Here is a 144179-nt window from a genome sequence, read left to right as displayed (position 1 = left end):
GCTCAATCTGACATAAAATGCAAAAATCCCCAGATCAAAATAATTTTAAGTTTATCAAACCAAGCTCTAAGAGCTTGCTTGAGTCTATAAAGAACCTTTTGTAATTTACAAACATGAAGAAAATTTTTTTTACTAACAAATCCTATTGGTTGTGCCATATAAACTGTTTTTGCATTTTATATTATTTCGAAAAGATTTATATAGACAGTTCGCACAAAAAAATCATTAGTTAATGTAACTAAGTTCAAGAGATGTTTCTTTAATGATTCAGTTGACACAATGCCGTTATTTTATTTCATGATCCAATTATTTAGCTATTTGTGTGCTTAATAAAAAGGCCAACTTGATTTACATCTAGTATATATTCTTATTAACATAAAGAAATTTACAACTTGATGTATTATCGTGTTACAAACTCCTAACAAAACCAACTAAACAAAAGAGTAAATAAACAAAGCCAAACAACATCAAACATAAATGAGCAAATTAATGATTTGAAAACCACAGCCTGGCCAGTTAGCCTACAAATAAAATGAATTATTTCAGACAACTTGCAAACCAATATCTACATTACCTAATGTTTGGGCAAAAAATCATATTAGAATAGGCCCAGTAGTACTTGACTCCTCCTCAAAGGCCATCAATAGATGGCCCCGTGCCTCGACCCAATTCCGATTGGTCCCATATTACGGCTTCGTGCCTAACCCAACTCCGGTTGGCCTCATGCCAAAGCCCACTACACAAATTAGGCCACCCAAACAATCTTGGCCCAACTATCCTTCAAGATCATCTAAGGATTAGGCCTAATGCCCATTCACGACTCTGAGTTTGATTAGGAGTGCAGCTCCTCAAGAGTCCAAATCCATGAAGACTCCTCACTCCTCAAGACTTCGAGTCTCATGAGGATGCTTCGCCAAGTAGGACTCCTAGTCCTATAAGAGATCCTACTCCTTAGGACTCCAAGTCCCATGCGAATCTTAGTTCATCAAAGACTCCTAAGTCTTACATGAACTAATACTCATAGTCCTACATAGATTAGTACTACGAGTTTCCTGTTTACTCAAACTCCTAATACTAAGAGAACTCTGAGTCCTACAAGGACTCAACCCCCTTGAGCTCACTATGTAAACAGAGTTTTACCCTCTCATTATTCACTCAATCCTAACACCTCTCACTTGCTCTTAAGTTCTTACTCCCAAGAACCTCAACCTCTCATTGTTGTAGTTCTAGTTCGATGAAACTCCGGTGACCTCATAGAGTTGTGCTTCAGCCACTCTACGACAACTGTCGTGCCCTAGCAATCCACTCTCGGTAACCTTTCGCTCTCATTCCTCACTAAAATATCCTCAATCGTGCTGACTTGAGCGTCAGAGTGTTAGGGTTGTATACGAGCCGAGCCGAGCCGAACACCACGGTACTCGAAGCTTGGCTCGTGCAAATTTAGTGAGCTTGGGCTCAAGCTCGAGTTTGTCGAGCTCTAAAAACTAGGCTCGAAGCTCGGCTCGAGATGATTTACTGAGCTCGAGTTAGGCTCGAGCTCGACTCGTCTGTTCCTTCCTCTTCCTCTTGAAAGAAATCACAGTATTAAAAATCAAAATCAAAAGTTGAGTTTTGCCTATGCCATCAAAATTATAGTACACCCATCTACCAAAAAACCCAACCAAATTTTCACATCAAAATTACATTTATAATTATAAATAAATCACAAACAAATAGATCACATCCTCTCTCTTTCGTGAACAAAAGATGAACTCAAATCCACCATAAAATAATTTAACAAATCAAACCCATTTCTGGAATTAGTACTTTCAATCACTTCAACATGTGAAGCATTTTGCAGAAGAAAAGGCAGCTTGGTTAAGGAATGAGCGAGACAAGAAAGAAAAGAGAGAAGACAAGAAGAAGACGGAGAAAAGAAGACAAGAAGAAGAAGGAAAATAGAAAAGAGAAAAAGAGAAGAGAGAAGACAAGAAGAGATGGAAAAGAGAAGACAAGAAGAAGAAGGAAAATAGCATAGAGAAAAAGAGAAGGAGAAATGGAGAAGTGTCTGCTGCTAAAGTAGAAGCCTTTAGGGTTTTTGCAGTTTGGAATAATTTATATAGTAAATGTTAAATAACATATATCCCCCCATATTTGAAAACATTACACTTATACCCTTTTGAGCTGTTTGTGAGCCTATCGAGCTGAGTACTCGTTGGCTCAGGGCTTGGCTCGATGGATAATCGAGCCATTCGAGCTCGAGATCGGCTCAACTTTTGTCGAGCCGAGCCGTGAGCTACTCGCGAGTGGCTCGGTTCGCATACAGCCCTACGACCGACACCACACTAATGTCCCCCATGAGCGTTGCGTTCACTCTTTGCTTTGTCTACAAGTCTATGAGGTTGTCAGTGGCTCTTCACCATAGGATTATCCTCACGACATTTCGAGTAAGTTTTACCGTCTATACCTAATATACCATAGAATCCATTTCATAGCTTGTCAATGTCCTTTACTAGGATCATGCATATACCTGTTCACCACACTTACTACTTGTGAAACATCAGACCTTGTACAAACCATCGCATACATCAAGCTACCCACTACACTGGATTATGAACTTTCGACATGTATTCCTTTTGAAAATTGGATTAATTTCAGTTACAATGTTGTTTTCTTTTTTATTAGAATATTTAAAATACTGAAAAAAGATCATTTTTTTTTTTTAGTTTGAAGATGCCTTTGAAATATTTGTCAAACCACACTATTTTAAAAGGTAAAATAAATATGCATATTTATGTGAGTTGCGGAGTTGTTGCTTTGGAATTACCTTGTGGGAGGAAACCAATAAACCCTATGGCAAAAAAGGTCAAGTCCATATGGTGCAGTGGCTTTGGGAACTGTATGGAAATGGAAAACTTCTTGAAGCTGCAGATCCAAGACTAAATGAAGAATTTGGTGAGCAGCAGATGTAAGTGTTGATGATAGTTGGGCTGTGGTATGCTTGTGGTTGTTTATTGTATTTGGTGTTTTTGTGGGATTTTTGGTTATATGTTGTGTTGTGGTCCTGGGTTTTTGGTTTAGGTTGAGTTTAGAGCATTTTTTCCAACCCTGATAAATCCAACTACGTCTAGTGAAACTTAGCCTAATGAATAACTCTTTCTTGATGGCTTCTGCTCAATTTCAATGATAATTTGCCCTAGGAAATGACCATTTTTCTTATAGTGTCTTTTACTAAAAAGGATTTAGTCTAATAAACAAGCCTATTTATCTAGATTATATAAGAACTTAAATAAAATCAAAAAACGAAAGACAACTATTTCCATCGTTATTTAGGCCCACAATTAGCCTTAGGATTGATGTATAGTATCATTGCTTTCTCTTATTTTTATCGTAAAAATTTTTGGTGCATTATTCAATAATTTTTAATGCTTTCTATAAAAAACATTAAAGTTTGCTGTTTTTAAGAGCCCATTAAAATTTAAATTTATCAATTACGCCCTTTTCGTTCTGTGGGCCAATGTCAGGTGATGAAAATTTCCAACATCGTATGGATTTTTCTTTAAGCTTCTAAAGTAGCCCACCTTCAATACTAAAGTAGCCCATAGAGATTAGAGGGGTGCTTTTTTATAGAGTGGTGTTATTTAAGTCCCACCCAAACTTATTTATAAGCTCCATTAATCAATTTTTTTTTTTAAAATTAAAATTAAATATTAAACAAAAATTACCCAAAAGCCCATCATCAACTTTATTGTGAGATGACAGGTTAAATATTAATGGAATTTTGCTTCTCATAATTAATTTCTTACATGTTTTTCCTGAAATCTTCTTGATTACAAACTTATTTGAAATATAATTGTTAAATGTGGTTCTATGTTGTTGTTGTTTTTTTTTTTTTCAATTAAGTTTGTTTTTCCAGTTATTCAACTTTTGTTTTTGTCAATTATGTGTATTCTAGACAGCGCTTCTAAGAGTTTAGAAAGGAATGGAGAAGGGTACTTTTAGAATAAAGTAAATAAATAATATATATATTAATTTTATTAATTTTTATTTAAATTGAAGTTTATAAAAGAGATTCACTGGGGCTCAAACACCAACACTCTTTTCTATACCAATTTTTCCGGGATTTTACTCAACTTTGCTAAATAAAAAACCACAATTTCCAATATACTGATACAGTACATTTTTATCTTCTACTATATATCTTTAATGCATGCCCTTAGACTAGAGGTGAAATCGAGTCGAGTATCTGACTATTCGAACTTGACTTGAATGCTACAGTACCAAGTTCGAGCCTGGTTGACCCTGAGGAATCAGATGTCATTATTATTATTATTTTTTTTTGTTAAGCCAACTTCAATCTCTTTTATCATAATAAACTCTTTTAACTAAATCTAGTGCTTTTGATTTACCAAATTACAAATACACATGTCACAAGGAGGCTAAATTAAACATAAATTAATATAAGAGAGCCATTCACAATACAACATTTTACCACTTATTTTTTAGAGTTAATTTTTACCTAATTTTATTTGACAAGTAGTCTCCTTATCTCCTTGATCTAACATCTTAATTTTACTTCCAAGTCAAACAACTTATTAGATTATTTATCCAATTTTTATGTAGTTAATTAACTAACCCTTCATATATCCTCCACCTGTTGATTGGCCCTTTAATTTAATTATTTTTTTTGGATAATATGCAATTAATTAATTAATTTAATCTCACCATTCTCTTTACTTAACAAAATAATTAAAAAAAAAAAAAAACAAAATGTCAAACTTGGTTTGGTGAGTGAACTTTGCAAGTTGAGAGAGTTTGTTAAAGGAAAAACAAAAAACAAAAAACGAACTTTTCTTCTTTAGTTGATTGAATGAATGACTACAAGGGATGCTACTGTTTTAAGGTTACAAAGATATCGAATTCAGTAGCAACAACATAGTGAAGATAGGGAGCTAATTCTTATAAACTTAAGTGACATTAAAACAAAATCACTTTGGCAAACTATCAAACAAACCCGTATAGAGTGATATCTGACATTTTGATCCATATGCCCACTCAAACTGAACTCGGGTTGATTCTCAAACAGATCCTTATATCTTGATTTTTGACATTTTGATCCACATGCCCACTCAAACTGAACTTCTCCAATTTCATAGTTCTAGTTAAAAAAACAATCGTCTATAGAAAAGAGAAACTAATGCAAGAACAAACTAGAAACCAATGCAAGAACATACCAATGTAGCAGGTCCTTAAAGAAGCACCTAATTGAGGCAACATCCCATCTAGGCAATATTGATAAACCAAGTCCTCAAAGAGAAAATGCCCAACTTGGTTATATAATCAAATCATCGTATTGCACTTAACAAAGCAATGTAGACCCTCAGAGAAATAATCAACTCAGTTGTTTGATCAGTGGAGGATTTTCTACTCTGAAGATGTAAAACCAGTTGTATGAAGTTGATGTATCAGAACAACATGACACATCTGCAAGTGTCGCAATGATACAGAAAAGAACACACACACACACACACACACAAAAAAAAAAAAAAAAAAAAAAAAAAAGACATTGCAGCTTTAAGTCACAAAAGGTAGCAAACATTGTAGCTTAAAGTCACAAAAGGCAGTATAGTAGTGCATTTAGCTGGAACAGGGTAATTGAACAACATTGAGTTTCTCCTTCAATTCTTGTAGAGAGTGTCTTTGTTAATATATCAGCAATTTGTAACTTTGTAGGCACATATTGAACCAAAAGATGTTTAGCCAAGACTTGATCTTTTATGTAGTGACCATCAATCTCAATGTGCTTAGTCTTGGCATGAAATACAGGATTCGCAGCCAAGACCCCTGTACTAAGATTGTCACACCATATGACTAGTGCTTGAGAAAAAAGTAAGCCTAATTCCGAAAAATATTCTTCAACCATGCAAGTTTAGTTGCTGTATGAGTTAGGGCCCTATATTCAGCCTCGGTAGAGGACCAAGTAACTACCTTTTGCTTCCTAGAGCTCCATTGAATCAAATTGAGACCCAAGAAAATACAATACCCACTAGTTGATCTTCTATCATCAAGATTGCTGCTCCAATCCGCATTAGCATAACATTCAATATTCAAGGAAGCTGCTGGTCTAAACTGAAGGCCATGATTTTGAGTGCCTTTGAGATATCGATGGACCTTTTTGCATGCTTGCCATTGTATTTCAGTAGGAGTTTGCAAGTATTGACTTAATTTATTAACAATAAAACTGATATTAGGTTTGGTAAGTGTGAGATATTGCAATGCCCCCATTGTGCTTCTATACAAAATTAGATCCTTAAAGCATTCACTATCCCTCGAGAACAAGTTGGTATCTACTGCTAGTGGTGTAGGACAAGGGTGTGCATCTGCCATTCTTGTTTTCACCAGCAGGTCAAGAATGTATTTAGTTTGTTTGAGATGCATTGCCTGATCAGTTTTGGTAGCCTCTATACCAAGAAAGTAGTGCACTGATCCAAATGTTTTAAGGGAAAATTGAGCATTAAGATCTTGGATCAAAGTATGAATAAAAGTCTTGTTGCCTCCAGTTATCAAGATATCATCTACATAGATGAGAAGATAGGTCTATTGATCACCCTCTTGGAAAATAATCAAGCTGGAATCTGCCATTGAGTTCCGAAATCCTTTACTTAGTAAAGCTTGCTTTAACTTGTCAAACCAAGCCCTAGGTGCTTGTTTAAGACCATACAAGGCTTTTTCTAATTTACATACAAAACCAGGATACTCAGGATGCTCAAAACCTTTAGGTTGCCTCATGAATACAGTTTCATTGAGAGTACCATTCAGAAAAACATTGTTGACGTCTATTTATTGGATATCTCGCCCATTTGTGATAGCCAAAGTAATAACTATCCTAATGGTGGAAGGTTTAATAACGAGGTTGAATGTTTCAAAATAATCAAGCCCTAGGGTTTGCTGAAACCCTTTTGCAACCAACCTAACTTTGTACTTTTGTAGAGATCCATCTTGGTTGTACTTGATTCTAAATACCCATTTGTTTCCTACAATATTCATATCACCAGTAGGAGGCACTAAGGACCAGGTATTATTTTTAAGTAAAGTTGTGAACTCATTCTTCATTGCTTCTTGCCATTCAGGAGTTTGCAATGCTTCCTTAATAGAGCATGGTTCAGGAACAATAGCAGCGGTAGAGGAAGAGGTTAGGCCAACTTTTGGTTGAGGGAGACACTTGGATTTGGTTCGTGTTATCATTGGATCGGTATTATGACTGACTGATGGAACTTTAAGGACAACAATAGATTTAATGGATCAAATACATTTTCAGGATGGCATTGGGAAGTAGAGTGATTATTAGTTGAGTAGGAAGTAAGATCCACAACTAAAGGACAAGTGGAATAAGAATTTAATGATGTAGGTAATTGTGAATGTGATTGGGAGGTAAGATCTACAACTAAAGGACAAGTTTGGAATGAATTTGATGATGTAGATTGTGAGGAGTCTGAGGTTAAACAAGGAGAAGAGCCTGTTTTGAGTAAGGGCTGTAAAGAAGGTGATTGTGAAGCAATAGATGCATATGAGGTGGGAGAAAATGATTTTAATGTTGAAGTCAAATCATTCTGACCATTTGCCGGGCAGGGATTGGAAGGATCACAAGATACAACCGCAGATGGAGATCCATCAGTAGGAGTTGTATTAGAAGAATTTGGGGTTTTAATAGACTCAAAAGGAAAACTAATTATAGGAGTGGTAGAATTGAACTCTACTGAAGGATTGTAATTAGAATTTGACAGACTAAACTTATGAGCAAAAGGAAATTCCAACTCATTGAACTTAGCATTTGGTGTAATGTAAATTTTACCAGTAGAGCTTAAACATTTGTACCCTTTATGGATCAAGCTATATCCTAAAAATACACATTTTTCTAAATGAAAATTGAACTTGTGTTGATGATAATCTCTTAAGTAAGGATAGCAAGTACAACAAAAAACTTTCAAGATAGAGTAAAGAAGAGAATTATGAAACAAGACTTGATAAGGAGAGATAAAATTCAGAACAGAAGAAGGCATTCTGTTGATTAAAAACACTGCTGTATCAAATGTATTCCACCAAAATTGCAAAGGCATAGAAGCATATGCAAGTAAAGTTAGGTTAGTTTCCACTACATGTCTATGCTTCCTCTCACTCCTACCATTTTGTTGATGCACATAGGCACATGAGTGTCTAAATTGAATTCCACAACTGGTTAGGTATGAACTAAATCCTTTATATTCTCCTCCTTGATCAAAGTGCAGACACTTAAGTTTGGTGTTGAATTTTCTTTCATCTAAGTGGTGAAATCTAATAAAAACATACTAACTTCACTCTTAGTTCTTGAGGGAAAAAGCCAAGTAAATCTACTAAAATCATTTAGGGTGCGACTGGTTCATTATTTGGATACTTTTTAGAATAATATTTGGAAAAAAAGTAAAATTGGGTGGTTATTATGAGGTAGGATTTAAAAATTTACAAAAACACCCCATAGGTTTGTTAATTTACTAAACACCTATGTAATAAAACATTGAAAATTAACAACACCCATACCCACCCATTAAATACCGGCAGCCGGCCACCATTGTCGGAGGGTGGCTGGAGTCATCGTATCGGCACATGATCGATTGGATCTAGCCGGTCGTGCGCCGATATGGCCTTTTTCAACCACATCTGCCATGGATCTGGCCAGAAAATGCCAGATTTGCAGTTAGATCTGGCCATTGATGTCTAGATCTAGTAGCGTTTGGTCGTTAATGATGACCTTATCTTGGTCGTCGTTGACGACTAGCTACGGCCAGATATTTGGTCGTAGATCTGGCATTTTCCAACTAGATCCACAGTGGATTTGGCTAAAAAATGCTAGATCGATGTATTACTGGTCAGAGCCAACCGGTAGTGCGCCATTATACCAGAGTTCGACCACCTTCCGACGGTGGTGGCCGGAATTTGGCAAATGTGGGTTGGTGGAGGTGTTTTTGTCAATTTCTAAACTTTTTTTTTGGGTGTTTAGTTAAATTAACAAACCTATGGGGTTTAAAAATAATTAAATAAAATAGAATAGTATTTTTCAAAATGGGGAAACAAATGTGTATTTTGGATGGGATAAGAATAGGATAGAGTAAAAATTGCGAAACAAACGCACCCCTATAAATTGAACATAGTATCTGAATCCTTTAAAGGACATTATAGGGGTTGGTCCCTAAACATCACTATAAACAAGTTCTAAAGGAGAAGTGGCTCTTGAGTGAGAAATAGGAAAATTATTCCTATGCATTTTACCTAGATGACATGCATCACAAAAAGGCGATGTAAAAGATATACTAGAGTTCTTAAAAGATGAGGTTGATTTAGGGAGTTGAGCCATGATTTTGTGAAAAACCTCAACATGAGGATGACCAAATCTTTTGTGACAACTAAGGTAGTGTCACTGATTTTACTAGATTCATATACTAGGACAGTAGATTGTGAAAATGGAAGGTTGTGGTTAGTGCACTTAGTGGAGGAAAGAACAAATTCATAGGATGTATATGCAGATAATGGAACAGTATTAGGAATGGAATGCAAAGGCAACAGATCATAGTGCTCCAAAGTGAAAGTAGAATGCAATGCATCAGTGTTTAAATTTGCATGCATTTGATTAGAGAAAGGCAAATTGTGGTCATGCAACTGAGAGTGTAATGCATCTGTTTGTGAACTATCATGTACTGAAGCAGAGTGATGCAAATTATTAGCATGCAATGGAGCAACATGTAAAGTATTAGTATTATCAGAAAAGTGCAGATTGTTGCCTTGTTGTTGAGAATGCAGTGCATCTGTTTGGGAATTGTTATACGTTGTATCAGAATGATCCAAATTATTTGCATGCAATGGAGCAACATGTAAAGTATTAAAATCAGTACATAAGGCAGTAGAGTGAAAGGGAACAGAATTGAACTGAATTGCATTTTTATTATTTAGTAAAGAAGTACAATGATGAGGTATAGAATCAGCTACATTAGACTCATCTTTATTCTCAATACATGTAATGGAAGTGGACTGACTAGAACTGACTTTTGGCTTGACACAGATGGAAGATTTAGTAATGTTTCTGCTCTTGGGAGGAATTTTAATGGAATCTAAACTATCTAATGGACTCTATGCAGCAGTGGACTTATTAGATCTGATCTGAGTGGGAGACTTGGAGTAGGCTAAAGAGGTATTAACTGATGAAGACTGTGAAGGTAGGGCAGATGAAAAATTCAATTGATACAACCCAGCTTTAAGATCTTCCTGTAGTAGTACTTGATTGGTAACCTTGTCCTTAACCACACAACATTCAACCGAAAATTCAACCACAACATTATTATCCTTGGTAAATTTAGAAATACTAAGTAAATTTATAGTAATGCAAGGAACACACAACACATTTTTCAAATATAAGGATTTAGATTGCAATATACTAGGTAAAAGGGAAAAACCAACATGAGAAATGTTAAGGAACTCACCATTGCCAACCTGAAGCTGTTTTATTCCATCATAGCTCCTACTTGCACTTAATTGGTTCAAGTCAGAGGTGATGTGATCTGTTGCTTCAGAATCCATATACCAGGCTGGATCTTAGATTGGAGCTGATGTGATATGAGTGGGAATGGCAGGAGATATGGTGTTTGTCAAGGAATGAGGAACAACAAGATAATCTTGATTGGGAACTGAGGTATGTGTTTCTGACTAGGTAAGTTATAAGCTGTTGAGGTGTGTGTTTTTACTGGTTAGGTAAGTTGTATGATGAGGTATGTGTTTGCTGGTTGGGTAAGTTGTAAGCTGAGGATGTGAAGATAAGGGTTGGTGCAGGCTGTTGTTGTTGGGTAAAATGTGAAGCAGACTACTGTTGTTGTTGATAACCACCATTAGTTTCATAATGTTGATTTCCATTGTATGGTAGGTTAGGAGCATAGGTAAGAGAATGAATCTGTTGGTTTGATGATGAAGAACCAACACTGATTTGATTACTACCATAATTTGTACTCCTAAAAGGTGGAAGGGTTTTATTGTAGGTGGAATTATATCAATGGTAACACTGCACAGCAGTGTGACCAATCTTGTTGCAAACTTGACAAATGGGGTTTCCTTTTGGATTTCCCCTACTTCTTCCTCTGCCAAAGGGAGGAATACTAGGTGGTCCATAGCTTTGGAAAGGGACTCCATACTGCCCAATATTAGCTGAGGCATTGAACTGATCACTTAATGTAGTCACATTAGGGACTAAATAGCTAACATGAGCAGGATATTAGTGACGCATTTGTGAACCGGTAGTAGGTTGTACAGATGGAAAATGTAGGGTAAATGTTCCAGTAGGCATCATAGGAATAGGTGTTGAGAATACTGATTTAGGTAATGTTTGAGATCCTGGAGTACTTATAGCAGCCATATTGATAGAACTATTGATACAACTATTCAGGAAATCTGCTGAATTAAACTTCTCAATTCTCATTTCATACTTCTAAAGCAAATATTGTGCTTCTTGTAAGGTAATTGAGTCGAACTTGGACCCAATTCTTGAAGTAAGATTAACAATTACTGCATCAAACTCAGGGCCTAGTCCATCTAAAATAAATTGTAGTAAATCTTCATCGGATATCACTTGACCACTGGCTAGGGCTGCAAGCGAACCGAACAGTTTGTGAACAACTCGATGTTCGTTCGATAACTGTTAGACACTGTTCGCGAACAGTTCGATGTTCATTCGATAATATGTTCGATCGAGTTCTAACATGGACTATTCGTTCGATTATGTTCGGGAACGTTATACGTTCGACTGATCCATCCGTTCACGAACAATCTGTTCGATTGTTCGTTCGTTTATGTTGGAAAAACATGGAATGCATTATTATAATTTTTATATATATATTTTTTTTCTTTTTTATATTATATTTGGTTTAGTTTGGATGAAATTTTTTTAACGGTAATCAATAATAAAATATTATGCTACTTTTGTTTTTCTTATATATATAATATTTTTGGATTTTTTTTTTTCCAAATGTCATCAATAATTAAATATATAAGTATATAGCATTTTAATTAAAAAGTAATAAATTATTATGATACATAGCATGACAAATTTAATAACATAATAGATTGTATAATCAAGTGATATATAATATAGTAAATCCAATAACATAATTGCTTCATATTTTTCCAAATGTAATCAATAATTAAATATTATAATATAGAATTTCAATTAATAAATAATAAATATAGTATGATAAATTGATGAACATAGCATATTGTATAATCAAGTGATGTATAACATAACAAATTTAATAATATAATAATTTAGTTAAATATAGTATGGTAAATTGATGAACATAACATATTGTATAATTAAGTGATATATAGCATGATAAATTTAATAATATAATAGCTTAATTAAATATAATATGACAAATTTATGAACATAACATATTGTATAATCAAGTGATTTATATCATTTCAAATTTAATAACATAATAGCTTAATTAAACCTAAATTAATCACACATTTGTATTGATCATATATTACAATAAACCCTCATACCACTATGAATTTATAGGTGTTGATACAAAATATATATTTAGACAGTTATTCGAACGAGTTGCTGTATATTTTTTATTCGAACGAGTTATTTGAACAGGTATTTATAAGTTATCGAACGAGTTATTCGAACATGTATTTACGAGTTAGTGGAACGAGTTAGTCGAATGAACACGAACTGGCCTTTTGTTAATCAAACGAATATGAACAGTCATCCTGTGTTCGTTCGAGTTCGAACACGAAATCGAACAATCAAACATGCTTATTGATCGAGTTTCGAACGGGGCTGTTTGTTCGTGTTTGGTTCGATTGCAGGCCTACGACATTAGCTGATAAACTTTTAGCTATTCCTTTCATATTTTTAACATAATCATGGATGCTCAGATTTCTTTTTTGAGTGATTTGGAGTAAGGTTTTTAAATGTAGTGCTCTGGATTTAGAGTCATTTAAGAACTCACTTTTTAGGGTTAGCCAAATTGAGGTAGAGGACTGTCATTTCGACACAAAAGCAAACATACATTCTGAGATCGATGCTAACAACCAGTTACTAGATTTCAGTCCTTTTCCAAGAAATATAGGTAGGGTTAATTTTCTACTTTGGTCTAGTTTCACCTAATTCATTCAAAGATTCCAAATTTGTAGTAATTAAAGGTGGAGAGCAAGGAACAATACCTGTGAGATGATCTTCAAGATCATGAGCTCCCACAGTTGACAGAACTTGTGACTTCCAAAAGTGATAATTGTCGCGGTAGTTGTCTCTAGTCAACTTCGGAGTAACAACTTGAAGGCTTGATGAAAAAGCCGAGCTAATTGAGCTGGAGGAGTTGAGAATCATCTTTCCAAGACTGGTTCCAGATTGATTTGAGTCTGAGGTATTCACCATTGACATTAGTCGGAGGCTCTGATACCAAGTGAACTTTGTAAGTAGAGAGAGTTTGTTAAAGGAAAAACAAAAAACAAAAAACAAACTTTTCTTCTTTAGTTGATTGAATGAATGAATACAGGGGATGCTACAGTTTTAAGGTTACAGAGATATCGAATTCAGTAGCAACAACTTAGTGAAGATAGGGAGCTAATTCTTACAAACTTTTAAAACGACATCACTTTGGCAAAATATCAAACAGACCCTTATAGAGTGATATATGACATTTTGATTGACATGGTGAACCTAACTACATATAACTCTAATAGCAAGACACATGCATTCTAATTACGGCTACAATTCTCAAACAAATATTCTTTTACATCTCAAAGTTCAATACTCATAGTCTAAATTAGCCAATTAATATAAATTAATGGAATAGTTGACCATCTATTGATATTAATTGTTATATTTTAAGATACTAATTTTATTAACAAATAAGATATCATAATTTCATCCATCATCTTGAAAGAAAGATAGGTTCCAATCGTTTCAACGATTTTTAAAAACTATTAAATAACCCTTTAGAAATATTCAAAATTCCTTGGGATTATAATAAATCACCTATAATTCAGTAGTATTTAATAGTTTTAAAAAATTATTAAGATGGTTAAGATCTATTGATCTTGTTGTGATGTGGCAATTGACATGTACACACGTGGAAGTCAACTTATAACTTAGGTAGTCAAAGTTATTTGTCAAAGACTAAAGGGGCAGTTCTGTCTTTTTGGTATCTTCAATAAACCTAATGAAATTAGGTTTTGCGTAGTCTCATTCTCGAGCTTTCTTTCTTGGTTAACAGAGAGAGACAGTTGTTAGAATCTACTGTGCTGGAAATCTGAAGAGCGTTGATGGAATCAAATGGTGGTGGTAGGTCTTATCTCTAATTTCTGTTTTGCCTTATTTTTGTGTATATATCTGTCACTGATTCTGGTTATTTGTGGATGTATGAATGGTGAGGACATCTGGGTGTACGGGTGTTTGTACAGAGGGGTTTTACTTGGGTTTTGCCTTGTGTAAAGGAGTGAGCATAATCTCTGTAAGGTTTCTCATATCTCATAGTGAAGTTTTCCTTTTGCCTTGAAGAGTGGATGTAGGTAATCTAATCAGATTACCGAACCACTATAAATCCTGGTGTTCTTTATTTTCTGTTATTGTTTTACATTATTGATTATTACTTATGAGTTTTCTTTGCTTGGTTTGAATACTGCACTCTTGTATGCAATTTGGTCTCATGTTTTAACAAGTGGTATTAGAGCTAGTTTTCGTTCTAGCACCTAGGTTTATTCTAGGTTGTGAGATCCATTTTTCGAATCTGCAATAGTCTAGGGTTTAACTGTTTTCACAGTGGTTTATCTTTTTAACTTAGGGTTTTCAATTTGTCTCTAGTAAATTGGGGCTTTTATACTCTGAGTAACTGGGAAGGTTAGAAACCTAGAAATGACTAAGTTTGAAGTTGAAAAATTTACAGGGGATAATGATTATGTGTTACGGAAGATGAAGATGAGGGCTGTGTTAGTTAAGGATGGATTGTCTTATACCTTAGAGGGTGAGGATAGCTTACCAGTGTCTTTGTCCGAGAAGGAAAAGAAAGAACTGTTAAATAAAGCTTACAATACTCTAATTCTAGGGTTAAGGGATAAAGTCCTAAGAGAGGTTAAGAAAATGACCACACCAGCATAAATTTGGGAAAAACTAGACTCTCTATACTTGTTAAAATCTTCTCCTGATAGGTTAGTTTTAAAACAAAAATTCTTCAGTTTTAAAAGGGATGAAAACAAAATATTAGGTGAAAATATGAATGATTTTATGAAACTAGTATAGGATTTAGAAGGTCTTAGTGTGAAAATTGAGGATGAAGATCAAGTTGTGATTCTTATTAATTCTCTTCCCAAAATTTTCTCAAACTTCGTTAACACCCTTAAGTATGGTAGACAAACTCTTAAACTAGATGAAGTAGTTGTAGCTATTACTATTAAGGATGCTGAGTTTAAAAAGGAGGGTAAGCTAGATGGAGAACGTTTGAATATCAGAGGTAGGTATGAGAAAAAGATGTCAAAGAAAGGTCATTTTAGGGGTAGACCTAAGTCCAAATCCAAGTTTGTGAGGAAGTGTTTTCACTGTCATAAGGAAGGGCACTTTAAGAGAGACTACTTAGATAGAATGAAAAGATCAAGAGAGAAAGAGGCTAATGGCAGTGTAGATCTAGCCTCTAATGGATATGAAAGCTCTGATGTTCTAGTAGCTTCTGATAAAGAATCTGAATCTGAGTGGATTTTAGATTCTGGATGTATTTTCCACATGACTCCAATTAGGAGTTTCTTGATGAATTTTAAGAAGATAGAATCAGGCAAGGTTCTAATGAGGAATAATGCAGTGTGTAATGTCTTAGGCATTGGGGATGTTAGGTTAAGTCTTCATGATGGCAGTTCCAGAGTCCTTACAGAAGTTAGGTACATACCTGAGTTGAAAAAGAACCTAATCTCCTTAAGTAGCCTAGACTCAAATGGTTTTAGCTACAAGGCTCAAGGTGGAGTCCTTAAAGTTACTAAAGGGTCTTTAGTAGTAATGAAAGAAGAGAAAAAGAATGGCTTATATGTTCTAAATGGGTCCACTGTTGCTGGAACAACAGCAGTGACCTCGCAGAAACCTAATAAGACCTCTATTTGGCACAAAAGGTTAGGACACATTAGTGAGAGAGGATTGATAGAATTAAGTAAGCAGAATGCTTTAGGAGTGGATAAAGTAGAGAAGCTAGATTTCTGTGATCACTGTATTTATGAGAAGATGAGCAGAATTAGGTTTAGTGTGGGAAACCACTGTTCTAAGGCCATCTTAGATTATATCCATTCTGATGTGTGGGGGCTAACTAAATATCCATCTTTGGGAGGTTGTAGGTATTTCATTAGCATCATAGATGATTACTCTAGAAAGGTATGGATCTATTTCTTGAAAACTAAGGGAGAGGCCTTTAAGAAATTCAAGGATTGGAAGGTTATGATAGAGAACCAATATGGGAAGAAAATCAGGAAACTTAGAACTGATAATGAGTTAGAATTTATCAATGAAGAGTTTAATAGTCTGTGTAGGGAAAGTGGAATTTTGAGGCATATAATAGTAAGACACACACCCTAGCAGAATGGTCTAGCAGAAAGGACGAATAGGATAATTCTTGAAAAGGTTAGAAGCTTGTTATCCTGTTCTAAGTTACCCACCAGGTTTTGGGCAGAGGCTGCTCACACAGTTGTTTATCTAATAAATAGGATACCTTCCTCAGCTATTAGTTTCAGAACACCCATGGAGAGATGGTATGGGCATCTTACTAATTATAGTAACCTTAGGATTTTTGGCTGCACTGTTTTTGTTCATGAGAAAACTAATAAGTTACAACCAAAGGCCATTAGATGCATTTTCTTAGGGTATCCTGATGGCATAAAAGGTTATAGATGTTGGGATATTGCAGGAAAAAGATGCATTATTAGTAAAGATGTTAGGTTTAATAAGGATGAATTGTGCGGGTTGAGTCAAAATGGTTTGAGTCAGAATGAAATAGACAATGCAGATAGGACAGAGGTGTTTAACCTGGATCTAGGTGGAGAATTTTCAAACCTGAACAATCCTGGTTCAGATCCTATTGTAGATGTTCAAACCCAGGTGGATGGACCTAGCTTATATGATAATGGTGATAATAATGGTGATGGAAATGATTTACAAAATTATCAACTAGCTAGAGATAGAGAAAGAAGGGAAATTAGATTACCTAGTAGGTACTCACAAGCTAATATGGTAGCTTTTGCTTTTCAAGTTGCTGAAGAGATTGATAAGGAACCTAGAATTGTTAAGGAAGCCATGAGTAGTAAAGACTCTAGGCAGTGGAAACTGGCCATGCAAAAAGATTATGATTCCCTAACCAAAAATCAAACCTGGATTTTAATTGACAAACCTGAAGGCAGTAGGGTTGTTAAATGCAAATGGGTTTTCAAAAGGAAAGAGGGTATACCAGGGATAGAAACATCTAGGTTTAAAGCAAGGTTAGTGGCAAAAGGCTTTACACAGGTTGAAGGGGTTGACTACAATGAGATTTTTTCACCAGTAGTAAGACATACCACCATTAGAATATTGTTATCCTTGGTAGCTTAGTTTGGGTTAGAACTAGGGCAATTAGACATCAAAACAACCTTTTTAAATGGTGATTTAGAAGAAAAAATTCTAATGGAGCAGCCTGAACTGTTTGAAAAGGAGCCTAAAAACCAAGTTTGTTTTTTGAAGAAATCCTTGTATGGGTTAAAGCAATCCCCCAGGCAGTGGTATAGGAAGTTTGATTGTTTTATGATGAATGTTGGCTTTATTCGAAGTAGCTTTGATGGTTGTTTCTATTTCAAATGTTTGTATGGTGAATCCTACATCTATTTGGCTTTATATGTGGATGATATGCTTCTAGCTTGTAGAGATTTTTCTAAAATTGCTAGATTAAAAAAGGAGATGAGTAAACAATTTGAAATGAAAGATTTAGGACAAGCTAGAAAGATTTTAGGTATGAACATTGAAAGGAATAGGAAGACTGGGAGTCTTGTGTTGTCACAGAAAGAGTATGCTGAAAAAATCATTAAGAAGTTCAATATGTTTGACTCTAAACCTGTCAAAACACCATTAGGTCAGCATTTTAAACTTAGTATAACCTAGTGTCTAGAAACTGAAGAAGAAAAGAGGGAAATGGCCTATATCCCATATGCAAATGCAATATGGAGTTTAATGTATTTAATGGTCTGTACCAGACCAGGTTTGGCTTTTGCAATCAATTCAGTAAGTAGGTTCATGAGTAACCCTGGAAAGAGTCATTGGGAAGCTGTAAAATGGGTGCTCAGATATGTAAGGGGTACATTGTCCACTGGTATTGTTTACATCAGAGGGCAAATTCAGGTGAATCCTATCATGGGATGTGTGGATGCTGATTATGCTGGAAATGTAGACAATAGGAAATCCATGACTGGTTTCTGTTTTTCTATTTGGAATAATCTGGTTTGCTGGAAGGCTAACTTGCAGGCTATTGTAACTCTGTCAACCACGAAAGCAGAATATGTTGCAATTACAGATAAGGGTGGAAAAAAAAACCCGAAAATCGAACCGGACCGAGAAACTGGACTGAAAATTCGGTTTTTTTTTGGTTTCGATTTGGTTTCGGTTCAGATAATAAAAATACCGGATATCCGGTTCGGTTTTGGTTTTTGAAAAAAAGAAAACCGGTTACCCCGAACCGGTTTTATGAACCGAAATTTTAAAAAAATTATTGCATTTTAATTTTTACGTTTTTATTTTGCATTTGCAATCCCAAACCCTAACACCATCTAACACTCTCACAGTCTCACGGTCTCACTCAGTCTCAGACACTCACTTCACTACTTCATTCTTCAGTCTTCACTACTCAGTCTACTTCAGTCTCCACTCTCCAGCTCGGCAGACGGCAGCTCCACAGCTCCAGTATGGCAGTACTCAGATCTCAGACGCACTCGCGCCGACGCCGGTACTCAGACACTCACCTCAGACCTCAATAACCGTCAGTCTCTCACACTCTCAGAGTCTCTGTCTCACTTGTCAGTTCTCACGCCGGAGTCACCACGCGGTCATACCGGAGTCTCTCACTCTCAGTTCTCAGATCTATTGCTTAACGGTTGGCAGTCACCAGTAGCGGTCACCATTCTTCTTCCTTCACCAAGTCTCCACGTCGTCGTCTGTTTCCAGTGGGTGACCTCATCTCTTTGGCTTTTTTTCTTTGTATATGTTGGTGACCTCGCCCACGGCTCAAATATTTGATGTCCTGTAAAATTTTTTTTTTAATTATTCTTCTTGTTACAAGTTTACAATGTTATATTGTTATGTGTATTTGTTAGTTAGAACTTAGAATGAATGATCTATAATGGAAAAGAAATTGAAGGTGAAGGTGGGAGGGTGTGGCTGTGTGGGTTTTGCTTGTTTATAAAGGGTGGTGAGTGCAAAGAAAGTTTTATACATAGTGGGAAAATTGCATTGAAGATTCTGAAAAAAAGTAGGAAGATGTTCTGGACAAGTTGCAGTAACTAGTACTTTGCCGTCAAGAAGGTTGAGGATTCAGATGATTTGAAGCAAACTGTACATTTTTTAGTTTGTAATTGAGTTTGTATCATATCTTTGTTTTTGCAATCTTTGATTTGTAATTTTAAATTATTAATATTTGATTTTGATGTACATTCAAATTATATGAATTCAAATTCAATTACAATAGATATAAGTTTATTAACGTATATGAATTCAAATTCAATTACAATAGGTATAAGTTTATAACTTTAAGTCATGTTAAAAAAAAAAAAAACCTGGAAAAAAAAAAAAAAGTCCAAAGTGGAGTGTGCGAATTAGGCCAAAAAGGCAGCCCATAACTTATGGGCCATAAGTGGAGTGTGTGAATTGAGCCGAAAAGGCAGCCCATCATTAATATTATTAACCGGTTAATCGAACCGAATTTTTGGTTCGGTTTATAACCAGTTTATAACTAAAACCGAACCGGTTTCGGTTCAGTTTATTTTTGAAACTGAAAACCGGTTCGGTTCAAGAATCTGGTTAACCGGTTTGGTTAACCGGATTTTTCCACCCCTAATTACAGAGGTAATTAAAGAGGCAATGTGGCTCAGGGGAATGCTTGATGAGATGGGACTATTTCAGCAGCAAGTTCCAATCAAGAGTGACAGCGAAAGTGCAATTTTTCTATGCAAAAATTAGGTTTTTCATGAGAGGTCAAAACACATTGATGTTAGGCTGCATTTTATCAGAAATCTGATTGAAGATAAAGTCATTAAGGTGGAGAAGATTCCTGGAAAACAGAACCCAGTAGATATGTTCACTAAGTCTGTTACTTTGGACAAGTTAAGGCTCTTTAAGAGCCTTCTGCATATTGAAGAAAATTAGAGGAAATTCCCAAGGCAGTAAGGAAGGGTGAAGATCAAATGCCAAGGTGGAGATTTGTTGTGATGTGGCAATTGACTTGTACACACGTGGAAGTCAACTTATAACTTGGGTAGTCAAAGTTATTTGTCAAAGACTAAAGAGGCAGTTCTGTCTTTTTGGTATCTTCAATAAACCTAATCAAATTAGGTTTTGCGAAATCTCATTCTCGAGCTTTCTCTCTTGGTTAACAAAGAAGAAAGTTGTTAGAATCTGCTGTGCTGGAAATCTGAAGAGCGTTGATGGAATCAAACGGTGGTGGTAGGTCTTAGCTGTAATTTCTGTTTTGCCATATTTTTGTGTATGAATCTATCACTGATTCTGGTTATTTGTGGATGTATGAGTGGTGAGGACATTTGGGTGTACGGGTGTTTGTACAGAGGGGTTTTACTCAGGTTTTGCCTTGTGTAAAGGAGTGAGCATAATCTCTGTAAGATTTCTCATATCTCATAGTGAAGTTTTCCTTTTGCCCTGAAGAGTGGATGTAGGTAATCTAATCAGATTACCGAACCACTATAAATCCTGGTGTTCTTTATTTTCTGTTATTGTTTTACATTATTGATTATTACTTGTGAGTTTGCTTTGCTTGGTTTGAATACTGCACTCTTGTATGCAATTTGGTCTCATGTTTTAACAGATCTCTTAAAAAGATAATGAAATTAACACAAGATATCGCGTTAGTAGAGTTTTATATACTGTATATATCTATTGAATGTGTAATATTGTTTTTTATCGTATCGTTTACGACTTCACATTCTTTCCTAAGAAAAATATTATAAATTCTCTCAATTCCCCAATTGTCTAATCTCTATTGAATGTGTAATATTGTTTTTTCCTCGTATTGTTTACGACTTCCCATTCTTTCCTAAGGAAAATATTATAAGTTCTCTCAATTCTCCAATTGTCTAATCCCAATTTGAGAAGTATGGTTGGTTTAAAAAGGGGATTATGAAACTAATTAATATAATAGAACTTTGTTATCGTCTTGATAAGTAGAAAGTACAAAAAACTATGTACTTCAAAGTTCAAATGGTTGTCTTAATCAAAGAGATTAATTAGTGGTGAATTAATTAGTTAAAAAATATATAAAAGAAAGAGATGGATTTGAGCCTAATTAGGGCACCCATTTAACCAACGCACTAATATAATTAAACTTTATATTAAATGAGGCTTTAATTAACTTAAATTAGTTTCTCAAAAATAGTCATAGTGTTAAGATTTTATGGATAGACAAAGACAAAATTAATATATTTATTAAGAAACAAGATGACAAAAGAGTTGCCGGTAACCATTTTATTGGAGGAATTAGAAAGAATTAATAAATTAAAACATTACGTATTTGAACTAATCATTTATCATTATCAGATAATAATAAATAATTATTATAAAGATTTAGTGCTTTAATTAATAATATCCAAGAAGGGTTTGAGCTCTCCAGTCGCCATGTTCAAAGTTGATTCATAATAGCATTTAAGTTGATATTAAATATCCAAAACCAAATCCATTTCTAAATTTTATTCGATTTCAAAACTTTTTATATAATTATTAGGTTTCAGTTCCATTCACTCCAAGAGATAGCCAAGTCTCAATCGCCCTAGTGATATTCGGAAAGTATTAGATACTCTTTGAAATTACCCAAAAAAGAAAACCCTAAAACATCACAAAACCCCCTAAACAATATTAAGAAGGCCATAATAATCTACAGTATATATAAACTTGATTACGGGTGTTTTTAATACTTTTCGAAAATTATTGTGGTGCTTAATACTTAACCATCTCTCAGAGGTTTGAATGTAACAAACGCAATTAATAGAGAGATTTTACTAAGAATGGTTTACATATTAAAATCATTTTTTTTTTTTTTAAATTGAAGATTACAAAATTTTGTTAACAATTTATCAATATTATTAATAGCCATGAATTTGAATGTTACACAAATGGAGACATTTGTATAGAGTTAATGACATATTTTCTCCTAAAGTTTTTAAAATAATAAAAATTCTTATGTCGTTATATTGTAAGTGTTAAAATAAGGTAATTTGATAGATATTTATTAACTCTTAGTAGTGCAAATTCTAACGATTTACTAATGATAGATGAATTTTTGTTATTTAATCATGGGGCCACAACTCTTTAATTCCATTTTTATATGAAATATTTGGCTTACATACACCAAATCTCTTAGTACAAACCTAAAATTTAGACTTAAAATTCTCAAAAATTAATCTAAGAATGATAATTAATGGTAAATAGGGATTAGAAGCCACCTTTTATTGTTGAGGGGGAAGTGGGCGCACTTGGGGAGATGACAATTTGTGGTCTTGACCTAATGCACCAGAAGGTCATGCCATCATCTTCTTTTCCACTTTTCGGCACTGTTTATACTCCATAAAACTTCTTTATTGAACATTCCACTGATTTGTGTGTCGGAGAGCTTACGGTGATGACAACCCCTACTAGCATGAACTTCTAACCTCGCTTCTTGTTTTGCAGAGGTTCCAACCGCTGTAGAGGAGATTTCCACCGCTATACCACCACCAAGTTGCCATCTACAACCATCTGAACACCGTTTTACAACTCTTACTCGTTAACGTTCTAAGTCATTTTTATGCATTAACATTTAATATTACATTATATCCATACATTGCCGCCGTTGTTTTGGTTTCTTCTTCTTAAAAACAAAAGAAAGTTCCCTAGCATTTGTTATTATTTTTATCATGCATGATAACGTGCATATAATTAATTAATTTACAATAAAAGATATTAATTTAATTGACTGTTAATTGTGTTTGCCAACTATAGATGCAATATTTGCCCATTAATTAATTTAACATACTTTCTGAAGGCTGCTGCAAATTTTTTTTTCTCTTTTTACTTGAATAATTGTATCTCTAATATTAATTGTCACAATAATATACCTTTTACTTGAATGTAAAACTTAGGTTTGATTACATCATAAGGTACTGAACTATCACTTTTTCCCTATTGAAGGTACCAAATTATTTTTTTTCCTGTTAAAGGTACTAAACTATCAATTATTTCTATTAAAGGTACCAAACTTTAAGTTTTTTTTTTATTGAAGGTACCAAACTTTCATATTTTTGTTCTACGGCATTAAATATTGATGACATGATATTATTTCTGTCAAAAATCGCTGCCATGACAATTTTGGTGTGCTGATTGGATATTTTGACTTGATAATTAAGGTAGACTAAAACATCTCAAATCAACCCCTTTTTTAATTATTTCAATAAAAACCACAAAAACCACCTAGAAAAAAATAGTTCGATACCTTCAATAGGAAAAAATACATAAGACTTTCATTATATAATCATATTATTAATTTTGAAATTTATTTTGAGTGATCCAAAAATAATTATATGAAATTCCAAGAGGGGGTAGAATGAAAGAAAAGAAAGAAAGTTGTCTTATCTGTAGTATAAATTTCTAAATTTGAATTGTAGACAAAGATTGAACATAAAAGTTGTTAGGTTTATAAGAAAGAATATATTGTAACTTTTTTTATAAAAAGAAATGCACATTTTTAGACTTGGATTTTGGACCTTTAAATAATTTCCGTAATTATGTACTATTAATACCAGAAAATAATAAATGAAATATTTCCATATATGGTCATTCTTATTAATCTTAATTCTCAAAATGTCGTGAGTTTATTTAAATGGCATATTTAACGATAAAATCAAATGGTTTTACTTAATTGCCCTTAATAAAAATAACAAGAATAAAAATGACCGGAATGCATAGACTTTGGAGTCTAGCACTATCTAGCATGCTTTAATTAGACTATTAAACTATACAGTTAAATGTTAGAGTATTGAGTCTTGTCTAATTAGCATAGTCTAGGGTTATATATCATGAATATATCATTTATTGTTTTACTAAAGGTATAATTAGTAAACCGCTGGATTTTACGGTTTAATTTGTCCTTAAAATAAAACCTATACATTTTGGGAAAACCCTTTAAATAATAAGTAAATAAATAAAAAGAATGAAGAAAAATTAGATGAGGTTTAATTGCTTTGATTTTTCCCTATTCAAATTATGTGGCTCATGAATAATTATGAAGAATAGGATAAGGTTTGGAACCAATACATGTCAAGACAAGTTGCTCTATGGACAACGAAATATAGCTACAAAAATTGATTGGAGATGAATAGTATACATGGGAAAAGAACGTTTCCATTGACATTGTTAGGTAAGTTTAAATTAAATGCCCTTTTGTTTTTTTGACTTTGAATCTATATTTATATATGGATCAAAAGGCTTGAGGTTTTATTAATGGTTGAAAAGATCAAATGAAAGAATCTAACTAATGATCGCGTCAGATCCTACTAGCTCACTAGTGATTGCTGACTTTGCTTATTATTCCATATGTGATAAATTTTTTTAGATCTAATTAATAATTTGTTCATAACAATAATAATATACAGACATATGTTCGTCTCTTTTGCATATTTTTACATTATTTTTTTAAAACGAATATCTTAGATAATGATTGTAAATATTAAAAAACAAAAATTAAATTAATCATTTGTGTTGATACGAAAAATCGCATCAACTAAAGAAATTTGATTGACCTTGATAGAATCGGAACTGATTGCTGCGTGATTAGAAATAATCAATAATTGTTTGCTCATTGATTTTAGGGGCTAAGGTTTATCTGTAATCTATGAGATAACTGTCTAGTTAGCTCGCTCATACTATACCGAGCATTGCTTTCTCTGAGTTATCATTGATTCTGAGCTTGTCGTAAACTCTGGCACAACAGTTTACTTATTAAAAATTGTGAAATTTTATCTTTTAATATTAATAAAAAATTTTTAAAAATATAGTTATGCATACCTAAAAAATTTCTTTATATTTTCTCCCTTCTAGACTGCAACATTTTTTCAATAATAATTTATGTATAGACTTTAAAAGACAATTTAACAATTTTCAGGATGAGAAAGAGTCACCAGAAAATTGCCTTCTCCGACACAACCCTATATTCATTCATTCAACCTTCAATGCATCACTACATTAGGAGTCCGCCAGTTTGCCGACGAACGTGGTTCACTCCAAAAAGTGTTGTCGGTGCAGGTCATATTTTGGTGGAGACCCTGACTGACGCAGGACGATGGTGTTAGAGAACTGTCCATACTCTGTGTCAAGGTATTCCAATTTTTTCACCAACGCAATTCCGTTGATGTATTGTAAGAACTCTAATGTCAGAGCAGGCCAATTTTGTAGCGGGGAATGACAATGTCGTATAATATAAATATTGAAGAACATCGCAGTGTTTGTCTCAATTCAAGGGAAATGAATATGAAATTAAAGATTAGATTAAATATAATAAAAAAAAGGCAAAAAGAAAGTATGGAGAGAGCTCTAAACAAGAATTTAATAATATGAATGGCTATAAGTCATAGTCATCTTCACATTTTTTAGTTGCTTTTCCATTGTCATCCTGTTGTCACTATGATCCAGTTTACTCTTAAATTTTTTGTATCAGCAGTGAGTAGTGGCAACTTAATTCTTACTTTATTTATTTATTTTTTGCCTGTTAAGAACTACATCCATACACTAAGTTTTGTTGGGGGGTACTTAGCCTATTATTTTAATTAGTTTGGTTGAATATTCTTTGGTCAAGGAACCGGAATTCTGAGAATGATCAGAAGCTTTAACAACATCAATGGATGGATCCAATGTAAAAAGGGATAAATTATCTTGAAACAATTTAAATATAATCAATTTGGCTTTAAAAAATTAATATATGTGGAATATTATTACTAAATATTAGACCATAATTAATTTTTAATATATTATTTATAAATGCTTCCTTAACTGGTAAGATTTATTGTATTTTGATATAATTTGAGTTGTTTTTTACTCCTCATCCAATATTGTCTTTTTGAATTGTAGGATTACTTTCTTTTATAAACCAGTAGGCTTGAGTGTGCTTAGTTGGTGTGAGACTCCAACATAATTGTGTAAAACAATTGTTAAAATCAAAACTTTGCTCATTCAAAAATTGGTTAAAAATTTATAAAATTATTTAAAAGAAGAAGAAGAAAAAGAGAAGTGATGGGTTGTTTAATCTTCTAAAACAGTGAATAATTTCTTCTAAAATTATTTAAAAAGGTTTGGGCTACTGTATATAACTTAAAATTTTGATTTAATTTTATCTATATTATTTATTAAATATTGATCAATTTCAATCCAATGGTATTAAACGGGAATTCAAAGATATTTATTTTCGATATAAATTTTATAAGTCTCAATATCATTAGATTGATATTAATCAATAATTCAAAACTTAATAGTGTCAAATACTTTAAATAAAAAACTTAATTTAATTAAAGAATTTGTATATTTTTGTAAAAATTAATTCTACCAAAATTGACCTATTATTTTGTCAACATATGTGTAATTATTTTTTAGCCTTAACCTTCACTGAGAGGGCATTAAGTCAACAGATTCATTGTTAAGATATATTTTAAACCTATAGCTTCATCATTCTTCCACTTTCTGATCAATAAAGCTGGCTGCTGGCAAATACTATGATTTAAAAAAAAAAAAAAAAAGAAGTCTTTTACATATTAATTATGTGCGTCAATTTACCATTAACACAACATTAATCTCAACCAGTGGGATACAGAACACATCTTAAACTTTACAGTAATTGGTTAGTAGCTATAAATCGCCATCGTATGCGTTGATTTCCAAGTAATTAATTTAAATCATATACGCTCCGAAATACATTTATATCTACATATAACATCACTATAAAACTGTTCGTATTTCATGTTCAAACAAAATATAGACATCGAAACCTATATAAAAACAATAAAAATTAGCTCACAACTCAATCTTACAAACTTTCTCAAACAACTCCGACATAGTAGTTCGCAATTGTACATGCGAGACTTATTGTTGGGTAGATAAGATCTGTTGTGAACTGATCAATTGTGAACTGCCATATTGGGGTTGTAAGAGAAAATTTGTAAAATTAGGTTGTAAGTGTAGTATTTATATAAAAATGCCGATAAAAATAAGAATATATAACTGTTCGTATTTTAGGTTCATACGTAAGTAGGCGAGCAAAAAAACAAAAAAAGCCTAAAAGCCTCTATGAAAATGCTTGACAGTACTCATTTTGTTGGAACCAGTACTGGCAACTTGTTTTATATATATATATGTATAGAAGTTTCAAAGTATAAAACTGTTCGTAATTTAGGTCTGCAAGCAGAGCAGGTGAAACAAAGAAAAGGACTCTAAAAAGCCTATATAGATAGAAGCCTATAAGCAATTTCCTTCTAGAGTTCTAGTGGTCATTTTGTTGAAACCAGTAATGCATTATAGTGCTCTACAAGTCAGGAGAATTTAAGCTTCTGGCTCTGAACTTTTGTGGGTTTAAAGTTTGAAACCATTTTCGGTACATTTTTTCTTGTTTTTGTAAGAACATGGAATTGAGAGTGGCAAGAGAGGGTAGTAAGGCTACTGAAGTATGCCAAGGAGAGGTTGGATAGGCAGGAGAAGCAACTTAGTTGCTGAGTATGCCGAGAGAAAAAGACAGCAAGAATTAGAGAGAAATAATACTTTGTGTATTTGATATGTATTCATGTACAATGTGTTACAATTTATACAAGTATAGTTGTAACATGTAAGGAAAGCAAATAATGTGAAATAAATACAGCATCATTAAATAGAAGGTAAATAACACCATTTCAGCTAACATGATTTTAGCTTACTATATATAGTAAAACCTCTTTATAGTCATAATGATGGGATCAAACTAATTTATTACTATAAAGAGGTTATAACTTAATAGAGGTATAGTTACAAAAATTAATATTTTGATTTCTTATTTTATAATTCATGTTTTAATAGTGTGTATTAGGATTTCAATTAATTGTTTTAGTAGTATTGGTATTAGTATTAGTATCACACAATTGTTCTGTTCCTACCACCAGCTAGCACTTCCAAAATCTAGCTGTGTGATGCAGGCATCATTAGAAATTTCAAAGGTTATTATAGTCAACATTTTAATCACCTATTTTTGAAACGGATAAAAGATCATGTATTGGAACCAGAAAAGAAAAGTATCCTTAATAAAATTGTAAATACAGTTGCTGCATGGTCAATTGATGTGAAGCCACAGACAATTATCAATTGTTTTAAGTACTACAAAATTAGGACCATCGGTGTCGATGAATTGCAAATTACAAATGAAGTGGATGTAGAGAATAAAAGACTCATTGCATAATTGAGTGATCAGATTTGACAACTTCACTACACTAATAGAATGCATATTAATGTCTTCCTCGATCATCTAAATGAGCAACAAGTCGTATATGCTTTAACTGAATAAGAAGTCATTGTTGCAATTAGACAAGAAGAGAAATGAAATAATCATGAGGATGATAGTATAGAAATACAAAAAGTTTCGTGCCATGAAGCTCTAAACATGCGTGAAAAGCTAGAAATATTTTGGTTTCAACAAGAAGATGTCCATGCTAGTGAATTATTACATACCCACAAGGTAAAAAGTGTCGTAACAACTCTAAAGCAAAAATCATTGTCCCAAACAACTTTAGATAAATATTTTATTTCATTTTAAACCTTTAATGTAACGTAGCATATATATTTTTGCAATATACAAATAATTATTACTATGTGGAGGCAACTTTCCTTAGGACGGGAATTAGAACAATTATAACTTATTACAATGTGGAGTTTATTCTTATTTATAACTATCCCAAATTGGGACTATAATTTTTTATGACTATGTAGAGTTTATTCCTATATAGAGTATCACTATAGAGAGGTTTTACTATATATTGAGATCATATCAATTATCTCCACTAATCGTCCATTCATTTAATACTGGATTGTCAATACTCCCCCTTAAGCTCATGGTTATAAATGTCATAAACTCCGAGCTTGCCCAATAAAAATGAATGTTGTCTTTGACATAATGGTTTGGTGAAGATATCTGCTAGTCGATCCATGGTTCGGATGTGTTTTGTTTTAATTACACCTTCTTGTATCTTGTCTCTGACAAAGTGACAGTCAATCTCTATGTGCTTCGTTCTTTCATGGAAGACTAGATTGGTTGCGATGTCATTTGCTGCCTTGTTGTCACAACATAATCTTACTGGTGTTTTTACTTGTATGTTTAGATTCTTTAATAAACCAAGAATTCATGTGATTTCACAAGTGGTTTTGGCCATGGCTTTGTATTATGCTTCTGCTGATGATAGCGACACTGTGGTTTGCTTTTTTGTTTTCCAGGAGATAAGAGATTCTCCAAGTTTAATACAGAATCCAGTGAGGGATCTTCTTGTCATTGGACATGAGCCCCAATCTGAGTCACAGTATGTTGTGATACTTAAAGTCTCATTTCCTTGGTAAGAGAAGTCCTAAACCTGGACAACCCTTTAGATATTTAAGTACCTTAATTGCTACATCCATGTGAGATTGTTTTGGGGCATGCATGAATTGGTTAAGAATTTGTATAGCGTAGCTAATGTCTGGTCGAGTCATTGTTAGATATATGGGTCTTCCAACGAGTCGTTGATAGCTAGAGATGTCTTCTAATAAGGGATCTTTCTTAGAAGTTTGATTCTTTTCATCGTATTCTTGTGTCGTGAGCTTGACATTCTGTTCTATAGGAATGACGCTTGGTTTGCACGCTGCTAGCCCTAAATCTGATATGAGTTCAAGCACATACTTTCATTGGTTGAGAGATATTCCTTCTGAAGATCGAGCAATTTCGATTCCCAAGAAATACTTTGGTGCCTCTAGATCTTTGGTGTGGAAAGTTCTGTGTAGGTACTCTTTCAGTTCTTTGATTGCATTCTCATCGTCCCTGTAATGAGAATGTCATCAACATAGACAATAAGACTGAGGAAAGACTCACCCTGATGTCTGGAGAATAGGGCGTAATCATGTTTGGATTGACAGAATCCAATAACAGTGAGAGCTTCTGTGAACTTTGCATTCCACTGTCGAGATGCCTGTTTCAACCTATATAAAGATTTTCGCAATCGACATACCAAATTCTCCCCCTGATTGCAAAGACCGGGTGGAAGAGCCATATAAATCTCCTCATCAAGATCCTTATGGAGGAAGGCATTGTGGACATTCATCTGATGTAATTGCCAATCATGATGAGAGGTAACGGATAGAAAAGCTTGAACGGTAACATGTTTAGCCACTGGGGAAAAGTTTTCTTGATAATCGAAACCTTCTCGTTGGGTGAAACCTTTAGCAACAAGGTGGGCTTTGTATCTTTCGATGGAGCCATCAGCACGATGCTTAATTTTGTAGACCCACTTGCAACCAATCGGTTTTCGATGTGAAGGACGAGGAACAAAATCCCAAGTTTTATTACTGATAAGAGCATTTAGTTCTGCTTCCATGGCCTGACGCCAACAGTGATGTTGAATGGCATCAGGGAAGGAGGAAGGTTCTCGATCATTAGAAATGCTGCTCATACATGATCTGTGGGCAGGAGATAGGTGATCAAAACTGACATAATCAGAGATGGGATAAGAGATACTGTCTACATTAGAACATATGTAGTCGGTTGTCCATACAGGAGGTCAGGAAATGCAGGAGGACCGACATAGTGGAACAATGTCTGGTCATTGTGTATGGGACATAGGATTTGGAGAATCAACCAGAGGAGGGACTATAGTGGATGGATCTGTGGTGAGCGGAGACAGTGGAGGAGCATTGGACATTGTAGATTCAGTATGTTGATTTGAAAATTGTGATGTGTCAGATTGTGCTTGATCAGCTGGAATGGGAATGAGAGTGATGGCAGTTTCTGGTAGGGACCAATGATCCGATGTTGCAAGTGGCGATGTAGTGGATGAAGGCTTATTGTCTGAGAAGGGAAAATTGTCTTCATGAAAAACTACAACTCTGCTAACAAAAAACTTGTTATGTTGGGAATCATATAAATGGTACCCTTTCTGTAGCATGAGATATCCCATAAAAGTACATTTTCTGGCACGAGGAGCAAACTTGTCACGGTGCCCTATAGTAGTGGAATAACAAAGGCAACCAAAAAGTCGTAAGTGAGTGTTATCAGGTTTCTTACCAAATAACAATTCAAAAGGAGTTTTACCTCCGATAACCCGTGTAGGCATATGATTAATGAGATAGGTAGCAGTAATCACACATTCACCCTAAAAGGTGGTTCGTATTTTGGCTTAGTGTTTAGGGCTCTAGCGACTTCTAAGAGGTGACGATGTTTGCGTTCAACAATTCCATTTTGTTGAGGAGTATAAGTACAAGAACTCTCGTGGAGAATTCCATGGGAAAGGAATAGAGAGGAACACTGTTTGTTGAAAAAATCTGAAGCATTGTCAGTCCTAGCCCATTGAACCCATTTGTGGAATTGTGTTTGGACCATGGAGAGGAAATTAAGGATGTGAGAAAAGGCTTGAGCTTTGTTTTGCATGAGAAAGATCCAAGTCCCACGGGAGAAGTCATCCACAATGGTTAGGAAGAAACGGGATCCATCATGATTGGGAACAGAATATGGTCCCCAAATATCAATCTTTGATATTTGACAAGTTAAATGAGGAATGGAAGCACTATGACCCAATCGTTGATGAAAAATAATAGAATTATTATTGATATTGGCATTACAATAATTGAATTTATTTTTGCTAGAAAATGAAAAAGGCTCCCAATAGTATAACCCATGATGGGCTTTACTCAAGCCCATCTGTTTGCTAGTCGAAGGGTCCTGAAAGGTACACATATTAGGCAGAAATTGTAATGTGCAATTATTATCAATGCAAAATTTTGAGACAGATATGAGGTTAAAAGTGAAATCAGGGACAAAAAGGACATTTCTAAGAGTTATGAAGTCACTAAGTTTGACTGATCCTATATGGGTTGCCGAAGCGATGGTACCATTGGGCATCCTAACAGAAATGGATGTAGTGGGTTTTGTGTCTATCTGGAAATATTTAGGATCGCAAATTATGTGATCACTAACCCCTGAATCAATAATCCATAAATTACGGGAAATTGAATTGCTGAAACAAAAAGAAATACAAGCATAACTGGCGAAAGTGTTAGTGGTAGGTAGTTGATTCAGCATGTGGATGAGTTGGCTAATTTGTTCAGGTTTGATCAGATTGGATTGAGCAGCAGATCCTGTGGTGGTGGTAGTCACACTATTTGCCATTGGATTGCCATTTTTAGGATGACCATGTAATTTCCAGCAAGTTTCTTGATTGTGATTCCTTCTCTTAATATAGTCACAATACATTTTCTTACCAGATTGGGATGATCGGGAGCCATTAGATCCATATTGGAAATTCCCCAAATATGGACCGTTCGATGGATTGCCATTCTGTTGACTATTGATTCCATTGATAGTGTTGACCCCATTGACCATGTTAACTGTCTGCTGGCGATTGGATTGTTTGGCTTGATCTTGGCCGTTGAGCCCTTGATATAAAAGGGTTTCATTTTCATTTTGAAACCCTAGTAGTCGATTTTCCCCACCTGTGGTCTCTCCCTTTTCAGCTGCAAAAGCCAACGAATCACCCTATCGTGGTGATTCTATGGAAGCTGAGCACTAGCTTTCATCTTGAATGGCGAGCTGGTACAGTCGACGAAGAGAATGAGGGGATGTCTTGGCCAACATCTAAGTGCGGAAGGAGAGAAAGCTCTCGTTTAGGCCGAGAAGAAAGTGGATCAATCGTTCTTGGTCCTTGATCCTCTAAAACTAGTGAAGAGTTTCCAGTGGGCCTTACAGCGGCTCTGTGACGGCGTCAAGCTCATTCCAGATGGCTGACAACCTGTTGTAATACATGGTAACCGTGTTGTTGTTTTGTTTCACTTCCGCAAGGCTTTGCCGGAGAGTGAAAATTTTTGCTAGATCCAACTGCCTATACATTTCATTTACCGATTGCCACAGTTCTTCAACGATTTATGTTGGTGGTAAGCCGGTGGCAACATCCTGGGTCAGGGAGTTGTTGATCCAGGCACAGACCAACATATTGCATCTCGTCTAGTGTTTTTGAAGATGTGCTTCAGCAGGTGGTGCGACAGTGCCATCGATGAAGCCGTCTTTGTCTTTGGTGATCAACGCTCGACGGAAATCGCGAGCCCATGTCGCTTAGTTTTCAAATCCAATGAGGACTTGTTTGACTAGAACAAGTTCAGGCCCATTGGATGGTGAGGAAAACAGAGCATCGCCAGGCTCCAGCCGGCAATGTTGAGGCTGGACAAGCTGGAATTGGAGGGGTTATGGGTTTAGGCCAGAACCCGTATACCCGAATGCGAATTGGTTTGGGCTTGTGGGCCGTTTTGGCCATCTTGATGGTGCTATGGGTTTGGGTCGAGGTGGATGTTGGGTTTGGTTTGGTTATTAGGGCATGTTTGTGTGTTGGGTTCCATTTGTGTTGTTTTGAGAAGAGAAAAAAAAAAAAACTGATTTGGTTTTTTTTTTTTTTTTTTTTTTTTTTTTTTTTTATAGGTGAAGCAATACTAGGGAGTAGAGTTTGAGCGGTAGGGAGGGAGGTCAGGAAAGCTTTCCTAGAAGGCCTGCTCTGATACCATGTAAGAACCTGGAATTCAGAGTGGCAAGAGAAGGTAGTAAGGCTACCGAAGTATGCCAAGGAGAGGTTGGAGAAGCAACTTCTAGTTGCTGAGTATGCCGAGAGAAAAAGACAGCAAGAAATAGAGAGAAAGAATACTTTGTGTATTTGATATGTATTCATGTACACTGTGTCACAATTTATACAAGTGTAGCTGTAACATGTAAGGAAAGCAAATAATGTGAAATAAATACAGCATCATTACATAAAAGGTATAGAAGGTAAATAACACCATTTCAGCTAACATGATTTTAGCTTACTATATATATTGAGATCTGTTATGCATGGAAAAGTAGGGCTGACGCAGAGCCCTGTCAATGTAAGCGGTCAGAACTTAGATAAGGTTCTGCAGCGGTCTAGACGCATGCACGTCGCATGCTAACGTGAGCAGCCTGCTCCTGTTAGTATAGTGGGTATGCGCTAGGCGGGCAAAAGGCTGGGAACGTTCCACGTGTCCAAATCTCTGCGCGAGTGGAGGAAATCATTCGAGCAGGTGAACAACTGGACATAAAGAAAGATTTGCAAGGCAACTTGACCTGCTACACAGATCTAGTAATCATTACCTCAATTCATCCCACTATAAATAGAGGGCTCCTCTCCCATTTGTGGGATTAGCTAATTTCTCTCTGGAATAGCGTATATATTCTCTCTCTCTCTCTCGTAATCTCTTGTAAGTCAGCTCGCTGAACGCGACCTGATCTCATATATCAATACAATACTAGTGGATGTAGGATTCGCTTGCTTAAGCATCCGAACCACTTTAAACATTGCTTTCTTTTCTCTTAACCAGTTCAATTCCCTCATATACATGTGTGTCTTCTGAGTTAGCTCAGCATTTCACACGTGCGAGTAATTGGTGTCAAAACCAAGCATCAACAAGATCATATCAATTATCTCCAGTAATAGTGCATTCATTTAATACTAGATTGTCAATAGTTTTAATTTCGACACAAGTGGGAGTGGTCAGCTCTGAACCCTATACTTTTAATTTTTAATGAAAATGTGGGCTGCTTCTTCTAGCAACAAAAATAAATAAATAAAAATATTGCTAATTGGATCCAAGATAAACTTTAATCACCCATTAAACATTTTTATAATACTTTGAATAAGAAAACTCTCGTCATCAGAGAAAATTTTTGTCTTCTCATCCAACAAAATGACAACAAACATGTATATACATATATAATAAAATAAATAATATTCTCAACCCAACTTTTCTCCTTATAAATACAGGCCGTCCTGTACATTTTTACTTGCATTCATTCATTTCATCATCTTCTTGCTCTCCATTTCTCTCAATCTTAATTCCAAGTTCACCACTTAATAAATAAATCACCTCAAAGGTTTAGCTTATTTCTTCATTGAAAGTTGTTCCTCGATCGATCGATTTTTTCGCTATGGAGATTCGTCTAACAACTCAAGAGAAATCGGGGTTTTTCGCGCGCGTATGGAGCTGGCTTAAGGCCTTGCCTTGTAGCTTCAGGGCTAAAGTTATTGAGCTTGCAAAGAGCATCAAAGAACTTGGAAAAAATGACCCAAGACGAATCATTCACTCGCTTAAAGTGGGGCTTGCTCTCTCAATTGTCTCTTTACTATACTATGCCAGGCCTCTCTATGATGGCTTCGGAGTCGCTGGCATGTGGGCTGTTCTCACTGTGGTCGTAGTTTTCGAGTTCACCGTCGGTAAGTTCATTGATTTATCACAACGCTAAATACATAAAGTTATCAACTCAATAATGTTTATCAATTAGTAAAGTTATTAATGTACACAGGTGGAACCCTAAGCAGATGTCTCAATAGAGGCTTTGCAACATTATCAGCTGGAGCTCTTGGGGTCGGAGCACAACACTTGGCAAGCCTCTCCGGAGAGAAAGGCGAGCCGATCGTTCTCGGAATCCTCGTCTTCTTATTAGGTATCTTTATACATATATAGTTATTCTCTGACGCAAACATCGTCACAATGTTCATAAAGCGTTAATATTATTATTTCATTGATTTGGTTTGGTTTTTTGTTGGTGTAGCTGCGGCATCTACATTCACTCGATTTTTTCCAAGGATTAAGGCGAGATATGATTATGGAGTGTTGATATTTATACTAACATTCAGCTTGGTGGCTGTTTCTGGGTATCGAGTTGATGAACTTTTGGTGTTGGCTCATCAAAGATTAACAACAATTTTAATCGGAGGAGCAACTTGTATCATTGTATCCATTTTTGTTTGTCCAGTTTGGGCTGGTGAAGATCTTCACGAACTTCTTGTTTCCAATTTAGAAAAGCTTGCAAGCTACATTGAAGGTAGTAATAATATAATATTAATATTTCAGTTGTCTTTTTTTTAAGTTGTTAACTAATTAAGTACTTAATCAATTAACAGGATTTGGAGGTGAATATTTTCAAGATTTAGAGAGTTCTCAAGAAGTTGTATCTAAGAAAGATAAGTCATTTCTTCAAGGATACAAAAGTGTTCTCACTTCAAAGAATACAGAGGAATCTTTGGTGAGTATTTTAAGATCATTTAAAAAAAAAAATTAATTTTTAACCATGTTATTGATTTAATTATCTTGATTAATTACTTTATACTAAGATGGTTCCGTAAAAAAAAAATTTGCAGGCAAATTTAGCAAGATGGGAACCTGGACATGGCCGTTTCAGGCTTCGTCATCCATGGAAACAATACTTGAAGATTGCAGGTCTTGCTCGGCAATGTGCTTACCAGATTGAAGCTCTTAATGGTTTCATCATCAACTCCGATTTCCAAGTAATACATCTTAAAGTTTAGACCTAAAATATGAATAGTTATGCGAACCATTATAACTACTTACACTTTTAATCAATAAATTTATATTTATATAAATAAACTTTAAGTTTTTATTTTTATATTATGAATAAATCTCTAAAAAGATTGTGCATTGTCCAAAACTTACTAGAAATCAAGCAACTTTATTGGCAACATATCGTCCACACAAAAATGAAAAACAAACAAATTAATTAAGTAATATAATTAATTGCTAATAACATGCATGCACATCATAATTAATTAATTACTTTTAATTCATCCAGCTCAGTAATTTATACAATTAATTAACTGTTAATGTGTTGCTGCAGATTCCACCAGAATTCCAAAGTGAAATTCAACAATCTTGCAGAAAGATGAGTGCAGAATCCGGCAAAGCACTGAAAGCATTAGCTTCATCAATCAAAACAATGGCGGATCCATCGGCGGCAAACCCTTTTGTCGAAGCCTCGAAAAATGCTGTAAAAGATTTGAAAATAACCCTCAAAGCTACAACTTTAAGTACAAACAATATCGTAGATCTCCAAGCGATCGTTCCAGCTGCAACAGTGGCTTCAATACTCATCGAAATCGTTAAAACAGTTGAAAAAATTTCTGATTCGGTGAATGAACTCGCAAATTTGGCTCATTTCAAGACTGTGGAAGCAACAGTTTCGCCTGAATTGAAGGTGCAGCCTCATAATTTGCTGCACAGAGGAAGTGTGCAGCCTGTTTTAGACGGAGAGATCAGTAATCATGTGGTTATAGACATCGATGAGGCGTCAGATTCTCCGGAAAATTCTAAAGAAAATGATGGGAATATTTCTAAGGCAGCAAAGAATGGAGAAAGAGTTGAAATTGTGTAAATATAATATGTTAATAGAATGAATGAGGTCTAGGATTAGTTTTTAAGGGAAGAATATTTATTAACAAAACCTTACCTTTTTGGTGTTTAATTTTCTACTGGTATGTGTTAATGAAATAGCAGAAGGAAAAGGAAGTGCTTTTTGCTGCTCTGAAATCCTTGTCTTGTGTAGATTTATTTCTATTGCTTTTTAACCTGAATTTCATTTTCTATTATGTCAAAACAAAAGAACCCACATAGAAGTTGGAACAAAGTTTATGACATCTATATTGCTTTTGCCAAAAAGTTAATGAAGATCATTTTACTTGGAGTTGAAGATATAAATTATATATGAAAATCAGAGACAAAAATAATTAAATAATATAATTAATGGTGGAGTCCTTATAATATTCCACTCAAAAGTTCAGTACATTGCTTGATGGATTTTCTTTTTTTAGAATCAGCTTTTTTCTATTTTCAGTATATATAAATAAGTTGACCTACTTTGATATTTGATAAAAAATAAAAAATAAACAAATTCAACCATCTTCGAAATTCATCCTCCAAATTATGAAAACTATTATCGGAATATTCTTATTTAAATCATCAAAACTACATCAAAAACCTCCCATATATAATATCTTTATCTATTTAATTTCGATTAAGCCAAACGTCTTAGAATTAGGTAAAACCTTAGATTACTAGGTGAAATAAAAAGTTCCTGACATACCTACGAATCTATAAAATGTCAAATCAATGTGTGTGACATGCAGTTATCCCATAGTTGATTTATGGTACATATATCTGTTATATAGAAGAGTATTTATTCGAGAGACGAGACCAAAAAAAGTGGTCATTAACTAGTACATAGAGGAACCTAATAATATATTTGCAAAAGCTTAGGGTTTAGGGTAGTACGTACTAGGTTACAAGTTATTCATGGTTTATATTATTTTATTATTATTTTTTTTTTTTTTTTATCGTGAATTCAGTATTTCAGATAAACAATTAACAATATACTTAATAGTTTTCTCTCTTTTATCCGTTTTCAAATTTAGAGTATAAACCCAGTAATATTTCTCTTTCAATATTGATTCATTGAACCATATGTAAGATCGATCATCAGGTAGTGGTTTCTGGAATCAAATTGCAGTAGAATTCTATATTTGTTAATTGACTCATCATTGAGTTAATGGGGTTCATTCTAGCACCACACCAGTATCAGAAACATATAAAGAGAAGAGAACAAATATAATTCAGAGAGTTGAATCTTGAGCTGTTTCCCACTTCTTAGACTTTCCACGAAGTTGATATATATTATTTATTCCTAATTTAAAACCCTATGGTGGATTTCATAGAAATCCATTATATAGATAACTTCAATTCCTATACAAAAATTTAATAACATGTGGTCCACATTTTAAGTCACATATAAATGAATTTACAAATTAAACCTTATTTATAAAAAGAGTTAACAATTTTTTCCCACCTAAATAATGGTTTAATGACACTTTTCCACCCACAAACTTTTAAAATATCGTTTTACTACCCAAATTTATATTCTGACGACGAATAGAGAGAGCAAACTCGATCAAAACTGTTGGGGCTTTTGAAGATGGGAGGCTGATGAGTTTTTTTATGATGGAAGGTTGAATTTTGGTGGTTGGGATGAATTGGAATTTGACTTAAGAGAAGCGATTTTGCAAATCGATTGCCAGCGATTGGCGGGGTTGATAGGAATAGGGTTTGAGGGGTTTTGGTGCGTAATAATCGAGAAAAAGAATGGTAGTGGTGTGGGGTTGCAAAGATGTCGGAATCGGAAACAGAATATAAATTTGGGTAGTAATTAAAATGGTATTTTAAAGTTTGTGGGTGGAAAAGCGTCATTAAGCCATTATTTGGGTGGGAAAAAGTTCTTATAAAAATTATAAGATAACAAAAAGATCAATCAAATTAATCGAAACAATAGATAAGAAAATAATTTATATATACATTAAATTTGTAATGAACTAATGATTATCTCAGAACTTCATATGCTCGTGGGGAAATGCCTCTATCTGGGTGAGGATGGAGGAGTTAAATTTGGAGACTTGCGTGGGTCTGGAGGGCAAATTAAATCATCCTAGTGAAATTTTTAGGAATGGTGCCTAAATTTATAGTGGGCTGGGGAATAGGGGAGACCACCCTCCCCCTAGACCTGGCCAAACGGGTACTGTAAATTTATGGGTTCACTCGTATTCGTGTAATTCCTACAGGTACAAGTTAATATATTTAGGACCTGTGAGAAATGTACCTGTACCCAATCCATCCGTTTTTTTTACGGGTGGACTGAGTGAAACTCGCGAGTACTCGCACCAAATTAAAAAAAAAAATTGAAATAGTAAAAATGAAATTACAATTACGCATTAGGGTTATTTTCTTTTCTATCTCACTCTGTCATTCATTCTCAACTCTCGTCTCGTTCACAGACTCATAGTCTAACTCTGGTCCTCCTCAGTCCTTTGGCCGATCATCCTCCACTTTTAGCCGATCATCGTAATTTGAATATCCAATCAGTTTGCACCTGTTCGACCTATACCCTTTGACAAGTACTCATTGTTACCCAATCCGCCCATTTGTCAAGTCTACCTACCCCGAAACTGCTCCATTGCATTGAAAATTTCGAAACTCACTTATAAAATATTTTTTTAAACGTTCCCGAATATATATAGCATAGAAAGCATGTATTCTTATGTACTTTTAGTACTTGTTAATTTTGATTTGGCCAAGGATATGCATATTTAATTTTGATGCATAATCATTTTATTTTGTTTGGACGAATAGCATTATTCAAGTATTAGTTAAACATTAAACTTAAAAGAAGAAACCTAGATTAAATATTAGTTTATAAATCATTGAATAATTATAAAGTTATTTGATTTTTAGAGATAAAATTGATTATGTCTCTAGTTTCTTTTTAATTTAATAAAAAATTTCCCATTCCATCATGTTAAAAACAAAAAAATAAAAAATAAAAGAACATTAGTTCATTGACATTAGCATAATTTAATAGATTTTGGTTTGAACACCCACCACAAAAAAAAAATTAATTTGAAGTTAGGTCATCCACAAATCGACATGCACGTGGAGCTATCCTTAATTGTGTTCATTGTTAGTACTTCACTAATTAATTGAAAATTAGATTCCTCTAAATAATATATTGAAAAATTAAACCAAATGAGCAAGTTGCTACATATATACCATTCTAGATTTAATATTCCATATAAGGAGATTAAGATTAAATTAAAATAAATCAAATTAAAGTTAACTAATCAAAAAGAGGGTTATACTTATACAGAATATTCTTAGAATTTTTCAATTGATAAATAAATAAAGTGAAGCATGTGATGAGTAAGCAGAAGATGGGTTCTCTTAAGCAAAGATAAAATTATTTATTTTTTAAGGTCAGAAGCTGCAATCCCAAACCCATAATAGAATTTGGAAAGCTGAACATTCTTCTGCTTCAATTTTATTTTATTTTAGTAAATGCAAAGGAATTAGAAAGCTGATAATCCTGAGATGGGAATCAGTATTGGAATAAGTTAATTTTTAATTATTATTTTTTTCTCTTTCTTTTACTAAACTTTATGAGTGGCTGCAATCCCACAGCTCAAGCCACTGTACAAAGCTGAACATTCTTACTGTCATCAAGTTAACTAAGTTTAAATAATTCAATTAATCAAGATCCTTAAAAGACAATTAAAAAGAAAAAATAAATTAGGTCAGATTCATGATCAATGAAGTAAACTTATTAGAAGAGGAATCTAAGCACTAACGAGTTGCCTTCTGTTGATTAGAAGAAGATTATGTCTTTAGCTAGAGTTTGCATATTTTTTTTTTTTTTTGGTAATATTTAGATCCCAAAATTATTGAAAATCCCCTTAAATGGGTTGTTTTCTTAGTTTTCAAAATCATTGGGTTGCTTTAAAAAATAAGATCATACCTTAGGGGTTTCAAAATATCCTTTTTTTTTTTTTTTTTTTTTACTATTCTTAGACCCATAACGTTTGGGTTTTTATCAAATACAACTTGTATGCAAATAAGATCTCATGTTTAAAATTTAAATAGTTTTCTCATAATGGAGAGTGATTTGAGACGTGAGAAATTTGAATTTAATACCTTTAAATATCATATTATATTAACTATTTTGTTTAAAACTTTCAAATAACAGCTAAACCATTATATTAATAATTAAGTTTAATAAATGTATTTAAATTATAAAGAGTATCATTGATATATATATTAAATATCAAGCTCGGAATCTAAAATTTTCAAAATCATTTAAAAACAAAAAAGTCAAAGAAGAAATTGAAAGCCACATACTAGACTTTTTGTTTTTTCATCTTAAATCAAGTTGCACTTAATTAATTGTCAAAGGTAAACCAAACTTAAAAGAAAAAATGGTTGAGGAGAAACGTACACTTATGGCATGGGCATGATTAAAATTGCCAAAAATGTCCATAGAAAGCTTTAGTACTTTGACGAATGCTTTAATATTAAACTTTATATTATTTTTATTTGTATTTTTTATTTCTGTGAGGAAAGCTTTTGCCTTTATTCAATAGTCGGTGTCCTTTTTGGTAAATGGGCACCACATGATCAAATGACACTGAGAACCCTGCTCCATTTTGCTTCAATAAAAACAAGAGTCAGGGTAACACGTGAGCCGCACGTTCCAAAAAAGTATATTGACATTTGACATCCATGAACATCTGTATTTTTGTCTTCATGCATCAAATTTTTTGTTTATTTATTTATTTATTTTCTTTTATTTTTTAATTACCGATTTGACTTTTAAGAGTGTTTGATTTAACAGTTAATGCTGATTCTTTATCAAACAGTTTAGGGTTTTTAAGCTTTTAAATTGAAACTATCATGCTATCAAGAGTTACAAAAAAGTCCCTAGAAATTCTATTACTTTCACTAACGCTTTATATTATTTTTAATAAAGTAATGATATGTACACTAACCAATGTGTACTACTTCAAGTACTAACATTAAAAGTTAAAAATTTTTTTTTAAGAGAATTTTAAATTTCTAATGTTAATACTTGGATTAGAACACATTGGTTAGTGCACATAGTTTTATTATTTTTAATATTAAAGTGAAATTTCCCTCCTTGGGTATTTAAAATAATAATTTTAATTTTATGTAGAAATAATTTCGTCCCTTAAGTTTCTCATACACCCCCTCCCCCCAAATGTCATCTCATAAATACATTTTTTTCAATTTAGTCTCTTCATTCATTGAACATCACACTTTGTCCCCTCATATAGTCATATGTAATTTCCTAGTTCTGCCACCGAATGCAAATAACAGGTAGATTTTTATTTCAAATACATGAGGGATAGAATTAGTATTCAGTGTTACCTTATAGAGGAAATTGTACTTTTTTACTCTAATTTTACTTGTAGGATCGTGCTATATTACCTTAAAATACCGACTTAAATTGAGACACAAATTCATAACGGTAGATATATTTAGATCTAATGGATATGAGAAGAGAGTTGAAGGTGGTTATTTTCTTTGCCACCTCATGTAATTTCTAAGCTACTGCTTTATAAAAGACTAATGATTGAAAATTTGTGTAAAAAAAATTAAATCAAAATTTTATTTTATTATTTTTATTTTAAACCAAAAAGTCCAAACCAACTTACACGAACCTCAACTAATCTTCGAGATCCATTGAACCACTTGGCTTATAAACGGATGACAAGACTTTAAGATACCTAAAGGTCTTATGTTCAAGTCCCACCAAGTAACTATCTATCACATTTATAACTTACCTAGACCATTAAACTTTATTTTGAGTTACTCTAGTTAACCCTTACCATAATTTTCATCTTTGTAAGCTTTAAAAGACTCCATTTCCAAATCCCTCGATTATTTGTAAGAGTGACTTAACATATAGTTTAGCCTTAACTGTCTTTAAATTCAAGTAATTCAATGTTAGTTCCTAATTCCACCTTGATAATTTCATAAACACCGTTTTATGTTTTTTGAAAAATAGATAAATTTTAAAAAAAAAAATATTGGAGAAACTTATTATTTATAGATATGGTCCAAAATAAAAATCAAAACAATAATCAAATCCAAGTCAAAATCTCTAGACTGTCACCTTCAGGATGCACGAATTTTGAAATATCCAAGTACTCCATACACTAAATCTTACAAAAAAAGGCAACAGAAAGAGTTTGGAATCAAAAAGTGTACAAAAAATCTGATCGATACAGTTTGTGAAAACTTGTTCATGAGAATACGAAAGCAGAGGAGAAATGACAAAGCTTATTCCAGCTTGAGCCGAAATGTACGTTTAGCGAAAATTCGGTACAACAGAAAATAGTTTATTGTGTTCATTTTTCAACATAAGAAATCACTAACTAGGCATCTACTCTTCTATGAACAAAGCCAAATTTTGTATTTGGCTATCATAATACGTGGTTCTGAAATAAAAATATATTGCTAACGAACGGAAAAGAAACCTTCTACTAACAACCATGGACTAGATCCACGTTCAATGCTTGAAAATTTATACATGGGGATTGTTGACTACCTATTGGTTCCTGTACTCACCAGCCATAGATAGGATTTTCTACTTGCGGAGGCGGAAGATGCAGGTCTTTGCAGTGCTGCTTGTCATAGTCTCGTGTCCCAGGTATTGCTCCAGTACAAAGTCTAAGAAACTCGTTCCCGGTGAAACAGTAGTGAGCGAATGCCAGCCCTCCATCAACCACATTATTAAGACTAGGCATTGAAACTGACTTTTTGACGATCTTTCTGTTAGTTCTGCCTGATTTGGCATCATCATCTTTGTTATTCAAGACTCTGTCAAGCTCAGAATATTCGATAAATCTCTGGGTGGCAGCCTCCCATGAGAGGTTATATCTTTGCTCAGGAGTAAGAGGCTGAGGCTCATTTTCCAATGCTTCTTTCACTTTGGCAACAAAATCTTCAGATGTCTTGTATGTCAAACAGTTTGGAAATGACGTAAAGAATTCATTTGATGGGTGATCTGCACAAATTACAAATTTTCCCATGGCAAGTGCTTCGGCAGTAGCTGTGCAGAGCACATCACTAACACTAGGATTTATGAAGACCTTGTACCTGCAAGCATGACGAAAACATGTCAGACAGAAGGATTAAGGGATTATAATTAAGAAACACATGGTCAGTTTGCTAGCTCAATAGAGCTCATCTTGATTTGATTTGATTTTAAACTCAAAACAGATTCTCTTCGGATTTATTTCATATGTTATGCAATGAATTCTAAAAGATTCTGAAATAAAATCCTTTCCGTAAATAGTTTCAGAGCAATAATGATGGTTCTCAAGAGTTCCTTACCCATGAAGAGAATCATCTGCATGGTCTCTTCCTCTCTGAAAATTGAGATTCAAATCCAACCTCTTAGCAGCACTTTGAACTTCATGTGCATCCTCTCCGTGACCGAAAACATCCAACTTGAGACCATTAAGATCATTCTTGTGCTTTGCGAGCAAATCTATCAACTCCCTGTATCCCTTTGCCCAGACCATCTTGCCTAGAAAATATGCTCCTTTTGAGAAGGCTTGCTGCCCTAGTTCCCTTTCTGCAGCAACTTTTTCACCAATTTTCAAGAACTTTGGATTTACACCATGGACATTGCAAACCACAGACTTCGGTAAATCCTGAGTGGCAGCAGAAAGGCGAAGAACCTGAAATAGTGGACACAAGCAATTAGATTAAACCACATCATAACCACCTGTAAATATTACTAAGAAAGATCAGCCAGATAATATTAATTGAACCACTTTCTCATGACGAACTCATTAGTCACAAGTTATCATGCAACAAATTTGACATACCTTGTGGCAGTATGCTCTTGTGACTATATTGTTTATGTGCTTCACAAGGAAAGCTTGAAGAGCCCCATTTTTCTCCCTCTTGATATATTCCAAGTAATTTGTGTGAACAACACCAACAACGTGGTTGAATTTATCAGTCCAGCGCTTACCATGATGGTACCAATTCAGGTGTTCTGGTTCTTCCAGGATTGCAATATCAGCATCCTTTGATGGTACAAACTGAGAAGTATCCCCAGTGGGTATTATACTACGCCTTTCTTTTGAGAACTAAAATACAGGGAGACAAAAAATTGTCAGACGTGCATTATAATGGTATGATCAACAAGAGATAGAATAGTTTGACATCCAAGAGATACCTTTCCAGGATAAAAGGAGATCTTAAAACCAGCTTTAAAGCCAACCCTTTCCTCGAGCCAGTTACGTATGTAGTTTTCCTGCTCTTCAGGTGAACTAAAAGTGACGTTGTTTGGATAAACTAACTCTTGATCTGACTTGCAAAGCCAGGGAACCAATAGTGTGACATTTTGTTGTGCAGTCTTTGATAAATATGCTGCTCGAAAAAGTGGATTTACAGCTGTTCCAGTCATCCATGGAAGACTAGCAGTTGTGACAATGGCCACATGCCTTTTTTTCTCTGACTGGTCATACTTTGCAAAGTCTGTCCAAAAGCCACCTTCATAATGATGTCCTGTACTTTGAAGGACACTGGCTAACCTTAAATCCAGTTCATCATTTATGTTATCATTCTCAAGTAAGGTGGATTCTCCTGCAGATAGAGAGCGCAACAGAAGTTGTTCTTTGCGTTTGCTACACAAGCCCTCCACTATCTTATCACATATATCTGAAATTTTATTCAAAACAGCATTAAATTCAAAGCAGCAGTAAAATTGTCAACTGATATTCAAAGATGATAATTTCCAGAAACATGAAAACCATCACATTGATCTATTAATCAACCAAAAAAAAAAAAAGAAAAAAGAAAGAAAGAAATATCAAACATTGGTTGCCTTACAACTAAGTAATAGTAAAATCAGCACTTATACTGGTGCCCTTGATAACTAATTATGCCAATACCTTAATTATTTAAATTGTTTTATAATTACTTTTACTACTAGTATGATCAGCAAATGTGACAGCATTATATGAATAATAAATGTACTAAAGAAGATGAAGTGGGACGGAATTTCAAGATTTGACAGCCAAATCATTATGAAATATTTTAGTATTATATACCATCTCAGTTTCTTTTATATTATTCACAAGTTCTAGCAAGATGAAGGTTGAAAATTTTCACTCATCCAGGTCCATATTTGGCCATTAGTCCCACTAATTGATTCATTTTATAAAACAGCCAAAAAGATTTGTGATTCCCACAGTCCACTTATATATTGACTCATTAAGCTCCAAATAGAGTATTAGAGAGATATCCAAGAGTAATAATACAATAAAGAGTACAGAATTTTACTGTATTAGAATAGATAAGAAGTTAACCATGCCTTTCAATTCAAAATATAAACCTAAAAAAGATCACAATTACTTGCCTCTTCTAACACCAAGATGATCCAAAAATGGTCCTGATTGTCTCACCAAACATGCCAAGAGTTCTGGTACATCCAGTGGGGGTACCTCCTGTATCGGTAAAAGAAAAAAGATCAATGCCACACGTCTTCTAATTTAACAAACATTTCTAAAGGTCCTGGACAATTGAAGGAGGCATTCTGTGCATCAATTGTCTAAATTAAATGATAATTCATAAAATTAAATGTGCATTTAAAAAACAAAAAACATACAGGTTAGACACCAACCTTTGAATCCTGAGGCTCTTTGCAAATTGCTTTCTGCACAAACATATAACACATTATTAAAAATTAGCTTATCAAATACATTAGCAACACAAGACAAAAGCGTGAAAATGAACAAAGAACAATTAAAAAATGGCTAAAATTTTCAACACCAAACCAAAAATCACAAAAGTTAAAGTAGATGGTCAAGAAATTCTAACTTGAGGAACTGACTTAGTTTTGCGATATCAATCATTAGCCATTAATCAAATGCAATCTAATAGACTTCGGAGAGAAGTTCTAAACCACCAGATATGCAACAGATGGATGAAATATTAGTATCGCAAATTTAAGTAAAAAATTTAAGCTTCAATACCTAACCCATAAACAAATACAGTATTTGACAAATTGAGTTAAATTCTCTTCCTCTCTCTCTAACCTTCTCTCCCTCGTGCTGGTGCAGCAAGGGTGGGGGAGTAAATGAAAATATGTGCCATTTATTTATAGCAAGTTAAAAATATAGCTAGATAGAAGCGTTATTTCTACCACTATAAATCTAGAGTGTTTGACAAGACAAGGCATGAAACTCCAGCATATGGATTGTCATTCTACACATGCATAAAGCATTTTATGCTTTTTTTTTTTTTTTTTAAATATTCTAACACTATGTTCCATGAAACATGGCTGGAACTTATAACATTAATAAAAGAACTTGACCTTCAACTGTGTGAGATCTATGATCACATAAAATTTCTAGTTGAACTTCTCCATTGCATCCAGGACACTCTAATTATATGTTTAACATCTTCCTAGATCTCATGCTTTAGTAGTAACTTGAGCCCAAGGTACCAAAAACAATCACTCTTGCATCCAGAAGTAGGAATCGGATGAGAGCCCGTATTTTTCTTAAAGTTAGTATGATTTAGTGTACAGACTGCTGTATGCGTGTCAGAGGAAGAAAAACTGCTTACCTTAAAATTGCAATTCATGTATTGTCTTTGTCTAGCATATACTAAACCTTAAACTCTAAAATATCCCACCATAAATCCAATTCGAGCAAACCTCTACCCTAATATAATTCTTTAACGGGATTCTCTAGACAACCAACATTTGCCAAAATAGTTAATCTAGAGTCTGGATATATAAAAGCAAAAGATAAGGGCTCAAAGTTAAAACTTATAGTAAACCAATTCTAAATAGGAAACCAGTAGCATCCCTCTCGCTGGAATTAACACCAGAAAGTACTAACTCCACTATACACGAGTCACGTTCATATCTCCAACGAGCACACTTCTTTTCCAACTTTCACCACAACAAATTGCTAGGAATCCAATCATAAGCCTACTATCGATATAAGCTATCAATATAAGCAATATGGACATTTCTTCTACAATTCTCTATATTCTGCAATTAATCTCCTAATCAGAAAAATAGCCTCAAATACTCAATATTAGTTATCTGAAAACATGCAACTGACGTATAATTCATCCCAGGCTTCTCATGAGCCTCCCCAAAACCAATGAAAATTTCCCTAGAAAGCATATACACCAAACATTTTATAAAATTTATAACCAAAAAACACAAAATTAAAGAAAAATAAACAAAAACATACCAAGCTAGACTTCACTTTCTCAACAAAATCACTACTCTTGAACCCGCCAAAAATGTCCTCCACAGACAACTCTCGCTTCCGCTCAAACTCCCTCAGCCTAGTCTTCAGTGTCCTTATCGGCTCCCATTCCCTCTCTCCCTCTCCCCAGAACTCTCTCCCTCTTTTACCCCTATCAAATTCAATAATTCCATTTCTGTCCCTCTCCTCATCCACCTCCGATACTATCGCATTCCTTATCGCCGACAGGTCTAACCTTATCCTCGCGCGTGGTCCCCACTTCTCCAGCACACGCTTACTGATCTCCGGTGCCGAGTAAACTCGCCGGAACTCCGAGAATTTTGGCTGAAATTTCTTAACAAAGTCGATTTCCGTCCCCGACGGCGACGGCGACGACTTAATCGACGACACTGAGAACGTCGACGCCGAATTGAAGAAATTATCGAGCTCTCTGTCGAAAGAACTCGCTAAATTCTTGAATGAGTTGGCTCGGTTCTTCATCAACTGCAAATCAGCGTCCGCCGAGTCACGCACCTCTCGCCAGCTCTTCGATATAAATGAGAACGCGTTAGAAGACGTCGTAGAAGCGCCTGGCCTCTCGTTCTCCATGCCGTGTGTTTTTTTTTTTTTCAGTTTGTTTTTTCTTTTAATTATTTGAATTTCTAAGAAATGTTTTTTAATAGAAACCGAGACAGGAGAATGAAGAAGAGAGGGATTAAAGAGTTTTTAACTTTGATTTTTCAGTATTAATCTGGAAGTTGGGGAGTACACGTGGACGGACACGTGGGATCGTGGGGCCGTTAAGGAGAGGTGATCTGGATACAGTCACGCGGGGGTTGAGGTGGCGGTGTCTAATTGGACCAAGGTGATTCTTCGCGAGAATATCTTATGAAAGAGAAGAATATGCTAGAGCCTTGAGACTAGAGAGTGCTTGCTTGAAGTATTTGTTTCCGTGTGGGGACGTCCTTCGCGATGAGTGATGTTACCACGTGGCTAATATGTTGACAATTGTAATACAGTATCGAACGGATAATATTAACGGCTGGAATCTTGTAAGAACAATCTGTATTACCAAAGTTCATCATTCTTGTATCTTAAATCTTAATAATATCGAACTAAATAATACTTTGATTAAAATAAATATAATATGAATAAAAATATTTTGTGTGAGATTAATAATTTTTTAGAAATTTTTTAATTACTTCATCAATAAAAGCCTTACACTTAAATATTAATAGAGATGACACTTCAATAGGTTAATTTTATTCCCTGAAAAATATCAATAATTTTAGAAAGTATTAAAAAAAAAAAGATTTCAATATTTATAAGGTTTAGAATAATTTTTTAGCAATGTTATACTTACAACTGAGTAATGCAAATAGAAAAAAACAAGGATAAAGTAATCATTTTACAAAGATTTGTGTAATTTTTGTCTGTTTGTATTAGGGGCGTTCAAAGAACCTGTTGGAACCGGAACCGGTGGGTACTCGGGGTTTGGTTCCGATTTCTACCCAGAACTGATCGTCACGGGTAGGTTCCAGTTCCAAATTTTTGGAACCGAACCAGAAACTAGGAATCGAGACTAATATAAAATAAAATTAAAGATTATGAGGTAAATAAAAACTTTTGTAGAAAAAGTAATGTGAATACATTTAATTTATATTTCATAACATTTAAATAAGTTGGCTTGACTTTTGAGATCTACCTTTACAAAGTAATGGAGTTTGTAATTTTTTTTTTTGTTAACAATGCCCCGGGGGGGGGGGGGGGGGGGGGGGGGGGGGGGGGGGGGGGGGGGGGGGGGGGGGGGGGGGGGGTATTTGTAAGTTTTTAAGGATTAAAAACTTTTGGGGGGTCATTGTAATTTTACAGGGTACTCAGAACCGGAACCGGAACCGTTGTTACAGGTTCTGGTTCTGGGTACCTAGGAACCGGAACCGGAATCGGAACCGTCGGTTCCGATTCTGGTTCCAAATTTCAAGGAACTGTCAGTTCCGGTTCCGGTTCCTTCAAAAAATACAGAGTACCCGGAACCGAACACCCTTAGTTTGTATGACTCAATTGTAAGCAAAACATTATTGATAGTTTTTAGAGATTTTTATGATATTTTTAAAGGATTTTGTAATGAATAATGTTATACTTATAACCAAGTCATACAACCATGCAAAAAACATAAGACAGAGTAGTCATTTTATATGAATTTTATATAATTTTTGTCTTGTTGTATGACTCAATTCTAAACATAGTATTGTTCTTTTAGAATATAATTTGATTAGATATTTATTATGAAAACTTTTGGATGTTTGCGATTTTTTTTTTAATAACTGAGAAGCACAATTGCCAGCCGAGCTGGCCTTATCCTCCTTAGGGTCATGGAACACTCTACAAGTCTAATGGACCAAAGTAATTATAATATTGCACTATTGTGATAGGTGTCTCTCCCGAACATAAAATCCCTGAGTATAGTTAGCCCCAGTAGCTACAAAGTTTGTCATCCAACCACAAGGAGAGATGTATGTTTACAGTTTAACATTCACTTGGTAGTGAATGAAATTAATGATCAAATACTATTTTATTAGAGAATACAATGTAATCTAACATTTTGGAGATGAGACTTACATGGGATTTTGTAATTTGATGGGGTATTTAATTCTTTAATAACTAAGAGGCACAATTGTCAGCCCAGCCCATCTAATCCTCAGAGTTATGAAATACCCTATAAGTCAAATAGACCAAGGTAATTACACAATTGTGGACAACTCAAACACAAAATCCCTAAGTACAGTTAACCCCAGTGGTTAAAAGGCTTGTCATCTAATCATAAGAGGAAAAATACTTTTACGATGTAACAGTCACTCAGGAGTGAATGAAATTAACGATTGAGAACTATTTTATTTGAGCAGGCAATGTAATCTAACATTTTGGAAATGAGACTTAGATGGGAATAGAATAAGGTATTGCAAATTTGTAATCCCTACTCCGAACAATTTCTATTTCTTGAAAATTATTAATAATTAACAAAATTAGATATTTAAATAAGAAAATCTCTTATCTTCTTATTAAAGAAATAAATATGATGTAAAAAGACACTTGGTTAACCAAGATAGAACCATTTTATCCTTTTAATGTTATAAATATAATTTTCCTATTTGATAACTGTTGATACAAAAATTTGTACCAACCAGAGAATTCTGATTGACCCTATCGGAATCGGAATGGATGATGTGCGCGTGATTACAGATAACCAGCAGTAGATGAATAATAAATGCAATAAAGTAAATGGCAGAGAGATTTTTAGAATGGTTCGACAACTTAGAACTTGAGTCTACGTCCACTGTTATCTTATTGTTTTTTAGAGCTTACAAAGAACAATATAATTCCTTGGAAAATTTGCTTAGAACAATTGCCCAGCCCCCTTGAAAAAAAGTTATGATGGGTTTAAATAACACCCATTTACATGATATAGTTGAGATAAGATTTAAATACATAGGATTAGGAAGTTGCATGATCTTCGGCTACCTTAGTTGGAATCTAAGTCAATATGAATATCTCCCTTCTAAATTGAGCCAATTTAAATACCTTCTCTCCTAATAGGGAATTATTCTCTTCGGATTGACTGCACAACAATAACTATGATAAGAAATATCATTAATTGTTTACGAAATAATCAAACCCTCTAATAAAAATTGCAAAAAAATAATTTCATCTAGCAAAAATCTCTAATATCATACCCATCACCTATTTTATTCTCTCTTTCATTTTCAAACTAGTTTTTGAAAACAATGACAACAACAACAATAGTGGCAACAAAAACAAACCCCTTCCTTATCCTTTGTAGTTTGTAGTATAGCAAGTGCTTTTTGACTTTTCCAATAAGCACTTCTAGATGTGAGCTAATAAATCAATTCTATTCAAGAATCAAAGTGGTAAAAAGCCAAACCAATTTTTTTTCCTTAGAATCTTCCTACCAATCGCCTATAAACAGATATGGGAAAAGAAAGAAAGAAATCAAAAGAAGCCCACTCCTTCACCCGTTGAATGAGTGGATTTGGTGTTCCCATTGAACTTTGTGGGCTATTAGAAATGTGAACCCACCATTGTTTGTCTCAATCTTTTGGTCTTCACCGTGTCCGTGAGTGTCTCAATCTTTTGTTCTACGCCGTGAGTGTCTCAATCTTTTCTCTTTTGTTCTTCACCGTGAGTGTCTCAATCTTTTCTCTTTTGTTGGATTCACACGTTGCATCATTATTCACTATTCATTGATACATTTTTCTAGCTTGAGTTGTTAATTTTCTACATGTTAATAATGACTGGTTTATAAGTCGTTATATCTTCTATAACAAATAATCACTATAATTGCGGTTCCATAAAATCATAAAATACCTCACATCTAGTATATATAAAATGATTAGTTTAAAGTGATTCACAACACCCTTTCCTTTTAATAATTTCGCAGTGGAAATTCTTGTACAATATTTACTAGAATTTACTTTAATCACGACAGAAAGGTTTTTCTCTCAATCAACAGAACGGAAAAACAAAAAGAAATGTGTATGTGTATGTGTATGTGTGCTTCTTTGATTAATTAGTCGCTTACTTTGCTAATCAAAATAATGAACCAATTAATTAATATTAGGAGATTAGGAAGCTGAATGTAAAGAGATTAGGAAACTGCTAAATTGTTAGTAACCATTGTGCAGTTTATATATGCAATTACCAAGTAACTGCATCCCATGGGCTATACCGAATGCACTCATGGGTGCTATATTTGGGCACACTCAAAATCCAACACCTTGATTAAGTAGACATGTTTTGAGTAAAACACACTTATAAAACCTAAGAGCAAAACCATGCAAAACGGTTAACATCTGTTGAGTTGAACTTATAAATGAGTTAGTTTATAAGTCTTTTATAAGTCTTTGATCCTTCAACTTAGTAGATATATTTTGGCTAAAGCACACTTTCGCAAAAGCTAAAAGCAAAACCATGAAAAAAGATTTAATATCTACAAAGTTGAACCTATATATAATTCGATTTCTAAGTCTTTAATCCTTCAATTAAGTAGAGATATTTTGGGTAAAGCACACTTTTTTTTTTTGGCAAGTAAATAAGTATTAGAAGGAAAGAAAAATGTACAAAGGCCTATAAAAGCAGTCATCCTACCTCAGGACATGTCATGGGTTGGGAACAAAAAACAACCTATACAAGACTATAAATCTATTATCCTCTTTGTTTGTCGATCTTTATGAAACAAAAGGAGTAATACATGCGCAAGGTCAAAATACATACACAATACATACTAATGTCTTCCACATTCCAATAAACCTCATTGTACGAAGTGCTCAATAGGTTAGCCCAAAAGAAAGTATGCATCGAAAAACAAGCTCGGTAGTCCAAGCCAAAAGAGTGTCTTCCGATCCAACCATGCCAAGGCATATATGAGTACCAATACACAATCAAGTGACTCGACCCATCCATAAAGCCAAGAAACCCATGCCGCCCATCATCTTGACTCACGACCATGAGTAACATCCCCTCCAAGCTCCAAATATCATTCGGCCTGAACCTAATCTCCCAACCAAGGCCGAAGAGAGCACCACCAACCAACCTTAAATCAACCCGGGAATCATCATTGATGTAATTTGGAAAGCAAATATTACGTATTTACAAGATGGCAAGCTGGGATTAAGGCTTGATATCCTAAATTATTCTTCATTAATAGGTTGATTACATGTAATCTCACCATTAAAGTGTAATATTGTCTTACCTTATTTATACTCTAAAACATTGTATAAATTGAACTCTATATAATCATACAAAACTCAATACAAAAGATTCAATTGAATTACTCACTGTCTCTTCTTTTAAGGCATACTCCTAGCAACATATTGCTTCTCTTGCCTCTCTCTCTGATCAGCTTCTGACATGGTATCAGAGCTATCTTGTTAATTTCTTGCTTCCACATTATTGATCCTCTCTAGCAAGTCTTCCAGATTTTATGAAGCAAGGCACTTGGGTCTCTTTCATCTAGCAACTCTTCTTTAGCCAACCTGCAACACCCTACAGTAAACACATTGAGTCAAAGACGATTTTCCAATTTCCCACAACAAATTCCTTTTAGCCAATCTGTCAAAACCTGCAACCAACACATTGAGTTAGCCACATTTTTTATCTTTTCTCCAAAATTTCCAGAATTCATCAAAGAAATTTGCTTGAACCAAGACTCCCCACATGGAACCAACAAACAATTACCAACCCATCACATCACCAACCTCAAACTAGTCCACCCAAACTAACCAAACCAACTCTCAAAACCCAGATCTGTCGGGTCTGAATACCAACCCGACAGGTTCTAATCCTTACCCACTTTTCCAACTTGTATCACTCTCAGTAAAATGCCCAAAACCAGGTGATCCTTTCTATTCTCCGGCAACTGATGGCTCCGAGCTTGTGCTCGTGAAACAACCTCTCACTGGATCCAGCAACTACGCAACTTGGGCTCGCAATTTTTGGAGAGCACTGATCACAAAGGACAAAGAGAGGTTCATAGATGGAACCCTCTTGCCCCCAGAAGATCCGCAAATGCACAAATATTAGGTAAAATGCAACACACTCGTCCGAGCTTGGCTGAGCAATTCCTTGACCCAGGATATTGTCGCCGAACTCCCACAAATAGAAGACGCTCACGAAATGTGGCTGAACATTCAAGAAATGTATGGCCAGCTTGATCTCGCCAAAATCGTCACCCTCCGACAAAGACTTGCTGAAACAAAGCAAGGTACACTTACTGTCACAGCTTACTTTAACAAACTTCATGCCCTTTGGAATGAATTAGATGCAGTAGCGGAGCCCTTTGAAGGATCGCCGGCGATGCTTCAGCAAATCCAGAGAGCCAAGGACCAAGATCGGCTCATTCATTTTCTCATGGGTCTGAACGAAGCATTCCTCCCATTTTGCACCCAAATATTGGCCACCACACCAATCCCATCGTTGCACCGCACTTACCAGTTGGCGGTGCAAGATGAGAGTCAACACCAAACCACCCAAGATTCGTCGCGATCTGCTGATCCTGCCGTGTTCATTACTACCCAAGGAAACTCTGATGTTGTAAAGAAAAATGGAAGGGGAGAAGTTTATGGGACAGCAAAGGCAGATGGTGTTTTGCGAAATGGAAATGGTGGTGGAGTTTTTGTGCAGCTGGGGATTCAAGAAGACAAAGGTTTTAACTCATATGGGGGCACTAATGTAACCAACGACTCAGATCTAATTTTTTCATCCAATGGTCAAAATTCCACATCTCATATTAATGCATCTAATGGGTTTAGTGGGTCTTTTCAAAATAACAGTTCTGGATCATCAAAAAGGGGCAAATTATACTATGATCATTGTAAGAGGAGAAATCACAATCGGGAAAATTGTTGGAAGCTCCATGGCCGACTATCCAGTCAGAAATTTGGTAATTCATCTGTCAATCATACTTCCACTAATCTATGAAACATTGTCATTGCACCCATGATCAATTCAAAACAATACCAATAGCTCATCTAGATGATGAATAACATTCCCCGAGCAAACACAACATCCTATGCAGGTACTATTCTTTGTTTTAATTTAATTAAAGATGATATCTGGATTATTGATTCAGGGGCTAGTGACCACATTATTTGCAACCAGAAGTATTTTTCCCACATATCCAAAGAATCCTCCACTTCTGTACGTTTGCCTAACGGAAATATCACACCAGCCACACACACATGAACTGTTCAACTCACACAAAATTTAATTCTTAGAAATGTTTTATTTGTCCCAACTTTTAGGTTTAATCTCATTTATGTCTCCAAAATTTGTCGTGATACAATTGCGTCCTAAAATTCCTTCCTGATATGTGTGAATTTCAGGACCCTTTGACTGGGAAACCAATGGGCTTGGGTAAGATTCAAAATGGTCTTTACTACTGGATGGGTGATTTAGTCGCAACTTTTCCAAAATTATCTTGTATTACCGAAAATAAACTTTCTGATTGTAATGCAAGTATTAATAAAAATTCATTTATTATGCATCAAAGATTGGGTCATAGTGCGTCAATTCCACACCCTAAGTGTTCAATTTGTCCCCTAGCTAAACAGTCTCGCATAACCTTTCCGAATAGTGCCACACACACTACACGCCCGTTTGCTCTCATTCATCTCGATATATGGGGACCCTATCATACACCCAACCATGACGATTCTAGATTTTTTCTAACAATAGTTGATGATTTTTCGCAGGGAACCTGGGTATACCTCATGACCTCCAAAACACAAACACTCACACACATTCAGAATTTCCTATCCATGGTCACAACCCAGTTCAACCTATCTGTCCAATGCATTAGAACTGATAATGCACGAGATTTCTTCAATTCCCATTGCTCGTCACTGTTTCTATCCTTAGGTATCCTCCATGAAAGTCCATGTGTCTATACCCCTTAGCAGAACGGTATCGTTGAGCGAAAATATAGGCATTTTTTAGAAGTCGCTCGTGCCCTTAAACACCAAGCCAACATACATGTCTCATTCTGGGGAGAATGTGTGGTCACAGTTACATACTTGATCAATCGGATGCCATCCCGAATTTTAAAAGGTAAAACCCCAGATGAGCTACTCTTTGGAAAAGCACCAGACATTGGTCATCTTCGGGCCTTTGGATGTTTATGCTATTCAACTATCCTTGATTCCCACGACAAGTTTGGACCTCGAGCTATTCGGTGTATTTTTATGGGGTATCCGATGCATAAGAAAGGATACCGTTTATATGATCCAGTTGAACAAAGGTTTCTAGTTTCTAGAGATGTCACATTTCATGAGGACAGTTTCCCATTTTCTGAGACGGCCACTGCTCTGGACAATAATTTTGCACCTCCAATGCCTTTTCTGGAGGATGATCCCTCTCCAGTACCAGCAAGTCCTCTCTTCACCATGGAGCCTGCCACTGATACTCAGTTGCCTCCAGATCCTTCAAACAGTACATCAGATTCTCTCTCAGATGCTCCACTCACTCCTGAGTCTTCTCCATCTATCGGCGACTCCTCTCCTACATCCCCAATTGTGGCACCTGAACCTACCCAACGACGGTCTACACGTCCCACTCGACCTCCCATTTGGACTGCTGATTATGTTTGTCCTACCATGCAGGCCATTTCAGGTACTCTTTATCCAACTTACAATTATGTCAGTTATGACCGACTTTCTCCTGCCCACAGGATTTGTGTTAGTCAGATCTCTGACAGCCATGAGCCCTCTAGTTACACTGACGCTGTCCAATATGAACATTAGCGGCAGGCCATGGCTGATGAACTTACAGCCTTGGCCTAGAACCATACATGGGATCTTGTCCCTCGCCCTCCACACAGAAAGCCTATTGGCTGTAAATGGGTTTACAAGATCAAGTATCAAGCAGATGGTTCCATTGAACGATACAAAACTAGCCTTGTGGCCATGGGCTTTACTCAACGAGAAGGCTTTGACTATCAGGATACTTTTTCTCCCGTTGCCAAACATGTCACCGTTAGGGCCTTCCTTTCCATTACTGTCATTCGAGATTAGTCTCTCCACCAAATGGATCTCCATAATGCCTTTCTTCATGGTGATTTACATGAAGAGATTTATATGGATCTACCTCCGGGAATTCGTCGACAGGGGGAGAATACTGTATGTCGTCTGCCAAAGTCCGTCTATGGTCTGAAACAAGCATCTCGACAATGGAACGCAAAATTCACAGAAGCTCTTGTTGGCATAGGGTTTATTCAATCCAAAAATGTATGCACTATTCTCTTGGAAAAGAGGTAACTCATTTATCGCCCTTATTATCTATGTGGATGACATCCTTATCACAGGAAATGATGATGTGACAATCAAGGCTCTAAAAGAGCGTTTACATAGACATTTTCGCATAAAAGATTTGGGGGAGCCAAAGTATTTCTTGAGAATTGAGATTGCAAGATCTGCAGCAGGGATATCTCTTAGTTAACGAAAATACGTACTTGAGCTTGTATCAAACTCAGGATTATCTGCATGCAAACCAAGTGTCATACCCGTTGAACAAAATACCAAGCTCACCTGTAAAGGCCACTACCACTCAAAAGATTATAATGAAATACATATAAAATAACATAAAGAAATTGGGCCCAAATTTTTCTTTTATTAAACATATATACATACTCTTTACAACATATACATTTTTACACAAAATGTATAACAAAAACAAAAGTCATCAAAAACATCAGGGACAGTGTAACCACTCCTCCTCGCACGCCGACATCCAACCGACAGTGTCCTCACCTAGGTCCTGCAAAACATGGGAAAACAACGGGGTGAGCACAAAACAATGCTCAGTAAGTAAATCCTCTACTCATACTAGCCCCGTAACTCTCTATCTCTAATTCTTTCCTTACAACTCCCCGTTCAATATCTCTTTGGGTACGTCTTTCTTTTCCTCTTTCTCTTTCTCTTAGAAACTCTTTTCTCATAACTCTTTCATAAATCACGACCCCATCTCACCGGGGGCACGGCCGGGACTCACTCCCGCTCTACGTGACCTCTATTCACTCTAGCCGATCGGACTCGGTTATGCATGGATTCGGAACCCTTGGCCATGTGAGTATATAATCTCTCTCTCTCGGGTACTCGGGTATAGCCCTCATCCGCATGCACTCTCACGGGCTACACCACTTCTCTATCTGATACTCATGCCGCGCTCTCAATGCGGCGTACATGCGGGAATACTCTACCCATTACTCACGGGTTCCCCATCGCACAACCTACTCTATTCTCTTAACTCTTCAAGAACTTATACTCACATTCTATACTAAATCTCAAGCTACTTCTCAAGTGTATAAACAAAGGTGTAGAGCTATCTCATGCTCCCTAATGCACTAATGAAATGCCAACTACAAGATTTCCTCAAAACAGTCATTCTGCACCAGTCACACTAAAACGGCCATAACTTATGCTATACACCTCGGATTACTACGGTTCTGGTCTCGTTTCAAAGCTTAGAAACAGGGCTACAACTTCTCTGTTTTGGTCTCAGCCCAGTTCGAACCGTAAGATACTCAAAAATTACTCATAAAGTTACGGCAGTGACAGGGCAGATTTCACTTAGGCATTTCCTCAAACATCTCATGTGCATATAAACACCCTACGAAAATTACTACTAAACTTCATTTTTCTAGCCATCCAAATTGGGGAAAAACTCCCTCAATTACTCATAATCCCTGTCAAGAAAAGCACTCCCAAAAAGGATTACACAACATCTCTCAAACTTCATCTCAAACTCCATTCTCAATACACATATCAACAACACTTCTCATATTTAATCAATCCCAACTACTAAGACTAAGCACACATCTCATCTCAATTTTCAGTAGGTATACCATGTACATACATAATTAAAATAAGTCTCTACTCAAAGCTTAGTCATAACTCAACTTGGTTGGATTTACTTACCTTGTGCAAAGATGGGTTCCTTAGCACTTTTCCTTCCTTTTGTGGACTTGTCTCTTCTCTACAACTCAAAACAACCACAAGGACAGCAACAACACAATAAGACCTCACTATAAATACAAGAAAACTCACATCTAAAGCATGAATTCTTACCTTAGGAAGCTTTAGATGAAATCTCTACTCAAAACCCCTCTTAAATCCCTTAGAACTCTTGGAAAATTGGGTGGAGAAATTGAGAGAATATGGGCAATGGAAGAGGCGGTGGAATGAAGATGAGTAAGGGCTTTCTCTACACTTTACTCTTTTTAGTTCATATTATAAGCTTCATTTCCCATTTTGCCCTTGTCCTTTCTTGAAAATTCCATCTATATCCTTTGATTCTTTACAACTACACCCCCATACAAACACAATCTCTACTAAATTTCCTTTCATTTTACTCCCCACTTTTCCTACTAATTAGGGGTAGAATGGTCATTGTGTCCCAAAAGAAGAATTCTCTAGAAAACTCAAGAATCTTTGTTTTAGGCTCTTCGCCGCGGCGAAGCATTTTTCGTCGCCTCGGCGAAATTGGGCAGAACCTACCCGTAATGCCACTTCTCCTCCTCGCCGCGGCGAAGTTTCTTCTTCGCCCCGGCGAAGTTTGAATTTCCAACTTCACCAAAACTCAACCCATTTCAAGGCAATAATTCAACCAACTCAACATACAAACTCAATTTAAGTTAAAACAATAAACTTTTAGCTAATACGACAAATCTTAAATACGTACCTCAAGTGGGATATTACATCACCACTCAGCAATATGACAATGCAACTTCAGTCTCAGACAATGATCCACAGCTAAAAGATCCATCAAGTTATCAGAGACTTGTGGGACAATTAATCTATCTTACTATGACGGGTCCAAACATCAGCTATGCTATCCACATCCTTAGTCAATTCATGCATGGACCAAAGCAATCCCATATGGATGCTGCAACAAAGGTACTCAAATATTTAAAAGGGTGCCCTAGCTTGGGACTTCTTTTACCTCGGAATGAAAATCTGAATATGGCGGCATCTTGTGACTCCAATTGGGCTACATGTCCAATGACAAGAAAATCTCTTACTGGTTTCTGTATAAAACTTGGTGGATCTCCGATCTCTTGGAAAACGAAAAAACAGTCAACAGTGTCCCTTTCCTCCGCAGAAGCAGAATATAGAGCTATGGCAAAAGCCACGTGTGAAATCATTTGGATTCTCAGGTTATTAAAGGATTTAGGAGCTAAAGTAAGAAAATCGGTCGTCTTGTACTGTGACAATAAGGCTGCAAATGACATAACAGCACATCCTGTTTTCCATGAAAGGACAAAACACATTGAAATTGACTGCCACTTCGTCAGGGATAAAATTCAGGAAGGAGTAATCAAGACCATGCATATTCGTACCTCAGAACAACCAGCGGATATCTTTACGAAATCATTATGTAGTCGACAACATTCATTTTTGCTTAGCAAACTCGATGTTTTCGACATTTACAAACCACCAGCTTGAGGGGAGTGATGTAATTTGGAAAGCAAATATTACGTATTTACAAGATGGCGAGCTGGGATTAAGGCTTGATATCCTGAATTATTCTTCATTAATAGGTTGATTACATGTAATCTCACCATTAAAGTGTAATATTGTATTACCTTATTTATACTCTAAAACATTGTATAAATTGAACTCTGTATAATCATACAAAACTCAATACAAAAGATTCAATTGAATTACTCACTGTCTCTTCTTTTAAGGCATACTCCTAGAAACATATTGCTTCTCTTGCCTCTCTCTCTGATCAGCTTCTGACAATCATAAACCTTCCGTATCATGATTTAAAAATGGAATTAGGCAATCCCCAAATATTTGCCAATCTCCTATTACCCGGAGATTTCTTCACCTTACTTAAGTCCATAGCCTATCTCTCACCAAGAATTTTATCAAACTTTCGATCATTAGAGCATCCTTGCACTCCCCTCCAAAAACTCGATTGTTTCTTTCCCTCCAAATCATGTATATAGTAGTTCCCAAGCATAGCTTCCTTAGAGCATATTTCAACTTCTTACTCTTCCATCTCCTTGATAAATTGACAATGTACTCTTGCCAAGGAAACTCTGAACTTCTGTGATAGTCTTAGGTTCGAGTCAAGTCCGGATGGTTTCTATCTTGGCTTGATCAACCATAATCCCTTCTCCAAAAATCACATATCCAAGAAACATAATACTGGAAGCAAAGAACTCTTACTCTTCCAATTTAGCATATAACCTTTGTTGCCTCAAGACTTCAACGATCTGCCTCAAATAATTCGAGTGATCTTCATCACATTTGCTATATACTAATGTCATCAAAGTACACAACAAACAAATTTGCCCAAAAAAGGCTTCAATACATCATTAATCAACCTCATTAAAGTGCTAAGTGCATTGGAGAGGCCAAATGGTATCACCATCCATTCATACAACCCTTCTTTGGCCTTGAAGGTTGTTTTCCACTCATCCCCCTCTATCATTCTAATCTAGTGGTATCTACTCCTCAAGTCAATTTTGGAGAAGATGATGGAACCATGAAGTTCATCAACCATATCATCAAGTCGTGGAATGGGACATCTATGTTTTATGGTTATGTTGTTGATAGCTAGACTATCTACATACATCCGAAAAAAAACCATCTTTCTTAGGAACAAGTAAGGCTGGTAAAAAATACAAAAAACTTAAAATTAGGATATTTATATAATAAATGAATATTAGAAAAAGAAATATTGATTATGGATGTTTATCCTGTGGGTGCTTATCCTTAAATGATTTAATCCCTGAATTCAGGGTAGAAGGGGCAACCAATGGTTGTCCAGTAGCTAACTTTTTAGTGTCACGCCAAGCGTCCAAAAGAGAGGTAAGTAAGGTGCTCCACTTCAAAAATCTCACATCAAGCAGGAAGGGGGTTCTTGGAAAGTTTATAAAAGGTTGGCAACCTCACCTAATAAGCATGTCTTTTGGGTTGAAGCTCAGCTCATGAGAAATGGTATCAAAGCTAACCCATCCTCGACCCGACCCACGCCAAATGCCCCAAGGAGGAAAAGGTAGGCAAGGTAGCCATGACGATGAGGGCGTTATTGGATTTGGGTGGTATAGAGTGTCACTCTAATCACCCAAAGGAAAGGTAGGCAAGGTGCTCCAACCCAAAATCCCACATCAGGCAGGAAGGAAGTTTTTGCGAAGTTTAGAAAGGGTTGGCAACCTCACATAATAGGCATGTCTTTTGGATTAAAGCCCAACTCTTGACAAGTTAAACAAAGACTTATATTTTCCCTCACATAACCATGGGCAATCAACTCATCAACTCGCCTTTGTAATTCTTTAGCCTCCACAGGGTTACATCTATAGGTAGCTTTGTTGGATAAGGGTGCTCCCAAAAATAAGTCAAGTTGGTGTTCTATCCTCCTAAATGGTGGTAAGCTAGATAGATGGTCATCAGGGAAAACATCATGATATTCTTTAAAAGGGTTGGTTTAGAGGGTGTGGTTCACTTACTTTCTTATTTTTCCTCTCTCTTGGTCATAAGCAAAACTAGGGCGGGTTTTTGTTTTCGGATAACCTTTTCAATTCAGGCCCTCATCATGAGTCTCGCAAAATCCCGAATATACTCATCAACACTCTTATCACCTTGCTTGAGAGTGTGTAATTTGATGTAGAGCTTCTGTTTGTGATTCTTCAGTAGAAACCTTTTTTTGAGTAGTTTCTTCAATTTTTCCCAAGAACGGACCTTCTCTTTGCCCTCTCTATCCCTTTGCTTCCTTACGTTCTCCATCCATAGATAGGCATAATCCTTGAACTTAAAGACAACCACCTTACACTTTTTCTCTTCAGAATACTCCTTATACTCTAAAACTCTTTCAATAGCACTCAACCAATCAAGGAAATCATTAGGGTTTAAACTACCTTCAAATTCTGGAATGTCTATATGTAGGCCACAATCATCATTTACTTTCTTCCTCCTTCTCGTCCATACTTCAGAGTCACTAGAGTCGTTGTCAATTGTGATCCCATCATCATTCATGACTGACCGTTAAGGTTGAGGACGTTGGTGAGGAGGGCATTCTCATTCGGGTGAGTTTGGTGTTCTTAGGAGTTGAAGAACTTGGTTCAATTGCTCCCTCAGCTCTGCTATTAATCCATACATCCTTCTGGAGGTTATTTCCCACAATGCAGGTGAGGAAGAAGATCCACTATTGTTGGACATGGCTAGTACTTGAGATGGTGTGTAAGAAATGGTAGAAATGAGCTCACTCCACACAACCTAAGCTCTGATACCAGTTGATATGTTTCTTAGATGGAAATGAGTAAGCTAAGGTCAAAAGATTGTAATTTTCAGGTTGAATTACGCGTGCATATTATAAATAATAAACTGGATTTACTAAAAAGAATGTGATGTGCAATGAATCAAGGCAAAAAATAGATAGAAAAGCCAAACAAGACTCGTAGACTTAAAGGTCAGGCCACTGGTCAAGGTGGAAACCACCACCAATTCTTGGTTAAAATTGGATAAAGGTTAAACACAACTCAAAGAGCTTTAATTGATCTTAATGCTTAAAAAAAAAAAAAAAAAAAAAAATTACAAACTAGCAAAACCATGTAAAACGGTTAATATCTACTCAATTAAACCTATATATGAGTCAGTTTATAAGTCTTTAACGCCTCAATAAAGTAGACATATATCGGGGAAAAAAAACACACTTCCTTAGAACTTAAGAGCAAAGCCATGCATGCAAAACAGTTTATATCTACTCAATTGAACCTATATGCGAGTCAGATTGTAAGTCTTTGATCCCTCAAAATATTTTAGGTCAAACACACTTCCATAAAACCTAAGAGCAAAACCATGCAAAATGGTTAATATATACATAATTGAACCTAAGCAAGTCTTTGATCACTCAATTAAGAAAAACATATTTTGATAAGGCATATTTCCATAGAACCTAAGAGCAAAACCATGCACAACAGTTAAAATTATTTTTGAGCTTTTTTTATATAAATTTTTTTACTTGAGTTTTTTCTTTTTATGAGATTAGTCAAGGGTTTTAAGTTTTTTTAAAAGATTATTTTTGAAAAATTAATTTAAAATAAAAATAAGAAATTAAAATTTGAATTTGAATTTTTAAGATCCACTTATATAAGTTGGTACCTTTTTTTATTTTTCAAAAATAGTATACTGAAGATGAAAAAAATGTACATTTATTTGATATTGATTTTTGAATATGATAAAAGTATGTATTTTCTATATAACTACATGCTATCTTATTGATATTCTTAATAATACTAAAAACATTGAATTAAAATTTCTCAATTAAGATTGATAAAAGCATCAAACAACTCCCAAAAGAAATCTCTTTCTGCCTATATAAATACCTCTTCAAGGAAGGGATTCCTCATTTACAATAAATAATTATTTGAACAATTATTGTAAGCAAAATTTTCCTTCAGTTTCTTACACTTGCTTTTTTATTCATCCGAACTAAGTATGTTTAATCTTGTCTTAGTTATTCATCTTTAATTGACAATGATGTTCTTAATTTTTTCGATATTTTTATTATTGAATTGGGTTTATCTTATTTTCCCCCAATAGATCACTTATTTTAAGGGTCCGTTTGATTTATTATTCTGATACTTTTTATAATAATATTCTGAAAAAAGTAAAATTGGGTGGGTATTATGATGTAGGATTTGGAAATAAACAAAAATATCCCTCTATGTTTGTTTATTTACTAAACACCCCTATAATAAAATATTAAAAATTTACAAAAACACCCCCAACCCACCCATTAAATACGGACAGCCGGCTACCACTACCGGAGGGTGGCCGAAGTTGTCGTATCGGCGCATGATAGGCTGCGGGCCAGATCCACAAAGGATCTGGTCGAAAAATGCCAGATCTAGCCGCATTTGGTCGTCAACGACAACCAAAGATACGACCATTGTTGATGGTCAACGACAGCCATATCTTGGCCATTTGTTGACGACTGGCTACGATCCGGCCAGATCCACCGTGGATTTGGCCGGAAAAGGCTAGATCGGTGCACTATCATCCAGATTTAGCCAGTAGTATCCTATTATACCATATTCCGGCTAGCTTCCGACGATGGTGGTCAGAATCTGGTAAATGTGGGTTGTTGGGGTGTTTTTGTTAATTTTTAAAACTTTTTTTTAGGGTGTTTAGTTAAATTAACAAATTTAGGAGGTTTAAAAGAACTTGAATAATATAGAGTAATATTTTGAGAATAATAGAATAAATGTGTATTTTGGATAGAATAGAGAATAGAATACTAAAAAATTCTCCACCAAACGGAGACTAAAATTATATGTTTCATTCAAAAAGTATTAAATACTCTTCTAATAGGGATTTTTGATAATTTTGTAGGGGATTGTTTAATATATTTAAGGGAGTTTTTGATACTTTTTAGGGAGGTTTTAATACTTTGAAGTGATAAGTTTAAACCTAAACGGTCTCATAGGAAAAAAATGAAATATAGCCTTTGTGATAGATAAAAGAGTGATTATAAATACTTCTAAACATATTGATGATCATATTTTCCAGAAATTCTCATGATTTACTTTAGAAATTCACACAAAAACTTAATCAATTATAAATATTACTTTTTTTTATTGTTTTCTATATTCTTAAACACAATAAATTTTGCCAAAACATTAGCAAACTCACCCTTGATAACATAATGTAAAACAAACTAATTTAGGCTGGCAAGAAGCCCATAAGTTCAGTAGCTGCTCATGGGCTTAACCTAATTGGAGCCCAACAATGTATAAAAACTTAAAAATAAAAGGGGATTATTTATTTTTCCCTATGAGACCACTTAGTATTAAATTATCCACTTCATTTAGAAAGTAATATTTTATGAACGAAGTGGATGAGTTTATACTCAATGATCTCATAAGGGGAAAAAAATATCCTTATTTTCTATACCCCTTGTGGAATTGTTTTATTGAGCATATCGAAGCTTTTCGAAAATCATCAAAAACCCTCTCTAATTATATTAAAATCNGAATTAAATCAAAACCAATGTGTCAAGATGGAGAATTTTTAGTAGATTCATTAAACAGTAAATGTAATGCGTCAATTAAAGGAAAAATTTTCAATCAATTAATGAGTAACATTAAAATCAAGATAAAGTTGAACATAGAGAATAATACTTTTATTATAAAAGAAATAAGTACATCGGTTTTTCATATTGTGAAGTGGGTTTAGATGATGTAGATAATTTAGATGATGTAGATAGTGTTTATTTTCTATTTGTCTTATAGTTGTTCAGTTCCTCTAGTGCAAATGCATATTCTCTTTTGTTTATGTTATAGATAATATCCATGGTAGATTGCATGATTTCTAACATCTGGTCAATAACTTCTCTGAATTTGTCTCTAGCAGTATGTAAATCATCTAGATTGGTGTCAACTTTTTTGAAATTTCCCTCAATTTCAGCATTCCCTGAAAAATGTCTAAACCAATTGCAGAAACAATATACAATCAAAGTTTATAAATATATGGAAATGGTAACATGAATTTGTAAATATAATTATGAAATGAACTCTCGACATTACAAAAACACCCCCACCCAGCCAACTATTGTCGAAACCAGCCACCACCACCGAACGGTGGCCAGAAGCTGTCAAGATAGCACACAACCGGTTGGATCTGGCCGGTCGTGCATCGATTTGGCCTTTTTCGGTCATATGTACAGATTGGATCAATCTCATCATCTTCATCTGATTTATGTGTTTGACGTCAAACATGTCAACTAGATCTGGAAATGGGTCAAACGGGTCTAGATTTGGGTCAAATGGGCCAGGAAATTCAAGATCCAATAAAAATTGATTATATTGTGATTATTGTAAAAGAAGAAATCATGATCGAGACCATTGCTGGGGATTACATGGTCGTCCGAATTCCAACAACAAGGAGAGAAATGGTCATTCTTCTTCTTTCCAAGTTTCTCTTGGAAATCAGTCAGCACCTACTCTCAATCTAGAACAATATAATCAATTGCTCCAATTACTGAACAATGCCCTGACTGCTCCCACTGCATCTTACGCAAGCACCTCTTACTGTTTTAATGTATTCAAAACTGATATGTGGATTATTGATTCAGGGGCTAGTGATCACATAATTTGTCACCCAAAATTTTTTACCACTATTTCCACTGCCTAATCCACTTCCATTCATATGCCGAACAAAAATATTACCCCAGCTACTCATATAGGAATCGTCCACTTATCTGCCACTTTATCACTTAAAAATGTGTTATGTGTAACTGCATTTCATTTTAATCTCATCTCAGTATCCAAAATATGTGAAGACAATAGTTGCACTATAGAGTTTTGTCCTAACACATGTAAATTTTAGGACCCTTCGATTGGGAAACGGATGGGCTTAGGTAAAGTACCCTTGTTTAAAGAGTACAATTTTTAATTTTTTGTATCATTATAATTGTTGCTGATTTGCAGGGTTGATAAGGAGAGCTTGAAACCAGGGGATCACATTTATTCGTGGAGGACTGCTTATATTTACGCTCATCACGGTTTGTTTTCTTTTTCCTCTTTTTAATTTCTTTTAATTTTTGTGGGATTTTTTTTAATTTTTTAATATGATACACTGGCATTGTTCTAGTATTTCGTTGAGTTTAATATTTTAATTTGATTTATTTTGTGACAAATTTGATTATGATTTTGCTCTGTATATCAAACTTTAGCTCCAGGTTTTGTAATGAATTTTGTGGAAAATTTAAGATATTTATTTATTTGATAATATTACTTTTGCTTAACCAAATTGAATCTTCAATTACAAATTTGAATGAAATTGTATATCAATTTTAAGCTGGAGGAGTTGGACTTGTTTGTCATGGGTTTTTTTCTGAATATTAGGAGGATTCATCATGTAATGTGGCGGAATGGATTTGGTATGGAGCTGTTTTTTCTAATGGATGTTTATGTATTCAGTCATGAAATCATTTTGTCTTGGGAATTAAATTTTGGGCGACTTTTTGCGCTCTTTCTTCTACTTGGGTTGTGGTTGAATGGGGTCGTCACTATGTTAGGGACTGAATTAGTTGATTAATTGTTTGAGGTCATTTAAAGTTTAATGATGGGTTTTCTGAAACTGAATTAGGGGATCTATATTTGTTCTTTTTTTTTATTCTTGAAAGGTTTATTTGTATGAAATAGATTATGCACTATTAAGATGACTTTCATATGAGGAAGAAGTAGGTTAGTAGAGCTCATTTATATCAAATGTTTTAAGCACAGTGTAGTGTTATGCTCTTTCATTGGTAATTTATTATTTCCACTTTCTATTTCTCAGAATCTATTTTCACGATCCATAAGATCTATTTATATTCTATTTTCTCGTTGGTGTATATGAAAATAATTATTTTTGGATCTTGAATGATGATAGGCATCTATATTGGGGATGATAAAGTCATTCATTTTACTAGACGGGGCCAAGAAGTAGGAACGGGCACGGTACTTGATATCCTCTTGGTAAGCTCAGGACCAGCTAGATCTGTAGTGCCCTGCCCCACCTGTACACCCTCTGGAGATGGTCATGGAGTTGTCCTCTCATGCCTAAATTGCTTCCTTGCTGGTGGTGTCTTGTACCGTTTTGAGTATTCTGCCAGCCCTGCTCTCTTCCTGGCGAAAGCTCGTGGTGGAACTTGCACTCTTGCAGTCTCTGACCCAAATGATGTCGTGGTACACCGAGCAAAGTACCTGCTTGACAATGGCTTTGGGTGCTACAATGTGTTTAAGAACAATTGTGAGGACTTCGCAATCTACTGCAAAACTGGACTCCTTGTTGTGGATCAAGGAACAATGGGACAGAGTGGCCAAGCAGTATCTATCATCGGGGGGCCGCTTGCTGCTGTTTTATCAACACCATTGCGGCTTGTGACCACCAATGTCTATGGGATGGTAGCAACAGCTGTCACCGTCTACTGTGCTAGCCGATATGCTGCTGATATTGGCATGAGGAAGGATGTAGTGAAAGTGTCAGCAGAGGATTTGACTAAGAAGCTTGCAACAGGTTTGCTTCAAGCCATTGAACCACCAATTCCAGCTGCACCTGCACCTGCACCTGCACCTGCCAGTGCTGGTTAGCATCTCCGGTTTGTCATCTTATAATTGTGAAGTTTTCTTGTGACGTATCTTTATTGTTTTTGTTATCAATAATTTGTTCGGGAATATTATCCCTTGTATAATGACTTCAATGAGTGTTGAGTTGTGCAAGATATGTTTATTCTGTTCATGGCTCTACGCCATTTTGCTACATTTATGATTTTCTTCTGATGTTATTGTGTGTTTAAACTGATATGTCAACCATTCCATGACTTCTGTAGTACATAGCATCTCTTCCAACCTTACATTAAAATGGCTGCTATTGTTTAGTGGAGATGGGGATTGTATTCAGACAGATGCAGCTTACTGATGTATAGTTATTGTGGGTTCTAGTGGAAATAGAGAGCCCAGTGGTGTAACGATGTGGCGACCAAGTTGTTATTTTGCATAGGATCAGATTTTTTGGAAAAAGAATGCAGCAAGAGTACTCCACAATTTGATTTTTAGATGTGCAAGTAATATTGTGGTTTGGAAGAGCTGACTGCTGAGGCTATGTTCTGCTCTGAAAATTAGGTATAGAAATGGCATTTTTTCCCCTTGAGTATAAAAATTAGTTGGCTTGTTTTTTTAAGGGCAGTTTTGTTTTCTCTAGTATGGTTTGGTCCTTAGATTTTGCAATGAATGGTTAGCCAGAACAACACCTGATAGGGGAGCTCTTTTGGCTTTGTTGGGTAGTGATAAAAAGAGGAAAAATCAAAAGGCAAAGAAGCTCACTTGCCCTTGGTCGAAAATGATAATCAGATTATTGATATAATGATTTAGTTGATTGCATAAATTGCAGTTTTGAATTCGTGTAACCAACCCAATGATAATCAGAAACTCTTTGCCCATTTCTGTGTTTGGATTCAAAGTTTTAGTATGGTTGTCAACGTCTTGATGAGTATCATATACACTTGTTTCAAAAATCATAATCCTCTACAAATTTTAATAATAGAAGCATTTATTTTAATCATAAATTCCAAATTAAAATAAAAGGATCTATATTCTTCAAATGTCATATTTTTCCTTCCATTTCAATGAGATGCTAAAGTCCGGAATTTATATGTGTTTTGAAGAATGTTTGGTACATCCAAAATCAGAGGTTACAGCATTTTGGAATCGTTACACGAAAGCTACAAGGCATCAATCTTTAACCGAGGTCTCAAGTGTTTTCACATCATGAAGGGGCCTGTAGCAGTTCAAAAATAAAAACAAAAAAGTACGATTGTTAATAAAACTCGTACATAATCATAGATTACAACAATCAGCATTTCCAATTTCATGAAAAGTAAACCAAATTTTTTTGTTAATATCAGAACTGAAAGAATAAGCAAAATATATCACAAGCATTTGATTAACCATAGTGAAGACCAAATATATATCCTGGCAAATATTATATTATATAAATTTATAAAATGTTAGATCATCTCCATCCACAAACACTAAATCCATGTATTTGTCTTTCACACCAAAATAGTGCAACTTTCATGCCATTTTACTATTGCATCTCTAATCTATTATATCAAAAAAAATATTCCTTACAATTTCTTTCTATTAATTCTTAACAATTATTTTATTTTACTAATTATTTTTGTATATATTAATTAAATATTGAGAATAATATATTTTATTAATTAACTATTAATGATAGCTTAGAATATTATGCTAATTTAATAAAATTAAACATTTAATAAATCAAGTAAACATTACATCTAATATAAAATGTCAAATATATATAAACAACAACACCAAAGTAAAAATTTCATATTGATAGTAATTTAATTTTCCAAATTAGTATATTCTTCCCATAAAAGATCAATTAATGCATTCGAAGAGCATGATAAGCCTTCGTATCCTTGATTTGTCTATGTCAAACAAGAAAATTTTGAAATCGGGCATTTCCATCTACCACAATTTCAACTTTGAAAGTTGATGCTTCTATCTGATTCTCAATCGGTGCATTAACATCACGATCATCCGCAATGATCATGTTGTGCATGATAATACACGCAGTCATTATATCATGTAATACATTTTTTTCCCAAATACGTGTAATACATTTTTTTCCCAAATACGTGTTGGTCCTGCCACAATTGCAAATCACGATTGAAGAACTTTAATCGCACGTTCCACATCTTTTCTACATCCTTCTTGTTTCATTGCAAATAATTTTTTTTTGGACCATATGGATTGTGAATAGTTTGTACGAGAGTAGACCATTTTGGGTATATACCATAAGCTAAATAATAACTTATATTATACTCTTTTCCTTGAATGATATAATGACCAGAATGAGCAATACCTTGAGCGAGGTTGACAAATAGATGAGATGCCTCCAACACATTAATGTAATTGTTGAAACCAAAAAATGCATGTCATATCAATGATCATAATCAGCTATAACCTCGAGAATAATAGTTGGGGATCCACTACAACTAGCATATTGTCCTGACCAAGCCGTTGGACAATTTTTTCACTTCCAGTGCATACAATTTAGACTACCCAACATTCTTGGAAAACCACATTATTCACCAATATGAAGTAGGTTGACAACATCATTAGCATTAGATGATCTTAGATACCGCTCTGCAAATACCTCAACAATAACACGACAAAATCTCTTCGGACTTTCAATTGTTATAGACTCACCTATTTTAATATACTCATCAGTAGCATCGACTAGTAGACCATATGCCAACATCTGGAACACGATTATTATTTTTTAAAAGCAGACAATCTGAGTCTACCAATCTCATCCCTTCGTTGTATAAAGTAGTTATCATGACCTTTCACAACATCAACAATACGAATGAATAAACTTTGAGACATTCAAAATCGTCGGCGAAACATGAAATTATAATACCGTTGATTATTGGCAAAATAATTGCTGAACAGATTGCAATCAGCATTTTTCCAATTGAGATTGATGACTATATGACCAAGAATTGATCCTATACAAATCACTTGGTTGTTTTGTTGATTAAGATAGTGAATGAAGAAGAGGTTGTTGTTAGTTCTCATGCTAAGAATTGCTTCTTACTCTACATTAATCGCTTCAACATCATTCATCAATTGCATGTCATCATTTTCATTCTCGAAAAATGAGACAAATTAGAAGATGATATATGAGATGGACCTCCTACACTGAAATTCATTATTGTAGATAGATAAATTGAATGATTAAGAAGTTGATTTGGTATAAACTTTTATAATTGAAAAAGATACTATTCTATATATATATATGATTAAAAAATGATTTGTCTTATTTCAAAATATGTATTGTGCATTCAAGCCTTTGAAATTTGTGTCTTATTCAAAAAAATGTATTGTTCATTCAAGCTTTTGAGATTTATGGCTTATTTCAAAAGATGTATTGTTAATTTAAGCTTTTGAGATTTGTATCTTATTTCAAAAGATATATTGTTTATTCAAGCTTTTGAGATTTATGGCTTATTTCAAAAACATATTCAAGCTTTTAATATTTGTGTCTTAATTCAAAAGATGTATTGTCCTTAAGTATAGGCCACACATAATCAAATCTAAAACCTTTCTTATAACTTTTATCTTATGCTAGTAACATTTTGGCTCGAGTCAACTACAAAATGATATACATGTAACGTTAAAATCAAAATGGACAATACATATTTTGAAATAAAACACAAATCTTAAAAGCTTGAATGGACAATATTTTTTTTTTTAAATAAGCCACAAAACTCAAAAGCTTGAATGAACAATATAACTTTTGAAATAAGACACAAATCTCAAAAGCTTAAATGAGCCATGCATCTTTTTGAAATAAGACAAATCTTAAAAGCTTGAATGGACAATACATCTTTTGAAATAAGCTACAAATCTCAAAAGTTTGAATGGATTACATTTTTTGAAATAAGATACAAATCTTAAAAGCTTGAATAGACAGTGCATCTTTTGAAACAATACAAATCGTTTTTTTATCATATCAAATAATTTTTTATCTAGAATAGTATCTTCTTCAATTATAAAAGTTCACACCAAATCAACTTCCTAATCATTCAACTTATCTATATATCTACAAAGATGAATTTCAATGTTGGAAGTCAATCTCATTTATCATCTTCTAATTCATCTTCATTTTTGAAGTGAAAACGATGACGTTAATTGATGAATGATGTTGAAGCAATTAATGTAGAGCAAGAAGCAATCATTCGTATGAGAGCTAACAACAACCTCCTCCAAATTCACTTCTTCAATCAACAAAATAACTAGGTGATCCATATAGAATCAATTCCTAATCATATAGTCATCAATTACGATCGGGAAAATGTTGATCGCAATCTGTTCAACAATTATTTTGCCGATAATTCACGGTATAATGGTTTCATGTTTCGTCAACAATTTTGAATGTCTCGAAGTTTATTCATTCGTATTGTTGATGTTGTGAAACGTCATGATAACTACTTTATACAACGAAGGGATGAGATTGGTAGACTCAGATTGTCTGCTTTTAAAAAATAACAACCGTGTTCCAGATGTTGGCATATGGTCTACCAGTAGATACTACTGATGAGTATATTAAAATAGGTGAGTCTATAACAATTGAAAGTCCGAAGAGATTTTGTCATGTTGTTGTTGAGGTATTTGTAGAGCGGTATCTAAGATCACCTAATGCTAATGATGTTGTCAACCTACTTCATATTAGTGAACAACGTGGTTTTCCAGGAATGTTGGGTAGCCTAAATTGTATACACTGGAAGTGAAAAAATTGTCCAACAGCTTGGGCAGGACAATATGCTAGTTGTAGTGGATCCACAACTATTATTCTCAAGGTTGTAGTTGATTACGATCATTGATATGACATGCGTTTTTTGGAGTATCAGGTTCCAATAATGACATTAATGTGTTGGAGGCATCTCATCTATTTGTCAACCTCGCTCAAGGTATTACTCCTCCTGCTCATTATATCATTCAAGGAAAAGAGTATAATATGGGTTATTATTTAGCTTATGGTATATACCTAAAATTGTCTACTCTCGTACAAACTATTCACAATCCATATGGTCCCAAAAAAAAATTATTTGCAATGAAACAAGAAGGATGTAAAAAAGATGTAGAACGTGCGATTGGAGTTCTCCAATCGCGGTTTGCAATTGTGGCAGGACCAACACATTTTTGGGAAATAAATGTATTACATGATATAATGACTACGTATATTATCATGCACAACATGATAATCGAGGATGATCGTGATGTTGATGCACCGATTGAGAATCAGATAGAAGCGCCAACTCTCAAAGTTGAAATTGTGGTAAATGAAAATGTCCGATTTCAAAATTTTATTGTTTGACATAGACAAATCAATGATACGCAGACTCACCATGCTCTTTCGAAATACATTAATTGATCATTTGTGGGAAGAATATACTAATTTGGAAAATTAAATTCTATCAATATGGAATTTTACTTTTGTGTTGTTTTTATATTTTTTGTGGTATTTATATTAGATGTAATGTTTTTTATATTGAATGCAATGTTTACTTGATTTAATAAATGGCAATAGTACACTTAAAACTCAATCTTACAAATTTTCTCTTACAACCCAAACGTGACAACTCGTAATTGGTCAGCTTATAATGGGTCTCGCTTGTCCAACAATGAGTCTCACCAACCCAATTATTATCACGTCAAGGTTATAAGAAAAAGTTTATAAGATTGGATTGTGAGCTAATTTTTATTGTTTAATAAATGTCTAATTTTATTAAACTAGAATAATATTCTAAGTTATTATTAGTAGTTAATTAATAAAATATATTATTCATAATATTTAATTAATATATACAAAAATAATTAATAAAATAAATTAATATTTGAGAATTAATAGAAAGGGAAAGAAGGAGAATATTCTAAAGAATATTCATTTTAGTGTAATATTTGGTGCATGTAATAGAAAAATGATGTGAAATTCCACCACTTAGACCATCTTCAACCATAAACACCAAATTGGTGTAACTTTCACATCAAATTGGTGTAACTTTCATACCATTTTACTATTGCATCTTCAACCTATTACACCAAATATTACACCAAAAAGAATATTCTTTAGAACATTCTTTTTTGCACTTTCTATTAATTCTCAACAATTAATTTATTTCACTTATTATTTTTGTATATATTAATTAATTATTGGGAATAATATTTTTATTAATTAATAATAACTTTGAAAATTATACTAATTTATAAAATTAAGCATTTATTAAGTCGAATTAACGTTACATTTAATATAAAACAAAAAATTACATCTAATATAAAATGCCAAAAAAAAAAAAAAAAACAAGGTCAAAGATCTCAAAATAGGAAAAACGATGAAGAAGTTTCAAATCAAATTGAAACTATTAAAGAAGAAAATCTATAGTTCGCTGAAATTTTCAATCAGGGCAACTTAGATAGGGCACAAAATTACGAAATTTGGATGTCCTATTGGAGATGCCCGTAGATATTTGTGGTATATAGCTATTCCAATGAACTCTGAATTTTCTTACAATTAACATGATAAAAGCATCTTCAAATGACTCTTTATATGACTCAAACTCTTTATTATAAAGAGTTTAATTATAAAAATAAAAATTTAATAAACTCTTTACTTTTTAAATATAAATTAAAGACTTTATCTTAATTTTATTTAATAAATTACAAATTTTTATATATTTTATTATTAATTTTCTATCTTATTAAGTGTCTCTCCTATTTATTAAATATAATGTAAAAATTTATTACATTTGGATATAAATTTTGTTTTTTAAAAATTAATAAATGTGAAATATACCCTTTAAAAATAAAGAGTATGATAAGAGATGTTATAAGGTACGGAACACTTTTGATCGCTTTTAACACCCAGCAGATTTCTTTGACCTCTCTGACAATCTGGCCTGGCTTTGAGGATTTTGGATTATTTCAGGAAACTCAGCCACAGCCAGGTGGCCCAGGTCTACCAAAGTTGTATGGAGTTTCAGAAGAGTGAAACAACAAAGAAACTGGCAGTATTTGAATTCATTCTATTAAGCCTATGAAATCACTTCAACACAGAAATGTAATTCTATTAAGCACCCAAGTTATAAATAATTCCCACCCTGAAATCTATCAGGTATAGCTGGCTCATTTGTGTAATCAATGACCCAAAAAAAATAAAAATAAAAATAATTATAAGAAAGGCACACCTATCATGAATCATCTTTATCAGTCTGGACACTGCGAGCCTTTTGATCAGTTCCATTCCCCTACATATCCAAATATAATGTGCTTTCCTGGAAATATCAAAAAGAAAAGTAGCATAATGTTAAATTAATTCATTAAGGAATATTATTATGGAAGTACCATAAAGGTTAAAATCCTATAAAACAAGTGCACTAAAAACATCCAAATTCATCTGGGAAAGGTTCACTTATAATGAAGCCGTAAGTATGAACATGAAATAAAACCAGAGTTAAAGCACGCAGGAGCTAGTATTTTATCCACGGCAAATGAAGATCACCGGAGACAAAGTCAACCAGACAGGTCCAAGCAGCGGCCTGTTTGGTTGTTTGTCTCCGGTGATCTGCGCAAGCGAGGGAGAGAAGAAAGGTTTAGTGAAAGACAAAGGGAGAGAGGGCAAAATAATATCAGCGAGGAAAAGCGGAGGGGCGGCTGTGATGCGGGAATTGGGTGGTAAAAGTAGGCATATATAGGGAGGGTAATTCTATAAATATATAAATATATCAAGGGCAGTATGGGGACAGAGAAAAGGCCCATCCCTAGACCCTAGTCTCGCAAGTCACACTGGTAGCAAAAGAGCACGTGCATTTCCAATATTACTGCATTTCTATTATGAGAAATGCTACAGTCATCGGGAGTAGTGCACCGAATAACGTAACAAAATCCTGATCGTCGATTAATATTAAATTATAATTAATTGACGATCAAGATTTTATCACGTCATTCGGTGCATAAATTCGATGCACTACTCTCGGTGTCCCTATTATTTTCCTTCTACTATTACTACAACGACGAAGTTTCTCCTACCATCATATCCTAAAACGTGAAAATCGTATTTGTTTTTATATAGTTCAAAATTCAATCATATTATATTCAACTCAAAACATTTAACAATTATTTTTTTTTAATAAAAATTTATAAATTAATAAAAACAACATCACTTACCCAAGCAACAACCACCTACCAGCAATCACTGCCAGCCATCAACCACCGTTGCCGCTTGCCGTCGACGCCAGAACGATGCACAATCGATCGAATTTAATCGATCGTGCGTTGATCTGTCTGTTTCCGACCAGATCCACCATGGATCTGGTTAGAAATGGCTAGATCACGGCTAAAGATTTGGCCGTTGACGACAGCCAAACGAAGCTATTATTTGATTGGGTGGTGGTGGTTGGCTTCCGGCAATCAATTGGGTAGATGGGAGTATTTTGTTAATTTATAAACTTTTATTATGGAGGATGTTTAACTAAATTAACAAATGTAGGGAGTTAAAAAATAATCTAAAAATGTTTTCAAAAAATGTACCAAACACATTCTCATAATCTTATCTTATTCAGAATAGAATATTATTCAAAAAAGTGTACCAAACAGAGCTATTATTTGATGAGTAATGCTACATTTACACCACTCTTCTACACCATTTTCATTACATCATGATATGACATATGTCGCAATCACACAAATTCTATTATAATATTAAAATTAAAAATAATTAAAAATTTGTGTGATTGTGACATATGTCATATCATGATGTAATGAATATGGTATAAAAGAATGGTGTAGACGTAATATTACTCTTATTTGATTCAATAAAGATAGGTTGACATTATTTGATTTGATAAAAATAGGCTAACAAACTCTTATCACTAATTTTCTCTCACAAATACGACGTGATAGTTTACAATTGATCAAAACCATTGTTAGACAAACAAGATTCATTATAAACTAATCAATTGCAAACTAATATGTTGTATTTATAAAAGAAAGAAAGTGAGAAAAATTTGTCAAGTAATATTGTTTTATTTGATTATATCCCGAGCGATTATCGTTATAATTTATAAACCCTATATTTGATTTGAACACGTATTTATCATTTTTCGAAAACTCTACTTCCATTACAACCACAGCCATCCACCATTACAGCCTTCCCTAAGAGGCTAAAAATTGAAACATCATAAAACATAATTGGAAAGCAGAGTTTACAAATTTTACCATCAACAGTGTAAAACAAAATTGAAACATCCATTCCAAGGATATAATATTCATCTCTTGTTACAATTAGAACTGACTGGTGACTTCTTTGATAAGAGACATTTCGAAGGTGACAAAAGTTTATAGATACAATATAGAAAAGGAAAGGAGTTAGGTCTTCACAAAAACATGCATTGGCCCCCACATGTTAAGTGTTCTCAATAGTCAACAATCCTCTCTTAAACAAGCAAAACTGCATTTATACAACCATCATTCTCTGGGTTATTTGTCACTTGAGCATATTTCCCTGCATTCATGGACAAACAATAAATAAGCAAAGGTTGTAACGAGAAAGCTAACACCAATACCGGTTCAAGAGTCAGAAATTTAGAATGGAAACTTACCCCACACGACTTTTCCAGCTGGAGTGACCAGACCCAATTCACTGACATTCACCTGAATTCAGAGTAAGAATAAGTTACGAAGTTGCTACAGAGTTAAAACTGGATAATGAAATGGTTTATTATATATTCACCTCGATGATTGTTCCCTTAGTCATAACACCCAGAGAGGTATACATTGGGCCATTAGGATTTTTCTTCACTCCAATGATCTCAAGGTTGAAGGTGCATTTGAGCTCAGGATGTGTTACATGAGCTTTTGTAAAACGCAACCCTGATGGGCGAATGAAACGCTCATACTTTGGAGGTTTTCTTGTAAAACCTGGTCCAACAAACGTAGCCTTAGTGACCATCCTCTTCCACTGCTTGGCTGCAAAAGAAATAACCAGGCAGTAACTGTCAGAGATCATGGAGATATCCTTTAAGCAAATAATTCACCATAATCAACACAACAATACAAACTAAAAAGCAAAAGAATCAGCCTCAAGAACATGGCATACATGCTACTTGCACAAATCAATTTTATGACAGCTATCTCTGACCACATAATATCTACAAGCCAATATTCCAACCAACATTTTAAATTTAACCACCTCAGTCTCATTTCATCAAGGTTCAAATTTTAATTCTATAAAACAACATCTGGTCAACACCTGCAATGTGCTAATTTGAAGTGCCTATTAAAAAAAATGGTTATGATACTTACTTCTTCGTTTACCAGTTCTGATCACTTTAAACATTTCATCTTCTGCCACAGGCCTAACCTGAAAAGAAAAAACTTTTAGTTAAAACATGTAAAGAATTGGCAGTAAAGATCAACATACCTCCCACAAGGGAAAAAAACATGTGCAAGAGAAAATTAAAATCAAGAGAGCTAAATGGAGAGGATAAAGCAAGAAGTAGAATTTTCAACTTACCTTGGGTAGAGGTACCTCCCATTTTCCAGCTTTCTCTTTTCTTTTTTGTTTTATAGTGTTGCTCAGAACCTAAAACAACAAAATGTCAAATTTAACAACAATGTAGACATATGTAGTCTATGAATCTGCATTCATCAATATGCAACGAAAACGTACCTTAGCTCTTGTCGTGTTTTCACGATCAAGCAAATAGGCTGGAACAGCTCCCTCATGAACATCATCATCCACCTTTCTCCGACTTGATGACTCTTCATGCATAGCCAATCTGTATATCCACAAGATAATTATTTATTGATTCCATTCAACAAAGTAATATAGTAATTATAAAGGCCAAGGAAAGCATAAATACATGAAATGACATGAACAATGAAACTCAAGCAAACAGGGGAGTTAGTGTAAATCTAGATATATATAAGGTAACATAAATACATGTGTTTCACACATCCATAGCACGAAATGAAGATAAAAAAACATTGAAAAAAGTAGTAATGAAAGTTAACTAGAACTTCACTAAAAATTAGTTTATATACTAGTGTAAAAACATGGCACCATCAATGTGCAATAAACTTCATCTCTTTAAACTTCAAAAGGTTACATAAGGTCATTTTGAAACAACAAAGAGACAAAAATCTAGGGGCAGAACTCCAATTAACACTTCAAAACAAAGCCTATACCGACTGAAAAAACTCCTCCAACAGCCATACAAATGTATCGGGTATCATTCACGACATCAGAAAATACATTAAAAATGATGAAAATTAAGACTTTTAATACAATCTCCAATTTCATACATTCCCATTTTAATAATAAAAGCTATGTAATCCCTTTAGCACCATACATTCCCCTAACAATCTACACAGTTGTCAACAATTCTCGTAGTTAAAACTTTACATTCAACTGACAACTTTACTATACTTATCAGAAGTTTTAGCTTAAAGTAAGTTTGAATTTCTCGCACTCATAAAATTAGTTCACTCGTAATATAAGTAAAACAAACAAATTATATAAATAAACACTCACGTTCTCTTCATCAGCGCCTTCTCAGCATATCGTTTCTTAGCAAACATCTTGCCCTTTATACCCAAAGACTGACAATAAAAAAATAAAATAAAAATAAAAAAGTAAGATCATAAATAGTTGAAAATTAAAAAAAAAAAAAAAAAAAGTTATCTATATATTAAAAACTCAGGAAATTAAAATACCTTCTGGGCAATTTCAGAGCGCTTGTGAACTTCACGCGCCTCCTTCTTGCGCTTGCGCTCAAAATGATCCAGTCGGTAGCCATGTCGCTTCCGATGAAGCTCAATGTAATCACCTTGCGGCTATTTCAATAAAAAAAAAAAAAAAAAAATTCAAATAAATTAATTCAAACCATAATTAGCCTTTGTGTTTCAGATATTGAAAGCAAGAACGAACCATGTTGACAGCACGAGCGGCGAATCCCTCTCTTTGAGTAATATCACAGCTTAGCTTACAGAGAAACCCCGGGTTAGGGTTTTGATTTGAAAGAGGAGACAAAATGTAGCGCTTGAGTCGGTTTACAAAGTGCGGATCGGTGCAAAATGGGCTGGCCCTTAAAATGGGTCACTTTACAAAAGAACAAGCCCAACTGTTTGGGCTCTGGATATGGATGGGCCGGCCCATAAAAGGTTTCTCAACCCCCTGAGGTTTAATTAAATAATAAAATTTCTCCTAAGATTTCATAAATGACATAATTTTCTTTATGACAGTGAGCTATTAGGGTGTATTTGGTTGGTGGTAATTCCTCATTATTGAGGTCAGTAGTGGATCCATAAATTTTTGTTAGGGTGAGCCAAAATAAAATCTAATTGCATATAACAAATTAGTCGAAATTGTCACAAAAAGAAAAAAAAATTACATATTAATTTTTATTTTTTTTAATTTGAGGGTGAGCCATGGCCCACCCTCAACATTCTCTGGATCCGCCCCTAATTGAGGTAATGTCATTATAAGATTCTAATAATCTTTCAAAACTAATAGTAATTACTATTAGTAATATAAGAGATAATCTGATTACCTCTATTTTCTTAGGCATTTTCAGATTACTTGATAATTTTAATTTTGTTACAATTTTACCCATTATTAATAAAATTTTAAGACAATAATGCCCTTGTTTTAAAAATAATTTACAAAAATACTAATAGACTATTTTATCCTTATATATAAAAAATTTAGGACATAAATACCCCTAAAATTTTTAAAAATTACTCATGGGTGGTGGTCGGATTTGGTCACCACTATCGACAACGATAGAATGGCACATAACTGGTTGTATCTGGCCAACCATGTGCAAGTAAAGCCGTTTCTGACCATGCTAGAAACAACCAAATCTCCACTGTTGCCACCCTCGGTGGTGGTGGCAGGTAGCCAGGTAGTGGCTTGGGATAAGTGGGGGTGTTTTTGTTAAATTTTAAACTTTTTTTATTGCTGCAGTGTTTTAACTAAATCTGAAATGGAGGGGGTTAAAAAAATTATTCAAATAATAATAATATTATTATTATTATATTAATATTTAAAAATAAGGGCAATTTAATAATTTACATAATATACCCATCAATTTATTCCAACCAACCAAACATATTTCTCTAAATATTCCCAGTAATCTTGAAAGTAATCTATCTTTCCATTAATATAACATTCTCAGTAATACAATATTTTCTTAACCAAACACAACCTTAGTATATGTTAAAATTTAGCGTTAAGAACAATAATCCCCCTTAAGTATGATTTAATAAAAAACTCCCTCCTATCATTATAGTAATAACAAACTTCCCCCATCGTTATTTTTTATGGCAAAAAATCATAAATTTTTAACATATCGTTAGGTTATTCATTAACATATCAAATCATAAATTTTAATGGTACTAACAGCATAAGAATTTATGTTATTTCTGAAATCTAAGAAAATATTGTTATTTAATTAAACCTCAAGGGATCAAGCCAAAACCCCAAAAATTATAATATAATGGGTTTATAAACATTTACCTAATTATGCCTTTATCATTTATTTTAACACAAAAAAAATTATCAGTGGCGGTTCCTGTAATTACTATGACTACGGAGGAATTTATTGTTTTATTATACTGAGGACTTGGAAGAACTATTGTTATTAAACCGCCTATAATGGGTTACTTTAAAAAAGCAATAAGCCCAATTGTTGAGGCCGCAATATATGGATGGGCCGATTTTCATCTAATATGGGCCAACCTAAATAATACTTGAACTAAAAGTGCTTTCGTTGTTATAAGAAAATACAAAATCATGTATTTGAAAACGTTTTCTAAAAACAAAACCTAACGACCATTTGGACTCATTTATTAGTATAGAAATTGGATGACCAAATAACCATATTTAAACCTATATTTTGATGAATAGTTTACCCAAAATTGAACCAGCAATAGTACTTGTTGTATAGAAGTTGGGTGAGATAGAGACATCTATAACTTGGTTAGCCGAAAGAATTATTGGGTGCATTTGGTTTATTATTTTGGATAGGATTTTAGAGATAGTATTAGATAGTTGAATATGGTGATTATTACGAGGTAAAAGTTAAAAATTTACAAAAAAAAAAAAACCCCTAGGTTTGCTAATTTAACTAAACACCCCAATATATAAAAATTTTGTGAAATGACAAAAACACCCCCACCCACACACAATGCCAGATTTCGGCCACCACTGTCGAAATCTAGTTGGAATCTGGCGCTACGATGCAGACCGGTCGAATTTGGAAGGACGTGCATCGATCTGGCCTTTTTCGGCCAGATCCACCACGGATTTGGCCAAAAAAGGCCAGATCGATGGCCAGATCTGGCCGTCAACGACTGCAAAAGGCCATTTCCTTGGCCGTCACTGACGGCTAGATCTAGCCTTTTCCGTGTGGATCTGGCTGGAAAAGGCCAGATCGGCAAATTATTAACAAGTTTCGGTCTTTTGTAGGCCGTTGTGACAAATTCTGACTACCACCGATAGTGGTTGTCGAAATCTGGTAACTATAGGTGGGTGGGGGTGTTTTTATTAATTTTTAAACTTTTTTTGGGGGTATTTATGAAATTAATAAACTTAAGGGGTCTAAAATTAATTAAAAAATATAATAGTATTTCCGAAATAATGAAACAAACAAATATTTTGGGAATAAGATTAGGAATAGGGATATAAATATTAAACCAAATGCACCCATTAATTAGGGTCGGTTTGGTTCGTGATATAGAAACAGTTTTTGAAAATTTGTAATTTAATACTTTAAGTTGTATTATTAATAATTTTAGTATTTGAAAATGTGTTTGATGTCTATTAACAAAAGTGCAGCTACGACGGTTAATCATTGCATCCTATAGATTTATATGTCAATAGCCATTTTCGCACCAGAATTTTTTTTTCAGGTAGGTCGAAAATTTGATATGGAGGACAATTCTTTTACATGTCTTGATAGTTCCAAATTATTCTATCTCAATTATGTGGTCCAACAATCTATAGTTTAAACTTGTGACATGCCATAATCAGTAGTAACATATGATTAAGATTTAAGAACCACTACATTTTTTTTTTGGTATTAATTACCAATATTGTAAATTGTAAAACTTAGATCAGAAGAAGATCCAAATTTTAGATACAACTCGATAACAATGCTGCAAATAGGTGTGGGTTTATTGTCTCAACAATGATATGTAGATGAGGCTTATCTCTTCAATAATGGACCAAAAAGATTGGTGGTCTCAAAAGAGAGAAAGAATATGTTTCATATTGTCATTTTGCTACTTAGCTGGCTTATCCATCAGGGTTCATTACATTGCAAACTAGAAAATAAAATAAAATACATTTTAATTTAGTTTTAATTAGCTAGCATGTGGCCAGGGACATTTACCCGAGCCTTTATCGAGAATTAGTCTCACACATTCGAATGTGGAAACATCTTGAAGCTTTCACCGAAAAAAAAAAAAAAGCATATGGATTTTTTTAGATATTTTTATTATTAAAATCGAAACTTTATGTAAAGTTTAATGAATCATACATCTTACAAATAATTAAATTATAACAGTTCATATGAGGTCACATGATATGGTGGTTTTTTTTTTTCTTTTTTTTTTTTTATGGTTAATGAGTGTATTTTCTGGGTAATTAATTAAGACATTGAAATTGTGTTAATTAATTAAAGACTTGATTTTATTTTATTTGATAACAACATTAATTTGCCCATGCCATGCCCATTTTTAAATTCCTAATTTTTGCCGACCCATAATGTTATGTTTTGGATCTCCCTCCTTTACTTTATGTTTAAAACAAGAAATTGAAACATCTTGATTTCGTTTTCAAACTTATATATTTAAATCAATTATCTTCGATGTTTCAAATTTTAATATCATTTCATGTTTATAAAAAGAAATTAAACGGTTCAAGATTCTTTTTCAATTCTAATTTAATCGTCTTTGATCTTTCAAATATTAGTAAGAGCGAGATTTGATTTTAAAACTCCCAATACATTCACAATACATAATTAATGGATCAATATCTTCTTTTTTAGAGTATTTTATTGGTTTCTTTTGAAGCTTTTAAAAAAAATAAAAAAATAAAAAAATATTATTGTTTTATTTTTCCTTTCATCAATAGTCTCGCTGGACAAAATTTATGAAACTTCCCTATAATGATTTTCAAAATCATAAATTCATTTTCTAATAATTTCCATGAGAGGTAGAATGAAATTTCCCAATTTCTAATTTAGTATACAAAACTTGTGCTAGATTAGGACAATTAAATGGTTGAATTTTATGCACCAATAATAAGTAAGAAGTAATCCGTCCTAATTCATTTAATCTTTTAACTCTTAACTATGTAACTATCGTTTTAATTTTATGGTACAAGTGCTTTAACCAAACATAAGGAATTTTTATAAATATTGTTAAGTTATCATTTGATTTAAAAGTTTTTTTTTTTTTTTAAATAGCGTGTTCGAACCAACTTGCATACATTTTGACTAATTCCTGTAGGTAATTAGTACAACCTCTCACCGCTATGATCACCTGCTTAAATCTTCTGTTATGATCATTTGTTTAAATCTTGGGAGTTAGAGGGATTCAAACCAGTGGCTATATACCTTAACCATACAATTTAACGCTTGTCCTACCACTTGAGCTACCCAATAATGAGTGATTTAAAAGTTTAAATTATTAGAAAAATATTTAACATTAATATTTAAGTCTAATAGGTCATTTCATGTGAAACGTGAATCCAATTTTAAAGACTAATAAATCTGATGAAAAATCGACCCGAGACTTATATTAATAACTCAACATTAATATTTCAGTCAACCAAATATAAAATATTGATTAAAAGAGTTGTAAAATTAATTTAAATAATTCTCCTTCCTAACCTAGAAACCTTCGATAAGAGGATCAACATAGAGCTTCTAACCAAAATTCCAAATTTCTAGGTAGAAAAGTAACCCGTCCGGCCCGGCCCGGGTTACGAAGTTTGGTGGGCCGGGCCTAACCCGCCCGCCAACAAAGGCAGGCCGGGTTAGGCCTGCCATTTTGGAGAAAATGATTTGCCCGGCCCGGCCCGCCAACCCTAACCCGCGGGGTTAGCCGGTGGTCCAGGTCGGGTTAGCCCGATTTTCTTATTTTTTTTGTTTTTTAAATTTAACTTTTCAAATAAATAATTATAAATATAATTATTTTTAGTTAACTTTTCAAATATCAATAATTCAATTCAATTCAATTTTTTTTTTTTTGTTAACATTTCAAATATTAATTCAATTTTAATATAATAAAATTGTATTATAAGAAATATTATACTTATTCATTTATCAAAAAATAAAATAAGAAATTACAACAATTATTGCCTCGTTAAAAACCTCATCAAGAAAAACCCAATGGGAGAAAAACTTGGTAAAGAAAAAAGAGTGCAATAATTGACAATTAATTTACAAATTACATTTTACAAAAAAATATTCCTTACAATTTCTTTCTTTTAATTCTTAACAATTATTTTTATGTTACTATTATTTTTGTATATTTAATTATTAATATTGAGAAATAATCTTTTTATTATTAACTATTAATGATAGCTTAGAATATATGCTAATTTAATAAATTAAACATTTAATAAATCAGTAAACATTACATCTAATAAAATGTCAAATATCATAAACAACAACACAAAGTAAAAATTTCATATTGATAGTAATTTAATTTTCCAAATTGGATATTCTTCCCAAAAGTCATTATGCATTCGAAGAGCATGATAAGCCGTTCGTATCCTTGATTTGTCTATGTCAAACAAGAAATTTTTGAAATCGGGCATTTCCTCTACCACAATTTCACTTTGAAAGTTTATGCTTCTATCTGATTCTCAATCGGTGCATTAACATCACGATCATTCCGCAATGATCATGTTGTGGCATGATATATACGCAGTCATTATATCATGTAATCATTTTTTTCCCAAATACGGTGTAATACTTTTTTTTCCCAAATACGTTGTGTCCCTGCCACAATTGCAAATCACGTATGAAGAACTTTAATCGCACGTTCCACATCTTTTCTACATCCTTCTTGTTCATTGCAATATTTTTTTTTGGACCATTATGGATTGTGATAGTTTGTAGCGAAGAGACCATTTTTGGTATATACCATAAGCTAAATCAATAACTTATTTATACTCTTTTCCTAATGTATATGACCAGAATAGCAAACCTTGAGCGAGGTTGACAAATAGATGAATGCCTCCACCCTTATGTAATTGTTGAAACCAAAAAATGCATGTCATATCATGATCATAATCAGCTATAACCTCGGAATATAGTTGGGGTCCACTACAACTAGCTATTGCCCTGACCAAGCCGTTGAACATTTTTTCACTTCCAGTGCATACAATTTAGACTACCCACATTCTTGGAAAACCACATTATTCACCAATATAAGTAGGTTGACAACATCATTAGCATTAATGATCTTAGATACCGCTCGCAAATACCTCAACAATAACACGACAAAATCTCTTCGGACTTTCAATGTTATAAAGACTCACCTATTTTAATATACTCATCAGTAGCATCGACTAGTAGACCATATGCCAACATCTGGAACACGATTATTATTTTTTAAAAGCAGAACATCTGAGTCTACCAATCTCATCCCTTCGTTGTATAAAGTATTATCATGACTTTTCACAAACATCAACAATACGAATGAATAAACTTTGAGACATTCAAATCGTCGGCGAAACATGAAATTATAATACCGTTGATTATTGGCAAAATAATTGCTGACAGATTGCAATCAGCCATTTTTCCAATTGAGATTGATGACTATATGACCAAGATTGATCCTATACAAATCACTTGGTTGTTTTGTTGATTAAGATAGTGAATGAAGAAGAGGTTGTTGTTAGTTCTCATGCTAAGATTGCTTCTTACTCTACATTAATCGCTTCAACATCATTCATCATCATTGCATGTCATCATTTTCATTTTCTCGAAAAATGAGACAAAATTGAAAGATGATATATGAATGGACCTCCTACACTGAAATTCATTATTGTAGATAGATAAATTGAATGATTAAGAAGTTTATTGGTAAACCTTTATAATTGAAAAAGATACTATTCTATATATATATATGATTAAAAAATGATTTTGTCTTATTTCAAATATGTATTGTGCATTCAAGCCTTTGAATTTTTGTGTCTTATTCAAAAAAATGTATTTGTTTCATTCAAGCTTTTTGAGATTTATGGCTTATTTTTCAAAAGATGTATTGTTTAATTTAAGCTTTTGAGATTTGTATCTATTTATAAAGATATATTGTTATTCAAGCTTTGAGATTTAGCTTATTTCAAAACTATTCAAGCTTTAATATTTGTGTCTTAATTCAAAAATGTATTGTCCTAAGTATAGGCCACACATAATCAAATCTAAAACCTTTCTTATAACTTTTCTTATGCTAGACATTTTGGCTCGAGTCAACTACAAAATGATATCATGTAACGTTAAATCAAAATGGACATACATATTTTGAAATAAACACAAATCTTAAAAGCTTGAATGGACAATATTTTTTTTTTAAATAGCCACAAAACTCAAAAGCTTGAATGAACATATAACTTTTGAATAAGACACAATCTCAAAAGCTTAAATGAGCCATGCATCTTTTTGAAATAAGACAAATCTTAAAAGCTTGAATGGACAATACATCTTTTGAAATAAGCTACAAATCTCAAAAGTTTGAATGGATTACTTTTTTTTGAATAAGATACAAATCTTAAAGCTTGAATAGACAGTGCATCTTTTGAAACAATACAAATCGTTTTTTTTTATCATATCAAAATAATTTTTTATCTAGAATAGTATCTTCTTCATTCATTATAAAAGTTCACACCAAATCAACTTCCTAATCATTCACTTATCTATATATCTACAAAGATGAATTTCAATGTTGAAGTCAATCTCATTTATCATCTTCTAATTCATCTTCATTTTTGAAGTGAAACGATGACGTTAATTGATGAATGATGTTGAAGCAATTAATGTAGAGCAAGAAGCAATCATTCGTATGAGAGCTAACAACACACCTCCTCCAATTCACTTCTTCAATCAACAAAATAACTAGGTGATCCATATAGAATCAATTCCTAATCATTAGTCATCAATTACGATCGGGAAAATGTTGATCGCAATCTGTTCAACAATTTTTTGCCGATAATTCACGGTATAATGGTTTCATGTTTCGTCAACAATTTTGAATGTCTCGAAGTTTATTCATTCGTATTGTTGTTGTTGTGAAACGTCATGATAACTACTTTATACAACGAAGGGATGAGATTGGTAGACTCAGATTGTCTGCTTTTAAAAAATAACAACGTTTCCAGATGTTGGCATATGGTCTACCAGTAATACTACTGATGAGTATATTAAATAGGTGAGTCTATAACAATTGAAAGTCCGAAGAGATTTTGTCATGTTGTTTGTGAGGTATTTGTAGAGCGGTATCTAAGATCACCTAATGCTAATGATGTTGTCAACCTACTTCATATTAGGAACAACGTGGTTTTCCAGGAATGTTGGTGCCTAAATTGTATACACTGGAAGTGAAAAATTGTCCAACAGCTTGGGCAGGACAATATGCTAGTTGTAGTGGATCCACAACTATTATTCTCAAGGTTGTGTTGATTGATCATTGATATGACATGCGTTTTTTTGGAGTATCAGGTTCCAATAATGACATTAATGTGTTGGAGGCATCTCATCTTTTGTCAACCTCGCTCAAGGTATTACTCCCCCTGCTCATTATATCATTCAGGAAAAGAGTATAATATGGGTTTATTATTTAGCTTATGGTATATACCTAAAATTGTCTACTCTCGTACAAACTATTCACAATCCATATGGTCCCAAAAAAAAATTATTTGCATGAAACAAGAAGGATGTAAAAAAGATGTAGAACGTGCGATGGAGTTCTCCAATCGCGGTTTGCAATTGTGGCAGGACAACCATTTTGGAAATAATGTATTACATGATATAATGACTACGTAATATCATGCACAATGATATTCGAGGATGATTGATGTTGTGCACCGATTGAGAATCAGATAGAAGCGCCAACTCTCAAAGTTGAAATTGTGGTAAATGAAAATGTCCGATTTCAAAATTTTATTGTTTGACATAGACAAATCAATGATACGCAGACTCACCATGCTCTTTCGAAATACATTAATTGATCATTTGTGGGAAGAATATACTATTTGGAAAATTAAATTCTATCAATATGGAATTTTACTTTTGTGTTGTTTTTATATTTTTTGTGGTATTTATATTAGATGTTGTTTTATATTGAATGCAATGTTACATTGATTAATAAATGGCAATAGTACACTTAAAACTCAATCTTACAATTTTCTCTTACAACCCAAACGTGACAACTCGTAATTGGTCAGCTTAATGGGTCTCGCTTGTCCAACAATGAGTCTCACCACCCAATTATTATCACGTCAAGTTATAAGAAAAAGTTTATAAATTGGATTGTGAGCTAATTTTTATTGTTTAAAATGTCTAATTTTATTAAACTAGATAATATTCTAAGTTATTATAGTATTAATTAATAAAATATATTATTCATAATATTTAATTAATATATACAAAATAATTAATAATAAAATAATATTTGAGAATTATAGAAAGAAAGAGGTATTCTAAAGAATATTCATTTTAGTGTAATATTTGGTGCATGTATAGAAAAATGATGTGAAATTCCACCACTAGACCATCTTCAACCATAACACACAAATTGGTGTAACTTTCACATCAATATTGGTGTAACTTTCATACCATTTTACTATTGCATCTTCAACCTATTACACCAAATATTACACCAAAAAGAATATCTTTAGAACATTCTTTTTTTGCACTTTTATTATTCTCAACAATTAATTTATTTCACTATTATTATTTTTGTATATATTAATTAATTATTGGAATAATATTTTTATTAATATAATAACTTTGAAATTTATCTAATTTATAAATTAAGAGCATTTATTAAGTCGAATTAACGTTACATTTAATATAAAACAAAAATTACATCTAATATAAATGCCAAAAAAAAAAAAAAAACAGGTCAAAGATCTCAAAATAGGAAAAACGATGAAGAAGTTTCAAATCAAATTGAAACTATTAAGAAGAAATCTATAGTTCGCTGAAATTTTCAATCAGGCAACTTAGATAGGGCACAAATTATACGAATTTGGATGTCCTATTGGAGATGCCCGTAGATATTGTGGTATATAGCTATTCCATGAACTCTGAATTTCTTACAATTAACATGATAAAAGCATCTTCAAATGACTCTTTATATGACTCAAACTCTTATTATAAAGAGTTTAATTAAAAAATAAAAATTTTAATAACTCTTTACTTTTTAAATAAAATTAAAGACTTTTATCTATTTTATTTAATAATTACAATTTTTTATATTTATTATTAATTTTTTCTATCTTATTAAGTGTCTCTCCTATTTATTAAATATAATGTAAAAATTATTACATTTGGATATAAATTTTTGTTTTTTAAATTAATAAATGTGAATAATACCCTTTAAAAATAAGAGTATGATAAGAGATTTATAAGGTACGGAACACTTTTGATCGCTTTTAACACCCAGCAGATTTCTTTGACCTCTCTGACATCTGGCCTGGCTTTGAGGTTTTTGGATTATTTCAGGAAACTCAGCCACAGCAGGTGGCCCAGGTCTACCAAAGTTGTATGGAGTTTCAGAAGAGTGAAACAACAAGAAACTGGCAGTATTTGAATTCATTCTATTAAGCCTATGAAATCACTTCAACACAGAAATGTAATTCTATTAGCACCCAAGTTATAATAATTCCCACCCTGAAATCTATCAGGTATAGCTGGCTCATTTGTGTAATCAATGACCCAAAAAAATAAAAAATAAAATAATTAAGAAAGGCACACCTATCATGAATCATCTTTATCAGTCTGGACACTGCGAGCCTTTTGATCAGTTCCATTCCCCTACATATCCAAATAATGTGCTTTCCTGAAATATCAAAAAGAAAGTAGCATAATGTTAAATTAATTCATTAAGGAATATTATTATGGAAGTACCATAAAGGTTAAAATCCTATAAAACAAGTGCACTAAAAACATCCAAATTCATCTGGGAAAGGTTCACTTATAATGAGCCTAAGTATGAACATGAATAAAACCAGAGTTAAGCACGCAGAGCTAGTATTTTATCCACGGCAATGAAGATCCCCGGAGACAAAGTCAACCACAGGTCCAAGCAGCGCCTGTTTTGGTTGTTTGTCTCCGGTGATCTGCGCAAGCGAGGGAGAGAGAAAAGGTTTAGTGAAAGACAAAGGGAGAGAGGGCAAATATATCAGCGAGGAAAAGCGGGAGGGCGGGCTGTGATGCGGGAATTGGGTGGTAAAAGTAGGCATATATAGGGAGGTAATTCTATAAATATATAATATATCAAGGGCAGTATGGGACAGAGAAAGGCCCATCCCTAGACCCTAGTCTCGCAAGTCACACTGGTAGCAAAAGAGCACGTGCATTTCCAATATTACTGCATTTCTATTATGAGAAATGCTACAGTCATCGGAGTAGTTGCACCGAATAACTAACAAATCCTGATCGTCGATTAATATTAAATTATAATTAATTGACGATCAAGATTTTACACGTCATTCGTTGCATAAATTCGATGCACTACTCTCGGTGTCCCTATTATTTTCCTTCTACTATACTACAACGACAAAGTTTCTCCTACCATCATATCCTAAAACGTGAAAAATCGTATTTGTTTTTATATAGTTCAAAATTCATCATATTATATTCAACTCAAACATTTAACATTATTTTTTTTTAATAAAAATTTATAAATAATAAAACAACATCACTTACCCAACACAACCACCTACCAGCAATCACTGCCAGCCATCAACCACCGTTGCCGCTTGCCGTCGACGCCAAACGATGCACAATCGATCGAATTTAATCGATCGTGCGTTGATCTGTCTGTTTCCGACCAGATCCACCATGGATCTGTTTTAGAAATGGCTAGATCACGGCTAAAGATTGTGCCGTTGACGACAGCCAAACGAAGCTATTATTGTTTGGGTGGTGGGTGGTTGGCTTCCGGCAATCAATTGGGTAGATGGGAGTATTTGTTTATTTATAAACTTTTATTATGGAGGATGTTTAACTAAATAACAAATGTAGGAGTTAAAAAATATCAAAAATGTTTTCAAAAAATAATGTACCAAACACATTCTCATAATCTTATCTTATTCAGAATGAATATTATTCAAAAAAGTGTACCAAACAGAGCTATTATTTGATGAGTAATGCTACATTTACACCACTCTTCTACACACTTTTCATTACATCATGATATGACATATGTCGCAATCACACAAATTCTATATAATTAAATTAAAAATAATTAAAAATTTGTGTGATTGTGACATATGTCATATCATGATGTACGAATATGGTATAAAAGAATGGTGTAGACGTAATATTACTCTTATTTGATTCATAAAAGATAGGTGACATTATTTGATTTGATAAAATAGGCTAACAAACTCTTATCACTAATTTCTCCTCACAAATACGACGTGATAGTTTACAATTGATCAAAACCATTGTTAGACAAACAGATTCATTATAAACTAATCAATTGCAAACTAATATGTTGTATTTATAAAGAAAGAAAGTGAAAAAAATTTGTCAAGTAATATTGTTTTTATTTTTGATTTATCCCGAGCGATTATCGTTATAATTATAAACCCTATATTGATTTGAACACGTATTTATCATTTTTCGAAAACTCTACTTCCATTACAACCACAGCCATCCACCATTACAGCCTTCCCTAAGAGGCTAAAAATTGAAACATCATAAAACATAATTGGAAAGCAAGTTTACAAATTTTACCATCACAGTGTAAAACAAATTGAAACATCCATTCCAAGGATATAATATTCATCTCTTGTTACAATTAGAACTGACTGGTGACTTCTTGATAAGAGACATTTCGAAGGTGACAAAAAGTTTATAGATACAATATAGAAAGGAAGGGAGTTAGGTCTTCACAAAAACATGCATTGGCCCCCACATGTTAAGTGTTCTCAATAGTCAACAATCCTCTCTAAACAAGCAAAACTGCATTTAACAACCATCTTCCCTGGGTTATTTGTCACTTGAGCATATTTCCCTGCATTCATGGACAAACAATAAATAAGCAAAGGTTGTAACGAGAAAGCTAACACCAATACCGGTTCAAGAGTCAGAAATTTAGAATGGAAACTTACCCCACCGACTTTTCCAGCTGGAGTGACCAGACCCAATTCACTGACATTCACCTGAATTCAGAGTAAGAATAAGTTAAAAGTTGCTACAGAGTTAAACTGGATTATGAAATGGTTTATTATATATCACCTCGATGATTGTCCCTTAGTCATAACACCACAAGGAGGTATACATTGGGCCATTAGGATTTTTCTTCACTCCAATGATCTCAAGTTGAAGGTGCATTTGAGCTCAGGATGTGTTACTGAGCTTTTGTAAAACGCAACCCTGATGGGCGAATGAAACGCTCATACTTTGGAGGTTTCTTGTAAAACCTGGTCCGACAAACGTAGCCTTAGTGACCATCTCTTTCCACTGCTTGCTGCAAAAGAAAATAACCGGCAGTAACTGCAAGAATCATGGAGATATCCTTTAAGCAATAATTCACCATAACAACACAACAATACAAACTAAAAAGCAAAAGAACAGCCTCAAGAACATGGCATACATGCTACTTGCACAAATCAATTTTTGACAGCTATCCTGACCACATAATCCTACAAGCCAATATTCCAACCAACATTTTAAATTTAACCACCTCAGTCCATTTCATCAAGGTTCAAATTTTAATTCATAAAACAACATCTGGTCAACACCTGCAATGTGCTAATTTGAAGTGTCTATTAAAGAAATGGTATGATACTTACTTCTTCGTTTACCAGTTCTGATCACTTAAACATTTCATTCTGCCACAGGCCTAACCTGAAAAGAGAAACTTTAGTTAAAACATGTCAAGAATTGGCAGTAAAGATCAACATACCTCCCACAAGGGAAAAGACGTTGCAAGAGAAAATTAAATCAAGAGAGCTAAATGGAAAGGATAAAGCAAGAAGTAGAATTTTCAACTTACCTTGGGTAGAGGTACCTCCCATTTTCAAGCTTTCTCTTTTCTTTTTTGTTTTATAGTGTTGCTCAGACCTAAAACAACAAAATGTCAAATTTAACAACATGTAGACATATGTAGTCTATGAATCGGCATTCATCAATATGCAACGAAAACGTACCTTAGCTCTTGTCGTGTTTTCACGATCAAGCAAATAGGCTGGAACAGCTCCCTCATGAACATCATCATCCACCTTTCTCCGACTTGATGCTCTTCATGCATAGCCAATCTGTATATCCACAAGATAATTTTATTGATTCACAACAAAGTAATATAGTAATTATAAAGGCCAAGAAAGCATAAATACATGAATGACATGAACAATGAAACTCAAGCAAACAGGGGAGTTAGTGTAAATCTAGATATTATAAGTAACATAAATACATGTGTTTCACACATCCATAGCACGAATGAAGATAAAAAAACATTGAAAAAAGTAGTATGAAAGTTAACTAGAACTTCACTAAAAATTAGTTTATATACTAGTGTAAAAACATGCACCATCAATGTGCAATAAACTTCATCTCTTTAAACTTCAAAGGTTACATAAGGTCATTTTGAAACAACAAAGAGCAAAAATCTGGGGCAGAACTCCAATTAACACTTCAAACAAAGCCTATACCGACTGAAAAAACTCCTCCAACAGCCATACAAATGTATCGGGTATCATTCACGACATCAGAAAATACATTAAAATGTGAAAATTAGACTTTTAATACAATCTCCAATTTCATACATTCCCATTTTATAATAAAAGCTATGTAACCTTTTAGCACCATACATTCCCCTAACAATCTACACAGTTTCAACAATTCTCGTAGTTAAAACTTTACATTCAACTGACAACTTTACTATATCTTATCAGAAGTTTTAGCTTAAAGTAAGTTTGAATTTCTCGCACTCATAAAATTAGTTCACTCGTAATATAAGTAAAACAAACAAATTATATAAATAAACACTCACGTTCTCTTCATCAGCGCCTTCTCAGCATATCGTTTTCTTAGCAAACATCTTGCCCTTTATACCCAAAGACTGACATAAAAAAAATAAAATAAAAATAAATCATAAATAGTTGAAAATTAAAAAAAAAAAAAAAAAAAGTTATCTATATATAAAACTCAGGAAATTAAAATCCCTTCTGGGCATTTCAGAGCGCTTGTGAACTTCACGCGCCTCCTTCTTGCGCTTGCGCTCAAAATGATCCAGTCGGTAGCCATGCGCTTCCGATGAAGCTCAATGTAATCACCTTGCGGCTATTTCAATAAAAAAAAAAAAAAAAAAAAAAATCAAATAAATTAATTCAAACCATAATAGCCTTTGTGTTTCAGATATTGAAAGCAAGAACGAACCATGTTGACAGCCGAGCGGCGAATCCCTCTCTTTGAGTAATATCACAGCTTAGCTTACAGAGAACCCCCGGTTAGGGTTTTGATTTGAAAGAGGAGACAAAATGTAGCGCTTGAGTCGGTTTACAAAGTGCGGATCGGTGCAAAATGGGCTGGCCCTTAAAAGGGGTCACTTTACAAAGAACAAGCCCAACTGTTTGGGCTCTGGAATGGATGGGCCGGCCCATAAAAGGTTTCTCAACCCCTGAGGTTTAATTAAATAATAAAATTTCTCCTAAGATTTCAAAATGACATAATTTTCTTTATGACAGTGAGCTATTAGGGTGTATTTGTGTTGGGTAATTCCTCATTATTGAGGTCAGTAGTGGATCCATAATTTTTTGTTAGGGTGAGCCAAAATAAATCTAATTGCAATAACAAATTGTCGAAATTGTCACAAAAAGAAAAAAAAATTACATATTATTTTTATTTTTTTTTAATTTGAGGGTGACATGGCCCACCCTCAACATTCTCTGGATCCGCCCCTAATTGAGGTAATGTTCATTATAAGAATTTCTAATACTTTCAAACTAATAGTATTATACTTAGTAATATAGAGATAATCTGATTCCCTCTATTTTCTTAGGCATTTTCAGATTACTTGATAATTTTAATTTTGTTACAATTTTCACCATTATTAATAAAATTTTAAGACAATAATGCCCTTGTTTTAAAAAAAATTTACAAAATACTAATAGACTATTTTATCCTTATATATAAAAAATTTAGGACATAAATCCCCCTAAAATTTTAAAAATTACTCATGGTGTGGGCGGATTTGGTCACCACTATCGCAAACGATAGAAGGGCACATACTGGTTGTATCTGGCCAACCATGTGCAAGAAAGCCGTTTCTGACCATGCTAGTAAACAACCAATCTCCACTGTTGCCACCTCGGTGGTGGTGGCAGGTAGCCAGGTAGTGCTTGGGATAAGTGGGGGTTTTTTTTGTTAAATTTTAAACTTTTTTTATTGCGCAGTGTTTTAATAAATCTGAAATGGAGGGGGTTAAAAAAATTATTCAAAAATAATAATATATTATTATTATTATATAATATTAAAAAAAGGGCAATTTAATAATTTACATAATATACCCATCAATTATTTCCAACCAACCAAACATATTTCTCTAAATATTCCCGTATTCTTGAAAGTAATCTATCTTTCCATTAATATAACATTCTCAGTTACAATATTTTCTTAACCAAACACAACCTTAGTATATGTTAAAATTTAGCGTTAAGAACAATAATCCCCCTAATATGATTTATAAAAAACTCCCTCCTATCATTATAGTAATAACAAACTCTCCCCCATCGTTATTTTTTATGGCAAAAAAATCATAAATTTTAACATATCGTTAGGTTATTCATTAACATTCAATCATAAATTTAATGGTACTAACACGCATAAGAATTTATGTTATTTCTGAAATCTAGAAAATATGTTATTTAATTAAACCTCAAGGGATCAAGCCAAAACCCCAAAATTTATAATATAATGGGTTTTATAACATTTCCTAATTATGCCTTTATCATTTTATTTAACACAAAAAAAATTATCAGTGGCGTTCCTGTAATTACTAACTACGGAGGAATTTATTGTTTTATTATTGAGGACTTGGAAGAACTATTGTTATTAAACCGCCTATAATGGGTTACTTTAAAAAAGCAATAAGCCCAATTGTTGAGGCCGCAATATATGGATGGGCCGATTTTCACTAATATGGGCCAACCTAAATATACTTGAACTAAAGTGCTTTCGTTGTATAAAAAATACAAATCATGTATTTGAAAACGTTTTCTAAAAACAAAACCTAACGACCATTTGGACTCATTATTAGTATAAGAATTGGATGACCAAATAACCAATTTAAACCTATATTTTGATGAATAGTTTACCCAAAATGTGAACCAGCAATAGTACTTGTTGTATAGAATTGGGTGAGATAGAGACATCTATAACTTGGTTAGCCAAAGAATTATTGGTGCATTTGGTTTATTATTTTGGATAGGATTTTAAGATAGTATTAGTATTTGAATATGGTGATTATTCCGAGGTAAAAGTTAAAAATTTACAAAAAAAAAAAAACCCCTAGGTTTGCTAATTTAACTAACACCCCAATATATAAAAATTTTGTGAAATGACAAAACACCCCCCACCCACACCCAATGCCAGATTTCGGCCACCACTGTCGAAATCTAGTTGGAATCTGGCGCTACGATGCAGACCGGTCGAATTTGGAAGGACGTGCATCGATCTGGCCTTTTTTCGGCCAGATCCACCACGGATTTGGCCAAAAAGGCCAGATCGATGGCCAGATCTGGCCGTCAACGACTGCAAAAGGCCATTTCCTTGGCCGTCACTGACGGCTAGATCTAGCCTTTTCCGTGTGGATCTGGCTGAAAAAGGCCAGATCGGCAAATTATTAACAAGTTTCGGTCTTTTGTAGCCGTTGTGACAAATTCTGACTACCACCGATAGTGGTTGTCGAAATCTGGTAACTATAGGTGGTTGGGGTGTGTTTTATATTAATTTTAAACTTTTTTTGGGGGTATTTATGAAATTAATAAACTTAAGGGGTCTAAATTAATTAAAAATATAATAGATTTCCGAAATAATGAAACAAACAAATATTTTGGGAATAAATTAGGAATAGGGATATAAATATTAAACCAAATGCACCCATTAATTAGGGTCGGTTGGTTCGTGATATAGAAACAGTTTTTTGAAAATTTGTAATTTAATACTTTAAGTTGTATTATTAATAATTTTAGTATTTGAAAATGTGTTTGATGTCTTTAACAAGTGCAGCTACGACGGTAATCATTGCATCCTATAGATTTATATGTCAATAGCCTTTTCGCACCAGATTTTTTTTTTCAAGTACTCGAAAATTTGATATGGAGGACAATTCTTTTACATGTCTTGATAGTTCCAAATTATTCTTGAAAGGTTTATTTGTATGAAATAGATTATGCACTATTAAGATGACTTTCATACGAGGAAGGAGGTTAGTAGAGCTTATTTATATCAAATGTTTTAAGCACAGTGTAGTGTTATGCTCTTTCATTGGTAATTTATTATTTCCACTTTCTATTTCTCAGAATCTATTTTCACGATCCATAAGATCTATTTATATTCTATTTTCTCGTTGATGTATATGAAAATAATTATTTTTGGATCTTGAATGATGATAGGCATCTATATTGGGGATGATAAAGTCATTCATTTTACTAGACGGGGCCAAGAAGTAGGAACGGGCACGGTACTTGATATCCTCTTGGTAAGCTCAGGACCAGCTAGATCTGTAGTGCCCTGCCCCACCTGTACACCCTCTGGAGATGGTCATGGAGTTGTCCTCTCATGCCTAAATTGCTTCCTTGCTGGTGGTGTCTTGTACCGTTTTGAGTATTCTGCCAGCCCTGCTCTCTTCCTGGCGAAAGCTCGTGGTGGAACTTGCACTCTTGCATTCTCTGACCCAAATGATGTCGTGGTACATCGAGCAAAGTACCTGCTTGACAATGGCTTTGGGTGCTACAATGTGTTTAAGAACAATTGTGAGGACTTCGCAATCTACTGCAAAACTGGACTCCTTGTTGTGGATCAAGGAACAATGGGACAGAGTGGCCAAGCAGTATCTATCATCGGGGGGCCGCTTGCTGCTGTTTTATCAACACCATTGCGGCTTGTGACCACCAATGTCTATGGGATGGTAGCAACAGCTGTCACCGTCTACTGTGCTAGCCGATATGCTGCTGATATTGGCATGAGGAAGGATGTAGTGAAAGTGTCAGCAGAGGATTTGACTAAGAAGCTTGCAACAGGTTTGCTTCAAGCCATTGAACCACCAATTCCAGCTGCACCTGCACCTGCACCTGCACCTGCCAGTGCTGGTTAGCATCTCCGGTTTGTCATCTTATAATTGTGAAGTTTTCTTGTGACGTATCTTTATTGTTTTTGTTATCAATAATTTGTTCGGGAATATTATCCCTTGTATAATGACTTCAATGAGTGTTGAGTTGTGCAAGATATGTTTATTCTGTTCATGGCTCTACGCCATTTTGCTACATTTATGATTTTCTTCTGATGTTATTGTGTGTTTAAACTGATATGTCAACCATTCCATGACTTCTGTAGTACATAGCATCTCTTCCAACCTTACATTAAAATGGCTGCTATGGTTTAGTGGAGATGGGGATTGTATTCAGACAGATGCAGCTTACTGATGTATAGTTATTGTGGGTGCTAGTGGAAATAGAGAGCCCAGTGGTGTAACGACGTGGCGACCAAGTTGTTATTTTGCATAGGATCAGATTTTTTGGAAAATGAATGCAGCAAGAGTACTCCACAATTTGATTTTTAGATGTGCAAGTAATATTGTGGTTTGGAAGAGCTGACTGCTGAGGCTATGTTCTGCTCTGAAAATTAGGTATAGAAATGGCATTTTTTCCCCTCGAGTATAAAAATTAGTTGGCTTGTTTTTTTAAGAGCAGTTTTGTTTTCTCTAGTATGGTTTGGTCCTTAGATTTTGCAATGAATGGTTAGCCAGAACAACACCTGATGGGGGAGCTCTTTTGGCTTTGTTGGGTAGTGATAAAAAGAGGAAAAATCAAAGGCAAAGAAGCTCACTTGCCCTTGGTCGAAAATGATAATCAGATTATTGATATAATGATTTAGTTGATTGCATAAATTGCAGTTTTGAATTCGTGTAACCAACCCAATGATAATCAGAAACTCTTTGCCCATTTCTGTGTTTGGATTCAAAGTTTTAGTATGGTTGTCAACGTCTTGATGAGTATCATATACACTTGTTTCAAAAATCATAATCCTCTACAAATTTTAATAATAGAAGCATTTATTTTAATCATAAATTCCAAATTAAAATAAAAGGATCTATATTCTTCAAATGTCATATTTTTTCTTCCATTTCAATGAGATGCTTACGTCCGGAATTTATGTGTTTTGAAGAATGTTTGTACATCCAAAATCAGAGGTTACAGCATTTTGGAATCGTTACACGACAGCTACAAGGCATCAATCTTTAACCGAGGTCTTAAGTATTTTCACATCATGGATGGGCCTGTAGAAGTTCAAAAATAAAAACGAAAAAGTACGATTGTGAATAAAACTCATACATAATCATAGATTACAACAATCAGCATTTCCAATTTCATGAAAAGTAAACCAATTTTTTTTTTTTTTTTTTTTTTTTGTTAATACTTAATATCAGAACTGAAAGAATAAGCAAAATATATCACAAGCATTTGATTGACCATTGTGAAGACCAAATATATATCCTGACAAATATTATATTATATAAATTTATAAAATGTTATTTCATTTCCATCACAAACACCAAATTAATGTACTTGTCTTTCACACTCAAATAGTGCAACTTTCACACCACTTTACTATTGCATCTCTAATTCATTACATCAAAAAAAATATTATTTAGAATATTCTTTTTTTTTTTTTTTCTATTACTTCTCAACAATTATTTTTGTGTATATTAATTAAATATTAAGAATAATATATTTTATTAATTAACTATTAATAATAACTTAGAATATTATACTAATTTAATAAAATTAAGTAAACATTACATGTAATATAAAATGTCATATACATAATGATCAATTAATGCATTTCGAAAAGCATGATGAGCCTTCATATCCTTGATTTGTTTATGTCAAGCAAGAAAATTTTAAAATCGAGCATTTTCATCTACCGTAATTTCAACTTTAGAAGTTGGCGCTTCTATTTGATTCTCAATCGGTGCATCAACATCACGATCGATCATGTTGTGCATGATAATACACACAGCCATTATATCATGTAATACATTTATTTTCTAAGAACATGTTAGTTCTGCCACAATTGTAAACCGTGATTAAAGAACTCCAATCCCACGTTCCACATCTTTTCTACATCCTTCTTGTTTCATTGCAAATAATTTTTTTTGAGACCATATGGATTGCGACTAGTTTGTGCGAGAGTAGACCATTTTGGGTATATACCATAAACTAAATAATAACTCATATTAAACTTTTTCCTTGAATGATATAATGAGCGGGAGGAGCAATACCTTGAGCGAGGTTGACAAATAGATGAGATGCATCCAACACATTAATGTCATTGTTGGAACCTGGTAAACCAAAAAATGTATGTCATATCAATAATCATAATCAGCTATAGCCTCGAGAATAATAGTTAAGGATCCACTATAACTAGCATATTGTCCTGCCCAAGTCGTTGGATAATTTTTCCACTTCTAGTGCATACAATTTACACTACCCAACATTCCTGGAAAACCACGTTGTTTACCAATATGAAGTAAGTTGACAACATCATTAACATTAGGTGATCTTATATACCGCTATACAAATACCTCAACAACAGTACGACAAAATATCTTCGGACTTTCAATTGTTATAGACTCACATATTTTATTATACTCATCAATAGTATCTACTGGTAGACCATATGCCAACATCTGGAACACGGTTGTTATTTTTCGAAAACAGACAATTTAGTCTACCAATCTCATCCATTCGTTGTATAAAGTAGTTATCATGACGTTTCACAACATCAACAATACGAATGAATAAACTTCGAGACATTCGAAATTGTCGACAAAACATGAAATCATTATACTGTGGATTATCGACAAAATAATTGTTGAACAGATTGCAATCAGCATTTTCCCGATCGCAATTGATGACTATATGACTAGGAATTGATCCTATATGGATCACCTAGTTGTTTTGTTGATCGGGGTAGTGAACGTGGAGGAGGTTGTTGTTAGCTCTCATGTGAATAATTGTTTCTTGCTCTGCATTAATTGCTTCAACATCATTCATCAATTAACGTCATCATTTTCACTCTCAAAAAATGAAGACGAATTAGAAGATGATAAATGAGATGGACTTCCAACATTGAAATTCATCTTTGTAGATATATAGATAAGTTGAATTAAGAAGTTGAGTGGTGTAAACTTTTATAATTGAAGAAGATACTATTCTAGATAAAAAAAAAATTATTTTATATTATAAAAAACGATTTGTATTGTTTCAAAAGATGTATTGTCTATTCAAACTTTTGAGATTTGTATCTTATTTCAAAAGATGTATTATCTATTCAAGTTTTTGAGATTTGTAGTTTATTTCAAAAGATGTATTGTCCATTCAAGTTTTTAAGATCTGTCTTATTTCAAAAAGATGCATGGTTCATTCAAGCTTTTGAGATTTGTGTCTTATTTCAAATGTTATATTGTCCATTCAAGCTTTTGAGATTTATAGCTTATTTCAAAAAGATATATTGTTCATTCAAACTTTTAAGATTTGTATTTTTTTTTTAAATATGTATTGTCCATTTTGATTTTAACGTTACATGTATATCATTTTATAATTGACTCGAGCCAAAATGTTACTAGCATAAGATAAAAGTTAGAAGAAAAGTTTTAGATTTGATTATGTGTGGCCTATACTTAAGGACAATACATCTTTTGAATTAAGACACAAATCTTAAAAGCTTGAATATGTTTTTGAAATAAGCCATAAATCTCAAAAACTTGAATAAACAATACATCTTTTAAAATAAGATACAAATCTCAAAAACTTAAATTGACAATATATCTTTTGAAAGAAGCCACAAATCTCAAAAGCTTGAATGAACAATACATTTTTTTTTAATAAGACACAAATCTCAAAAGCTTGAATGCACAATACATCTTTTGAAATAAGACAAATTATTTTTTAATCATATAAAATAATTTTTTCTATCTAGAATAGTATCTTCTTTAATTATAAAAGTTTACACCAAATCAACTTCTTAATCATTTAACTTATCTATCTACAATAATGAATTTCAATGTAGGAGGTCCATCTCATATATCATCTTTTAATCCGTCTTCATTTTTCAAGAGTGAAAATGATGACATGCAATTGATTAATGATGTTGAAGCGATTAATGTAAAGTAAGAAACAATTCTTAGCATAAGAGCTAACAACAACCTCCTTCTCATTTACTATCTTAATCAACAAAACAACCAAGTGATTTGTATAGGATCAATTCTTGGTCATATAGTCATCAATCTCGATCGGGAAAATGTTGATTGTAATCTGTTCAACAATTATTTTGCCAATAACCCACGATATAATGATTTCATGTTTCGCTGACGATTTCGAATGTCTCAAAGTTTATTCATTCGTATTGTTGATGTTATGAAAGCTCATGATAATTACTTTATACAACGAAGGGATGAGATTGATAGACTCAAATTGCCTACTTTCAAAAATAACAACCGTGTTCCAGATGTTGGCATATGGTCTACCAGTAGATGCTATTGATGAGTATATTAAAATATGTGAGTCTATAACAATTGAAAGTCCGAAGAGATTTTGTCATGCTGTTGTTGAGGCATTTGCAGAGCGGTATCTAAGATCACCTAATGCTAATGATGTTGTCAACCTAATTCATATTGGTGAACAACATGGTTTTTCAATAATGTTGGGTAGTCTAAACTATATGCACTGGAAGTGGAAAAATTGTCCAACGGCTTAGGCAGGACAATATGCTAGTTGTAGTGAATCCCCAACTATTATTCTCGAGGCTATAACTGATTATGATCATTGATATGACATGCATTTTTTGGCTTACCAAGTTCCAACAATGACATTAATGTGTTGGAGGCATCTCATCTATTTGTCAACCTCGCTCAAGGTATTGCTCCTCCCGCTCATTATATCATTCAAGGAAAAGAGTATAATATGAGTTATTATTTAGCTTATGGTATATACCCAAAATGGTCTACTCTCATACAAACTATTCACAATCCATATGGTCCTAAAAAAATTATTTGCTGTGAAACAAAAAGGATGTAGAAAAGATGTGAAACGTGCGATTAGAGTTCTTCAATCGCGGTTTGCAATTGTAGCAGGACCAACACGTTTTTGGGAAAAAAAAATGTATTACATGATATAATGACTGCGTGTATTATCATGCACAACATGATCATCGAGGATGATCATGATGTTGATGCACCGATTGAGAATAAGATAGAAGCGTCAACTTCCAAAGTTGAAATTGTGATAGATGAAAATGCCCGATTTCAAAATTTTCTTGCTTGACATAGACAAATCAAGTATACAAAGGCTTATCGTGCTCTTTGAAATGCATTAATTGATCATTTATAGGAAGAATATATTAATTTGGAAAATTAAATTACTATCAATACGAAATTTTTGCTTTTTTGTTGTTTTTATATTTTTTGTGGTATTTTACATTAGATGTAATGTTTTTCATATTAAATGCAATGTTTACTTGATTTAATAAATGACAATACTACACTTATAACTCAATTTCACAAACTTTCTCTTACAACCCAAACGTGACAACTCACAATTGGTCAGCTTACAATGAGTCTCACTTGTCCAACAATTGGTCCCACCTGCCCAATTATTATCACATCAGGGTTATGACAAAAAGTTTATAAAATTGGGTTGTGAATTAATCTTTATTGTTTAATAAATGCTTAATTTTATTAAACTAGAATAATATTCTAAGTTATTATTAGTAGTTAATTAATAGACTATATTATTCTTAATATTTAAATAATATATAAAAAATTAATTAATAAAATTAATTAATTATTGATAATTAATAGAAAGAATATTCTAAAGAATATTCTTTTTAGTATAATATTTGATGCATGCAATAGAAAAATGATGTGAAATTCCACCACTTAGACCATCTTCAACCACAAACACCAAATTGGTATAACTTTTACACCAAATTGGTGTAAATTTCGTACCATTTTACTATTGCATCTTCAACCCCTTGCACCAAATATTACACTAAAAAAAATATTCTTTAGAACATTTTTTTTTCTTTCTATTAATTATCAACAATTAATTTATTTCACTAATTATTTTTGTATATATTAATTAATTATTGAGAATAATATTTTTATTAATTAATAATAACTTTGAAAATTATATTAATTTATAAAATTAAGCATTTATTAAGTCAAATTAACATTACATTTAATATAAAAAAAAATTACGTCTAATATAAAATGCTAAAAAAAAAAAAAAGATCAAAGATCTGAAAATAAGAAAAATGGTGAAGAAGTTTCAAACCAAATTGAAACTATTAAAGAAGAAAATCAACAATTCACTAAAATTTTCAATCCAACAACTTAGATAGGGCACAAAAGTTTAGTGTTTTACACCAAAATGGTGTCCCATTGGAGATGCCCTTAGGTATTTGTGGTATAGAGCTATTCCACTTAACTCTGAATTTTCTTACAATTAACATGATAATAAAAGGATCTTCAAATGACTCTTTATATGACTCAAACTCTTTATTATAAAGAGTTTGATCATAAAAATAAGAGTTCAATAGACTCTTTATTATTTAAATACAAATTAAGGAGTGAGTTTGATTCTCTACATTTTGATTCTCTATAGAGTCAAATTTTACTCTATCCCAATTTTATTTAATAAATTATAAATTTTTATGTATTTTATTATTAATTTCCTCTCTTATTAAGTATCTCTCCTATTTATTAAATCTAATTTAAAGAATCTATTAAATTTGAATATAAATTTTAATTTTTAAAAATTAATAAAAATATTCTTTATTTATGTGAAATATACTCCGTAAAATAAAGAGTATGACCGGAGATATTATAAGATACGGAACATTTTTGATCGCTTTTAATACCCAGCAGATTTCTTTGACCTCTCTAACAATCTAGCCTGGCTTTGAGGATTTTGGATTATTTCAGGAAACTCAGCCACAGCCAGGTGGCCCAGGTCTACCAAAGTTGTATGGAGTTTCAGAAGAGTGAAACAACAAAGAAACTGGCAGTATTTGAATTCATTCTATTAAGCATATGAAATCACATCAACACAGAAATGTAATTCTATTAAGCACTCAAGTTATAAATAATTCCCAACCTAAAATCTATCAGGTATAGCGGGCTCATTTGTGTAATCAATGATCCAAAAAAAATAAAAAATAATAATAATAATAATTATAAGAAAAGGCACACCTATCATGAATCATCTTTATCAGTCTGGACACTGCGAGCCTTCTGATCAGTTCCATTCCCCTGCATACTCTTCCAAATATAATGTGCTTTCCTGGAAAAATAAAAAAGAAAAGTAGCATAATGTTAAATTAATTCATTATGGAATATTATTATGGAAGTACGATAAAGGTTAAAATCCTATAAAACAAGTGCACTAATAACATCCAAATTCATCTGGGAAAGGTTCACTTATAATGAATCCGTAAGTATGAACATGAAATAAAACCAGAGTTAAAGTACACAGGAGCTAGTATTTTATCCACGGCAAATGCTGGTCCGAGTTCCAGCATTTGAAGATCACCAGAGACAAAGTCAACCAGACAGGTCCAAGCAGCGGCCTGTTTGGTTGTTTGTCTCCGGTGATCTGCTCAAGCGAGGGAGAGAAGACAGGTTTAGTGAAAGACAAAGGGAGAGAGGGCAAAATAATATCAGCGAGGAAAAAGGGGAGGGGCGGCTGTGATGCGGGAATTGGGTGGTAAAAGTAGGTATATATAAGGAGGGTAATTCTATAAATATACAAATATTATCAAGGGCAGTATAGGGACAGAGAAAAGGCCCATCCCTAGACCCTAGTCTCGCAAGTCACACCTGTAGTAAAAGAGCACGTGCATTTCCAAAATTACTGCATTTCTACTATTACTACACCGACGGAGTTTCTCCTTCCGTCATATCCTAAAACGTGAAAATTATATTTATTTTAATATAGTTAAAAATTCAAACCTATTATATTCAAACTCAAAATATTTAACAATTATTTTTTAATAAAAATTTATAAATTAATAAAAATACCCTCACTTACCCGAGCAATAGCCACCTGCCAGCAATCACTGTCAACCATCAGCCGTCGTTACTGCTTGCCGTCGACGTTGGAATGATGCACGACCGATCGAATTTGATCGATCGTGCGTCGAATGTCGATATGTCTGTTTCTGACCATATCCACCATGGATCTAGTTAAAAATGGCTAGATCACAACCAAAGATGTGACCGTTGACGACAGCCAAACAAAGCTATTATTTGATTGGGTAGTGGTGGTCGGCTTCCGGCAATCAATTGGGTGAGTAGGAGTGTTTTGTTAATTTATAAACTTTTATTGTGGAGGATATTTAACTAAATCAACAAATGTAGGAAGTTAAAAAATGATCTAAAAATGTTTTCAAAAAATATACCAAACGCATTCTCATAATCCTATCTTATTTAATTAAACCATATCCTATCTTATTCAGAATATAATATTAATAAAAAAAATGCATCAAATGAAACTATTATTTGATTCAATAAAGATAGGTTGACATTATTTGATTTGATAAAAATAGACTAACAAACTCTTATCACTAATTTTCTCTTACAAATACAACGTGATAATTCACAATTAATCAAGACCGTTGTTGGACAAACAATATTCATTACAAACTAATCCGTCGCATTTATAAAAGAAAGTGAGAAAAATTTATCACCGTAATAGTATTTTATTTGATTATATCCCAAGCAATTATTGTAATTTATAAACCCTATATTTAAACACGTATTTATCGTTTTTCAAAAACTCTACTTCCATTACAACCACAGCCATCCACCATTACTGCCTTCCCTAAGAGGCTAAAAATTGAAACATCATAAAACATAATTGGAAAGCAGAGTTTACAAATTTTACCATCAACAGTGTAAACCAAAATTGAAACATCCATTCCAAGGATATAATATTCATCTCTTGTTACAATTAGAACTGACTGGTGACTTCTTTGATAAGACACTTTTCGAAGGTGACAAAAGTTTATAGATACAATATAGAAAAGGAAAGGAGTTAGGTCTTCACAAAAACATGCATTGGCCCCCACATATTAAGTGTTCTCAATAGTCAACAATCCTCTCTTAAACAAGCAAAACTGCATTTATACAACCATCATTCTCTGGGTTATTTGTCACTTGAGCATATTTCCCTGCATTCATGGACAAACAATAAATAAGCAAAGGTTGTAACGAGAAAGCTATCACCAATACCGGTTCAAGAGTCAGAAATTTAGAATGGAAACTTACCCCACACGACTTTTCCAGCTGGAGTGACCAGACCCAATTCACTGACATTCACCTGAATTCAGAGTAAGAATAAGTTACGAAGTTGCTACAGAGTTAAAACTGGATAATGAAATGGTTTATTATATATTCACCTCGATGATTGTTCCCTTAGTCATAACACCCAGAGAGGTATACATTGGGCCATTAGGATTTTTCTTCACTCCAATGATCTCAAGGTTGAAGGTGCATTTGAGCTCAGGATGTGTTACATGAGCTTTTGTAAAACGCAACCCTGATGGGCGAATGAAACGCTCATACTTTGGAGGTTTTCTTGTAAAACCTGGTCCAACAAACGTAGCCTTAGTGACCATCCTCTTCCACTGCTTGGCTGCAAAAGAAATAACCAGGCAGTAACTGTCAGAGATCATGGAGATATCCTTTAAGCAAATAATTCACCATAATCAACACAACAATACAAACTAAAAAGCAAAAGAATCAGCCTCAAGAACATGGCATACATGCTACTTGCACAAATCAATTTTATGACAGCTATCTCTGACCACATAATATCTACAAGCCAATATTCCAACCAACATTTTAAATTTAACCACCTCAGTCTCATTTCATCAAGGTTCAAATTTTAATTCTATAAAACAACATCTGGTCAACACCTGCAATGTGCTAATTTGAAGTGCCTATTAAAAAAAATGGTTATGATACTTACTTCTTCGTTTACCAGTTCTGATCACTTTAAACATTTCATCTTCTGCCACAGGCCTAACCTGAAAAGAAAAAACTTTTAGTTAAAACATGTAAAGAATTGGCAGTAAAGATCAACATACCTCCCACAAGGGAAAAAAACATGTGCAAGAGAAAATTAAAATCAAGAGAGCTAAATGGAGAGGATAAAGCAAGAAGTAGAATTTTCAACTTACCTTGGGTAGAGGTACCTCCCATTTTCCAGCTTTCTCTTTTCTTTTTTGTTTTATAGTGTTGCTCAGAACCTAAAACAACAAAATGTCAAATTTAACAACAATGTAGACATATGTAGTCTATGAATCTGCATTCATCAATATGCAACGAAAACGTACCTTAGCTCTTGTCGTGTTTTCACGATCAAGCAAATAGGCTGGAACAGCTCCCTCATGAACATCATCATCCACCTTTCTCCGACTTGATGACTCTTCATGCATAGCCAATCTGTATATCCACAAGATAATTATTTATTGATTCCATTCAACAAAGTAATATAGTAATTATAAAGGCCAAGGAAAGCATAAATACATGAAATGACATGAACAATGAAACTCAAGCAAACAGGGGAGTTAGTGTAAATCTAGATATATATAAGGTAACATAAATACATGTGTTTCACACATCCATAGCACGAAATGAAGATAAAAAAACATTGAAAAAAGTAGTAATGAAAGTTAACTAGAACTTCACTAAAAATTAGTTTATATACTAGTGTAAAAACATGGCACCATCAATGTGCAATAAACTTCATCTCTTTAAACTTCAAAAGGTTACATAAGGTCATTTTGAAACAACAAAGAGACAAAAATCTAGGGGCAGAACTCCAATTAACACTTCAAAACAAAGCCTATACCGACTGAAAAAACTCCTCCAACAGCCATACAAATGTATCGGGTATCATTCACGACATCAGAAAATACATTAAAAATGATGATAATTAAGACTTTTAATACAATCTCTAATTTCATACATTCCCATTTCAATAATAAAAGCTATGTAATCCCTTGAGCACCATACATTCCCCTAACAATCTACACAGTTGTCAACAATTCTCGTAGTTAAAATTTTACATTCAACTGACAACTTTACTATACTTATCAGAAGTTTTAGCTTCGAGTAAGTTTGAATTTCTCGCACTCATAAAATTAGTTCACTCGCAATATAAGTAAAACAAACAAATTATATAAATAAACACTCACGTTTTCTTCATCAGCGCCTTCTCAGCATATCGTTTCTTAGCAAACATCTTGCCCTTTATACCCAAAGACTGAAAAAAAAAAAAAAAAAAATTAAAAAAATAAAGTAAGATCATAAATAGTTGAAAATAAAAAATAAAAAAACTATCTATATATTAAAAACTCGGTAAATTAAAATACCTTCTGGGCAATTTCAGAGCGCTTGTGAACTTCACGCGCCTCCTTCTTGCGCTTGCGCTCAAAATGATCCAGTCGGTAGCCATGTCGCTTCCGATGAAGCTCAATGTAATCTCCTTGCGGCTATTTCAATAAAAAAAAAAAAAAAAAAATTCAAATAAATTAATTCAAACCATAATTAGCCTTTGTGTTTCAGATATTGAAAGCAAGAACGAACCATGTTGACAGCACGAGCGGCGAATCCCTCTCTTTGAGTAATATCACAGCTTAGCTTACAGAGAAACCCCGGGTTAGGGTTTTGATTTGAAAGAGGAGACAAAATGTAGTGCTTGAGTCGGTTTACAAAGTGCGGATCGGTGCAAAATGGGCTGGCCCTTAAAATGGGTCACTTTACAAAAGAAAAAGCCCAACTGTTTAGGCTCTGGATATTGATGGGCCGGCCCATAAAAGGTTCTCAACCCCCTGAGGTTTAATCAAATAATAAAATTTCCCCTAAGATTTCATAAATGACATAAATTTCTTTATGTCAGTGAGCTATTAGGGTGTATTTGGTTGGTGGTAATTCCTCATTACTGAGGTCAATAGTGGATCCATAAATTTCTATTAGGGTGAGGCAAAATAAAATATAATTGCATATAACAAATTAGTCGAAATTGTCACAAAAAGAAAAAAAAATTACATATTAATATATATATTTTTTTTTTTAATTTGAGGGTGAATCAACATACTTTGGATTTGCACCTGATTGAGATAATGTCATCTTATATTACTTGATTACCACGTTTGGTAGTCAAGCAATATAAGATTCTGATAATCTTTCAAAACTAATAGTAATTACTATTAGTGATATAAGAGATAATCTGATTATCTCTATTTTCTTAGGCATTTTAAGATTACTTGATAATTTTAATTTTGTTATAATTTTACCAATTATTAATAAAATTTTAAGACAATAATGCCCTTGTTTTAAAAACAATTTACAAAAATACTAATAGACTATTTTACCTTATATATAAAAAATTTAGGACATAAATATCCTTGAAATTTTTAAAAATTACTCATGGGTGGTGGCTGTATTTGGTCACCACTGTCGATGACGACAGAATGGCACACAATTGGTTGTATCTAGCCAACCATGTGCCGATAAAGTCATTTCTGACCATGCTAGAAACAACCAGATCTCCACTGTCACCACCCTCAGTGGTGGTGGCAGGCAGCCAGGTAGTGGCTTGGGATAGGTGAGGGTATTTTTGTTAAATTTTAAACTTTTTTATTGCTGTTTTAAGTAAATATGAAATGTAGGGGGTTAAAAAAATTATTCAAAAAATAATAATAAAAATATTATTATATTAATATTTAAAAATGAGAGCAATTTAATAATTTACATAATATACCCATCAATTTATTCCTTACAACCAAACATATTAATATAACATACTCATCAATTTATTCCAACCAACCAAACACATTTCCCTAAACATTCTCAGTAATCTTGAAGGTAATCTATCTTTCCATTAATATAATATTCTTAGTAATATAACATTCTCTTAACCAAACACACCCTTAATATGTTAAAATTTAGCGTTAATAACAATAATCCCCCTTAAGTATAATTTAATAAAAAATTCCCTCCTATCATTATAGTAATAACAAACCTCCCCCATCGTTATTTTTTTATGGCAAAAAATCGTTAGGTTATTCATAACATATCAAATCATAAATTTTAATGGTACTAAGTACTAACAGCATAAGAATTTATGTTATTTCTGAAATCTAAGAAAATATTGTTATTTAATTAAACCTGGGATCAAGCCAAAACCCCTAAAATTATAATATAATGGGTTTATAAACATTTACCTAATTATGCCTTTATCATTTATTTTAACACAAAAATTTTTATCAGTGGCGGTTCCTGTTATTACTATGACTACGGAGGAATTTATTGTTTTATTATACTTAGGACTTGGAAGAACTATTGTTATTAAACCGCCCATAATGGGCTACTTTAAAAAAGCAATAAGCCCAATTGTTTAGGCCGCAATATATGGATGGGCCAATTTTCATCTATTATGGGCCAACCTAAATAATACTTGAACTAAAAGTGCTTTCATTGTTATAACTTATAAAAAACACAAAATCATGTATTTGAAAACGTTTTCTAAAAACAAAAACCTAACGACCATTTGGACTCATTTATTAGTATAGAAATTGGATGACCAAATAACCATATTTAAACCTATGCATTGATGAATAGTTTACCCAAAATTGAACCAGAAAAAGTACTTGTTGTATAGAAGTTGGGTGAGATAGAGACATCTATGGGTGTCTTTGGTTTAATATTTTTATCCGTATTCTCAAAATATTTGTTTGTTTAATTATTTTGGAAATGCTATTATATTTTTTAAATTAATTTTAGACCCCTTAAGTTTATTAATTTCATAAATACCCCTAGAAAAAGTTTAAAAATTAACAAAAACACCCCCACCCACCTATAGTTGCTAGATTCCAGCAACCACTATCGGTGGTAGCTACAATCTGTCACAATAGCCCACAAACGATCGGAACTTGCCGATAATTCGTCGATCTGGCCTTTTCCGGCTAGATCTACAGTGGATCTGGCGCGAAAATGCTAGATCTGGCTGTCAGCGATGACCATATCTTCGGCCATCGCTGACGGTAAGATCTTGCCTTTTGCGGCCGTTGACGGCCAGATGTGGCCGTCGATCTGGCCTTTTCCGGCCAGATTCGACCGATCTGCGTCGTAACACCAAATTCTGACTAGATTTCGGCAGTGATGGCCAAAATTTGGCACTGTGGATGGGTGGGGGTGTTTTTGTCATTTTACAAAATTTTTATATATTTGGGTGTTTAGTTAAATTAGCAAACCTAGGGTTTTTTTTTTTTTTTTGTAAATTTTTTAAATTTTACCTTGTAATAATCACCATATTCAACTATTCAATACTATCTCCAAAATCCTATCTAAAATAATAAACCAAATGCACCCTATATAACTTGGTTAGCCGAAAGAATTAGTAATTGGGGTCGGTTTTGTTCGTGATATAGAAACAGTTTTTGAAAATTTGTAATTCAATACTTTAAGTTGTATTATTAATAATTTTAGTATTTGAAAATGTGTTTGATGTCTATTAACAAAAGTGCAGCTTTACGACGGTTAATCATTGTATCCTATAGATTTATATGTCAATAGCCATTTTCGTGCCAGAATTTTTTTTTCAGGTAGGTCGAAAATTTGATCTCAAGGACAATTCTTTTACATGTCTTGATAGTTCCAAATTATTCTATCTCAATTATGTGGTCCAACAATCTATAGTTTAAACTTGTGACATGCCATAATCAGTAGTAACACATTTTTAAGAACCACAACATTTTTTTTTTTTTTTTTTTGGTATTAATTACCAATATTGTAAATTGTAAAACTTAGATCAGAAGAAGATCCAAATTTTAGATACAACTCGATAACAATGCTGCAAATATGTGTGGGTTTATTGTCTCAACAATGATGAGACTTATCTCTTCAATAATGGACCAAAAAGATTGGTGGTCTTAAAAGAGAGAGAATATGTTTCATATTGTCATTTTGCTACTTAGCTATAGCTAGCTTATCTATTAGGGTTCATTACATTGCAAACTATAATATAAAATAAAATACATTTTAATTTAATTTAATTAGCTAGCTTGTGGCTAGGGGCATTTATTCGAGCCTTTATCAAGAATTAGTCTCACACCTTCTGAGTGTGGAAACATCTTGAGGCTTTCACCAAAAAAAAAAAAAAAAACATATGGATTTTTTAAGATATTTTTATTATTAAAATTGAAACTTTATGTAAAGTTTAATGAATCATACATCTTACAAATAATTAAATTATAACAGTTCATATGAGGTCACATGATATGGTGGTTTTTTATTATTATTATTTTTTTATGATTAATGGGTGTATTTTCTGGGTAATTAATTAAGACATTGAAATTGTGTTAATTAATTAAAGACTTGATTTTATTTTATTTGATAACAACATTAATTTGCCCATGCCATGCCCATTTTTAAATTCCTAATTTTTGCCAACCCATAATGTTATGTTTTGGATCTCCCTCCTTTACTCTATGTTTAAAACAAGAAATTGAAACATCTTGATTTCGTTTTCAAACTTATACATTTAAATCAATTATCTTCTATGTTTCAAATTTTAATATCATTTCATGTTTACAAAAATAAATTAAACGTTTCAAGATTCTTTTTCAATTTGCAAATCTAATTTAATCGTCTTCGATCTTTCAAATATTAGTAAGAGCGAGATTTGATTTTAAAACTCCCAATACATTCACAATACATAATTAATGGATCAATATCTTCTTTTTTAGAATATTTTATTGGTTTCTTTTGAAGCTTTAAAAAAAAAGAAAATTATTGTTTTATTTTTCCTTTCATCAATAGTCTCGCTAGACAAAATTTATGAAACTTCCCTATAATGATTTTCAAAATCATAAATTCATTTTCCAATAATTTCCATCAGAGGTAGAATGAAATTTCCCAATTTCCAATTTAGTATACAAAATTTGTGCTAGATTGGACAATTAAATGGTTGAATTTTATGCACCAATAATAAGTAAGAAGTAATCCGTCCTAATTCATTTAATCTTTTAACTCTTAACTGTGTAATTGTCGTTTTAATTTTATGGTACAAGTGCTTTAACCAAACATAAGGAATTTTTATAAATATTGTTAAGTTATCATTTGATTTAAAAGTTTTTTTTTTTTTTTAAATGTGTCCGAATCAATTTGCGTGCATCTCAACTAATTCATGTAGGTAATTAGCACAACATCTCACCGTCATGATCACCTACTTAAATTTTCCGTCATGATCACCTGATTAAATCTTGGGAGCCAAAAAGATTCAAACTAAGGACTGTATACATTAATCATACAGTTTAACATTCATCCTACCACTTGAGCTATCCAATAATGGGTGATTTAAAAGTTTAAACCATCAGAAAAATGTTCAACATTAATATTTAAGTCTAATAGGTCATTTCATGTGAATCCAATTTTAAAGACTAATAAATCTGATGAAAAATCGACCCGAAACTTATATTAATAACTCAACATTAATATTTCAGTCAACCAAATATAAAAAATTGATTAAAAGAGTTATACAATTAATTTAGATTAATTTTCCTTCCTAACCCAAAAACCTTCGATAAGAGGATCAACTTAGAGCTTCTAACCAAAATTCCAAATTTCTATGATGCCCACATGACCTTGAAATAAAATAAGGAAAATGATAGAGTTACCAAAAAGTTTACACCAAATTTGTGCACCGAATGACGTGATAAAATCTTGACCGTTGATTAATATTAACTGATAATAAATAAATGGTCAGGATTTTGTTACGTCATTCGGTGTACAAATTCGGTGTACACCCGTCAGTAACTATAACATTACTCATAAAATAATAAAATGGAAAATAAGTAGCAAATGAAGTGTATTTTAAACACCGACCCAAAACCCAATACAATACTTTTGTTTTGTAAGTTGTTAAGCATAACAAAAATCTTCATGTACCATATCATATATTATATTAAATTATACATTAATATAATAAGTCTTGAACGATATCTTCTTGGGATTTAAAGTTAATAATTAACATTTAACATTGCATTAGCCAAAGAGCATAATCAAAGTGTTTTTTAAGTATTAGAATAACAATAAATGGTCCTCAAACCTTTTTGACTCTTTGGACTCAAAGCTAAAAACAAAAAGCTTAGCATATGAAACATGACCCCATTTTTGTCTTTGCTTTTATTGCCCCAATTTGAAAGCCACCTTTGCACCGCCAAGCCTCACTCACCCACTTGAGAATATCAATAAGAAAGAATACGTTTGCCCTAAAATTTTTTATAAAAAGAGGAGAAAGAGAAAGATGGTGTAAGAATAGAGACATTTGTCCCTTTTTGTTGGTATGTTTTTTGCAAGCCCTATGATTAGGCCAATTGGGTCCAATTCGTAAAATAATAATATGCTATTACAATAAGATCCAAAACATTTTGTACTCTTTTTGGTTGTAAGTTGATCTAGCTTTGCCTTTCTCTTCTGAATGATTCATAGAATTATTTAAGAAGGGGATATTATCAACTAGATCCTTTAAAGTTTGGAATAATATCCGGGATATTTCTTTTGCTTTTAAGATGTCGATTTTATCCCCTTTTTTCATGTGGATAAACATTAACTTTAAGAATCGTGTACAACATACTATGTGGTGTTAACATATAAATAAAATTGAGAAAGTCTTTTATGCATTATATTGTAATACAACCAACCCAATGATAGAGTAGTTGTATTTCACTCACCTTAATGTGACATACTCTTATTGTATTGCATCAAGATATGCAAAAAAAATAAAAAATTCTCCATAAAGTGATGATAGAGTAAATGATATGACATATTTCAAATAGGATGGTACATCACTTATAATAAGAATTTTGTGATATCTTGGTATATACAATATTACCCTAACTAAAGTGATATTTTAAAAAATATTGAAATTAATTTGAATAGAACATGATTATTTTACATTGGTATGCTAAGTATGTGATATTTTAAGATTTTATGGATCACTAATCATAACCCAAAGTTTAAAGGTTTTCAATGATATTTTTCGCTCTAAAAAACATATGCACATTTGTTGCTACTTGCCATAATCTTGTAAAAAGATTGATACAATTATTTATGGAACACATGTGAAGGGGTGTGTTTGGGAGGAGATAAGGTGCTCACATGCATTTGCTTCCAAAAGAAAATTGATTTTGACGGTTGCTTGTGTCCAAAAAAAGTGAAGCCAAACAGGGCATAAATAGAAGTAGGTTCTATGATCTATCACTTTGGGATGTTTAAGAATTAAATTTAGGTCTAATCTCATTTAATGGATTGATTTGAGGAGACTTAGGTTTTTATATTTATTTTTTGTTCCATATGCAATGAACTTAGTTAGGGCAATTTGACCCACCGACAAACAAGTTAATTTTAGCTTTATTTGATGACCATGGAAAGTTAATTGAGACATTTATCAACTTCATAAACAAAGTGCTTTCAATTGAAGTGTTTTTCTTAACTATCGGTCTCTTTAACTGCTTTGATTAAGCAAGTTGAACTTAATTAAGATATGTAATTTATTATGGTAAACTTGATTAAGATACTTGTTTAATTAATGACAAATATTTTTGAATATAAATAAGGGTAATGCTACACTTACAATCAAATCTCATAAACTTTCTCTTACAATCCCAACGTGTCAGCTCGTAAATGGGTCATAAATGCTCGTTGTGGGTTCCTTTTGTTTATTTGCGAGTTGTCATGTCAGAATTATGAGATAAAAGTTTATGAGATTGGATTTTAAGCCAATCTTTATTCTATAGAAGATAATTATCATATATTTATGCATCGTAAGTGAATTATTAGTTAATCCAAAAAAAAAAGTACATAAGTTTCAAAAGGTCATGTTATAATAATTTAATTTAATTTTTTTTTACTTAATTTAAGATATCAATAATATTTTGACAAGCGATATTTATCAATTAAGGTACAAAGTTTTTAAACTTTTTTTCCTGAGAGAGCATAACTTACAAATTGTTCAATTAAGAGACATTTATTGGTTATTTATTGTTAACTTTAATAGAAAAAAAAAATCGTAAATATTCTTTATTTTTTCTTTTTTTAAAGTTATTTTAGTTCTTAAATTCTAATTTAAAAAATTTTAAAAAACTTAAAAAAATACATAAATTAATAAAAAAATAAAAAAATTAAAGGAAATAAATAATAGTTTTTTATTTTCACAAATTTAAATTTAAATTATTTATTTTGTAAAAAGAATAATTTAACTTTGTTCGAATATGTCTTTACCTTTGTATAAAGTTAAATCTAACCCTAACTCACTGTTATTTGTCCCTTAATTGAAGGATTTGTAACTTCTATCCTTCCATTGCTAAAGTCTGAAAATTGTGTAACCTAAATGATAATACCTTTTTTGATGATAGTGTTTTAAATTAGACTTTTATTAAATTGGGATTTTGATTAAATTGCCATATTTTTTATTTTAAAATTTTTTAATTTTTGGTTTAGGGGTATTTATGTCTTTTAATTTTTCAAAGATTAATTTTAACCGTAATAACGTAGTTTTTGAAGCTTTTCCATGTATTTTCAAACTTAAGTACTTTTTCAATGAGTTCTTAAAGAAGTTATCCCTAAGACATTTGAATTTAAAATAGAGTTAATAACATTTTCTCTCTTTTAAGTATGATTAAATAACAAAATCTCTTTGAGGTTTCTGAAAAACCAAAAACCCCCATTCCATTATCTTTTAGTGTCAAAATGTATGATCGGAGGGTAATTTGGAAAAAAATTCATTAACTCCATATAATATAAGTTCTAACGGTTCGATGGTGGTTTATTAATGACAAATGAATTTTTATTATCTTAGAAACTTTAAAATATTATGATAAAAAGGTTAACTTTAAAAGATTTCTTAAACAAATATAACCAAATATCGTCCTAATAAATTTAATACCAAGATTTACATATTATATATTTACTAAATTATTTTTATTTATATCTAATTTATCTTTTAAGTTTATTCTAAAGCTAACCTTATATTAGATGAGGGAGATGACGAAGATTTCCACTATTTTGTGTAAAAAAAAAACTACAAAAAGTTTGGCGGGCTAATGAATAGTTGCCATGCATAACAAATTTTAGATTGAAGATTAAGTGGAGGGAAAAAAGAAATATTTTGCCTTTATAGAAACATCTTGAAGGCAAAAACAAATATTCTATTTTTATCTAAGGATATGAATTTTTTTATTTAATTAAATCTCATCATATATATATATATATATATATTTGTATTTATTTAAAATTAATAATGATAATGATGATAATAAATAGTAGCGGATTCATAAATTTCTGTTATGATGGACTTAAATAAAAACTAATTGCACATTAATATTTTTGTTAGGGTAGGCTAAAATCCAGAAATTATACATATTAGTATTTAAAAAAAAAAATTGAGTACAAGTCAAAACTAGGCTAGGTTCGCCCCTGATAATAAATGTATATGAATTAGCTAGTCATACAACGTTGTATGAATAACAAATATATATTTAAGATAAAAAAAATTTAATAAAATAAGTATATTATATAATTGATAGGCATGTATTTAATGTTTAAAATTATAAAAATATATGTACAAAAGAATATAAATTATTATTTATTTATCAGTTGAATTAAACTTTATTTTAACATATGTGCAATGCTAGTTTTACAAAGACACATATAAAGAGGGCATATAAAGTCAATCCTTACCCTTAATTTTCATGATTTCTCTCTCTCTCTTTTTCCGTTTTTTCTTTGTTTTTTCTTCTGAATGATGTTACTTTGTAGCCCTTTTTGTATGAGTCTTTGTAAAGATATCATTTTTCTTAACATATAGTATAACCCTAGTATAATCGTCCCTTAAATTTGATTATTTTATTAAGATAAAAAAGAATAGAGTAATGCTACAGTTACCGACGAGTACGTATCGAATTTGTGCATCGAATGACGTGATAAAATATTGATTATTGATTTATTATCAGTTAATATTAATCAACGGTCAGAATTTTACCACATCATTTGATGCATAAATTCGGTGTAAACTTTTCGATAATCCTATCTTTTTCCAAAAGAATAATATATGGATTTATGTGAACAAAGGGAATCGTGAGAGGTCAACCGTAATTAATAAAATCTAATTTAATTTAATTAATTAAATTTACAAATTAGTCAAATATAATCTTCCTAGATTGAAATTTCTAGACAAGACAAGACTAGTCTTGAATCTTGAATTGGATCTCGTGATTTGGCTTAGCCTGTCCTTGTCCACGCGTCCATTCAAATTCTCTCTTTTTCATCCATGTAATTCTCTGGTTTAAATAAGGTTATATCAGTAATTTCACTTAGCGGACACGTGAAGATTTGGGACAGGTCGTGCGTAGCTCATGGTCCCATCCACCCGTAATTATCGCAAAACTCGTGGGCACGTTCCCTGGCTTGCTCATTTATTTACCAATTTGCCCTTTATCTCCAATTTATTTATTCTGAGTTTGATTTTTTTTTTTTTTAAATTCGTTTTAAATATTTCTCATTCACGGTCATTATAGATACCACGACTTCTTGACTCATAATTAATTATATTAAAATAATTTTATTACAATATTCGAGTTTAGCTAATATCCTTTTACCTATTTAGCTAATATCATTTTATCTATTAAATACTTTAATTTATTGTAGATACAATGATATGAAGTTATGAACGATCTAGATAAATGTTGATATCGGTATTTAGTATTAGAGTAGACTATTTTTGATAGTTTAATAAGATATGATTTTGATCTCGGATTTTTTAAATTGGATTATAAAAACAAATCATATTTAAAATAAAATTCTTTTTCCTTGTAAATTATTCTCCAATTTGTTGTTACTTGAATTATTCAATAATACTTTTCAATCAAACAAAATAAAAAAGCAACCATAGATCAATCAATCAATCATGTCTCTACTCACCAATTATTAAAACTAACCCTCTAAAAAAAAAAAAAAAAAACCCCATAAATCTAACCAAATTTAAAAGACAATAATACCCTTTATAATTAATGATGTAAGAGAAAAAAAAAAAAAAAAACCAACCTACCAAAGAGTGAAGACAAATTGTGGTCTATGTTACATATGATATGAGGTAAGAAATAAATAATAAAATAATTAAAATATGTTGATTTTAATCTGAATTTTTTCATTTTTTTGATCTATTTGTTGAAAATTTCTCATCAAAGATCCGCCTTTAATGGTCCCGAAGGTTAAAGTTTTAATCTTTTTATAATATTTTATGTTGTCTCTTTTGACACACCATGAAGAAGACGAGTGGAGAGAGCTCTTATACTTTAGTTTTTTTCTTTTTAACTGTTCTAACTCTCAACTGTCTCTGCAGTGTTCATGTGATCTAAAAATTCTGTTTTGTGTGCTCAAGTTTCAATTTTGCATGCAAGATTTGAGGTGGGTATTTTGTGGAGTAGCCATTGGAGGTCAAAATGAAGCTTCTTTATCAGTAGTACTAGTTTTGTGTGGTTGGTTTCAAATGGTTGTGTTGTTTTTTTTACAACCATTTTGCAGTAACAACAACAAAAACTATAGATCTAGAATGAGAGTTCAGCTTGTTTTATCTCTTGTTTTCTCAGTTTTGAGACTTGCTTTGAGTGTCACTGACCCTGGCGATGTTGATATTCTGAACCAGTTTAGGAAGAACTTGGAGAATCCAGAGCTCTTGCAGTGGCCTGAAAATGGTGACCCTTGTGGCCCTCCTAGTTGGAAACATGTTTTCTGTGCTAATTCAAGGGTTACTCAGATTCAAGTTCAAAGTGTTGGGTTGAAAGGGCCTTTGCCTCAGAACTTGAACCAGCTTTCGAAGCTTGAAAATCTTGGTCTGCAGAAGAATCAGTTCAGTGGAAAGTTGCCAAGCTTTAGTGGCTTGTCGAGTTTGAAATTTGCATATTTGGATTTCAATGAATTTGATTCCATTCCTGGAGATTTCTTTGATGGTCTTGTGAGTTTGGAGGCTTTGGCATTGGATGATAACAATTTTAATGCTTCTACAGGATGGTCTTTTCCTGAGGGGTTGAAAGATTCAGTACAATTGACTAATCTTTCTTGTATGAATTGTAATTTGGTTGGCCATTTGCCAGATTTTCTTGGGGGCTTTTCTTCTTTGCGAAACTTGAAACTTTCAGGCAATAATTTGTCGGGTGAAATTCCAGGGAGCTTTAAGGACTTGAACTTGGTGAATCTTTGGTTGAATGATCAGCAAGGTGGTGGATTGAGTGGTCCAATTGATGTGGTGGCCAATATTGTTTCACTTCAGACTCTTTGGCTTCATGGGAACCAGTTCACAGGAACAATTCCAGAGAATATTGGTAATTTAACTGCCTTGAAAGATCTCAATTTAAATAGTAACAAACTTGTTGGCCTAATTCCTGCTAGCTTAGCAGGTATGCCATTAGACAATTTAGATTTGAACAATAACATGTTAATGGGTTCAATCCCAGAGTTTAGTGCAAATAAGTCTTCTTTTAGTTCAAATTCATTCTGTCTACAGACTCCAGGGCCCTGCGCCCCGGGAGTTATGGCACTTATTGAGTTCCTTGATGGGTTGAATTACCCTCAAAAGCTTGTTTCTTCGTGGTCTGGCAACAATCCTTGCTCATGGTTTGGATTGGGTTGTGATCACAATAATAAGGTTAATGTTTTGAATTTGCCCAGTAGTAATCTTAGTGGCAAACTGAGTCCTTCAGTTGCAAAGTTAGATTCCCTTACTCAGATTAGACTTCAGTCTAATAATTTGGTGGGTCCGATTCCGACAAACTGGACTAGTTTGAAATCTTTGGTATCGTTGGATCTCAGTCGAAACAATATTTCCCCTCCACTGCCTAAATTCAGCAATTCTGTGCATCTAGTCATAGAAGGAAATCCTTTGTTGAATTGGAATCAGTCTGGGACAGTTCCTGGAGGAAGTCCATCCGGGAGTTCAGGTTCATCTGACAATCCATCTGCTCCAACCAAAGGCTCAAGTTCTGGTGCCAATAACTCTACTGTTGGACCAACCAAACCAAAAGGCTCCAAAAGAGCTGTTTTGGTAGCGATTGTAGCCCCGGTTGCAAGTTGTGCAGTTGTTCTTCTTCTGGCAGTTCCTTTATATATCTATTGTCGTAAGAAGAGAAAAGACACATTGCAGGCTCCAAGTTCTCTTGTAATTCACCCAAGAGATCCATCTGATTCGGATAATATGGTTAAGATTGTTGTTGCTAATGGAAGCACTTCAACTGTAACTAGGAGTGGTTCTGCAAGCATAAACAGTAGTGGGATTGGTGACTCTCATGTTATTGAAGCTGGAAATCTGGTAATATCAGTTCAAGTTCTTCGAAATGTGACCAAGAATTTTGCTTCAGAGAATGAGCTTGGCCGTGGAGGTTTTGGCGTAGTTTACAAGGGAGAATTGGATGATGGAACTAAAATAGCTGTGAAAAGAATGGAAGCTAGTGTCATTAGCAACAAAGCCCTGGACGAGTTCCAAGCTGAGATAGCTGTTCTTTCAAAGGTCCGGCATCGTCATTTGGTATCTTTGTTGGGTTATTCCATTGAAGGCTATGAGAGAATTCTTGTTTATGAGTACATGCCTCAAGGGGCACTAAGTAAGCATCTTTTCCACTGGAAGAGCTTAAAACTGGAGCCTCTGTCTTGGAAAAGGAGGCTAAATATTGCCTTGGATGTTGCCAGAGGGATGGAGTATCTTCACACTCTAGCTCACCGGAGCTTCATACATAGAGATCTTAAATCTTCAAATATCTTACTTGGCGATGATTTCAGAGCTAAAGTTTCGGACTTTGGGTTGGTGAAACTCGCTCCTGATGGTGAGAAATCTGTTGTCACCAGGCTTGCGGGGACTTTCGGATACTTGGCACCAGAATATGCTGGTAAGCATTTTTTAAAGTCCTTTTCAATGTTTTAAACTGATATTTGATACTAATTGCTATAATTTTGTTCAACATCTGGACAAACATATATAAGGGCTACTTTAACACTTGGAGATAGTAACTTTTTAGGCTCAAAAAAACTAAATGGAAAAATTATTTGAATGAACGGTCCTTGGTGGTTCCAAGGTATTCTTGAATTGATTTTATATGCATATTAAACTTGCTACTTAACAAGAATATTTATCCGATTTCAGTAATTTTTTAGACATTATAAGAGTACTTGCCATATGCTCCACATAAGTGAATCAGAATTTTTTTGAAACACCTCAAATTGCATATACAAATATTGGTTAACAGCCCCAGGCAAGAATTCACTGAGCTTGGTGGCCAACCATATTAGATGGTTAGGAATGTCTTGATGTATTTTTCTTACTTGGTAACAGATGGGCATGCATGCATGATTCATCTGAACTCATTATCATCCTATTTTATTTAGGATATTATTGTACTAAAACTAACTTTCATGTTCTAATCAATTCAGTGACGGGAAAGATCACAACAAAAGCTGATGTTTTCAGTTTTGGGGTTGTGTTAATGGAGCTCTTGACGGGATTGATGGCTCTTGATGAGGACAGGCCTGAGGAAAGCCAGTACTTGGCTGCCTGGTTCTGGAACATAAAATCGGATAAAGAGAAGCTGAGAGCTGCCATTGACCCAGCCTTAGACATGAAAGACGAAACATTTGAGAGTATCTGCATCATAGCCGAACTTGCTGGACACTGCACTGCAAGGGAACCCAGTCAACGGCCAGATATGGGTCATGCTGTGAATGTACTAGCTCCACTTGTTGAAAAATGGAAACCATTTGACAATGATCCTGAGGATTATTGTGGCATTGATTACAGCCTCCCCCTGAACCAAATGGTGAAGGACTGGCAGGAAGCCGAAGGGAAGGACATAAGTTATATAGACCTAGAAGACAGCAAAGGTAGTATCCCTGCAAGACCTACTGGTTTTGCAGAATCTTTCACTTCTGCAGATGGTCGATAAAAAAGGTATTTCGATGGCTTTCTTGGACACATAGTTCTTTTGGTAGTTGTAGATAGCACGTTCTGTTCTTCCTGTTTGAGAATTCAATGTCAATATGTTCTAGTTGTTGTTGTTGTTGTTGTGGTGGTGATTAAGATGGAGACTTTAGATGTTAAACCTTCAGTTGTGAGATTTTACATGCAATGGTGATGTAGATAGGGAGCTCAGATGAATGAGAACTGTTTATCAATTATAAATTCATTCCTATTTCCTACATTGTCTCTTCATGAACTTCCCAAAGTTTAATATTCCCTTTCAAGTGATGAATTTTTCTTTCCATACAAGCTCTTCTGTAATTATTTTTCCATTCAACGATCCTTCGGAGTTCATTAGTTTCTCATCTGAAATCTTATAACTGCAGAAAAAAGAATATAACCAGGTGCATAGATTTCATACTTCCTTGTATAGAGGCCTCAAAACATTCGAAAATGTTCCCTTTATCATTTCACCATACTTTACTTCTCGCCACCTTTCATTTGACGAAGATAAATGTATAGTTATTCAAGTAGATATTATCCGTTTTAAACTTCGCATCAGCATTGTTCACGAAAACACGCTTACCTTAAATTAGACAAACAACCAATACTTTGGGACAGTCCAGTGAGTGTTTCATATCCTTGTTACATCAAATCTGGACCTTTTTTTTTTTTTTTTTTTTCATTTTCTTTATTATTTTCCTACCATTTGCTTGTCAAAGATGCCCTTTGAACTTAAGTTTGGCAAACTTTTTGATTGAAACATTCTGCGTATCATATGAACTTTGATTAACTTCCCAACTTTCACCTAATTTTCTAACTGCTTTTAACAGTTTTCAGTATTTTTCACCTGTAAAGCTGAGTTCTTGTTTTTGTCAAGGTCTCATATTTTATTTAAACAAGAAATGACAATGAGAATGAGAATGAGAATGAGAATGACTAGACTCATGTTCAGAAGTGGAGCCTAAGTCACATGTTCTCCCACTAGCTTAATTCCAAGTAAATGGGACCATTTCATCCAGTCACCTGGCAATTTTCTAGGGAGAACGACTTATACATACCCAAGATTTATCGTAACGACAAGTTGATACCCAAAAGGTTTTGAAATGACAAATAGGTACTTTCCGTCATGTTCTGTTAGTGATTTCTGTTTATTACTGTTTATTAATAGTGAAAAGACTAAAATGCCCTTAAAAGTTTGAATTTTAGATTTTTATAAATTTAAAAATTTCAAAAAACCCCCTAAGTTTACAAATTTCACTAAATACCCCAATATATAAAAGTTTTATAAAATAACAAAAACACCCCCCACCGGCAAGTGCCAGATTCCGGCCACCACCGCCGGAATCTGGCCGGAAAGTTGCGTTACGACACAGACCCGTCGGATCTGTGTCGTAACGCGTCGATCTGGCCTTTTCCGGCCAGATCCGTGGCGGATCTGGCCGGAAAAGGCCAGATCTGGCTGCTGCTTCGACGGCCAGATCTTGCCTTTTCCGGCAAGATCCGTGGCGGATCTGACCGGAAAAGGCAAGATCGGCACCTTACGACACAGATCCGTCCCCCATATATAAAATGTTTGTTAAATGACAAAAACACCCCCACTACCCCCAGTGCCAGATTCCGGCCGCCATCGTCGGAATCTGGCCGAAAAACTGTATTACGACACAGTTTTCCAGCCAGATTCCGGCGATGGCGGTCGGAATCTGGCACTGGGGGTGGTGGGGGTGTTTTTGTCATTTAACAAACATTTTATATATGGGGGTGTTTAATTAAATTAGCAAACCTAGGGGGTTTTTTAGAAATTTTGAAATTTATAAAAAACAAAAATTAAAACTTTGAAGGGCATTTTAGTCTTTTCACTATTAATAAACAAAAATCATTAACAGAATATGACGGAAGGTACCTATTTATCGTTTCAAAACCTTTTGGATACCAACTTGTCATTACAGTAAACTTTGGGTATGTACAAGTCGTTCGCCCAATTTTCTATAGTTGCATTGGGCAGAGGGCAATCAATCTTGGCATTATCACTTTATGGTTCTTGATATGGTGTGGCTGGGACTGGAAGTACCCTTGTTTTTAATGACTAAAATGCCATCCCGTAATGATCATACAGTTAAAGGTAGTCATTCTCATTTTCTTGGTAAATAATGAGAACATTATGAGTAAATATTTAGGCAACTCATATCTAACACAAACACAACATTATGAATCTCTGGGCTTTGCTTGATTGGTATTTGGTATTACTTTTGAGACATTATGCGGTTGGCAATTTGGACTTATGAAAGTAATAATGTTATATAAAATAAAACATTTTTATAGTGATACTTTATATACTCATCAAAAAACTATAGTTTCAATTTGTGATAGCTATAAATAAGAAAAAACTCTACATTGTAATAAATTATAATTTATAATTTTTTTAATTTCTGTCTTAATAAAATTGGTTCCATATAGTAATAATTATTTGTATATTGCAAAAAAAATATGTGCTATGTTAATGAAATAAAATATTAATCTAAAATTCTTTGAGACAATGATTTATGTTTTAGAGTTGTTATCACATTTTTTAATTTGCGGATACGTAATAACCCTTTAGCATGGATACCTTCTTGTTGAAGCTAAAATATTTCTAGCTTTTCAATTATGTTTAGAGTTTCTTGGAACGAAACTTTTGTATTTTCATACTAACATCTTCGGGATTATTTTCTTTCTCTTATTGTTTAATTACAATAATGACTACTAAAACAATGAATTGAAATCCTAGTATATACTACTAAAATGTGAATTATAAAATAAGAAAGAAATCAAATCAGACATATTTGTAAATACATCTTTATTAAGTTATAACCTCTTTATAGTAATAAATTAGTTTGATCACACCATTATGACTATAGAGAGATTTTACTGTATAATTCAAATGATTTTGATTGTTATTATTAACTCAATTAACAATAAACTTTAATGTGGATGATGTGGGGTAAAAAATCACTTGAGGCCTTATTAGGCCCAGGCAGGCATGTTCCACTACAACGACCCAAGCTTATAATCCAATTTCAGTTGGGTCAACATTAGAACTCATGGTATGGGCCCAGACGTGCGCACTAGATCCAACCTTCCTCTAGAATGGGCGACACCAACAATCCACCTAAGGCCAGGCCTTCCAGATTGAGGTAAGTAGCACTCTTCCCGTTTGGTTCTATCCTAATTCACCCAAGATTTCGTATCTTAGGTAAATTAGGACTCCCGTTACTAATAAGTCAAGTGAGTCAATATCTTTCATATTTATTAGACCTCTTTCCTTATGGATTCAGAGTCCTATAAGGATACGAAGATCCTATAACTACTATATGAATAGGGTCACTCCTTTATTTAGGCATTTAGCCTCAACAACATCTACCAGCACCCATCCTCTTACTCTTAAGAGCTATACTACTATACTGTGGTTGTAGTCTCTGACTTAATCTCTGTTAACCCTTCATTCCCTTACCCTCACTAAATTGTGCGTCTAAGTGCCTACGATAGACACCACACTGGTGTTCACGTAAGTTTCACGCTTGTTTGCTTTGTATGCAGATACAACGGATTGCCAGTAATCTCAACCTTACAGGATGAAATCCTACTTTCCCAACCATAGATTTTAACATCTACAGAGGAGATAATATTATCAAATTGAAATAGGACTATTATTTCATTATAATTATCTAAGATTCACCTTTAACATAACCTCTTTATACATAAATTAAACTGAACCTGTTTAATTTTATAAAAAGTTTATTGGCATTTCTATTAGTGTTATCTGAACAGATGAATGCTAGTATGTGATTTAATTTTTTAGTATTAGAATTGTTGTTCGAATTCTATATAAAGGAGTGTGTTTATCAATTTATGTGTGTGAAGAAAATATTAAAATAAGAGTGAAGCTACAGTCACCAAAATAGTACATCGAATTTATGCACCGAATGACGTAACAAAATTCTGACCGTTGATTAATATTAAATTAAAATTAATTAACGATCAGAATTTTATTATGTTATTCGGTGTATAAATTCGATACATTATAATCGGTGGCTGTATTATTTTTCTTAAAATAACGTGGCAGACAATTTTTCTTCCGCCCTCTTACGGTGTTTGCTTGTTTTGTTACTTTATCATATGTTGTTAAAAACCTTCTTAAATTCTGACATGGTGAGATTGCCCAATAAAATAATTTATGTGTTTATCAATTTTCAAAACCTCCCATCATGTTTGTAATGGGTAATTATAGTGACCGTTTAACAAAAGCTGAAATTTTTACATAGTATATGGGATAATATATGAAATTTTTTCATTGGTTAGTCTTACCACGTCAATATAATAAGACAATAATACTATTTCATGTAAGTTTTTCTCATCTAATGATTTATGTATAGCATCCCAATTGAAGTAGCGAAAGCATTACGAGTGAACTAAATATTTGGGCACTCATATCTAACACAAATAAACATTGAGTCACTTGGGTTGTTTGATTGGTCTTTACTTTGAGACATTGATGAGACATTGTATAGTTGGCAATTTGGTTTTACTTTTTTTTTGTGAGGAGAAATTTGCTTTCATTCATTTCTCCCAATCAAATCCCATAACTTGGCACACAATTTGAGGCTTTGCCTTTTTATTCATTATATATAGAGGTGTTCAAAAGCGGTTAACCGATTTTTTTGAATCGAATTGGTTTTTTGGTTTAAAAATTTTTTCGAACCAAAATCGAACTGGTTTGGAGGGACAACCGATTTTTCGGTTAATTGGTTTTCCCTTTTTTTTTAATAAATTTTTTTTATTTTTTAAAATTAAATTGTAAATATAAATAATACATATCCAAATAAAAATTAAACATTCATACCTATCTTTTGACCACTATTAATAATACATTAAAAATATTATTATTTTTTTATTTAATATATGATATATTATATTATTATTATTTATTTAACATATAATATTTATTTTTATATTTATATTTATTTAATATATAATATATATATTTGTAAAATCGGTCCAAAAAACTGGTTTCGGTTAACTGCTTTTTATTATTTCCTGAACCAGAAATTCGGTTTTTCGAATTTTTTGAACCGTAATCGAACTGTTTTTTCGGTTAACTGGTTTTCCGGTTTGGTTCGGTTTTTGTATCTTTTTGAACGCCCTTGATTATATGGATGCTACCATTTTATCCAATTGCCAAGTCCAAAACTACTTGTGAATAGTGTACAATTCAGTCACTGATTTTCTCAACTTTTGAGTTAATCGGTATTGTCTTCAAAAGAGTACAACAAAATCAAGAGAAAGAGGGACCTCTGGAAAACTGACAGAAATTTAAAGTGATAGAAATTTGGTTTTGAATTTTTTAACCTTTACTTTGTAAACTGAAATTTAAAGATAGTTATTTCATGTTTCACCTAATTACTTTTATAAATTGATTTACTTTTATGATTGCCACACATGTTTAAGTTATATTTTTAATCATTTATTTATTTTAAGTGTTATTTTTAAATAAATAATTCAGTTGTACACAATAATCCTCAGTCCCAAACATCATGTCAATGGTAAGGCCGAGTAATGCTATGCGTACTCACGGATCTTACTAATCATCTTCCTAACCTTTATTAAAATTACATATGGTATCCATACTATGCTTTATATTTACAAAAATTAGTATGCTGGTTAGTGCACTCGTAAATACGCATAGTATTATTCCGGTAAGGCCTGCATAAATTATGCAAAATTTTCAAATTAACAAACTAATAACTATTTGTTTGATGGTGCCATCCCTGAAAACGATTCTGCATTAATATCAATTATAATGCATTTTCTCTCTAAGTTTTCCAATATGTATGAAATGAAATGAGAAAAAATAAAAAATAAAAAAATAAATAAAAAGCATACATGCTTCCAAAGTTAAGAAAGATGAGAGAGGCTGTAAAAGAACGAATGAACGAATCTCGATTACACGAATCTCAACATGAACTTTAACCTAAGAATACATGTAATTACTACTTAGTAGTTAATAAAAATAAAAAGAACGAATGAATCTTGACCGCACGAATAATATTGGAAATGTATCTTAAAATGCTTCTAAAGTAAAGAAAAATGAGAGAGGCTGTAACTCATAAGAATTGAATCATTTCAAAGTTTCTGAAGGTAAATATAGTGCTAATGCTAACGGCGTTCGAAAATTAGCAGAAACAAATAACGAGAGAAAAATTGAGTGAGACTTACATTAACATTTTTCTGTTACATTTTACATCAGCTGACAATTTCTACCTGCTGCTTAATGATGAGAAAAACCACAAATACGATTAAAGAGAAAAAAAAAAGGGAAAAAGAAAAAAAGACGGTTAGGGATTTTGAAATAGTTACTTTTGATATGTGTTTCATAACCTCACCGAGACAATTGGTATAACTAAGCATCCTCTGAATGACAACCAACGTGATAGGCAGTGGAGACATCCACATTCTGGTCTTTTGCTGTGGAGGAAACGGGCTGCGTTGATGAAGTTACCGAAGGTGAGAAGTGTCTGTACGGACGATTAACAGGAGGTAATAATAAAGCCAATTGTTTATCCATTATCAATAGCCGTCCACACTTACTGCACCAACAATTTATCATAAATTCATCACCCCAAAGGAACAAAAGAAATTACAAATTTAAAAGGGCAAGCGTTTCACCTGCAAGCTTTAGAAAATAGAGTTTGATACGTGCAGATCCAGTGCTACAAGAACAAAACGGGTAAGAACTCAAATATGTGTGGCAACATTGCTGGGACTGATGCTCAGCTATATAAGAGAAAGAAATATATTAAGTGTTTGGATCCTACCAAAAGATAATAAAGAGTTGTTTCAGTCCTTATCCCGAGGAAAAATTGTAGTGCCATAACAGCATGCTCCTGCAACAAGGAAATAGATAGATGTATGAATAGATAGTTTCAGCTTTGGATAAATATTTTCAACATATCAACCACCTAAACTGAAGGGGTGTGGAGAAAGTTGTTTAATTATAAAGGCTATTACCGTGATGCGTCTGAATGTCTGATAAACTGAAGAACCTCTAGCGTGTATGTAATTGCCTCCCTGTTGAAGAAAGTTAAGGTAAGTACATTGGAAGGCGGCAAAATATCCACTCTAAAATGGAACAGATTAACCAGTAATGGGTTGAGAATGATTACATATTTAACAAGCTGTATGAAAATTTGAAACTGGGAACTGGCTGCAGCACCGAAGTGACAAGCACCACTTCCTTTTGTTCAAGCATAATTCTGTTTGACTTGACACTGATCAGTTTCAAATTGCTTCACATGAGACCTAATTTCAAGTTTTATCGTGAGTTTGGCATCAACTTATTTGAAGAGTTTGCCTGGCTCATTACCACCATACTTTCAGTTTTATTTGAAATGGAATTGATGTTTTCTACCTTTTAAATAATGTGTCTTATAAAAATTAATACACAAGGGTCTTATTTATATCCTTTTCACAACTGCCCTTAAAACATTAGATATACCTAGGGGACACTTATCCCTTTAAACATTATTTCCCAATCTTATTAAGCTACCTCATAGACTTTATTAACTATTCTGATGATGAGTTTATTTCAATAGGTGGAAAGCTACCAAAATGCCATATATATAATACTTGCCCTTGGATTTTGATAGACCACCTCCCGTTAATATGGTCTATAAGTCGAGGGGTTGTAAAAAGAGCACTAACGGGTAACGAGTGTGAGTGAGAGTTTGTTACCGGATTTTGCATGCAAGTGGCTGGATAGAATAAAGTTTGTTAAGAGTAAGGTTAGTTTAGCAAGTATTTGGGTATAAATAGCTAGAGAGTGGTAAAGGTGGCATCAAGTAAATTCTTATATGTATTTTGGGAGGCTCCCAGCTCCTCGAATTGCTGGCGATTGATATGTGGCCACTCTTTCTTGATGTTGCTATTTCTTTCAGTATACAATAATAACATTCAGTTTTATCAGGTTGTGTGTTACTTTCATTTCTGCTCGTGTGTTGTGGTTGGATTGAGTTAATTGAACATGTGGTTCCATCAACTTGGTATCAGAGCTAGGTTGAGTAATAGTAAAATCCAAAATGGAGAACAGAATGGAAAATGTGGAAAAGGAAATGAGAACCGTGAAGGAAGATATGGGCATGATGAAGACCGATTTAGGTAGTGTCAAGGAGTACTTAACTGAGATGCGAGAATTGATAAGGTTGAGAGAGGAAAGGGAGGAGAAACGTTATTAGGAGAAGGAGAAAATGTCTGCAACTCCAGAAAATCAGAGTTCCGATAGAGATAAGGGATATGAACGAAATCACAGTGGGGATAACAGGAAGGACGACAAAAAAATTCCCAAACTCGAGCAACCCATTTTTATCGGAGATGATCCTTTTGGCTGGACCTTCAAGGCTAAAAGATATTTCGCCATTAATCAATACGAAGAAAAGGAGATGGTGGAGGCCGCTGCCCTGTGCATGGAAGGAAGAGTCTTAAACTAGTATCAATGGCTTGAATCTCGGAGACCAGTCTAGAGTTGGAAGGATTTCAAAGCTGCTTTAATTGCCAGATTCAAACCATCCTTTCAAGGGACAGCCTATGAGGCACTGGTAGCACTGAGACAGACTGCATCAGTGACATAGTATCGCGAAGAATTTGAAGCACATACAGCTCCGTTGAAGGAATTGGGAGAAGAGATGCTAATGGGTATATTCGTAAATGGACTGAAGGAAGAAATTAGAGTTGAATTGCGTCTCATACAGTCCAAAGATCTGGGTGAAGTGATGGAACAGGCCCATCGAGTTGAAGAAAAAAACTCGGTGCTGGATAAAATTAGGCCCAAAATGACTAAAGCCCATAATGTAAAAATTGCAGGGTACTCACGGGTCTCTCCAAGCCCAGAGGTTGGGTGACCTGGTTGGTGGTCCAATACCACTAAAATCTCAGGCGAGACTCATTCTTCGTCAAATCGTTATGTCGATAGGAGGGATATTCCACCAGCGACAACAGCTTCGAGCTCCAGAGAGGAAAATTTCCAAAGGTTAACTGAAGCAAAAATTCAACTCAGAAGGGAAAAGGGGCTTTGTTTTAGGTGTGATGAAAAGTTCAGCCTTAACCACCGATGTAGGAGCAAATCTTTTGCAGATTTTGCTGGCATGGGAAGATGATGATCCAGAGAAGGGCGAAACATCCAGTGTTCCATGTGTCCCAACTCAAATTGAATGAGAAACTCAGTCCTAGGTTTTATGGGCCATTTAAGGTGGTGGATAGAATTGGTCTGACAGCTTACAAACTGGCTCTACCCTCCGTTGCTCGTATTTATCCAGTGTTCCATGTGTCCCAGCTCAAACGCAGCCTACACAACTCCATTTCAGTTCAGCCACTTCCCACTTTTCTCACCAAAGATATGGAACTCCAGGTTCACCCACAATTAGTCCTAGGCGGTGCAGTCCCTCCTTGATGGCACCAAAGAGGTCCTCATTCAATGGAAGGAGCTGCCCTCCTTTGAAGCTACATGTGAGTCTTTCGACGTCATCAACACACAATTCCTTCAATTCCACCTTGAGGACAAGGTCGCTTTCCTAGAGAGAGAGAGGGGGGGGGGGGGGGGGGATGGTTAGGGGTATTAGACTACCTCCCGTTAATATGGTCTATAAGTCGAGGGGTCATAAAAAGAGCACTACGGGGTAATGAGTGTGAGTGAGAGTTTGTTACAGGATTTTGCATGCAAGTGGCTGGATAGAATAAAGTTTGTTAAAGTAAGGTTAGTTTAGTAAGTATTTGGGTATAAATAGCTAGAGAGTGGTAAAGGAGGTATCAGTAAATTCTTATAGGTATTTTGGGAGGCTCCCAGCTCCTCGAATTGATCTGTGGTCACTCTTTCTTGATGTTGCTATTTCTTTCAGTATACAATAATAACATTCAGTTTTATGAGGTTGTGTGTTACTTTCATTTTTGCTCTTGTGTGTTGTGGTTGGATTGAGTTAATTGAACAGGTGGTTCCATCAGAATTCCACCACTTACAAATAATTAAATTAACTTTGCTAAGGAAAAAACTGTAGTGGCATTGGACATGCTCAAACTCTCTTAATAACCTTGTCAGTAATTATATGTAAACGGTGGAAATCCAAGGGAGAGTATTGTCTTCTAAATGGCATTTTGGTAGTTTTCTACCTATTGAAATAAGCCCATCATTAGAGTATTTAATGAAGCCTATGATGTGACTTAATAAGATTAGGAAATCATATTTTAAGGGATAAGTGTCCCTTATTGAAGTATATCTAACGTTTGAGGGCGGTTGTGAAAAGACTACAAATATTAACTCTTTGCAAGAGACGTTATGCAAAAGTGAGAAAGCATCAGTTCCGTTTCTAATACCAAAGTCCTCAAATATCAATAGAGTCCCATATCTCCCAATTCTTTCACTCTAACCCTTTTTTTTGTCCTTTTTTTTGTTAACTTAATCTCTTACTGTGTTATATATATGTGTGTGTGTGTGCATACACGCGTGTGTTGTGTGAGTGTGACTGTATATGTTTAGCATGTATAGGATGTACCTATATTGTTGTTTGTGCAAGGATCTTTAATAATGACAATAGCAATAATTGTACGATAACAAACCAACTAACATTTTACTTATCAAATTAAAATTAAGATTGCAAGAATTGAAAACATTCCCATAACACCATTCTCACCCAAAAACAACTATTTAAACCTTAGTTGCCCTAATGTTAATAAATAAGTAAAAGTGCGACTCGCGAACAAGTTCCAGCTCATCTAGAAACAAAGCTTGAATTGGCATAGTTGACAAAGATTCACATTTGAGCTCCATTAGAGCTTTATTAACTTCAACAGAAATCCACACTAAACTAAAATGCTTAATGGAAGATAAAAGCGCCAATAATTCTTTTATGGTATCTGATGCAATCACAATGATAATCACAACAAAGATCTAGGTATGAGCAACAAAACAGACAGAATATCATATTAAAAAAAAGCTTGAAGTCGGAAATCAGAAGAACATGCATTCAGTTAAAAAATTACCTCGTCTGGAGAAAAGAAAGCAACTGCATCGGGCTCAATAGAACCAACTGGATGCAATGAAACTATAGCTCTGAAAACAGAAGGAAACAACAACTCGATTACAGCAATCTTGTCTGCAGCAACAGTATTCTGCAATCCCGGTCTTAGTTTATTTGAACTATGAAAGTTGTGCTCCTTCAATAATTCAAAAGGACTCTCATTTGCTGAACTGGGCAACGAAGAAGCTCTTTTTAACCAATCTAGTCGTTCATAGGTGAAAATTTTCAAATTTGGCACTTCTTTTTCCAAACGCATTAGAACATCTGATAATGTTTTGCAGTCATTAAGCTCTTCAAGGTTATCGGCTGGTAGGACTTGGGAAACACACTGTTTTTTGGATGCTGGTTCATTATTCTGATCGTCTAGTTTGTCATCAAGGTGAGGAAAAAAACGCCTTTTTTGATCTGTGAAGGCCTTGAGAGCTAACCTGCAAACATTAGACACACAAGCTGATGAATTCCAAAGGACACCTTGAAGTTTGATACAATTACCGAAAGTTAAATGGCCATTGATAAAATCTTTTCTCATGATATACACCAAGATCAGCAAGTAATAATGACAACACATTTAACTATTGATGAAACTAAGTTTATTGACATTGCATTAAAGATTCCTTTTGGCCAAAAGGCATGAAATTTTAAGAGAAAGAAGGAAAGTGAAAGGTGCGTTTGGTTCCATATTTCTACCCATATTCCCAATCCTATTCCCCAAATATTGTTTGGCACATTATTTGAGAAATATTACTATATTTTTTAATTACTTTTAGACCCCTTAAGTTTATCAATTTCATTAAATACCCCTAGGAAAAAAAGTTTAAAAATTAACAAAAACACCCCCACCAACCCATACTTGCCAGATTCTGGCAACCACTGTCGGTGGTAGCCGGAATCTGTTACAACGGCCTAAACCACGACCGAAACTGGCCGGTAATTCACCGATTTGACATTTTCTGGCAAGATCCACAATGGATCTAGCCGGAAAAGGCGGCCATATCTTTGGCTGTCGATGGACTTTTGCGGCCGTTGACGGCCACATCTGGCAGCAGATCTGGCCTTTTCCGGCTAGATAACCAGATCCGTGGTGGATCTAGCCGGAAAAGGCTATATCGACGCCATACCTGCCAGATCCGACTGGTATGTGTCGTTACGCAATTTTCCGGCCAGATTCCGACGGTAGTGGCCTGAATCTAACACTGTGGGTGGTGGGGGTGTTTTTGTCATTTTACAAAATTTTTATATATTGGGGTGTTTAATTAAATTAGCAAACCTAAGGGGTTTTTTTAATAAATTTTTAAATTTTACCTCGTAATACTCCCCTATTCAACTACCCAATATTATTCCCAAAATCCTATCCAAAATAATAAAATAAACAGACCCGAAGGATTTGTCAAAATTTAATGTTCTTTGTAGGACTTTTATATATGGAAGCTTTGCAATTGATTTTTGGTTTTGAATACCTTACATGACAAATTCATGGAAAAAGATATTTATGGGTTTGGCCTACTTTAAAAATGTATTTAGGGTATCATTACAAAGTTTTAGGCTTAAAATGATTAGATATAAGCTAAAATTCCTTTTATGGATTTATAATTGTTAAATAAACTTACCTAAAGGTTAAAATTATGATTAAATTTTGTTGGAATTTGACATTTATGCTCTTTTGTACCTTTTCTGTCTTTTCCAAAGATTAAATTGGGTTTAGTTTATCTTCTCTGCTCTCTCTTAGACTTCAATTTCCCTTTGACCTTCTCCTACTTCCAAAATCTTATTTTAATTTAACTTATAAACCCCAATTTTGTGATACATTACCTCTGCCACAAAAAGACTGAAATCTCTATTCATATCATGCAATAATTGAAAGATAAATTTGGCACCCTAATTAATAACTAAAACCTACAATAAGAATAACAAGGAATTCAATTTTCTATACTCACATGAAACCCTTAACAACTGCAGCAGTGGCCCAAGATCAGTACTGACAATATCTAAGCTGAGAAGAAAATCGACTAGACTAAAGAGTGTCAGTCCATACTTGATATAAGGCCAATTCACGCCAAGCTAGTTGTGTCAATCGACTTTTCAAGATTTCAATTTGTATTAAAACTTCCATCAATGCAAACTTCTAGCTGTCCTATTACATCTCGTCATCTTCCATAAAAATGGATACATGTCTATTGGTTTGTTGCACTCCCACCAATGCCAACTAAGTCATTCCATGGTTGATTAGGTCATAAACAAGTACATAACATAACATTTGCTTCGACAAACTTAATGCCCCACTAAATCTATGAAATCCAGATTTTCAATTAAGCATCTCCAGCTAATGCTAATATGCAAATTCAAAAGAACTCTCACAAGAATATATCAATCACAAAATAAAATTAGTGTTGCAAACTCGAAAATGTACCTTGTTCTGTCAACAGCAGAAGCACCAGCCTGGCCAGCGAGCTGGCGTTTCCAAGCATAGGCAACCACTGCACCATCAGGACACACCAACGGCATATGCAAACCCCAAGAATTACTTCGCGACCTAAGATGCTCATTCAAAACTCCAGATTCTTCCAGTTGCTTTCCTAACAAAGTAAAATTTGTTACCAATTACGCCAATCCATTATACCGGTCACTAATTTTATGCTAAATTTTAAAACTACAACTACTAAAGTTACTAACAAGTTTAGTCCGATACTTCCAGTTCAATAACTAACCGGAGAATTTTAAGAATTCAATTCATACCGATGGAGCGGAGGTCCTGGAGATGCTGGCGCATTGCGTTGTCTTCTTGGATGAACAAATTGACTGGTTTGCTGCTCTGGTGAGGCTGCGCCGCCAAGAATAGAGCCTCCAGAAGGCGGTCAGCACCGAGCCGAACGTCCGCAATGTGACGAGCAGCCTGTGTGAGTCTCTCCATCGCCAGCGCTACCTGCTTCGGTGGCGCCTCCGCCTTGGATGATTGCGGAGGCGGATCGGTATTTGTGTTAGGGTTCGCCACCGCCAATGATTCCTGTGGCTGTTGCGACGCTAGGGTTGGGAACTTCACATCCATTTGCATTATAAGATCAATTTCAAAGTTCTGCTTTAGCAAGATTCAGAATTCATGCTAATTTAAGAAATTAAAATTAAGCTGAGAGAGAAATTTATCGTTGTTTATACGTTATGAATTTGCTCGTTACAAGTTCAGTAAGTTATAAAAATATGCAAACAAGTCACTCGTTTCTTTTATCACTCGTTTCTTTTATCATTATAAGTTCAACAAGTTATAAACATTAGCCAAAAAGTCCATTAACAAGTTTTATATGGTTGAACATAATATTTTTCTGGCTCAGCAACACTGTTTTAAAACCTGGACCGGTCCAACAGGGACCCAATAGCCTATTCGGTTTGGGTTACCATTTTTCACTATTTACAATATCTCTAGTTTGATCGCTAGCGAACGAGAGGCTATCAAGTGCCAAGGTTAGAGAGCTTTTGTAGAGTAGAGGTCGGTGGATTAAAGAGTGGTGTTGAATTGAATTTTGGACGTTGGAATAAGCCGAAATTTGGGCGAAAAATTCAACCCAATATGTGAGTCATGGTCAGCGAACGAGGGCTATGAAGTGTCGGGGTTAGAGAGGTTTCATAAAGTGGAGGCCAGTGGTTTAGGTGGTGGTGTTTGATTGAATTTTGGACACCGGAATTTGGCCAGAAAAATCAACCCAATCGTGGCAGTATACATGAGTCACAATTGGCAAACGGGGGGCTACCAAGTTTTAGGGTTAGAGGGGTTTTGTAGAGTGGAGGACGGTGGTTTAGGTGGTGGTGTCAGATTGAATTTTGGCCGTTGGAATCAGCCAAAATTTGGCCAGAAAAGTCAAAACCCAAATAGATTGTAGGGGTGTATTTGCTAGATTTCAGACGTGTAGAGACTGGTTCGTATTTTTGGGCGTGTTTGAAGATTTTAAACTTTTTGGATAATTAGTCAGACCGTCGGTTTAACTAGTCTGACCAGTCAACCCAAGACCCGGTGGCCTTACGGGGTTCCTTAACGGGTGAGGTTTTAAAATAAAGCTCAACAACATTAAAAAAATAAAAATAAATAGATATTTTGTTAAAAATATAAAATTTAGGATAGATTGAAAAGAGTAGTATCATTGAAAAATATTTTTATATAATTTATAATTTATTCTTTTTATATAATTTTATTTTCTATTTAAATTTTGAAAAATGGAGTTTACTAAAAGAGCCTTATAAGTGGTAGATCATCAGATTTAAAAAGCATTGAAAAATATTTTATTACGCATTAATAGTTGAAGTTTAGACCATATTATTTTTTCATATGAGAACATCAATCTTACAAAATTGTATATACAATTAACAAATCATGAAACGAGTATATATCTTGAATTGAAATCATAATTTATGATTAATGTAGATGCACAAAATCTATGATTATGGAAATAAGGTCTGATCCTGTGAGGTTGAGGCCACTGACAATCTGCTGGAAGTACACACACGAAGAGAAAAGCGTGAAGCTTACAGAAAACACCGGGGCGGTGTTGCCATAAGCACTCTGATGCTCAAGTCAGCAAGGTCGAAAGAGATGATTTAATAGGAATTAAGGGAAAGAAGGATTACCGGAAGTCTTGTCAGAGGCCAGGACTACGACGAAGGTGTAGAATTCTCAAGAGCAAGAACTTAGGAGCAAGTAGGTGGTTTTGAGTAGTGGAGATTGAATAATTTATGAAAAGGCAGGCCTCTATTTATATAGTAGTTGTAAGATCTTCAAATCCTAGTAGGACTCTAAGTCCATAATGAAATAAACTTAGTGAATAAGAAAGACCAGATTTACTTGCCTTTGAAGGAGTGAGAGTCATAATTCACATAAGACTCGAGATCTTAGGTGAATTATGATAAAGATAGAATATGAAGTAGATGTATTAGGGTT

At 33.6% G+C, this 144179-nt stretch overlaps 8 protein-coding genes, 1 long non-coding RNA gene and 1 pseudogene across 9 annotated transcripts; 4 read left to right on the top strand and 6 right to left on the bottom strand.

Moving 5' to 3' along the window:
- The first annotated feature begins 35430 nt into the window (after nt 1–35430).
- Nucleotides 35431–37790, top strand: LOC116134323 (aluminum-activated malate transporter 8). Its single transcript, XM_031420009.1, has 6 exons — nt 35431–35760; nt 35850–35990; nt 36099–36371; nt 36451–36572; nt 36688–36834; nt 37182–37790. The coding sequence occupies exons 1-6, from the start codon at nt 35475–35477 to the stop codon at nt 37713–37715; spliced, it is 1503 nt and encodes a 500-aa protein (XP_031275869.1). The 5' UTR covers nt 35431–35474; the 3' UTR covers nt 37716–37790.
- Nucleotides 37791–44008: 6218 nt separating this feature from the next.
- Nucleotides 44009–49662, bottom strand: LOC116134236 (digalactosyldiacylglycerol synthase 1, chloroplastic). Its single transcript, XM_031419907.1, has 7 exons — nt 48967–49662; nt 47379–47411; nt 47115–47202; nt 45930–46414; nt 45574–45840; nt 45074–45423; nt 44009–44836 (listed from the first exon to the last, which is right to left on the bottom strand). The coding sequence occupies exons 1-7, from the start codon at nt 49570–49572 to the stop codon at nt 44302–44304; spliced, it is 2364 nt and encodes a 787-aa protein (XP_031275767.1). The 5' UTR covers nt 49573–49662; the 3' UTR covers nt 44009–44301.
- A 19295-nt stretch (nt 49663–68957) lies between these two features.
- On the top strand, nt 68958–70859 carry LOC116134220 (the record flags this gene model as incomplete). The annotated part of the gene is made up of 2 exons (XM_031419892.1): nt 68958–69045; nt 69918–70859. Coding segments are annotated over 2 exons (789 nt in total), but the record flags the coding sequence as incomplete, so codon positions are not given.
- An 8945-nt stretch (nt 70860–79804) lies between these two features.
- On the bottom strand, nt 79805–82637 carry LOC116134305 (ribosome biogenesis protein NSA2 homolog). Its single transcript, XM_031419993.1, has 9 exons — nt 82548–82637; nt 82334–82453; nt 82152–82219; nt 81288–81396; nt 81132–81200; nt 80921–80978; nt 80349–80584; nt 80218–80269; nt 79805–80120 (listed from the first exon to the last, which is right to left on the bottom strand). Exons 1-9 carry the CDS (start codon nt 82548–82550, stop codon nt 80053–80055), a joined length of 783 nt encoding a protein of 260 aa, XP_031275853.1. The 5' UTR covers nt 82551–82637; the 3' UTR covers nt 79805–80052.
- Nucleotides 82638–95795: 13158 nt separating this feature from the next.
- On the bottom strand, nt 95796–99145 carry LOC116134219 (annotated as a pseudogene).
- Nucleotides 99146–101461: 2316 nt separating this feature from the next.
- On the top strand, nt 101462–102425 carry LOC116134255. The gene has a single exon (XM_031419927.1). It carries the CDS (start codon nt 101474–101476, stop codon nt 102182–102184), a length of 711 nt encoding a protein of 236 aa, XP_031275787.1. The 5' UTR covers nt 101462–101473; the 3' UTR covers nt 102185–102425.
- A 757-nt stretch (nt 102426–103182) lies between these two features.
- Nucleotides 103183–109841, bottom strand: LOC116134330. The gene is made up of 2 exons (XR_004128719.1): nt 109343–109841; nt 103183–103366 (listed from the first exon to the last, which is right to left on the bottom strand). It is a non-coding gene; the product is annotated as an uncharacterized LOC116134330 (long non-coding RNA).
- A 1203-nt stretch (nt 109842–111044) lies between these two features.
- LOC116134284 (ribosome biogenesis protein NSA2 homolog) lies at nt 111045–113870 on the bottom strand. The gene is made up of 9 exons (XM_031419967.1): nt 113744–113870; nt 113530–113649; nt 113353–113420; nt 112489–112597; nt 112333–112401; nt 112122–112179; nt 111550–111785; nt 111419–111470; nt 111045–111321 (listed from the first exon to the last, which is right to left on the bottom strand). The coding sequence occupies exons 1-9, from the start codon at nt 113744–113746 to the stop codon at nt 111254–111256; spliced, it is 783 nt and encodes a 260-aa protein (XP_031275827.1). The 5' UTR covers nt 113747–113870; the 3' UTR covers nt 111045–111253.
- A 10595-nt stretch (nt 113871–124465) lies between these two features.
- LOC116134263 (receptor protein kinase TMK1-like) lies at nt 124466–128411 on the top strand. The gene is made up of 2 exons (XM_031419939.1): nt 124466–127095; nt 127637–128411. Exons 1-2 carry the CDS (start codon nt 124611–124613, stop codon nt 128143–128145), a joined length of 2994 nt encoding a protein of 997 aa, XP_031275799.1. The 5' UTR covers nt 124466–124610; the 3' UTR covers nt 128146–128411.
- Nucleotides 128412–134387: 5976 nt separating this feature from the next.
- LOC116134256 (mediator of RNA polymerase II transcription subunit 27-like) lies at nt 134388–142425 on the bottom strand. The gene is made up of 7 exons (XM_031419928.1): nt 141992–142425; nt 141666–141831; nt 139221–139686; nt 135204–135263; nt 135011–135079; nt 134862–134905; nt 134388–134782 (listed from the first exon to the last, which is right to left on the bottom strand). Exons 1-7 carry the CDS (start codon nt 142305–142307, stop codon nt 134596–134598), a joined length of 1308 nt encoding a protein of 435 aa, XP_031275788.1. The 5' UTR covers nt 142308–142425; the 3' UTR covers nt 134388–134595.
- Between the last annotated feature and the right edge of the window lie 1754 nt (nt 142426–144179).

The sequence above is a fragment of the Pistacia vera genome, unplaced genomic scaffold, assembly GCF_008641045.1.
Source record: "Pistacia vera cultivar Batoury unplaced genomic scaffold, PisVer_v2 Contig284, whole genome shotgun sequence".
NCBI lineage: Eukaryota > Viridiplantae > Streptophyta > Magnoliopsida > Sapindales > Anacardiaceae > Pistacia > Pistacia vera.
This window is presented reverse-complemented; position numbering and strand designations above follow the sequence as displayed.

Bases quoted from the DNA above. Each gene is read 5' to 3' on its own strand.
- LOC116134305 (XM_031419993.1), bottom strand. The intron at 81,201-81,287 runs GTACGTTTTCGT...TTGTTGTTTTAG, and splicing joins AAAACACGACAAGAGCTAAG to GTTCTGAGCAACACTATAAA. The intron at 80,270-80,348 runs GTGAATATATAA...CTCTGAATTCAG, and splicing joins CTAAGGGAACAATCATCGAG to GTGAATGTCAGTGAATTGGG.
- LOC116134263 (XM_031419939.1), top strand. From the start codon at position 124,611: ATGCAAGATTTGAGGTGGGTATTTTGTGGAGTAGCCATTGGAGGTCAA. The intron at 127,096-127,636 runs GTAAGCATTTTT...TAATCAATTCAG, and splicing joins CTTGGCACCAGAATATGCTG to TGACGGGAAAGATCACAACA.
- LOC116134256 (XM_031419928.1), bottom strand. From the start codon at position 142,307: ATGCAAATGGATGTGAAGTTCCCAACCCTAGCGTCGCAACAGCCACAG. The intron at 141,832-141,991 runs GTATGAATTGAA...TTACTTTGTTAG, and splicing joins CCAGGACCTCCGCTCCATCG to GAAAGCAACTGGAAGAATCT. The intron at 134,783-134,861 runs GTGAAACGCTTG...TTGTTGGTGCAG, and splicing joins CTATTTTCTAAAGCTTGCAG to TAAGTGTGGACGGCTATTGA.
- LOC116134255 (XM_031419927.1), top strand. From the start codon at position 101,474: ATGATGATAGGCATCTATATTGGGGATGATAAAGTCATTCATTTTACT.
- LOC116134236 (XM_031419907.1), bottom strand. From the start codon at position 49,572: ATGGAGAACGAGAGGCCAGGCGCTTCTACGACGTCTTCTAACGCGTTC. The intron at 45,424-45,573 runs GTATGTCAAATT...CCACTATTTCAG, and splicing joins CAAGAGCATACTGCCACAAG to GTTCTTCGCCTTTCTGCTGC. The intron at 44,837-45,073 runs GTAAGGAACTCT...TCATGCTTGCAG, and splicing joins GCAGATGATTCTCTTCATGG to GTACAAGGTCTTCATAAATC.
- LOC116134284 (XM_031419967.1), bottom strand. The intron at 112,180-112,332 runs GTAAGTTGAAAA...TTTTCTTTTCAG, and splicing joins GGGAGGTACCTCTACCCAAG to GTTAGGCCTGTGGCAGAAGA. The intron at 111,322-111,418 runs GTAAGTTTCCAT...CCATGAATGCAG, and splicing joins AGCTGGAAAAGTCGTGTGGG to GGAAATATGCTCAAGTGACA.
- LOC116134323 (XM_031420009.1), top strand. From the start codon at position 35,475: ATGGAGATTCGTCTAACAACTCAAGAGAAATCGGGGTTTTTCGCGCGC. The intron at 35,761-35,849 runs GTAAGTTCATTG...TAATGTACACAG, and splicing joins AGTTTTCGAGTTCACCGTCG to GTGGAACCCTAAGCAGATGT. The intron at 36,835-37,181 runs GTAATACATCTT...GTGTTGCTGCAG, and splicing joins TCATCAACTCCGATTTCCAA to ATTCCACCAGAATTCCAAAG.